Source organism: Chroicocephalus ridibundus, chromosome 2, assembly GCF_963924245.1.
Source record: "Chroicocephalus ridibundus chromosome 2, bChrRid1.1, whole genome shotgun sequence".
NCBI lineage: Eukaryota > Metazoa > Chordata > Aves > Charadriiformes > Laridae > Chroicocephalus > Chroicocephalus ridibundus.
Genome location: NC_086285.1, coordinates 33,393,753 through 33,537,931, shown reverse-complemented (window position 1 = coordinate 33,537,931; position 144,179 = coordinate 33,393,753). Strand labels below are relative to the sequence as shown.

Here is a 144,179-nt window from a genome sequence, read left to right as displayed (position 1 = left end):
AGGACGTCTACCAAAATACTGACACCACTGAAAATTTCTAAATGTCGAGCTGGTTTTGTTGGGCACTCCGCTGAATATCACAACAGGAATCAAGGTGAAAAAGTGTGAAGGGTATCCTGGGTTTTACCGTTTTGTTACTCTGAATAAATATTATGTAGTTTTAGTCTGGTGCGTATGGTCATCCCAATGCAACCATAAATGTTGCTGCAGGATGGAGATGGGAGCTGTTGGTCATCATGGGATGGGAGCTGTTGGCTTGAGAGCAGAAAGAATGTTTTGGATGAGGGAAATGAGACCTGTCTGTTGGGCAATAACAGTCTGTGTATCTGGGACTGCAACTAATGCATAACCGATTAACTCTCCTGATGGTTCAGAAGTACACAAACTCTCACCAGGCCTAAGAGTTTATGTCTTAATTGCTTTCTTGAAGTATTGAGCACTAAAAGTCACCCCTACTAGAGCAAACGCCCCAGCAGCATTGCTTTCATTCACTCTGGCAGCGTTCATGGTTCTTCTGTGTTTATTTACCAAAAACAACCCAGCAATCAAATTTTATTCACAGGAATGTTCACAAAACGAAACAACAATCTGCGCTTTGGAGAGCTTTGGTACTAGAACCGGTACTTTTTCATATGTGATGGATGCAGCAGGGACACGGAAGCAGGACTGCATGCAAATAGAAGGTGACTCCGGATCCAGATGTCCTCCTGCTTGCCTGGCCTGCCCTTGCCAGCTGCACTATTGGCGAGAAGTGTTTGCCACCTGATGTATCTGTACTGTACTGACATCTTGCTTTTGAGGAAGAACATAGCAAACTATTCCTCTGTTGGCTAGAGGCATCAGTAAATGTACTAAACTTTTCCTCCTGACTGGAGTTTGATTGGGAAATGACCTAGGTAGCCAAAAGAAAAAGATTTGCTGTACAAGTGAGAGCACAAGTTTTCATTAAGTAACTTTCTCCACCTGTTGAGTCCTAATTGCAAGACTCCTATACACTATATTCTTTATTTAACTGCCAGTTAAGGCTCAAATTACAATCATTGCTGATTCCTTCTCACACAAACAATTGCCCATAATGGGTGCCCACGGTGATCATAGAATCGTCTAGGTTGGAAGGGACCTTTAAGATCATCGAGTCCAACCATCAACATAACACTGCCAAAACCACCACTAAACTATATCCCTAAGCACCACATCTACCCGTCTTTAAAATTCCTCCAGGGATGGCCATTCCACCACTTCCCTGGGCAGGCTGTTGCAATGCTTCATAAGCCTTTCAGTGAAGAAATTTTTCCTAATATCCAATCTAAACCTCCCCTGGCGCAACTTGAGGCCATTTCCTCTTGTCCTATTGCCCGTCACTTGGGAGAAGAGATGGACCCCCACCTCTCTACAGCCTCCTTCCAGGTAGTCGTAGAGAGCGATAAGGTCTCCTCTCAGCTTCCTTTTCTCCAGGCAAAACAACCCCAGCTCCCTCAGCCACTCCTCATAAGACTTGTTCTCCAGACCCCTCACCAGCTTTGTTGCACTTCTCTGGACACGCTCCAGCACCTCAATGTCCTTCTTGCAGTGCGGGGCCCAAAACTGGACACAGTACTCCAGGTGCGGCCTCACCGGTGCTGAGTACAGGGGGACGATCCCTTCCTTAGTTGTGCTGGCCACACTATTGCCAATAGGGGCCAGGATGCTGTTGGCCACCTTGGCCACCTGGGCACACTGCTGGCTCATATTCAGCTAGCTGTCGATCAACATGCCCAGGTCCTTTTCTGTGGGGCAGCTTTTCAGCCACCCTTCCCCAAGCCTGTAGCGCTGCCACACTACAAACCTGATGTCAGATAGGATGGCCACAGTCTGCAGTCAGTCCAAAGCTCAGTTTCAGCTCAAAGAGTAAGTCATAAAATAATAATCTGATCCCCACCAAATCGCCAGTTTGGAACCAGGAAGAGTCTCACAAACTAATGACTGCCATTAGTCAAATACATTTCCTTAAATATAACTGAAAAGGACAGTTCAACATCCATGAATGTTGCATGGCGTTCAATAAGACATCAGAAGATGCTTGAGGGAATAGAACCAGTTCATATATCTGTCAGCTTTTATACGTTTACACCGAGATACTGGCAACCAGTATATTTTGTTGGGAGTATACTTAAACAATGGAAAACTTATTTCAGGAAGCAAGTAAATAAATGGATCAGAGACCTGAATTAGTTATCTGGGCACATGAAATTACTACTACTGCTCCATTTAGATTCATTTAAAGTTAATATCTGCCCAAAAATTGGAGTCAGTTAGTTGGGGCAACTAATAATGAGGGGGTTGGGTGGGGTTTCTTTGCGTCTGTCTCAGATTATATATCCCTTATCTGTTAAGAACTTTCCAACATTCTCATGTTTCAGAGATATTGCTTACTTAGCAAAGCTGGTCTCCTGCCTACATGCTTTTATTCCTCTGTTTTATATAACACAGTAGAACTTCTGAGTTCTACCCTTAAGTGGCGACTGGGGTCAATGGAAGCTGGAGGAGAAAATATTAGAAATATAGGACAAATTAGATGCTGACGTTGTGGTTAGCTTCTGATATCCATTGGCTTCTATCTGAAGACAGATGGATGTCTCAGGTTTTGCCAGCTAGTGACGCCTTCCAGAGAAACAATAGTTTCATTGTCTCTCTATTGATCTGCACTATGTGGTTTTTAAACACTAGCATTCTGAATGACCTAAAAAAAACCCTATGGCAGAGGGAAGTTGGAATAGAGAAATGCTGGCACAAGAGGAGGGAATGGAAGTAGTTTGTGTGGGAGTGAGGATAAGAAAGAAGAACCTGGAATGCATGCAGAAACCTTGGCAAGGGAAAAAAAAAGGATACTGGGCTGGGATTCTAGGAAAAGGGAAGCGAGTTCATGACAGGGAAGTGAACAGAAAGAGGCAGGAGATTTCAGTAAATCTTAAAATGGGATGGGAATGGAAAATGGCATGCTGGGACCTCAGGAAGTCTCTAATAAATGCAATGCAATGCTCAGCACCTTCAACAACTGCAAAGTGAATGGCAGAACCCCTTTGATGGCAGGTTTCAAAAACTCAGAATTTATGGTCATAAGTATTATCAGTGAGTATCTACAGGGAGAAACTGAAAGATATTTTACAAATTCTAAGTAGGTTGCCTTTCTTTTGAAGGGAAGGAAAGAAAGTTCTGATCTTTTATTAGTAAACAACAAACAATTTTAAAATTTGCCTAAAGTTTACCTTTCCAATCAACTGTAACACCTGTGCAGTATAGCAATTAGATGAAGCATTGGGTTTTCCCTCTGTCTTTTTGTTTTTATGATTCCTTGTATGTATCGCTTATTCAGACAGAATCTCACCCTGCAGTGGGAATAAATCCAGGAAATGACAGCGACCAGAAGGAGTTTTTGTGAGGTTCCTTCTGAGAGCATTCCCCCACATGACTCTGTTGAGGTATGTGATTAATATTAAACTGTAGATCATATTTCCGTGCTTTTCCAGATGCTAATTTGGGATTCTCCCCTGGGGTACCTGTGTCTGGTTAGCTAAGTATGGAGACAGATGAACTCTTTGCTGTGTGAACCTATGCAGCCAGGTCAAGGAGCACAATTAGAAGACAACCTGCCTATCCTAAAATATCATCCTAACTACGGCTAAATAAAGGGGCTTGAACTTGAATGGGAGCTTCTCTTAAATTTTAAATATGTAGGTAAGAAAAATTTAAAAGAAACCTTAAAAAATACGGTGAAAATTCCATTCCCTACTGCAGGAGAGTTTTAATGGCTACAGCCATTAACGACAGAGGGCAGATGTGCAAATGTTTATGTGCTTATTACTCCAATGTTAGAGTCTTTAGTCATCAGTATTTGCATTTAGCTCTTGCAATCAGAAACATATTATGCCATTTCTTCTGAGTGCACCTTTCTCCTAATACTGAGCAGCAAGCATTTGCTTGTAAAAATAAGACTAAAATAGCTGTTTTGACGCTTAAATGGATGGAGTTGTGCAGCCCTGAATGCTAATCAGCTGCAGGTAAAGAATGTTTCCTCTTGTGGGAGTTTGCTAAATGTGCTAGCTCCAGCTAAAAATAACCAGCTGACCTGCCCCCGTCACAATAACATCGTGGAACTTGTTCCTCCTCGCATGATTGAAGAGCGGGTGATACAGTCGCACATTTTAAGACAGAAGGAGGTCATTTTGCTCATCTAGAAACTGGCTTAATGCTAGACTACTGTTATTTATGTATCTGATGGGGGAAAGCTGCTACGTGAATTTGCACATAAAGATCATTCAAACATAAAGTCAATTCAGGAATTTTCCAATTGTTCTTTGGAACAAAACACCGCTGTATTATCCGTGCTTAGCATTCTGTTGTGTTGCTATGATACAAAGATGCTAACTTTAAGTGAAATGGAGCCAGCATGCTAATGGCCATCAGAGCGGCACACAGGGCCCGGCGTTAGCTCTCTGTTAGGAGCTCTGTGGGCAGCTCTGGTTTGGTGCTTGTCAGAGGCCGCAGCTGCTTGTCAGGTGTCCTTGCAAGAGAGCTTCTCCGTGTGAGATAAAAAAGCTGATCTTGATGGAAAGGGAGAGAAAGAGACTTGCGCTCTAATCCCCTGCAGAAGAGCAAAGGAAGTGGGAAATACGTAAAAAGGACACCAATAAGATTTTCAAATTCAGAATGGGCCAATAATGGATTAACAAGTAGGAAATCGCATTTAAACTAGAACGAGTTTATCTGAAATGTCTATGTTTCTCAAATATGTTTGCCCCACGTTCATCCCCTCATTACAGGATGACTTAGCTGCTGTTTGAAAAAAAGTTTCACCTTCTGTTTACCCATTCAAGTGCTGGGAATGCAGCTGTGGTTGTTTATTGCTCTTAAACACAGTGACGATGGTGCTCTGTGACTACGAAAAGATGACTATGCAAATACACTGGCAACGAATTTGTTTTGAATTCTGTTCTGCAGTTATTCTCTCTCAGGTGAAACTGTTTAATTGAAAAATAGTTTCATGGATAGCAGAATTCAGTTCATTGTTATCACAGGCTCAGGTTTTTATGTGAAAAGCAGTAAACTGGAAGTGAATATTCTGACACCGCGTGTCAACAATGTTAAGTGGAATGAAATTTCTTTTCTGTAAAATGCTGTTGGGTGCTGGATTTTAGAAAGTACAATATGTATCACAGAAAAATAGATCAGCTGTGCCTTGTCGTCCCCTGAGAGAGGTTTTGCCTTACTGTTGCTCTCAAACCTTTAAAGACGACGATCACACAACCTCCCATGGCATCTATTCCAGTACTTAGTAATCCTTACCCCCGGAATGAACTTGTCTAATTTAAACTTTCCTCTGCTGCTTTGCAGAAGGGCCAAGGCAGTTCGGTGACTCGGTGCCATCTACAAGAGGGAGATTTCCCTATGCCTAGCAAAAAAATCTCAAAGCCAGTATCTGACAACATAGCCTCCACGGTGAGCTTCTGGGAACTATCACCCAGCACTGTGCAGACCCTCAGATTACAAAACATAACCCCTACAGTTTAGTTGCTTCCAGACTGCCTGCACCCCATTTATATACTAATTCTCTGCCTTTGACGAGACACAACACAATTAGTTTACTGGTGGCAACATAACCCACCCACCGTGTTACACGAGAATAGACAAAGATATTTTGGTAAAACATTGTAAAAAATTACATACCTTTTATTTTTTTAAGAAATTGAGAGACTCAGATTGTGGTTTGAAGGACTGGAAATGAAAAATTGCTTGTAAAATAAACAGTGTCACCTGCAGTCATTATAGACCGTTCCTTTGGAAAGCTGCATGCGGATATTTCATTGTGTTCCTCAAGTAACTTCATACTCTAGATTCTGTCTTTCTCTCTGTTGCTCCATATATTCACATATAGAATGGAGGCTCCCAATTCCCACTTTGCCTAATGTTTTGCATTCACTCAGGCTCCCACATCAGTGCCTGAATACTTCCCCTTTGAGGTATTTAATATTCCACATATTAAATATAACAGAAAATATTAATTATAGATACATCTAATTAAGCCTGTCATCTCCGGTGTATTGTTTGCTAGAGAACAAACATGTCTTGTTTGGATCATCTATGATGAAGATTATGAGAAAGAGACAGGCTTTGTCTTGTCCAGGAATAATTTGAAGAGAAGCTCCTCTTTCCCCTGTCCTCCAGGTATGTACACAGTCATATGAGCACCCTCTCTCACAGTTTAAGCTCCAGACTTGTACAATCATCAGCGTGCATGGCGAAGTCATTTCTTTCCTCTTTACAGTAGTCTTCTACATATTTGTCCAGTTGATAAATGTCAGTGCATGGGCTTGTAGACCACAATTTCTGAACTCTTCCTGCTTCTGTGTGGGTTTTAACAACTCTTAGACAGTTTTCCCCAAAAGAGACTCTAAGCCATTCAGTTTAATTAAGAATCGTATTCCCCCAAATCAGTTCTCTTGTGCAGAATAACACAAATCCCATGTAAATATAAATCTTCCTTCATCTTTTCTAGAATTTTACTTGCTTCACATAAACTAACTGCAACTTTTGATTACATGTAACGTGTTCTCTTTGGGTTGAAATGTCTGTTTTCCCAAGAATGTTTCTGCGCTTTCTTTTGAAGACTGGGGTTAAATAAAGTCACCGGCATTTTCACCTTTAAACTTAAAAAGGCAAAGGATGGTTCTGACCCCTCAGTGGTCATGCCCTGTGCTCCTTGATCCATTCAAACTCAACAGCGATTGCCTGTTGCCAAAGTTATTTGAGATTTCTGAGAAGGAATTTAGTATCTAGATTTGTTCAAGTGTGAACTCTCTGAGGAAAGAAATAACATAATTCCCAGATGCAAACATGGCAAATATTCCTTCCTGTAAACGTGGCAAATATTAAAGGGATTGAATGGAAGAAAATAAAGGCTGGAGAGTTTGCAGTTCAACGTACAATTTCTTGAAAGTGAAGGACTCCCCTTGGAAGTTCCACAGTCAGATAGATAGTGTTTCACATACAGCACAGAGCTTAGCAGGCTTTGATTTATTTATATGAACAAAAACATTTTTTACAAGCTGTAAACAAGTAACCTGATAGAGTAATTAGTCATGCAATACAGCATTGCTCTTCCATAGTTTATTTTCATCAGCCGTATTAATGACTGCAGAGCAGATGTATTAAGGGTGACCCAAGGTTAAAGCAAAGAATACAAAATAATGAACTGGAGCAGTAGCTGATAACCTGGAGAACTTCTTGATTTATAATTCTGAGAGCGCCTGTTGTGGGTTACAGCATCAACTTCATGCAAGTCTATTTCCCTTTTAATCAGTCAGTCGCTGATCATGGTGATGTTTACTTTGCATTAATTTTATCTGCCTTTGGAGGTAATGTAACTGTGATAAGAGCCAATTAGTTTTGCACCATCAAGAAGGACAATGAATTGTGACTTGGCAAAACAAAGATAAAATTAACCATTTGCCTAAATGGTGCTGTTCATTGTTGTTTTCTCATAAGGCTGCTTCTGTAACGTTCAGCTCCATGAACAAAACAGCTCAGGATATGCAAGTTTACCTAAAGTAAAACATGTTCTGAAATGAACACTACAGTAATGTAGCAACACTGCCCAGTAATTCAATGCTCGTTTTCCACAAGCCATTAGATCTGTCTAAAGATTGTATTTCACACACATGAATAAGTGATGCGGTGAGAAGTACGCTAGCAGTTCAGTCTTATGGCTAAGGCTTTTTAAATAAGTAGTTAAATGAGTTGGGTGGGGGATGCTTTTTCCACATGAATATAACACCGCTATCTTTTAAAAAATATTATTGCGAGTCTTTTGCCCAGAAGTAAGTCAAATTGCACACTGGAGTGAAACAAACTCAAATCACTGGACAGAACTGTTTTGCATTTTTTTTTTTTTACGATAACACTTACCATGAAGGAATCTAACACGAAAGTAGCTTTACCAAAATATAACTATTGCTGTGATACAGGTAACCTGTTACTCATATTCACAAGGAAGAACTATGCGTTTTAGAGGTTATTTTAGGATAGCAAAACACAGGTTTCCTAGTAAGTTAATGGAATGTGTGTCTACATTTATTATTTTTTTTTCCCAGAAAATGGAGAAGACAGCCAAAAGGCTGATGCTTCCAAATTTAATGCAGAGCGGTAAAGAGTAACTAATAAGAATATCAAGGTTTCTGTTTGTGTCAAGTTGGGTGAAAATGGTGAAATTAGAGAGTTCACAATCCTTGGAAAGTGAAGGATGGAAACTAACAACAAAAGAGGGTACACTTCAGTAGACTCAGAGATGGATTGATAAAATCACAGTGAGCTAAGGAAATGTAAGGAAAAAATCAATCTAAGGAAAAAAAGACCAATCCAAGATCAATTTAAAAAAAAAACAACCAACCAACCAAACTTAAACAGAACAGGTGTTTTCTCAGATAATGTATATCAAATACAAATATAAGAAAGGGAGAAAGTGACAACTAGGCTAATTTGTAATTATCAGAATAGAAAAGCACAAATATGTAGTGCAAAAATTAGGAACACAACACAGATGCAAATAAAAAGAGAAACCAAAGGCCATGAGAAATAATTTTATAAGCAATAATAAGGTGATGACCGAGCATTGGTCTGCTCCTGAACAAAGAAGGTCAACGTGCTTTAAGTCTTTTTTAATTAAATGTCTTTACTAAGAAGACCAACTGATAGCAAAGGCCTAGAAAATTAATACCAATAACAGAGGAGTAAGTTTTCTGCTTTAGCGTAGGGAAAGAACAGGTAAGAAAGTACTTAGGTAACATAAAAATTTTCAGATTTTCTCAAGCTGATGAACTTCCTCACATACGTAAGTATCTAATCAACAAAATTGCAAAACTTTTAAGTGTGTTTAGGAATTCATGAAGGATGAAGTATACTAGAATATATCTATGATATATCTAGATGTGATATCTATGATATATTCTACTATATATACATATCTATAGATATAGATATATCTATCTAGATATACTAGACTATATCTAGAGTACTGTAAAAAAAGGTATGTGCAATGCCTATGTTTAAAAAAAAAAATGAAAGAAGGGCTGATAAACTCTAGAGCTGTTAAATTAACTTCACTGTTCAGAATAATTACAAAATAAAGCAAAGAAGCAGCTATTTATGACCCAGAACTGTATATTAAAAAAAAAAACAACAAAACAACCAAAACAAAACAAATTGCAGACAACTGAAATTTTTACAAGCAAATTACATTTTTGGACCAACCCACCTGTTTTCCTTTACAACAGGCCTTGCTCTTATATGAAACTGGTTTCCTAAATCTTGATGTAATAATGTAATCACACTGTCCAGCGTACTTTTTTATAGAACGAGGGGAGACATTTTCATCAGTCCTCTGGTGAAAATGCCAGAAGCTGATGCAAACTGTGGTAAAATACCTAAAAATGCATTTTCACTGATTCACTGGCAAGATGAAGGGACGTAGCAGATGTAAAGGTGGCCTGTCTCATGCTCTAGTCTATGTCTTTCCCGGTTTGGATGGTGGAATAGAGAGTGCAGTTATTATACCCGAAGAAAAGACAGACCTACAAGGAACCATAAGTATGCTGGAGGAGAAGAGCATAACCCAAAATTATATTGAGAAATTATCAGGGAAACCTGGGGAAAAAATAAATTAAAAAAAATACAATTACAAAAGGGAAAATACTATGTTTGGGCAAAAAGAGTGCAAAAATATGGGATGCTTAGGCAAAGTTACTTTGAAACAAGAGCTACGAGATATATCCTATTAGAAGGTGAACATGAGTTAGCAATTTCATGCTGCTATGAAAAAGCCAAACATCACACTGGAATCAATTAACAGCAATAGAGACTGCAGGAGACCTGGCATAATATTCCTTCTCTGCTCAGATAGATTGATTAAATCGCCTCCCAAGGTTGCCTCTATTCCTCTTTATAACACCGCCAGGAGCACTGTTACCGTATCTGCTTTATTTCAGCAAAATAACTTCCCTTTAAATCTTTGAGATGTTGATTTAAGGCCGAAATTTTCAGAAAGGCCTAAGTACCCAAGTACTAGAGAACTCCCAAGGCTTTGGGTGCTGACGATTACTGAGCAGTTCCTGGGATGCTTGAGAAACTACTGGATGAATAATTCCTGGGGGAGGGCGGGGGGTGGAGGTAATTTTTAAAAGTGAGTCAAAATGTTTTGATACCTAACACTTGAATTATCTCAGGTATTTTTTCTTAATTAGTACTATTTCTGATATATTCCTGTAGCCCAATTCACATCCCAGACTTTTCTCTTTTGGGAATCCACTTTTGTGTTTCTGTAAGGATAACAACTACTACATTTTGATCAAGCTTTTCTTTGCTTAAAGCCTGTATTTCTCCAGTAACTTCCACTGCTTCAGAGACATTTCCTCCTTATCGTCTGTATCTGTAACAAGAGTTAGCAAATGCCCAAGGCCATCTTTATTAAAACAGCTGATGTCTCATTTTTAGAATGTCATTATTTACTGTTCAAAGAAAGAATAGTTTGGAATTAAACTTTTAAAAAAATGTATTCTTAGAAGCTTTTCTGTCTTCAAGATAGCCCTGAGACCAGTAAGAGCTTAAGCTTGTGAGGAACATAGCCACATTCCATAAGAATCATGAAATACAAGTTATTAATTTATATTAGAAGAGTAACAAAAAAAAAAAAAGAAAAAGGAGAATCAATCTAGAAAACTATGACAAGTTTTATTTGACTTAGAATATTTTCATCTAGTGGGCAGATTACGTCTATTACAGTTTCTTGTGTTCATCATAGAGAACACGGGATTACATGCAACGGACAGCCTAATGATAAGAGCGGTGGTCAGGACAGAAGACTACTGTTTCGTAGCGTAGCATTTCTGTCCTCAAGTTTAAACAAGAGAAGAGAAAGCTGTCTCAGGCTATGCACTTTGTTGTTCTTGTAGAACACAGACAATTTTTTTTCTAAATTTCATTCAGAGCCATGGAAAATGAGTCTGCTCAAAGAATGAGGTTTCTCATTAGCACATCTGGAAATCTCTTGGAGGATGTGCACCTCTGGAGGAATTCTGCAGCCTGGGAAAACGTACAGTGGTAGCTATAGTAAATATGTCAAGTACGGGGGAGAAAGAGGGAGACTTGTTTTGTTGATTTGAGCTGAGTTTACCTTACTGACTATTTATTTCTGGGTATCGATGACAAGTTCCTAATGTGTGCTTATACAGGAGTGTGAAGTCAGGGAGTTCCCATGTTAACAGAATGTAAGATGCAGGGAAAAAGCAAGGCGGTTTAAAATACAGACGAGTATACAAATAATTACCCAAGTTACTTTAAAAACAATTAATTTTTCCATGGAGTTTTGTGCCTTTCCTAGCTAGCCTCTTCTTTTTAAAAAAAAATAAAAATCACTCTGTTCTTCATCTAGCAATAGAAATACTGCAACTTCAGCACTGAAATCAACAGAATTAATTTCACATTGCTTTGAGGAGTCATAATAGTGATAAAACAATAAAATAATTGTAATGAATATTAATGTTTAGAGTGGTTGTGACCTGTAACTTAAAGTGCTTTCAAATGAGAGTGCATTCATTAAACTAAACCAGCTCCGGGCCCTTCTCTATGAAGATAATTGCAGGGAAATCCAGTCCGTGGCAAATCATGCTTAACCGTGCTGCTTTCTGCTACAGGGATGAAGTTTCTAGCACGTTCCCATGTAGACGCACACCTGCCAAAACTGAAAAAGCACCACCTTGAGCCTGCACTCAGCAGCCTAAACTGTCCCATAGTCTTTCTCAGAGCATGTCTTTTTGAGGAAAAAAATTAGATGACAGTATATATACCCATGTAAGAAGGCATTCATCTAAGGGAGTTAACTCAATTTCTGCATCTGGAAAAAGAGATGGAAGAAGCTCTGGTAACAAAGTCCTTTTGAGGCAGAAGCCTGTGAGTTCAGCATTTTGATATTTTCACAACAAAAATTACAACAAAAAAGGAGCAGTCACTGAACCTCAGGAGGGTGCCACACCACATGGAAAGCTTTTAAAAGCATTGGAGCCAAAGTGCCAACCTTTTTTAATGACACCATTACAAGAGGCGGTGGTGCTGTCAGTGCTCAGGAGGCACCAGAGCAGCCCTCCAGGGCCACACTCACAGTTCTCGACGTCTGGTATTTCAGTTGGTTGTAATGGAAGAGAATGGGGATTTTGAAAAGAGAGATAATGATTGCACACGGAGAGTTAATGATAAAAGTAGATTGTATATCTTGCCTTGACTTAAATCACCTTAAGTGAGAAAAAAAAAAGATAGGAAAGCTTGTTTTAGACTTGCTGGAGCTTGTTTTGGGCAGAATTGGTGGAAGACCTTCACCTATTGGAAGATGTCCTTTTACTTAACTGTCTTGTTTGAGACAAAGTCCAGTTACATGCATTCTTAAGAACTGATATGTGCTTATAAAGAATAGGGAAAGACTTTAAGCGTAATTTAGGATTTTAAGCTATAATTTAAACAGTGATACATTTTTGCTTAGCAAATTGCTGTGAAAACAGAGACATCCCTGCGCCTTCAGCTGTCTGTTAGACCTCGTGTCCTGCCACTCTTCCCCCACGGTGGAAGTGTCGTGGAGCAGCGTATGCGCGTGGGTCTCGGTTGCTTCTGTACAAAGCCCATCGATGTAGCTTAAGCCCTCGTGGTCAGCAGCGTCACATCGGTGAACAGCCGAGCACGCTGCCGTCTGCTGTGTGGGTGAGAACCTTCAGAGGAAGAAGCTAATAAATGGGAACATTCTGTAAACATCTGAACTGGGTTTCTTAGGCTGTGTTTGGGAGAATAAAGCATGTTTTGCAGATCCATCAGGATTTAGTTACCAAATCTCCACTCTCTGGACTTTGCTGACTGCATGCATCCAACCAAGAGTTACAGAAACACTGTAAATTAGGTTAGATTTTAGGTACTCAATGTGTCAGTTTGGTTCCCAGGTCTCTCTAGTCCATCTAGATTGTGTACAGTCTAATATGCCTTCAAGTAGAGTAATACTTAAAATGAAAACACATATTACCGTACAAGTACTTGTTTAATAGAAAATTTCCTTACTTTATTTAAAGCACTTATATTATGTGCAAGGATTTCAGTGTGTTTCTGATTCGTAAAGTGAAAATCACATACGTAAATTCCTGGGACTACTTCTCATATTCTCTTGCAGCAATCTATTATATTCCTTAGTCATCACACTCACCTCAATTAGGCAATGGTTATGGGTTGGACATCTATGAATACGCAACACCGTATTTTGAAACGATAGCTATAGCTTCCCCAAAACTTAAATTGTCTTTGTAAAGCTATTTAAGTTAAAAATTAGAAACTGCCAGTCTTATCAGCAAAACCCATGTTGTGTAACAGGATTGGCTCAGCTGCAACGCAGACAGGGACGCTGTTCTTCAGACTCTCCGCTAACCCCTAAACGTTTAGTCGCTTTTGAAAGCAATATTTAGCTTTTGAATATTTAGCTAATTTTAGCAATACTGAACACCATCCAAAGTATATTAGGTCTGAATTACTGTCCCACAAGGAGTTTATGACAAGCAAGAAAATAAGATTTCAGTCTAAGCTGGGGACTTCTCCCAATCGACTCTGAACCAAACAGCTAGCATATGGTACACCCTGCATATGGATTAGGTGGAGCATACACATATTTGCTCCAACCTCAGTTAAAGGTGCTGGAGTCAGTGAGACTAATCTGGCCACTGCTGATGTCACTAAATGTTTTGTCGCTGGCATCAGTTACAGCAGGACAGGTTTGTTTGCTATTGAATCAGTTAAAAGCAAAATTTTAAAAGTTTACCCAGTTTCCTTCTTGATATTTTTAATTCCTCCTCCAGCTTCTACTTTCAAAGCATACCAAGTTAATACCCCACAACTTAACTTCAAACATTTTCTTTTAATTTTACTTCTTGCCTTCTTATTCATTCTTCTTTCTAAGCTCCATACTATGCATTTCTTATTCTTCCTCAGGTGTCATCTATTTAGATTATTTCCTTTGGTGAACCATATCATACCAAGACTTTGACTATTTATGTAGTAATTTCTGTGAAAGTAGCGTTTAATCATCTATAGCTTCACACACAAGAAAGAATTGACCAGGCTGATCTATATCTTTTCCAGTTACCAAATGCTTAGTGCTTGAGAATATATCATACTCTGTATTGACTTCCCTCCAAAGTGAGTAGATGAAATCTGAAGCATTCACTGATTTATCTTTTTCTACCTAGAAGGGAACATTAGATTGCCTAATCTTATTTTAGCCACGTGTCACAAAACACACTTTCTGTGACCAGGCAGTTTCTTGGCCTAAATTTTGTTTTAGTTCATGTATTAAATATCCAGCTTAGCAGATAGACCAGAGTTTGGTCCATCAGCAATAACTGCTGGAGTTTTGTTTGCGACAGGCTATGCCCTTCCTCTGTACCTGCCTGTCTTTATGTTTATTTTTAATTGATGTTTCCCAATGTAGATGGTTTTGCAAAGAAGTTCTGTAGTGACGTTCCCAGGTCATTTGGTTTAAAATTTTAATTTTCCAACTGCAAATCACAATTCTTGTTCATTGCTGCATTGTAAATGCATATGCCTGCAGTATCACAGTACATCATTTGAGACTGTCATTGAAATTCTTCATGGAGTTCAGGTGTATGTAGGAGGAAAGGGAAAATCTGTTAAGAGGGAAATTTTCCTTGTGACTAACACCTAATAATATCCACCGACTCTCTTAATTATAAATTATACTGTCAGTCTCAGAAATTACTTCCTGTTAACATGAAGGATGTCCATTCCTCTCCTTTGGCTTCCTTTGCACGTGCAACCCAACACCATTCGTCAGTCTGTGAAATGAACCTCTCGGCAGAGAGCGGCGCAACCTGGGCTGATTCCTGGCTCACCCTGCTTTGAGCAGGAGGTAGGACTAGAACCCTGCAGGGTTCTTCTCTTACAGCCTGAATTATATTATGGGCCTGTGATTTTCTTCTTCACTTGAAAAAGTCTTTTTTACATCCATCAATCCACTGATGCTTATGTTTTTCATCTTATCAGGCCCATCTGAAACCACTTTGGTGGCAAACCTCTATGAGAATGAGCTGAGCAATCTGTGTGCAGGGTTGTGGAGCTCAGTCGGGAATAAGTTGGGAATATACTTTGCTTAGGACAAGCCTTATTTCAATTACGTAGCTCAGACAGATCGCCTCCCCAAATATGTAACTGCATTTAGTGGTATCTGCAGTAAACCTGACCTCTAGAAGAAACTGGAGTCTGGCTTTCATCATCTATGTCAGCGTAGCAGCATTGCTTATCTCATGATACCATTCTTGAGGTGGGTGTATCTGGGCCGTGAGGACTCTGCCTGTTACATGACAAATGTTCACCACTACAAAAGGCAAAGAGCAAAATTGAAAGAGCCAAAATGATGCTGAACGCTCATTATCTTTAGCAATTCTAGTGCAGAGAAATCTGCCAGTAACTTTTCGTCATAGTGCCTACATATTGGACCACTCCTAGCTGCTCCGATCTTTTTTTTTTAGGTTATTTTTGCTTTAAAATGTCAGTGGCCTGATAAGAGTCCCTCCAGAATTGCACTGCCTGGATCTGGGACCAAGGCAGTGTTATTACACAATCACTCAGTGATTCTTCATTCCTCCTAAATTAATTGTTTATAATTCCTGTGTCTTAAAAAAGAAGCAGTTTCACAAGGAGTTCAGCAAGTGTATATTGGGTGTGCGTGGCAAGGTTTTGGTAGCTACACAGGGGGCTACAGGGGTGGCTTCTGTGAGAAGCTGCTAGAAGCTTCCCCCATGTCCGATAGAGCCAGTGCCAGCGGGCTCCAAGACAGACCCACGGCTGGCCAAGGCTGAGCCCATCAGTGACGGTGGTAGCACCTCTGGGGTAACATATTTAAGAGGGGGAAAACCTGCTGCGCAACAGCAGCCAGAGAGAGGAGCAAGAACATGTGAGAGCAACAACTCTGCAGGGACCAAGGTCAGTGAAGAAAGAGGGGGAGGAGGTGGTCCAGGCACTGGAGTAGAGATCCCCTGAAGCCCATGGTGAAAACCATGGCATGGCAGGCTGTCCTCCTGCAACCCATGGATGTTAATGGTGGAGCAGATATCCACCTGCAGCCCATGGAGGACCCCACGCCAGAGCAGGTAGATTCCCAAAGGAGGCTGTGAGCCCATGGAGAGCTTGTGCTGGAGCAGGCCTATGGACCCACGGAGAGAGAGAAACACATGTTGGAGCAGATTTTCTGGCAGGACTTGTGACCCCATGGAGGACTCATGCTGGAGCGGTCTCTTTCTGAAGGACTGTGTCCCATGGAAGGGACCCATGCTGCAGCAGTTTGTGAAGAACTGCAGCCTGTGGGAAGGATTCACATTGGAGAAGTTCATGGAGGACTATCTCCCGTGGGAGGGACCCCACACTGGGGCAGGGGAAGAGCATGAGGAGTCCTCCCCTCCAAGGATGAAGGAGCAGCAGAGACAATGTGTGATGAACTGACCACAACCTCCGTTCCCCATCCCCCTGCACCACTGTGGGTGAGGAGGTAGATAAATAGGGAATAAAGTTGAGCCTGGGAAGAAGGGAGGGGTGGGGGGAAGGTGTTTTAAGATTTAGTTTTTATTTCTCATTACCCTACTCTGATTTGATTGGTAATAAATTATTTTTTGCCCAAGTCGAGTCTGTTTTGCTCGTGACAGTAATTGCTGAGCAATCTCCCTGTCCTTATCTCAACCCACGAGCCTTTCATTATATTTTCTCTCCCCTGCCCAGCTGAGGAGGGGAGTGAAAAGAGAGGCTTTGGTGGGCACCTGACGTCCTGGCAGGGTCAACCCACCACAAAGTGCAAGGAGACAAAACCGTTCACTGTGACCCCACAGCGTTGGTGCAAATGGCTTGCAGAAAGCCAGAACAAAAGGGGCTACAGACACAAGTGCCGGCTGCTCAGCAGCAGCAGCCAACATCAAATACTTGAAGTAGCAATAGCAAAAATAGAGACAATTTATTCAGTAGCTACCAACTGGTTAGACCCCAAATTTGGTAAAAGAAGAACTGGCAGAGGGTTTTGGGAGTTAGGATCAAGCCCTTCCAAACCATGTCAGATTTATCGAAAAGACTAACCTTCAGGAAGGTAAATATGAGTCATATACTCTAAAACCCATTTACACTGTGACCTGGCTAAAGAAATAAATATATTTAAAAAATTCAGAATAGCTGTTGTCACAGCTTGATTTGCTGCCTCTTTCAGCATTTGTTACACTTACAAAAGCTTGCTGATAAATATGCTGCTGCTAAGCCTGCATTTTTTAAAAAAACGATGGAATAAAACTGCCACCTAGAGTTAAATCCTTGATGTTAATATTGGTTATATTTATATGCAAGATAGACAGCTTTAATATTACAATATTCAGGACCCAAGTATCACTAGTGAGTATAGTCTTTGAATACTGGTAAAATGAATACAGATTTGTCATAGCTTACAAATTGAATGTGATGATGTGCTTAATGTCTTGACGGGTATCAATCTATTTAAAAATCCCTAAGGAACTAGAGATCATTACTAGCATATGTTATTCTCGTGCTATTAATGGTGATCAATAGACTGAGCAAGTATTATTGAAAACAAGGTGCCTTTTTTTTTCCTTGATGGTCACTTTCAGTCCATTGGGACTGCATACATATTAGCAAGTCTGCACAAATTCATTAGGTCATTCGTTTCATCATAGACACATTATAAAGCCAATAAATATCTTCTGTTCTCTATACCTGCTGTAAGAATTCTGAACTTTATTTTCACATTTCAATTTAAACTATTATTAATTATATTTAGTAAGTGTGGTGGCTGCCAGGTGCCCTCCAAGCTGCTCTCTCGCATCCCCTCCTCAACAGGACGGGGGAGAAAAGAAGATGAAAAATTTGTGGGTCAAGATAAAGGTGCTTTAATGAAAGAAGCATAGGCTGCACATGGAAGCAAAGCTAAAAAAAGAGAAGATTTACTCTCTACTTCCCATCAGCAGGCAATGTCCAGCCACTCCCAGGGAAGCAGGGCCTCAGTATACGTAGCAGTTTCTCCAGAAGACAAATACCTTCATAACAAGTGCCCCACGTCCACCTGCCTGTCCTGGTTTGAGGTAAAACAGAACCAATTTTCTTCTCAGTAATTTTACTGAAAATTCTTCTAACTAACTGAACTGTCTGAAATTAACAGCATATTTTATAGACACCATTGGCTTCTAGCAGTGATAAGACCTAAATAAATAAATATAAATTTATATTTTATACCAAGGAATGGTATGGAGAGACACTCTTGCTTATATTTATTGCGATAACAACTGAGGTCAGCTAACTTTGTTATTTGCCCCATTGCAGGGTTGGAAGCAAAAAAAAAGCGTAGTGGTTGCATCTGCAGGGAGGAGCAGAGAGGACAGGTGACCCAGAACTGGCCAACAGGGTATTCCATCCCATCTGCATCACGCTCAGTATACAAGCTGAGGGATCAAAGGGTCAGCCCTCTTTCTTCAATGGCCGGTGTTCAAGGAGGACTCTGTTCATCTGCCTTTGATCCTGATCTGTGCATTCCAGAATCCAGTTCCCATCCGTTGGTGAGTCCCATCCGGGACTTTCCCAGTGCCTGCCAGTGATGTGATCATGAGCATGGGAGCTCAATACTGGTTTTGTATATATTGTATATATTTTGCTACCTCCTTTTTATTATTTTATTAATATTTTCATTAAAGTAGTTTAGTTTCTTTTTTAAACTCCTAAGTCTCTTTTCTCTCTCATCCTTCTCTCCCTGAAGGGAGATGTTTTCCCTTCTCTAAAGGGGAGAGAAGTAAAAGAGCATCTGTTGTTCATTTCAGTGGCCAGTCCAGCCCAAATCACCACATTCCCCCACTCTCCCACCCCTTAACTTTTATAGCTGAGCATGACGTCATATAGTATGGAATACCTCTTTAGTCAGTCCGGGACTGCTGTCCCAGCTATGTCCCCTCCCAACCCCTTGCCCACCCCCAGCCCGCTGGCCTTTTGGCAGGGGGATGGAGAGACAGCCTTGATGCTGCACGAGCACTGCGCAGCAACAGCCAAAACACCGCCGTGTTATCAACCCCGTGCTGGCTACAAATACAAAGCACAGCGCCGTAGGGGCTGCTACGGGGAAGCTAATTCCATCCCAGCCAGACACGGTACAACAAGTACCTTTAAAATGCTGAGAGGTCTTGTGTTTTCCTGTAGAAGAGTAATCTCTGCGTGAGAGTACTTGTGACAGCTGAGGACAGCAGTGAATCCCACAGGTGGTCATTGCCCAGTGTCCTGTCCTGTGAATGCCTAGCTTCTGCAGACACTGATGATTTCCGTAATCTGACTTCCTATAGCCGTTTACGCAGATTTTATATTAAAAATATTATCTCCCCATTAGAGATACACAACAAGAAGTACATTACAGATGCATACAACTCTATGGCAGAAAAGAAAGCGGAACTTAGTCCACTTTGATACCCTCCCTTACACTAACACCTGTCTCTACTTTCACGTAGGACAGGGCTGTTACGTATCCTAGCTGAAAGCTGGTTTTCTGATACACCCAGGTTAACTAAATCATGCTGTACGTTCACAAGTCTGGAAGCCTGCTCCCCAGTAAGATTTTACTGCATTGGGCACTACAAATCAAACTGGAAAGAAAATTTCAATTCCTACAAGCTTCAAAGAAATCTATGATTCAGTAAAGGGAATAAACCTAAATTAATAGCCACCTATGAAGGAAAAGCCGAGAAAATTACGCCATTTTACACACACACACCCCTCAGCTTTTACAGCCAACTGATCAGCTTGTGCATAACTCTACATTAGAAAAAACACATACTAGATTTTGTCTGTTTTGCCGTATGGAGGGTAAGGTTCAAAGGAATATCAGAGATAATTGGGGCTGTTGCAGTGGAGGGAGGCATTAGGAATAAGAGGCAAATCTATAACAAACTAGAGATGATTACTTCTGCCCTCAACAGAAATTTGTTTGGTATTTCTTTCCTAATCCTTGCCTCCTTTTAAATGAAGAGATTGTGGCCACTCAGATGACCTATTAAAATGAAATCCAATCATGAAAATCCTCATCTCTAAGTTATTAGAAAATATATGCACTTTGAAAAATCCAGTGTGCACAATGGTTTTTTTAAAATGACTAAACATCCAATAAAAATAGTTATCTGTAAGAAATTCACTCCAACAGAGAAGAATCCGGAAACTTTGTACCAGAAAGCAATAAATTTCAACTCACAGAATCTGAAGTGCTCTTGGTAGCAAGCATGTAAGCAAAGGCTGAAAAAACAGCCAAGACTGTGTTGACACTCTAGAGACTTCCTCTGAGACCTCATTTCTGGCAAATAAAGGTGGGTACGCCCCCAGGTTTGGCATGCAAATTGAATTGCACTTACTCATGTTGTGGGTCAACAACTGACGGGAGCCTCTCAAGGATGGGTAGAAAGGAAAAAAAAAAAAAAAAAAAAAAAAAAAGGATCTTCATTAACAGGCTGCCCAGCCTGGTGAGGAGACATGGAGACATTTAAACCAGGGAGTTGACAACCAACAATCAGGTGAGGAAGTGGTGGACCAGGTTTGTCAAGCAAAGGTTGCAGGAGGACATGAATGAGACAGACCTTCAAAACAACAAAACGGGGCAGAAGAGGGAAATAAGAACCAACATGGGGAGAAGAATGATTAGGAATGCTCTTACACCTTTTCTTGGAAAGCAGCTCAACTGGGCACTTCCCAAGTGCCTAAACATTAACACGCATGCAGTATGGGGAACAAACAGGAGGAAGCAGAAGTCTGTGTGCAGCTGCAGGAATAAAGTCTCATCAGGACCACAGAGATATGGTAGATAGCTCACATGACTGGAGAGCTGTCATAGGTGGATGCAGGCTTTTTTAGGAAGGACAGGCCCAGGAGGCGGAACTGCCCTTCATGTGGGAGAGCAGCTGGGATGCCCAGAGCTCTGCCCTGGGATGGACAATGAGTCACCTTAAAGCTTATGTCCCAGGGAGGGAGGGCAGGCCAGCATGGGCAATGTTGTGTTGGGAAGCAGATCTGCTCAGGAAGCAGATGAGGCGTCTTCAGACAACTGAAGCAGCTTCACGTTTGCAGTCCCTAATGTTCATCAGGAAGGGCTAACAACCCATTATCTGCTGAACAGACAACACAGCAGGGCACAAGCAATCCATGAAGTTTCCGGAGGGGACTGGTAGTCACTTCCTGACACAGGCAACTGAGGAATGAACAAAGGCAGGTGCTCTGCTGGACAAACAAGGAGAAACTGGTTGGGAATGTGAAGGTTGTGGGTAGCTTTGGCTGCAGTGACCATGACATTATGGAGTTCAGGATCCTGAGAAGAGGGAACAAGGCAAATAAGCAGAATCACCTGGACAAAGGAGAACCTGTTGGTTCTCAAACAGGCCTGTTTGGCCTGTTCAGGGGGTTGCCTGGAAGAATCCCATGAGGTAGTCCCAGCAGAAAGAGGCATTGAAGAGAGCTGGTTGATTTTCAAGGATGTCTCCAGCTGAGAGGAAGGAGGTCAAGCAAAGGCCTGCATGACCTTTGCCAGGGAGCTCCTGACAAAACTCAAACATGTAAAAGGATGTAAACCAGGGGTGAAAGCAGGGACAGGAGACCCTGGAGGAATACAGAAACACTATTCAAGCATGCACAGATGGGGTTAAGATAGCCAAAGCCCATCTGGAGTTGAATCTGAGGGCAACCAGAAGAGCTTCTGCCAAGATAGCAACCACAACAGAAAGACTTGAAAAAGTGTGGGCCTCTTGCTGAATGGAATGGGGACCTAATATCAAAAGACGTTGAAAAGGCCAAGGTACTAAATGCCTTCTTCACAGGTAAGACTTGTTCACAGAAATCCCTGTCTGTCTGCCCAGGACAGTGGGAAAATTTAGAGCAATGACAATTGACCATCCATCCAGGTTAGGGAACATTTAAACAAATTGGACATACAGAAGTCCATGGGACCTGATGGGATGCACCCAGGAGTGCTGAGGGAGCTGGACAGTGTCCAGTGATCCTCACCCTCTGCTCTGCACTGGTGATGCACACGCACCTAATGTCCAGTTCTGGGGACAAGACTCTCCAGTAAAGGAGAGACATGGACACGCTGGAGCAAGTCCAGTGAAGGACCACAAAAATGAAGGGACTGGAGCACCTCACATGGGAGACGTAGATCTGTGACTGTTCAACCTGGAGAAGAAGGGCATCTTATCAGCATGTGCTCCTGTTTAATAGTATAATGGGGAAAATGACCATGCTAGTTAGACTTCCACCTTTATCAAGAGGCAAATGTGTTTAAGGTGTTAAATGGCATCTAAGTTATTAGGGATGTGCAGAGGCAGAGCTGTTGGCAAACATAGTAAAGAAATCTTAGTTTTGAAGGCTTGGTCTATCTTATTGGTAAAGGCAAGCTACTGCATTAATTTTAATAACAATCCCATTAATAAACCTGTCAAGTATACTTCATAGTCAGATACAGAGGATCCAAAATAATTATGGCATTCTCTCTACACACGTAACTAGTAAGTTTTACTTTTTTTGCATTTTCTCGGTGCTTGTGTCTCAAAAAGTCACATTTGAGCAAGTTATATTATGGTAAAACTACATACCAGCAGACCTGCACACGAGGGTTCAAGGTCTTCTTAATTTCAGCAAGAATACTTAAGTTCTTCTGGAATGGACCTCTCTGGAATGAATTTTATGTTCAAACTTACTGTCTTTGAAATTTGGCCTTCTAGTTCACCATCCAAAATGAAATGCAAGAAACATTCATGTCAGTGAAAACACTTTTTCCTTGCATAAAAGTGTCAGTTATAGAAGACATTTTTCCTTTAAAAAAAAAAAATTAGTGACATATATTCATTTAGAAGCTTTCATGTTTGTATTGACGAAGCACCTAGCAGCCTCACTCTAAATTGCCACTAAGATACACAGACAGGGTATGATCCCTTTCTCAAATACATCAAACTTTCTGTTTTCCTCCAGCTTCTTCTGAGAAGTGCTAAATACTGTTTGACTGTCCGTACCCCTCTCCTTAACACCTGTCTATCATCCTGACCAGGCTGAAAAGAAGATTTGGACACACAGTAATGGCAGGTAACCCATTTCACACATTTAGAAGGGTTTGTTTAGTTTCATTATCACTGGCATTCTTTAAATATAGAAGACAAAGAGGCAATATTATAAGGGATATTTCTTTTCTGCAGTAATTAAAGGAATCTGTTCTACCTTCTGAGTGTACCTGGGATATTCAGAATCATCATTTGGTATTATTTGAAAGGGATGCAGTATGTGATACTTTCCAGAGAGTCACAAATACATACTTTGTATTAAAAGTACATTTATCTTTGTAGATGATCCACAGCATGAGGTCCAAGTCAATACCTTGCTTAGTTACAAAAATTATATTTATCATAGCAGTCAGTCTTGAAGATTTCAGATACCTACAATAAGCAGTGTTATCTGGACAACCCATAAATGCATGATTCTTCCCTAGAAGCAGGTCATTATAAAATTCTCAGCTGCAGAACTGCTTCCACCTACAGTATTTACAGACAAGCTTCTTCAAATACTTGTGTACCTCTAAAGTTCAATGATGGGCAACTGTCAAAGTACTGAAAAGTATTATAGAAAAGCATACTTTTTTCTTCAGACAAGTGAATTTCTTCAAAATTTAAGTTTCTAACTGATTGCCTTTTTTTTTTTTTTTTTTAAATTATGCAGAGGCTGGGTTCTAACTCCATTAGTAGCCCAGGCAGCCTTTGTTCAATAAGCAGCCCAAATACTTGCAAGACAAGAAACAGGAGGTATAGAAATAAACTAATGACCCAATTCTAATGCAAACAAACACAACCTATAACCTCCCCAGTCTGGAATTTTGAAACTCAGTCCCATCTTGGAAGACAAGAGAAGGGGTGAAATATCCATGTCTCTACCTGCCAAACACTATTTGCTTTGCTGCAGTTGAGTTTATCCACAAGTCACGTACATTTCAGTGGTCCTAGATGAAGTTAGCAATCACACAAGTGACACTGGAGATAGTGCTGCACTGAAGAGAGATGACGCTTCACTTTGAATGTGCCTCTGGCAGCAGAAACCCTCTGTATTGCAATTTGGAAGTCAAATTGCAGAGCTTAGCTAAAAGCAGCAGTTAATAACCTGCTCTTATTTCTGTTGTCACTGAATAGGCTAAGAGATAAAGGTAAGTTTACAATGAAGAACACACATACCCAAACGCATACCAAGCTTTCCTTACAGTCCTTCTTCAGAAATTCTAATACTTTTAATGCATACACCAAATACTGAGAGAGATGCAGGATTAGTTTGGATAAAGTCCTTGCTTGAGGAAAGAAGTTCTTATGTCTAAATTTCACAAACCAAGTCAAGTCCTGTTTCTCCAAGCACCCATCAGTAAACTGTTATCAGCTAATAGCTCATGTTTTGATTCAGTAAAAGTTGTATCTTGCAACAAAAAGAAACTAAAACTAATAAACAATCTCAATAAAGAGTGCCTGAGCTGGCACCGAATTGGGGTAAAAGAGGACTGGAAGGAGCAGGCTGAGTCACAGCCCCATTTCCTAGCCCTGCAGCCACGCTCGGGTGCTCCTGGCCCTGCTGAGCATCACCACAGGGTGCTAGCAGAGACCACAGCACCAGCATGTGCGGCAGGAGGGGAAATAGCTTTTGGAACAAGTGCTTAGCAATAATTCAAACTAGATGTCTTAGAAATGGAGCAACCATGTTTTCCTGCCCTTGTCTGGCATTTCATAGGTTTAGAGGTGCTGCATAGAACTGCCGCTAAGCAAACAAAAATGAAGCTCTGATCTGGAGTTACACTTGTCAGTGGAGAATGATGTGTAAAATACTTTAAACTTCTTGGTTATGCAGCTGCAGTTCTCAGCTGCTCCCCATGAGACCATTCCTTCCATGCTTGTCTTGTAACCCATAGGTTTCATACTGAAATGATCCCTCATTGACAGAAGTTAGTTTTGCTAACCCAAAATACCTTTGGCAGTCACAAAGCACTTCTGCAGGAAGCGGAGCTCTAGTCTCGGAATGGGTAATTAGGTTCTGCAACCTGACTTGCTCTACTGAAGAGGAAAATTCATCTTGTGTTCTAGCACGTTCCAAACCAAAACACTGCACCAGGCTTTGCAACACTTCTTGCAGAATTACACATGGTAAACAGATCAGCATGACAATTCACAGCCCCACTATAAAACCAACATCATCTGTCAGAGGAGTGAAAAACTACCAGACCTTTTAAAATACAAGGAGAATCATCTTTGGATCTCCTAGCAAAGCATGTTCTTGGTTATTTCACTCACACTGCTTTTCCCCACCCCCCCTTCCTCCATTTTCTCATATGCTACTGTAGAAACTTAGATCATGCAATAAATTAGTTGCAGACTTCTAGACGGGGAACTGGTTTTATTTGCTCTAGTCTGAGGTGTCAAGCAAGAGGGCTTCAGAAGAAATAGGCTGGTAGCACGCTGGGAAAACTGATGGGTTTGGCACAGCTCTGCATCAATTACAGTCAATGGTAAGGGACTTCAATTTTAAATGAGACAAGACAAGGTTATGCCAAGTTTTTCTTTGGTGTTATACTCTTAATAAAACTCAGCAGGCCAAACTGAACATTTGTTGCTTCTGGCATATAGGAATATGCAATCCTGCACTACAAAACACTTTCCAGTTTGTTTAATATATGGTAATGGGCTTTAAAGAGCAACACTCAGTATATTAAGCTGACACTTAAGTAAATAAATGACTAATAGTTACAGCCAGGAAAGAAGTTTGTTAAGATTTCTGTATGTATCAGCAACTTTTCAGATGAGCAGAGATTTCCCAATACTATTCCAAAATTAAAAGCACATCCCTCTTCCAATTATTAATTGGTACAATGAATTCTAAGATGAAGACTCACCATGTTTCTCCTTTTATAGAGGGACTTTGTATTTGAAGAAGTGAAAGAAAATCCACGCCAGGAAGTTAAGGTGGCCAGCAGACTGAGTCAGAAGTTGCAACAGAGCAACGAGAGCCAGGCTGCCTAATGAGGAGCTGAGGATGAGCACAGCATAGGCAGGACCTCACCAACAGAGCACAGTCCCACCACACCACATCAGGGCAAGCAGAGCAGGGACAGTCACGCCACAGGTCCCACCAACTACCCAGCCATCATCAGGCAAAAGCAAGGTAACAAATCCAAGTTTAACCCACAAAATGTAAACCAAACAACACCCCAACAAATAGGGCTAGAAAGAAGTACACTTACAGCAGAGCTCAGAGGTTGATGGCCTGGGCCAGAGCTTAAATGGAGGTCTTGGGCCAGTGGCAGCAGCTGTGCGTGTGAAGGTCCCAGGTAAGTCCTCTCACAGCAGCTGCAGCCACTTCGTGAACTCGGGGCCTTGACATGAACCATCTGTCTTCATTCACCAGGAGAATTCCTCTGGTTAGCGAATTACAGTTATCCTGCTGAAAAAAAGTAACTCAAAAATATTGCCTTGAACGGCTCAACTGATACAATTAAACAACCAGACAGCCTCCAACTTCCTCTCAGAAACAGAACTATCCTGAAAAAATAATTGAACATGGGTATACGTTTATGAACATTAGCAACACCAGCTAGGACAAAGACTGTGGAGAAAATACTCATTGATTCCCCATTAGTTATGAGCAGAGAATGCAATTTTTAGTCTTCAAGAGACTTTGTACCAAACGATTGTGGTGATGAATAAAAGACAGTAATTCTTGAAAACATTTTGCCACAAATTTTACAATAAGTGTGGGTTTTGGCATTGTTGTCTGTCTGACAGACAGCAACTGTATTAGGTATCCTTTCTGACTAATAAATAATTTTTTAAATTTATACGCCTAGTAGTAGCTTCCTCATTTGATTGTAGAGGTTTTTATTTTTAATTTTTAGTCAATTCTTCAGCTAAACATAAAGGTAGAGCCCCCACCATGGAAGATAAAATACACTAAATTATGTCTCCTGGGGCTTATATGGGAAAAAGAAAGAAGATAATGTGACTAACAGGAAATTCAGACAGGTTGTTACAAAGCTGGCAAAATAAAGAATCTTAAGGTATAACTGCACTAATGTTAGAAGCTTGAGAGAGCATCAGAAACTACTACAGATTTTCATGAATAAACATAATTATAATTGGATTGTCAGAGACAATGTAGAACAAGCCTCACAACTGAAATGCTCACCAGTGACACCCTGTACTCAAAATCCAGGGATGGCAAAACTACTGTGGCAGGAAATGTGGCAGACCTAGTGTATTATATGTGTGGAGCCATACATTAAAGGGTCATCCCTGAATATATATCCAGGGAATATGGACTTCACACAAGACATAGTGTGGCTCATTCTTCTTCGGCATTTGTTAGTCTTCCACTAGTAGTAGCTCAGAATCATATAATTAACCCAAAATCACGTTAGGAGCCAATGCATTATGCTGAAATGCACAGGCCTCAAAAAGCACATGCTCAGAATTACTTGTATATCATAATTGGTCGTGTTTTTTGTATTTAAACCACTATGAAAAAATGCGGACAAGAGTCAGAAGGTAATGTGACTTTTTAAACTTGAATTTGGCTCTTTTTCACGTGCTTTCCTCAGAACATGATGGTTATGAAATGGCTATATAAGTAAAGTAAGTGTAAGTAAATATATGCTTCTGCAAGCTCCCCATTTGGTAACTTGGAACCTAGTAGCATCAGTGACAACAAAAGCACTGAGGTTTCACAGTTGGCATACGTCCTCAAGTGAAAAAAAAATGACACCTAGGGAGAGAAGAGAGCTGCTACTAATGTTCATTAAAAGAAAGACATGAAGAATGCAGATATTTTACATCCTACTTAACAGAAGTGCTTGGCTGCTCTACAGACACTGGCCAGCTGGCCAGCACGTGTGTAACTGAGCTAGCCATACCATGTACAGCCAGCAGGTAAGATAAGATAGATTTAGGATACGCTGGGTGTTGGGGTATTTGGGTTATATTTGCAAATCATGGTGGACATTGGAAATATTGCTAGGGAGGAGGTCAGCAAAGGTCTTGGAGAAGACCAGAGTTCTGCAGTGGGTGTGCTATATGGACCTGGGGCAACCTGGAATCATTGCGAGAGTGTATGAAAGACTAGGTCATAAATCCACACGAAACCAAACTTTAATATTAATTTCCAGTTTTAAAACCAGCTTATTTTACTCCTTATCATTCATAACTAGGGTTTGAAAGTATTTTTTTAAATTAACATTATCAAGAATATTAAGTTTTGTAATTCTAGGTCTTGTGGAAAGACATTACAGGAGCCTCGACCTTTTTATTTTGAGATCTCATACCTTACCTGAAATAGCAAGAAGCTATATCTTTAATAAGATAACTTTTCTCCATTGTGCTTTTTAGCCTTTGGATTTAACTAAATACATATTTAGTTATAAAACACCTTGGTTATAAATATGTTTTATTATTAAACTATGGAATACATTCACAGATACTTAAAGTTTTTAATTAGAGTTTGTTTTATATATCATCAGTGGTCTTCCACGTGAGTTTCTATAGCAAAATATTTTAGAAATAGCAGCATTCCCAAAAAGCTCCATAGAAGATCATAAACCCCATAAAAGCGTCTAAATTCTTACCATATATGTAACCACACTACACAAACAAGCTACATAACCCACTTATTTTTGACTGCTGTTTGCCTTTACAGCAATAGTTTCATGCAGGGATGATGATTATTTCCCAAAATTTCCTCCATAATTAATTTAAAAGAGGTAAATATTTGTCCTTATATTTTCCTAGCCTTTTAGAACCTGGAAAATCCATTGCCAAATCAAATGCTCGTCTATTAAAATAAGAGTAACAATAAACGCGTCTCTTCTCCTCCCAGTTTTTATACTACATGCGGTTTCACAGAGAAGAAAACTTTAGTTCTTCATCAAACATTTTGAATATATTTGCATATAGAATAACCAGAAAAGACCAAATTACAACTTACAACACATTTTTATAGAAGAGTTCTATCCTATGCCAAACGGAGAGCGCCTTTTCTAGGCTACAGCAAACAAAAAAATCTAAAAGTAGTATGTAACTATAGTACTGCTGTTGCTATGAGCGTTCTGCATGTCCCCTTTGTCCCCTTTGACTTCTTTGTCCAGTTAAGATACACTATTAATATACAAGGACATTCAAAGTCATGAGTCAAAATCATGAGACCAGTCTACAAACAATCTGAGATTATTTTTCTAAATGTGGGGTTGTGGGATTTTTTTTATTTCTTTTGATTTGCTTTTTTGTCATTACATCACTTCTTAAAGTTTTCAACCACAAAATTAAGAAACTTAAGTTTTGTGGTTTGTTTGTTTGTTTGTTTGTTTTAAAGAAAATCAAGATCATATATGAATTAGTAAGTTTAAGAGCTTTGACAAAAGTACCTGAGACACATATAAGACTCACGAGAAAGCATAAACTTTTATATTGCCATATAGTATTTTGCTTGGAAGTATCTCACAAATGGGAAAAAAAACCCCCAAACATTGTAAAATACCAAGTGGGGCACATCTTGCAAAGTTTCATGCACTTTCAGTTCCTGTAAGCTACGTGATCTAGTGCTCTGGAGACTTGAAAGTGGCAGGCAGCACTAAGTCTCTGCTAGTCCATGGAGATTGGCCTACGACTTCACGGGTGAAAACGGGGTGAGAAGCTTTTGCAAACCTATCTTTAGACGTTTCAGTTAGCTATCTGATTGCAGAGTATTTCCATGAAGCACAGGGGGATCCCAGAGGGTGGAAGACAGGGTAGCAGGGCTGGATGTACATTCCTGTACCAGGCTCTGTCTGCTTGGCACTGCTGTCTGCGGGCAACAAACATCTACACCGCCTGGATGGCGGCATCGGGTATCCCTTAAAACTCTTCAACAAGTAGTTTCATGAAGCCGGGTATTCTAGGGACTTAGGTCTGTAACATCAAAGGCTGCAGCTGAATGGAGGAGTTGGAAATACTCCCAAGGTTGGTAAAGAAAGAAGACATAAAACCAGGCAGCTATAAATGTTGAACATACCACAACGTGCACCATCCAGTTTAGGCGTAAGCCAAGAAAGTCCCTTTTTTCCACATCTGAGATATTAATACAGGGTGTCCTCAAGGTAGATTCTCTAGTGTCTAATAACCCACGCACCTACACTACAACCTTTCCTTTAATCAGGACACTGATAAGATTTCCCTATTTTACTTGGCCGTTTTCCAAGCCTTGTAGGAACATATTTATTTTTAGAACTCTGGTCCTAAGTTAGTTTGGTTGGAATTAGCCAAAGGGCTCAAAGGTACTAATGGAAAACAGAGAAATAAACATGCATGCGTGCATGCATGCGTGCTCACACACATACATATGCGCCCACACACGCAACTTTGTTATCTTAGAAAAATCAGTCCGAAAATACAATTTAAAACAAACCCTTCATGGCTAATCTGCATGTTATACAACAGCAGATACATAAAGAACAGCTCACTATTTATTTGGTTCAGAAAATTTCCCTATTGCTCATGAAAAACAAAATTTAAATACAGCATTAAGCTTATATAGGAAAAACGATTATTTTTATACTCTCAGCAAGATACTTTAACGATGTGCACGTCCTAGCATAATGAAAGATTCCCTGTTTGTCAAGTAACATCATGGTGGCCTGTACTAACTAATATGATACCGCATGTCAGAGATCAAAGCCTCAGTCCTAAAAGACACAGAATAACTCATGAAATCATAATTACTGTTTTGATTTAACCCAGGCAGTTTGTTTAAAGCATTTTTTAAAGACACGCAAGCATTTCAAAGTAAACAATTTTCTGAAAGCAAAACAGGAAATAATCAGGTTCCCTGTCCTTCCTCTTTTTACTTCATGGCACACCTATTTTTGATATTGTATAAAAAGCACATATCCAGCCTACTAATTCACTCATCACAGTTTTCCTTCAGTACTACTGTCAGCTTTATCATATTGAAGTGGAAATAGATTTCTTTTCCATAAGTCTCCTGCTATGTGCTTACCCATATAAGTACCCATGTAAGTTATAACATGATTAAAATGTGCAGCCTTTTAAGATGCAAAACTTGAACTTACGGTTTTGCAGAATCAGGTCATGATTATACAGTCAGTTTAACGTGATTAAATCCTGCTGATTAAATGCTGCTGCCAAATGTGCGGCATGTGCTCCTGAACTTGCCTGACTGCGCCCTCTTGAAAGCCTCAGTGCTTGTACCAGCATCAGGAAGACGATGGGAGTGAGCAACTGGGAAGACAGAGTCAATTTGTGTCAGGTCAACGTGAGCATGTAGCCATCACTGCAGGCCTCTTGTTTGCAAGTTAGCAGTAGAGATGTAGTTTTACTTGTTTATATGAAGCATTTCATCCAGCTGGGGAACTTTAAAAAAGTGTATTTTCCGTGTAACTGTTGTCATTTTTAACTAAACAACTTACAAATATTCATTATGAAGAAAGTTTGACCATTGGATTTTAAGGCGAAAACTGTCAAAACAATGCTAAAAACCTATACACCTCAAAACCTACCTTAGGACAATTTTTAATATGCATAAGGAACTGTGTTTTCTCTTGTTATACCCCAAACACCTGTGAAATCAGTGAAGAGCTAAAACTTACAGCTTTCTTAATAATCTAGAAATACATAAGAACTGGAACCAAAAAGAAATTTGGGGTTGTGTCACTCACAACAGTAAGTGTAGTCTTGTACATTAAAACTGAGACTACTGTAAAAAGATACAAGGGAGCATGCAGCCTACTCTGTGCCTAAAATCCTGAAAATTATAGTTAGTAATCACAGTAGCAGCCATATGCACCTGAACCAACAAAATGTTACCTTAAAGACAGCTCAACTCTTAAAATTAAATGTCATTCCTAATTGGAAAACAAATCACAAAGTGCCACTCAAACTATTTCATTCTGTATGTTTAAAAGATTTTTTTCCACATCCCTTTTGCAATCTTTTAATCAGCAGCTATGTACTTTACATTCATGATGAGAATGTTAAGTACAAAGGAGAAAAAAAGAAAAATGTTCTGTGGAAATAGATGTAATTTTGCTTTCTCTAGCTCCAGTGCAGCAAACCAATTTGTTCTAGATTCATTCCAATTCATTGTAATTCATTCCACAATTGAACCTTCTCTGGACATTTAATATAAAGATTTAAGAAGGAGTTTGCAAAGCTGTGACAGCTTCTGTGTAACTAGCCCAGTCCTAGCTATGTGCATCCCAATGAATTAATTCAATTCTACTCACAGCTCTTACCTAAGGAAAGAGAAGAAAAGTATTTTTCCTTATCCCAGAAATAAATGTCCTTGGGGAACAAAGCTCTGTCTCTTTATAGTTATTTTTGGGTACAGAATGCTAAAGTGATAAAGAGGTCTTCTGAGTTCTGGAAATCTCCAGATTTCGGAGCAGAATACTGATGACTTGTCTTTTGAAATATTAATCTGCTTGTGGAGCGCTGTTTGGAATAAAGCTACCCAATCCCAATCAGTAGGCAGGTGTCAGAAGATGTCTAAATGTGTTTTGGTCACAATCCTAGGGAGACTTAAACACTTTTGCTTGAGTTCTGTGTGTAGAGTGATTAGAAAAGTTACTCTAGTAATGAAGTTAAGAGATACATAAATTTTCAAAGGCTTAAAGCTTTAGGAGCAGCAAAGATGGAGGGTTTTGAATCAAGGGGCGTCTGTATCACGGATCAGAAATGTATCTATCTTCTGTACTTCCCTGGTTTTCTAAGGCTTTAGGATTCACATACGTAAGCAATTCTTTGTCAAGAGGAAGGTTGAAAACTTGCTCGCCCAGAGCAGAATCTTTCACCATCATGTGGCTCAGACACATGACTCCACAGATCTCAGCTTTTGGTGAAACAACAAAACCAACCACAGGACCTGCTAGAATAATGAACTGCAACATATATTCGATATGTCTATTTAAAGCTATTTCACCTTTACTGAAAAGCTCTACAGTTTAAAGTTACAGAGCAGACATTTCCTTTCCCCACTAGTGAGAATAACTGTATATAAGATCCAGAAGTACTTTTGGTAGGTACCATCAGCCATATCCCACAGTGCCTTTCCTCTTGGAGACAGACTCCCTCTTTGGCGTGAGGGAGAAGAGAAGATGGATGAAGCCTGGCAGCTTGCTCACTTCCCTGGGACCATACCCTCCCCAGGTGCAAAGCAGGAGACAACAGCCCATATTCATGCTCAGCCATGAGAAAGAGACGTATTTCTGTAAGGAATGTGGAGATGTTGCCACACTAGGGGGCTAGGAGCAGAAAGGAGGAGAGAAGCATATTCCCAGTATAAAAATGGAGGAATAGAAGTAAAGAAGTATTAAGCCCAGATATCGTAGGGTAAGGAACAACAGAAAAAATGGCACTGGATGAGCAGAGAGAATACAGATGGATGAAGGTGAATACTACGAAACTTTGTAGGGCAGATGTTTATTTTCCACAGCTGGCTGTAGACAGGACTGTGATCTTCTTTTTAAAAAAAAAAACCTTAAAATTGCACAATAAATATATTATTCTAACTTGGTTTTGATTCTTTCCCCGATACATTTTCTAACTGTGTATTTATTGGATGGCTCCAGAAAGGTGCAAGAAAAGATCTAGTGCAGTTGATACATGTTTCATAACTGGAAAATCTCTGTTCCAGCCTTGCTCTTTGTCACTGTCATCAGATAATTTTGAGCTTAAATTAAAGAATTATCTGCTGTTTGGGTTTTAACTCTGAAAACACTTGCAGATATTAAATAAGTTTTTAATTGCATCTTGTATTGAGGAAGAACTTGATGTAGCTAATACTGTTCTTGACTGGCAAGTTTTTAATTGACTAGATGAATAAAAATTCAACATAAGAATGTTAAAAGCAGTCATGTATGAGAGTTGGACAGAATACATCTTTTCTTTTCGCTTCTCCTTTCGTTTTTTTACCTCCAAAGCACTGGTGAGTTTGGAGTAAATCAGGCTTTTTCTGGCAGTTATTTCATACCTCAAAAGCGAAATGGTGATCCTTGTGGGAATCTAGCAAGAACAGGTTTATAAAAGGCTGTTAATCAATCTGCATAAATCCAAAATCTCTCATCAGTATGATGACTAAGCAGATCTGAATTTCAACTCAAAACTGCATTGCAGACTCCTGTGCATAGCTGTTTGAGAGAATTTAGCTTAGCCTGTAACTTCGCAATCTCAACTTTGACTCCAGAGTAGTCTGGGTCAAGTGATATTTATATTCAGTGTTTCTAAATAAGATCTATGTGATTGTGTTGTTGGTTTAATGGGAGGATATAATTTGACTGCAGCACCTGTACTGCTTGTAATATGAGGCATAAATAAGCCTGAAGCACTGCATGCTCAGCCTGAACAAAAAGTGTTATCCTTTGTTAAACTCACTGACATCAAGGAGGAAGGGAAAGACGAAACACGCATTTTAGGCTTACAAATCCTTTTTCAAGTTGGCATTTCTAGAGGAACTGTTTCAAGAGAGAATGGGAATTATCAAGAAATTATGGGATTTAATATGGAGAATTTCACTGTCCTACTTTAGAATATGCCTTTGCTGCAGAGATTAATACTCAGTTGTGTGAGTCACTCTGCAAAGGCCTATCTAAGATTATACCTTTACTGATCCTTCATGACCTTAGATGTGTTGCTGATGTCCTCATGTCTGCAGCAGTGGCATATGTTGTCACAATTCTTTCACAATAAACTGTGGAGAAACCTGTCTGTCTTTCTGGGAACTGGATGCAAGTTATGAGAACAGACAAGTGGCAATTAGTCCTCCCAGATAAGTGAAGGAAGAACCCACACAGGAAAGTGGGGCTCCACCTCACAACTCCCTGTCTAGGTGTCTCAGGTTGACAGATGAGACATTCTTGTGTGTTAAGGCAAAGGGGCGTACCGGAAACATGTGAGTAGGAGTTGAATTTAAGAATGTAATCATCCTTAATTTAATCCTAAATTGCTTGCAGTGGTCTTGCAGAAGGTCCCCTACTTTGTAGAGGGATTGTTACAATCAGAAATAATAATTCTTTCAGAAAGTAACACTAAAAAAAAATCTTGTGAAAAACTTTAGAAGAAAAACAGAATCTCAAAGACAAACCAAACAAACCATAGGAACAGTCAGAGGTACCAAATCTTTAGTCAAGGACATATTTTGTATATAAAACCCACTTGGTTAAAGAGTCTTCATAATGGCCTCTCTGACTATGCGTCTAACTATGAGGAAGAGGAGTGCCTGAGGAACAGGTTTTTCTGGTGAAGGAGGGACCTGGTAGTCCTCATAATACATGAAAAGCAATTTGAGGTTGACATAGGACCAGTTTTTAATCCTCCTTCAGGGGAACAGCAACTGACTTGTGTTGAAAAGTACATAGGGGAGTGTATTCTGGGTCTGTTTTTAACAAATCCAGGGAAAACGTCGTCATTCAAATAAGCAATGATTGTTGTACTCCTCTGTATTGTCCTCTTCCTAATGCACTACAAGCAGCATTTCATTTCAGGAGTTTGGATTTCCTGTGTCTCTTCTCAATGATTAAACTAAGTCTCTACATTTTGTAGAGGTTTTTTGCATCAGTCTTTGTTATGAACAAACTGCTGTAAGTGGGAAGCAAAACAAACGACCAGAAGAACGAAGCCAATTTGCAAAGTGACCTCAAAGGTCTAAGCAGTGAGAGCTTCAGCTTTGACAGCATATACAACACTAATAAACTCCTTCACCCTGAGAGAAGACACAAACATCAGTGATGCACAATGGAATAAAAGTATAATAAGACCTCCAGTATCCACACAATTTTTGCCAAGTCCTACAAATTTATTATAACTTACAATATTTGGCTTCTTTCTTAAAGTTTGCGGAGCCATGACATTCAATGCAGGAAAAAATAAGCTTTAAAAAGAGCTTGCAGCCTTTTTGATCGCAAAGCAAAGCCTGAAAATACGACTTGACTGCTTCTTAGAGGTTCAGGAAACAGGGAAAATGTAAACAACTTTCATTTCCAATGTCATGATTTTTAGAGCTTGGCTAATGGTTCTGAACACCTGGGATTGCTGATACTGCAGACAGAATAGTTATTTAACTCAGTGCTATTCCATTCTTCTCATCTTCTCCCCTCTCTACCATTCACCCCCCATAAACAGATTAACTGTCTTAGAAAATTTGTTGATGATGGATTAGGCATTTTGGAATCAGTGGAAAACATCACTTAAAGACAAGAAAAAAAAAAAGGAAAAAGTTTTAGAATCACTTCTAATTCCCCTCTGCTCAGCTTTTGGTTTTTAAACGTATTTCCTAACTAAAGAACCTCCCATATCATGTGTTAACTGCAGTACAGTTAGTCAGATTTCTCAGACTTCTCAGGATGATATCTTCATCTGAGTTTATGTAAAGACACCAACTTTGCAGAATACCAATATGGTAAATAAAGCTAAATTTTTTAATGCATAGCGAAAAGCTTTGCTTCCTACTCGTCCTTCTTTTGCTACCTGTTAGCCTTACTAAATGGGTATTTTCTACCAAAATGTTTTCGATATAACCCATTTTGCGTTCTCCATGCCATTGAATATCTTCATTTTGGTCTTAAGTCACTGGCAAAGTTCAGTATCACCGTAACACTTTATCACAGTATCAGGATCACCGTAATCACTATTAAAGCAGTATGTAACCTGAAAATTCAGGCCCAAACTCCATCTGCATGTCACATACACCTAATGTCTGGAAGGATAACCACGATATAATGATGCAAACAAATTCTTCTTACCAGAAAAGTAAACTGAGTCCACTGGGTCTCTGTCCCCAAACAAAACTCAAACCCACGTACACAAATTGTTTACAATATGTTCCAAAAATGGCCACATGTATGCTCAAGAAGACAGGAAAAGGAGGTGCTTTTCAGACCTGTAGGCCCGTCACATAGGCTGATCTACCTGCCAGACACATTCAGGAGTTCAAATCTCCAAAGAGAAACCATCCAAACCCTTTTGCAACAGGTAGTTGCTGTCATCAGGTCAAGCATGGGTAATGTTGCTAAAGAGCAACAGAAATGTCTTCAAACCACAGATACGTTCTCATGACTCCTGACCCACTTGAAAGGAGGGAACGGGATCATGTACCATCCAGAATAAAAACATACCATGCAGAATAAAAATTCCGTTTAACAGTTTTATCTCCAAATTAGTGTATCATTCAGATAAAGAATTGCATTCGTTGCTTCAAAAGGAATTTTAAGAATTATGGTGACTTTTTTAAACAGTTTTGTATCCTACCTTGCTCCCCTCTGTAGCAGCAGTGTGCAAATAATATAGGAAGCCTCCTGGTTTTGTGCGTTATTGTCACAGAAATTCCATGGCCAGAAGTTAAGCAGCTGATGACTAACATCTATGTTACAATTCTGAGATGACTCTAGTCATGTCATTATAGACTTCTGGAAGAGACATCAGTATCATTTTGAGAGACTTTCCTTTGTATTAAGAAATATAGTTTATCTTTATTCTAGTACTTGTTTAGACAACTAGGATTAAGCTGCTAAAGCAAACTCTGTCGTAGCCGGAGACAGGTGTTTGAATAGCGGAAAGTTCACTACAGTGAAGACATGTGAGCCAGCAACAGCTTTAAAAGAAATTTCAGCCTCCAATAAATGATTCTGAGACCATGAACACCGGGCAGATATTGAATCCTTATTGCAAAGGATGAAGCAGGAATGACACCTGATGCTTCTTCAGTAATCATTTATCTGAAGCCCAACATTCACATCATATTGTCTACAGTGGCCCCTTTACCGACACCCTTGCATTTTCTGTCTCTGCTGCATCTCAGGTGAATGCTGTGAAAGCAGAAAGTGAATGAGATCTTTAATTGTAAATTATAGAGTCGTGATACTTCTGATCGGGCAGCTCGGACCAAAGACTTTAGAACAGGCAACATCCTGAAATAACAAAATATTCAAATTTCACGCATAAAAGATGCTCTGAGTTCCCCTTTCAATCATGTTGCTATGTAGACTTTTTGGGTCATCTGATCTTACTTGAAATGTAATGGAATGCAATCATAGAGAATTGGTTTTTTAACAATAAGGCTTAACACTTGAAACATTTAATGACTACAAATTCTTCAGACCTCCTTCACCTCATCTTCTTCCCGCCCCCCCAACGAATCCCAAACTAAACAACCTTAAGCGAACTCCAACCATACTGCCAGCGTAAGCTACGAACAACTTAAACAAGAGAACAGAAACCAAATTTTGTTTTTTGTCGGTTGGTTATGGACAATCAGAGCTAACTTATAGTACACAGAAATAATTCTGTAAAAGATCTTTTCTAGACTGTAAAGAAAGGCACAAAAGTTAAGGCTTGCTGATGAAGTTAGAAACACTCTCAAAGCCATTCCAGTGAAACTGCTTAGTAAAGCAAAATTAATCTGTTGTTCATTCAGTCTGTCCCTCCCCCAACTCGGTCTGTTGTTTCCCTTTTCCTTAGTCTTCACTTGTCTTCTTGTACACATCAAGAGAACGTATACTTTTGCTCTCCAAATGCAGGTTACTGCTGTTTTGGAGGTTATCTTGATGGCAATTAGGGTCACCAATTTAATTTTTCATAAACTTGTGAGCTAACAGTTATTTAGGTTGTGGGACGGCCCTCCTTTCAGAGCTGGAAAATAATTTGCTCTCTTTTCTGCTTCACTGAAAGTTGGCACAGTTGTTCTTTTATTGCTAAATCTTGCCTGTCCCCCTTCTTCTGTGTGTGCTGCATCCGCCCCCTCACAACTATATTTTTGTCTCTGCCTCTTAACTTAGTGCACTCACTATGCTTCACTTTACAAAAATTTTTATAAACTTCTAGATGGAGAGCCTGCCCGTGCTATCCCTACCTCCTCCTGCTCTATTTCAGATTTTAATGCTGCATTCATCCATAATTTCAGTGGATACCCCCGCCACACTTCCAGTGCAGTGGCATTTCAAAATGTGGTTCTAGACCACCAGACAACTTTCTTTGCTTATAGTCAGTGAAAACTGTAATAAATGCAAAGAACACTAAAACATGGCAACAGGCAGGAAATGTCTTAGAAATATGAAGGTATTTACAGCCATCAGTGTTAAGGAACTCCTAGTTGAATTAAGCATTTGTCTAGGCCTATGAGAAAGAAAATTCTCAGAGTATTTTAAGGACTGGGTGCAAAAATGCCAGGTTTGCATTTGACTACAGATATATATACCTGACCCTAACACAGTTCTTCGCAGAGTGTTTGTGGGTTTGTGGAAGCGACAAGAAAATAACGAGCGTGCTGCTCTGCCTGGGTGAGCATGGTGCTGAGGTGGCTGCACCGCTTCCGTTGAGTACGGATGCTCTTTGCACCGCTTGTCCCAAGCTGTACGTGTAATGCATGCACAAGGATAAAACGTAAGGAATATGACTCTCTTATGGATGACTCACCAAATATAATAGCGTTATTGTCACTTGAAGACAGCCTCAGGGAAACAAGTAAGTGTTCAAGTGGTTCTGGCCTACCATTGATAAACCTTTCAATCACAGTTGAAGCCTTGTTTCCAGACCTGCTCATACTCATTTAGAAACACGCTTCTCCACAGAGAAACAAAAAGAATTTGTACCTGCATTTTTTCAGTTTATTCCAAGAACGGGAACGGGCAACATAACTCTTTAATTCCTCCGTGATGGGCAGCTTTCTTTTCTCTTCCTCCTTTGTGCTACTACCAGCAGACTAGTTTTTCAAGAAGTCCCTCATATCATCCTCCTTCCAAGCTGCTGCCTCTTCTCACCTCTACTTTACGATGCTGCCTCCTCTTCTGCCTTGAGTCTACTTTTGTGTGGTTCAGTTCTTCCTCACAGCCTCATTCCTGCTGTTACGTTTATACTAACTTCCCCTTTTGACGTTGAGATGGTACTAACCAAAAACTAGAACAATGGACTATAATATGAATAACTGTTCTGCAACAATATTAAGGCTATGTTGACAGGTGTAAAATCAGAGAACAGTTTTTAGCAAAAGTATTGGTACGTTTGTTTATTCGAGCAGTACAAGAACGGAAGGTGCTTCCCTGACTAGTACGCTGGTTGGGCTGCCAAATCCTAAGCAGAAGTAGAGGCAAATTCAAATTCAAGTAGAAAGTACTAATTGTGACTTCATCTTGCTATGAGATTTGCCTAAGATTTGCTCTTCTTTTACATCTAAAACACTTAGGATATACACAGTTTTGCAGCAAGTTTTCAAAGGTGATTACTTCTTTTGAAAACCTTTCCTGATGTGCCTAAACATACAAAGTAAAGAAATATGCTTCCAAGAGACAGTTTCTTTTGCTAGGCCATCATCTTGCTTCAACTACTGTAGTTTATATATGTTCATAAACATCATGAGACTTTTACCTCCTGTTCACCCCTTACATTTTATAAGCTAAGTAATTTAGCTTATCAGTGCATGATACTGTGCCTTGCCCAGAGAATGTATTTATGACTAAGTGAAGTGGCAAAAAGGAGATGTTTTAAGTATTTTGATTCCATTTTCTACCTAGCCAAGTATGTGTTGATGTTTTTGCGTAATTGCACAACTGATGATTTACTGAGCACTTTGTTATATTATGGGTCCCTTCAGGGTTTCCTCTACCACAGACCTGAGCACAGGGCACTATGTGGCTAAATTAAGTGTGATGAAAGCTATGAACGGAGAACCACAGCTGTGTATACACGTATGACAGTCTCCCAAATAAGCCCCTACAGAATTCTGTAAATAAATATTAGGGGACCAAAGCAATACAATGGAATTGGTGTTTCACAACTCCCATTGCTCAATGTTTTTAAACAATTTTTAATCTATCAAGATGCTGAAATACCATGTGCAAGAACACTGCATGGTTCTGTTATTGTTAAACCTGTTGTTTAAAATAGAGTTGTGCGCTGTGAGATTTGGATTTTCTCTGACGGATCAGCTTGGCGGAAAGAGTAATGCTAGCATGAAACATTGAAAAACACAGACTCAGAAGTACAAAGCTTACTAGATACTTTAAAAAGTTAATATTTTTTGATTATTTAGAAAAGGCGAATAAACGGTTATGAATATTGAGGGTCTGCTTTTCTGAAAGGGCAATACACATAACTAACAGCTGGGTCTCTGACAGGGGAAAAACAGTTGTATGAGTAAAACTGAAACTCGGTAATACTCACAAATAAAACTAAGAAGTGGGCAACCTTGAAGTGCTAAGTATTTAACAATCCCTGGGAAAATTAGAGAACTTCTACAAAACCCACCAGCCTTAAGGTCTGCCTAACACCCTTTGCACCTCTGCGAGAAAAGGGGCTTTGCTTTTACTCAGGGAGAAAAAACACTGTAATTAAAGAAGGTTAGGTGTCTTAGCCTTATAATAGTCTTCCTTTTCCTCTATCGTCACTTCTAAACATTACTACTTCGTTGGTATGTGTTTTCTGGTATTGGCAACGCAGAAAAAAATCCCATCTTGTTTCTACTCTCCTAATGCATTTACGGTTAACTTTGTAACTTTAAAGTCTAGTTAAAAAGGCAAGCAAGCAAACCGACCCCCACAGAACAGTGTTTAAAGGAAAACAGAGGGAAAAGGCAGGAATCCTTTCTGTGTACCCAAATACCGAGCTGTGGGGGTACGTGGCCTGGTGAGAAGGGCTGGTGCGGACGCGGCTCCGGTTTCCTGAGGAGATGTGTTTCGGTTCCACAATTTACGCCACTACTTAACAACACTGTAGGTAACAGACTCATAGATTATGTCTTTCTTCACACCTAGAAGAGGGAAAGACACGCAGCACTGCATACATTTCTTGGTGGATGAGAGGCATGCTGCTTGGTCAGAATTTTTTTAAAAATACTTCATTTAGCGTCCTCAGAACAGTTGCCTGGCACTGAAGAGCTCAGAGAGAAGACACACCAGCAAACCCAACCAAAAACCCCACAGCCGAGCGGCTTTGACAACAACGTTTCAAGTTCTGCTGCCCTCAACTTCTCCCTTCGGGCCGCTGCAGGGCGGGACGGGCTCCGGCTCCGGCCCCCACCCCCCAAACCAGACCCCACCGTGGGACCCCGGCGCCTTCCCGCCCGCCCCACCGCAGCCCCGGCGCCGGACCCTGGCAGAGGGTGCTGCCCATGGTCCCCCCGGCCCAGGTAGGCGGCGGCGGCGCGGGCTGGGCCGCGGCGGGGCGGGGAGAGGAGGGAGCCGGCCCCGGCAGGGGCGGCTCCGCGTCCCGCAACCCCAATGGGCGGCCGCGCCGGGCGGGGAGCGGCGGCGGCACGTAGCTTCCCCAAGATGGCGGCCTCTCCCGAGCCAGCTGCCAGAGCGGCTGCGGGGCTGGGGGCAGCGGGCGGCCGCTGAGGGAGGCGGCAGGGGGCTGGCGGCGCTCGCCTCGCCTCCCCGCAGAGTAGGGGCGGGAAGCTTTCCGCGCGGCCGCCGAGGCTTCACCATGCTGCGGGGCTAGAGCCACCGAGGCGCCGCAGCGCAGCGGGGTAATAATGTTAGCAGAGGTAAGAGCCCCGCCGCGGACGGCGGGGTGCGGGAGGGGAGCGCAGGGGAGGGAGCGGCTCTCCGTCCTCACCGGCGGGCGGCTGCGCGCCGCGGCCCGCGGCGGGGAGGAGGCTCTGCCCTCCGCCGGGGCCTCCGACCTGCCGAGGCAGCGGGCAGCCTCCCCCCTTGGCCGGGGAGGCCAGCGCCGGGCCCCTCTTATCACCCCTCCCTCCTCCCTGGGCCCGGCGCTGTCTCCCCGGCGGGGCAGGGCAGGACGGGAGGGGACGCTCCAGCGGCCGCGGCGGAGCCCGGCCCGGCCGTGCCTGCTCCGTGTTACAGCCGGCCGGGGCGGGCCCGCCGTCTGCCCGGCCAGGGGCCGCTGGGGCCGCTCCTCCGCGTCCGGCCCCGGCCCCGGCGGAGCACACCTGGTGAGGAAGGGGCCCGCCGCCGCCCTAGGCCTCGGTGGAGAGATGTCCGCGCCCGGGCCCTGAACGCCGGCTCCGACCTCAGCCCCTCCGGCCTCCTCATCTGCGGTAGCTCCGTCAGGGCTCCGTGTTTCCTTTCTTCTTAAACGGGCTTAAACCGAACAGTTTTGCTGTTGCAGGAGTTTGTGGTTGTAGGTAACTGGTAGAAGTTGTCTGCCTGCGTTCGCCTCTCCCTGGGAGGGGGTCTCTGTCCCAAAGCAGCTGGAGAGCTAAGCCTGAGGCAAGCAGGTATTTGAGGATGAGTGTGGGCGAGAAATGGCTACGGTGGCCAAAGGTGCTCTCAAGGGGGGAAACTGGAGGTCTGTTCTAGTTGCTGGAGATGAGACTTTCTCCCGTACTCAGTTTTCTCTACAAAGACCAATTGATTTTCTATTTTTACTATGTCAGCAAGGTGTCTGGCATACGGATGCTTCTCCAACATGATGATTGCGTTACCTGTGTTTTATAATTTGTCATTTCATCCTGTGCTGAAGGTTATTTGTCCAGAACTGAATTGCCTTAAATCTTGAAAGGTGAAGGCTTGCTTACTGACACATGAAAAATTTAAGCTTTGCTTTCCTGAATGGTAGCTAAAAAAGCATCCCGAAGCTTTCATTTTGCATCAGTTCGAAGTTGGCATAGGGAAAGGGGTTCTGTGGTGCTGTGAGCTCTCAGATTTCCCGTGGAGGGTAAAATTTGCAGAGTGAGTTAAACCTGTAAAAATACATGACCTATTTTTGCATGAAGGGTATTTGGTGGGTGATCAGGGTTGATAATCTCCATTAAATAGGGTTGGTGAGTGTGATGGGTAAGCATTAACCGTAGTAATTTAGATTATTTTAAGGGTGGCATGGAACATTCCGGGTCGGTGCCTCATACTGGACTGTTTGTTCTGTTTGATGATGGCTGTGTGTGCCTATCCAAGACACTTTATTGTCTTGGAATTAATTTTTTTTTTTTTCTAGTAGCACTGGTGTAGCAGTGTGGATGACACTTGCTCTGTTGGCTTTTTGAGGTAAAACCTGGCGCTTATGCGAGTGAACAGTTATGGTACTTAGCCTTGGTGTCTGGAGGACTGGGTTCTGATGTGCTTTACTTCTAGTTCCTGTGTATAAAAATATTTGTAGATAAGATGCTTCAGGGTGAAGTATTCCAGGCTTGGTCTCTGCCAAGGAGATCCCTTTAAGTTTTGGAGGGGTCTAGCAAAGTTGCAGTCTTTGCTTGTGTGCCTGAAAGGCAGTTGTGGGGAGTTCTCCAAACAGCCAGACAGCTCTTGGCTGTCAGAGGACCCACCTGGCATGGGAACTAGGAGGAGTCCTTTCCAGCATGCTTTTTGGGTGTTCCAATGGTGACTTGCTGGCTGAAACACGTTGTGAAAACCACGTGCAGTTGCACCCATGAACCCTTTCCACACTTTGCAGGAAGATGCAGTTTGCTCCAAGCCTGGTGATATATGTATAGTATTCTATAAACACCTAAATCTCTCTTTTTTTTTTTTATTTGTATGTGAAAATTGAATTGCAATGTATGGCAGACTGACACTAGAGTAGGGCAATGGTGAAAAATGCGTGTGTCTGTAGGCTGCCTGAATTTATCTTTATAACTTTGAGTAGGGAAAACACTAGACAACCAGTAAGTCTGTTGTTTTCTTTCCCTCTCTCAAAGTAACTATTTTATTTAAGAACATACAGTAAAATGAGATTAAAAAAGTGCTACATATTTGTGGACTTGTGTAGTTTGCTACTGTCTAGAACGGCCACAATCACTGTCACTTTGGTTATTTTAGCCATTAAAAATGTAGAAACATTCCCTCCACTATAACTGTTAGTTTTATAATTTAACAATATTGACAATATTATTCTTAAGGGAAAGGCAGAATCTGGTTCTACATGTATCGTTATCATGCAGTTAAAACATAACATAGTTTCTCAGTTTCCTACACCCTTTGACTGTATCCATATATGCAGAACCCATCAGATTCAGTCCAGTATTGTGTGGTTGCAGTTAGGATTAGGACCTTGTAATCAGTAATTTCAGGGGAAGATCGCACTTCCCGTCAGGAAAAAATACCGTTTGTTTTTTATTTGGCCCTTACTGCGGGTCGTCTTATTTTAGTTGCATCAGAAATCATGCTGCTGGGTGCCAAGCACATATACTTATTTACCTACTTAGCAAACACCATTCCCCAATTTTTCATCATCTTGATTGTGGGAACTTATTTCTGCAGCCATGCTGAATACATTCTGTCTGCGTGTGTTCAGAGTCCTGCTGCAGTGATCATTTCCCTAGTCTGCTGGGTTAGCCTTTCTGTATCTTTTCACTTGTTCCCCTTTTCTTGTTCATCAGTTGTCTCCTTTGCTTTTCAAGACTCAGTGCGGCCTGTTTCCATGCAACTTACTGTTTCAGCACTTTCTCGTCTGGTGAGGCCACGACGGACACAAATTGCAACGTCCACCTCTTGTGTTTTCAGGCAGTTGTCTTTACCATTCTTGACTCTTGTGTGGTAGCAACTGTACTGCCCTGACCATGGCGAGGCAGCTGGTGTTTTACAACTGTGTCTCGCTGCTCAGTAGCATCTTAAATTCTAATGGGAACAAACATTAAACAGGATTTTGATGGGACATAGTTTACAAGAGGTTTTAGAATGTCTTTCAAATTGATGGCCTGGGCTCCGTCTGCATTTGCAGCCTGCGTTGCTTCTAAAGAAGGCACTTTTTCTAAAGTGAGGAGTAGACTTCTTTTTCCATTTTCCCCCCTCAGTTGCTTATTAAATTGCTTTGAGATGCTTAGTGAGGCCTTCATTCTGAATTTATCAGCAGCTAAATTTTCGACAACTTAATTCTCAGCTTAGCAAGAGCACTTTGTTGCAGTACTAGTGACAGGTGACAGTTGAGAAGGCTTTTAAAATTTGACAAAGTAGGAAGACTTTTTTTCCCCTTGTCCACAATTAAAATGCGCCATACAAAATGAGCTCTGACATGTTGGTATTTATCGTTATTGCAACTGGTCAAGATAACTCACTAACTACATGTTGTATTTCCTTTCTGTTAAACAGCCTACTTTTTTTTTTTAATTTATTTAATGAGAGATGTTTAACAAACTCTTTTGTTAAACTTTGATAATTGCTAACCATTGAGAATTGGTTTTGAGCAAAACCAAGCCAATTAGCCTGTTTTTTAAGAATAAAGGTTGACTCAGCAGCTTGTTTTAACTTGCTTTAGAATAATAATGAATTAGCCTTACTGAAACAGTAGCACATTGTAATGTATATGTCAGTCCAGCTTTGAAAGATGCAGGGCACAGTTAGCTGCTTCATATACTATAGCATTGTTAAATTTTTTCTGTTCCTTGATACATGGCTGTGGAAGGTTGCTTTGATGCTTCATGTGACTGAACTATGTTTTGCTGGTAGAGACAGCTTCAAGTGTGTAGACAATTAGTCGGGGTGTGGAAAGAAATTAGTTTTCTGTCCTTTTGTGTAACTTGTATGCTGGGGCTTTGCCTTGGTGCCATTGTTTTGCCAGATGAGATCTAGCTGGAGGATCAGTTGCAAGCCCTTGGGAGGTAAAAAGCCTCTTTTTCTCCTTCAATATATTCTGTAAATGGAGCCTACACTGTCACTGGTCTGCTTTGTGTCTGTAATTGGTGCTATGGCAGTTCTTTTAATGACTCTATATTCTGTGGAGTGTCAGTTAAAATTATGTGAGGAATGGAAAAATTAGGAAAATTAACCTTTTACAAAGAATGGATATCATGTGTTCCTAGTATTTGTTTTTAAATATTTTGCTGGCTATTAGTAAAAGCTAGTGTCTAAATGCTCACGACTATTCTTAGAGTGTACAGTTGTGCCTAAACTGCTGAGGCTGAATGCAGAGTTCTGCAACAACTCTAAAATGTCAGTCTGGACCATTCCCCAAAACAGCGTGGAAGAAGAAAAGTATAAAGTTCCTTGGTTCAATAAAAACAGTAATAGGTCGCCTGGTTAGATAGCTGAAGGAGTTGCAAATGTTGGTTTCCTCTGTCTGGTTGCACTCTAGGGAATTATCTCTGTTTTAAATATGTTTGTCCCTTTCTCCCCACCCTTATGAAGATGACAAAGCATTTGAACTAGCATTAGGAGGGTTGCTATTATTAGAAACAAGAAACCACTGGTGTTGTATGGCAATGCTTAAAGAATTAATATTTTGAAGTCCCGTTAGCACTTTTCACCATTGCTTGGCTGAGAGTACCAAGGCTGGAATAATAGAAAATCAAGTGCAATTGGCACTTGCAGTTACATGGGAGAGAAACTTCAAGAAGTAGAAGGCATTGTGATCTTGGGTTTAATTGCTTGTTCTCTCCCTCCCCTACCCCAATAAGTAATGTCTGATTTCTGAATTGAAAAAATGAGGCATTATCTCATCATGTAAACAGATTGAAATGTTTTAACAAGAGCACTCTAACCTTGTTTACAGAATTTCTGTAGTATTACACTTTAAAATGATGACTCTGTAATTGTGAGGATATATATGAGGTGAAACAGGCACTTTTAATATAAGTAAGCATAGATCTAGGTATGTCCAGCTAAGGGACTCTCATTATAACTACTGTTTATTTTGGAAGAGAGGTCAGTTCCTACCCTGTCAGAGTTTGGGAATACCTGTTAAAGATTTTATTCTTGCTCTTAAGCAGAAGTAGCTGTAAAATCCTCAGAGAGGGGAGGTTCACTGAAGAAGTTACAGTGTTGATTGGCTTTCTGTTTTCTTTATGGAAGGGAGCGTGATCTCAGTGTTGCAGTTAAAACATCATGAGTCAAATTTATTCTTTTATTTTAACATTGGCATTTTACAAACATTTAAAAAGCCGCACAAATTTTTAACTAGTTTCGTTTTAGTGGGATTCTCTGAAAATCCCAGGATTTCCCAGAGTTGGACCATAGTGGTTAGTTCAGTAGTTTATTTTGAATCTATTTCACCAGTGGGCCTTCTTGAGTCCTGCGGCTCTACGTGTTTTCTTGGACAGTCGGTACGGGATTCATTAAGACCAATTTGATTTGAACCTCACCAGTTAGTCAATCCACCAGCTGCCAGCAGGAGAAGGAGGGAAACCTGTCTCTGCTTGCTTACTTTCCATTAAGTCCCTTCCTTCATCAAATGGCCTGTATGATGTCCTTTCTGTGCCTTGACTTGGCTAGAAGAATTTTTGACAATCAGAAATATTAAATATCAAGAACCGCTTTTTATTTCACAGATAGAAATAGCGCTGTGTTTATTCAAGTGAGGGGTAATATGGCCTAATTAAAAGTTCACAGGTAGCTGTTTTCTGTAACACTGATGTCTAAAATACTTAATTCAGTATCCAGTTGCAGACGGAGTTTTGGGTAGGAAGATGAGCTTTACATATTTTTTTTTTTCCTAAGAGTGTTCATGAATTTGGGGGCTTACCTTGAAGAGTGTTAGCTGCTTAAATGCAGGTGTGCTTCTGTTACAATGCAATTTTTTTTTATTTTTAATGTCTGTTCCTCTGCCTTTCTTCCCTTAATCCCATGCTTCTGGGAGGAACGAGGTGATCCCAGTTCTATTTTAATCAAATCTATTTGTGTCAGAATGCTATTATTTCATAAATATCGCTATTTTAAGATCACATATTCCTGTTCTTCAGTATATTTCTGTAATTCTAAGAAATAACTGTACTCAGCCCTTCTGCTGGTGCCTCTGATGCAGTGTAGGTTAGGCTATCTCTTGTGATATAAGGCAACGAACTTGAGCAGGAAGTTTCAATTGCTACATATCCTGTAGGATGCTCTGTGTTTCCACTCTTCCTGTCCTGTCAGACAAGGCCAAGTAGAAAATTCTCTAGAAATTCACCATGAAATTCTTGCCAGAGCTAAACAAGTGATGATGAAACAGTGCCTCGGACTTGGGATACTTTCTCTTGTAGCTCTTAATCAGTACCGAAAGCAATGGGAAAGAATCTGCCTGATGTTCCCAGTCATCCTGTGTTCAGCATTTGGCATTTCAGACTGCACGGATGAGTTAAAAATCTGGTGGTGTACATGCTTTAGGGAATAAGTATCAAACCTGTGTAACTGTAGAAAGAGTGATTGCTTTAAAGTTTTGCTGATCATCAAAATGATCTTTGATGTGATGAAGCCTTGCTCGTTGCTGTGCTGCTATTCTAACAACTGAGGAGACATGTCTCAGAGTCTCGTGTCCTTTCTTCTAAGTGAGGCCTGGCACCTCTTCACTTAAACCTTTGCATTCTGTGTCCTTTTTAATAACTCAAAACTCTGTTTATTTTCAGTTTTCCCAAATGTTGTATTATTTTATAAAATCATATCGTCCCACTTTTCTGAAGCACAGGTAATGATTTTTGTGATATTTTGAAAATAATAGGATCAGTAATAATGATGTGTATTTCTTATCCACTGAACGAAGTATTTGTGCTTGAAATTGCATCTGTAATTTGGTGTGCAATTTTTTTAATTTTTTCCCTAAAATGCCATGCTGAGTGTTGGGTTTTTTTCCCCATTATATCTTGGCATATTTGGTACTGATAGATACCTTAATATTTAATGAAATCTATGTTTGATTGAGGTAGCTAACCTCTTACAACGTACCTGGAAGAAAAATGCTTTTTTCATAGTTTATATACTCAAATTAATATTTCTGATCACAATGCTAACAAATTGAAATTTCATTAACTTTGTAAAGTAAAATCATGTACTATGGAAATTTTAAATCTTGTGATTTAATGTCTCAATTAACAGATTTAATCCAATGGCACATACAATGAAATGGGAGTTAGTTATTACGGTTTATTTATTACTTACATATAACCTTAAAATTCTTGTGGAAAACAAATTGTTTTGTGTGAATATAACTTTAATTGTTTGGATAAGATGGTATTTCTTTATAACGCTAGACTAGGAGAATAAGGCTGTATTTTAAATTTTCACTCTAACCACAGTTTTCCTTTTCACAGTCAATATTTTATTCTAAATCGAGTACTCTGTAGTAGTTGTGTTAGACATAATTCACCCTTGCTGGGTGTGTGTACAAGCATTTAGTACTAGCGCCTTGCCTTATGGTCTTACACTGCCTTCTCTCTTGTGCTTCATGCTTGCATTAATTCAATTTGCACGTGTGACTAAAACTTTGAAATAAATCTTATTTATTTCTTTGTTGGTTTTAAGGTCTGGACTTTAAATAGTATTAGTCCTGTGTCTTTCAGTTGGCAGTTGTCCTGCTATAGCTTCTTAAAGAATTCTTGAGAAGATTACAAGTTAGCAATAGTGAGACCAAAGGCAAACTTCATGTTTCTATGAAGGTTTCTAAGTTCATGTATTGCTTTATGGGTATTTTCCTTTATTGAATACTTAAATTAATGATGGTCTGCTGTTTCCCATTACTATTTAATTGTGCTTTATTTTACCAATACCCTCTTTTCTTTTGTTTTCTATTTGAAATTATTTTTCTGTTTTAATAATCTCAATATAATGTTATACTTGCACTCTTAATTTTTTTCTGGATTTCTCGAGATTTGCCCCATAACTGTTCTCTGTATTCTGATGCATTATGCAAGGCACTTTTCTGTTTTCCAGTGATGAAAATAACTGTGTTGCTGCTGTGTGGAATAGTGTACCTAAGTCAGTCTATGAATGCAGACCTTGCTGTCTGTATGGTTCTTCTTTTGTTTATTACTTGTTACTCTTATGTGTTTCCTTCCTCTTTACTTTTCTTCCTTATATCTTTATCTTTGCTTTCCTGATGCTGTCACTGGGTTGGCCCTATATTTTTTCTTTAGGTTTCCTACATGCATAAAGGAATTTAAGGCACGTTTGACTTAACTGGATCTAGTTTGGGCTGCTACTAAAGAGGTTTTCTCCCTCCCACCAGACACAACTGATGTGACGCTGCTTCTTGTATCAGGTCTAGCAGCTAAGCCGCAACTGCATGAGGAATTGTTTAGTCTTGGTGAACCAGCCTTCTGGAGAGGTATGAGGGTGGGAACTCAGGAGAAGTTGCCAAGTCAACAGCTGCACGTGAGGGATGTGCATAGTGCTTTCCTGCATTTCCTTCTCTTTAGATCTAAAGTGAATCAATATCCAAAATAATTCCTGTCCTTTTGAAAACAGGGAATGTCATCGTGACTTCTGAATGCATCTGTGCCTCCAGAAAAAGTAAAAGCTAGTAAAAGCTAAAAAAAGCTAGCTTTTTTTGTTCTTGATGTTCTTGAGCAAGTGGCAATGATTGAGGTTTTTAGATATCTTCTGTAAACTTGCCCTGAGAGCTGGATACTCAAATGACTTAATTAGTTTAATCTATAATTAGTTTCAGTGTGTAATCTTGAAGTATTAGTGGCAAGAATTGATGCACTGTTTCTGTGGTTTCCTCCCCCCTCCAAATTCATTGAAATTTGTTGGAAATATTCCATGCCCTGATGTCTGAGAATTCGGTGTTCCACCGAGTTCATAGAACTGTCCCCCTATGTAAACTTCATTTGCAGGTGTTCATGCTTGCTTTCCCTCTTCAGTGTCGCAGTGGGCAGGATGTAGTATATGCATCTGTGAGATCATAGAATGGTTAGAGTTGGAAGGCCTTTAAAGATCATCTAGTTCCAACTCCCCTGCCATGGGCAGGGACACCTTCCACTAGACCAGGTTGCTCAGAGCCCCATCCAACCTGGCCATGAACACTTCAAAGGATGGGAAGTCCACAACTTCCCTGGGAAACCTGTTCCAGTGTCTCACCACCCTCACAGCAAAGAATTTCTTCCTAATATCTAAATCTGCCCTCTTTCAGTTTAAAACCATTACCCTTTGTCTTATCGCTACACTCCCTGATAAAGAGTCCCTCTCTGTCTTTCCTGTAGGCCCCCTTTAGGTACTGGAAGGCTGCTGTAAGGTCTTCCCAGAGCCTTCTCTTCTCCAGGCTGAACAACCCAGCTCTCTCAGCTTGTCTTCATAGAAGGTGCTCTAGCCCTTTGATCATCTTCATGGCTTGCTGGACCCGCTCCAACAGGAGCTCCGTCTTCCCCTTATGTTGGGGGCCCCAGAACTGGACACAGTACTCTAGATGGGGTCTCACAAGAGTGGAAAAGAGGGGCAGAATCACCTTCCTCGACCTGCTGGCCACGCTTCTTTTGGTGGAGTCCAGGATGCGGTTGGCATTCTGGGCTGCAGGTGCGTGTTGCCAGCTCATGTTGAGCTTCTCGTCATCATTCTTGGATATCCAGGACGTAGTTGGCACAGTAACTCTTGGCCCAGATTTTTTGTGAGGAAGGAGAGGAAGACTACTTGAGGCTAAAAGATTCATCTGGGATACTCAACAGGCTCTTGGCTTCCATAGAGAGGGCAGATGGGCAGAGGTTATGGAGCAGAGGCTTAGAAGAAATTGTAGAAGGCTCCACTCTACTTACAGAAATGTGTTTGCTTCTGAGCTACTGCTGCAGCCCCTGTCAGCAGCATTGTGTAGCAGATCACTTGGATAAAACTGAAGTTTCTTAGGGGTTGCAGAGGCAGCAGGCAGAATGGTTTCCTCAGTAAAAGTATTGAGGAAAAGGCAAAAGAGCACAGAGGACCATGAAAGAGATGCACACAGTAACCATGCTTTCCCAAAAGGAATGGTGAACCAAAAATCTCTTCGAAGTGAGTGGGAAAAGCAGACAAGAAATAAGGACTGAAGGAGGGACTGGGAAAGGGGATGTTAAACGTATGAAGGGGAAAGATTTGGAATGTTTTATTAATATTCCCATTACATTTATCCCACTGGAAAAAAGCAGTAATATTTAAACACTTTTTCCCCTCCTAAGTAAAGGCATTTTGTGCCATAGCTTCAAAGTGCTGCTTTTTTTGTTGTCACTGTCCGTTCTGCCAAGAGTTAGGCATCAACTGCTCGTGAAAGAAGTTATGGTCTTTGTGGACTACTGAATAATTTGGAGACACTGAACTAATCTGCTTTATTTTATGCAGCTGGATGATATTCTGTCCAGAAAAATAGTTGCAGGGAACTGGAAGTTTTGAGGCTTGCTCTAGCTTTTTAAAGGTTTTCGTCATTTTGTCTAACATCTGTTTTCATGTTATTTTGTCTTCATCCAGTCAGCATGCTTCATAGGAAATTTGGCCTTCTAGGAGTTCAGATGTACTCTCGGATACTACTGGGAATTTGTAGTGAAATAGTGGTTGTATCAGAGTTCATGTATTTTGTGACTGGAGAAGACTTACAGCACTTAAAATAACTGCAGCAAGTTTAAACTTAAGGAGGAAACAGCCTTTAGAGGAAGGTGCTATTATTCCATCAGTGGATGTAGCTTTCTTCTTGAAAATGCACTGTATTTGCAACTTGGGATCTACTTGTTATTTGGCTACTGAAGACTGCTGCTTTGTGGTGCATACTCTGATCTTTGAGGTTCCTCTACTTTTACATCCATTTCATTTTGTAGTTTGTTAATTATGATGCGTTTAAATATGTTGAGGAACTCTCAGTAAATTTTTGAGGAGAGAAATCTGATATAGTGAAGGGGTGATCATTGCAAGCACTGAAACTACATTCATGGTAGTGGCACTGGTTGAGGTCTTGGAATGAAAAGAACAAAACAACCCCTCAAAGTATTGAAATAAATGAAAGGGTTATTAAGCACTGGAACAGGGAAGTGGTTGAGGCATCATCCATTGGAGGTATGTAAAAGACAGATAGACATAGTGCTTAGAAATATGGTTTAGTGATGGTTTTTATCAGTGTTAGGTTGATGGTTGGACTCGATGATCTGAAAGGTCTGTTCCAACCTAGGCAATTCCATGTATATAATGTCAGTAGATGTTTCTTTGGATTCCAGTGCTTAGGCAGTAGTTGCCCTTTATTATGTTGGTGGTAGGTGTGTGGGAGACTATTGCTCTTGCTTATTTTTGAAGATAAAGGTGAGCACCAGGGCATGGAGGAGAGGGGTAATACTTTTAAAAGTTGTGTTAATTCCCAGTCACGTAAAGGGTGTCAGAATATTAATTGGGAGCACCAATAAACGTTGTAAATCTGCCGTTCCTTTGCTGGCCAGTGTAGCCAGTATGTGGCTTTAGTATATGGATTTATTTTGTTTTGGCATAAAAACCCTTGTGGTGGAATTGGGTACTGTACAGTGGTTTCCAGATGGATTTGTATTGTAATGAGAACAACAAAACCGGGCACAGGACTCCAGGGATAGTCTTATATGTCCAAACAGAGAAGAAGGATCACTTTGCTGGACCTGCTGGTGACACTGCTGATACAGGGTAGGATGCTGTTCGCTGCCTTTACTACAAGGGCACACTGCCAACTTGTGTTCATCTTACTGCCCATGAGGACCCCTGGGTCCCTTTCTGTAGAGCTTCTTCCCAGAGTGTTGGCTCCCAGACTGTATTGTGGCCCAGGGTTATTCTACTCCAGATGTAAGCCTATACTTGTCTTTGTTGAACTTCATGAGGTTCCTGTCAGCCCGTTTCTCTAGCCTGTTGGCATCCTTCTGAACAGTAGCTCTGCCTCTCCCTGGTTCGGTATTCTGTGCAAACTTCCTGAGAATGCATTCTGTCCCATCACCCAGGTCATTAATGAAGACATTAAACAGCATCGGTGCCTGTATTGATCCTTGAAGGTTCCCACCTAGTTACTGGCTGCCTGCTGAGCTTTGCACCACTGATGGTGTCTCTGTGTCCAGCAATACAGTCAATTTTTCACTTATCTTTTTTTCTTATTCAGCCCATACTTCACCAATTCTGTAATAAGGAGACTGGGGAATGTTGCGTCAAAGGCCTTGCTAAAGGCAAGGTACACAACATCTAAGCCCTGCTCATTGTCCTTAAAATCAGTCACCTCATCATAGAAAGCAATTGGTTTGGTCAGACATGATTTGCACTTGGTAAATCTATTTTGGTTGCTCACAACTTTCATAGGGACTGAGGTAAGGCTGACTGGCATGTATTTTCCTTCCTTCCTGACCTGGACCTTCCTTCTTGCAGATTCTCTTCTATTGCCAGTATAATTTGAGAAATCATTTATATTGGCTTTCTGTTGAGGTTTGGCTTTCCGGATTCCATAATACTGGTTGCAGTACTGTTTGTAGTCAAGGTGCCACTTGACATTACAGCAGAAAAACTCAGTGTGGTTTTCCTTACTGAGCTCTATGTTGTTGTTTTTTCACCTCCTTTTTAATAAAGAAAAAAATTTACTTTTCTCAGGGGTGGAGAGAGATGGGGATCTTCTAACCACATTATTTCATTTACCAAAATAACTCCACAAAGATATGTAATGTGACTGACTGTAGTTAGAGCCAACAGCCTTGATCGCTAGGGACAATGTGGAAATTAATTTTTAGTCTTGTTGAGTGTGTCTGTTACTGGAGGAGTATGACAATTCTTCTGACAATTATGATAGATAATGTGAATTAGCTTCTTCCACTTGTATTCCTTCACACTCGTAACCTCACCTAGTAAGGCCATTAGAGTGTCTCTTTATATTTAGTCCAGTCTCAGATAAAAATATTCTGAAGTTATGTTGCAAACTTAATATTTTTAAAGTAACTTTTTCATCTACATGAGGGGTATTCTTATTTGTGAACTCTTAAATTGTGGTATTTTATTAATGTAAAAGTATGTGCCACAGTGAAATACTATACTGCCACCAGAGCAGTTTAATCTTAAAGCTAGTGGGATGATGTTGTGGTTCAGAGGACTCTGAAAATTGTGCTGCAAGTAGCAAATAGCAGATGTAATATTACCAGTGGATTACAGAAATAAACAAAGCTCTCAGGTGACTAATTTTGTAGCCTGAGGAAGCCAAGGTCCTAAAAGATTATTCAGAAGTTAATGACTAAGTCTTTCTACGTTAAACTTAAGTACTGGAGAGTGTGTGTGTGTGTGTATATATATATATAGTATTTACATATATATGAAATATATATAAACACATATAATACGTTCAGTTCTCAGTAAAAAAATCACGCACATCTTGCAGATACGTCATTGAAATATATGGTTTATCAGTCTTTTTAGAAGAAACTACTGGTTTTAAGGAGTTGACTTGAACATACTTATTTGCTTATAGATGCTTCTAAGCAAGTATTCAAGTGGTGGAAACAAATTTTATTCTTTTTCAGGATAAAATTTGAAGTTCTTGTCTGCTGCTTCACATGTTTTAAGTTGTTTAGGAAAAAACAAAGCACAATAACTGCTGCTGCAGTGTGCAATTCTAAAATGTTCATAATTTTATGGAATTTATTTTATACTTTCATATCTTTGACAGTTCTTTATTTGCAAGAACTGAGCATTTCACTTTCTATTTTTGTGAGGCTCTTACTGTTTGAAGTTTCTGAGGTTTCCTAAAGTAAATACTGTATTATGTGTCTGTGTGTCTCTTTTTTTTTTTTTTTCCCCTTTCTTTTTTAGCTAATTCTATCAGTTTCAGATTGTGCAAACTATTTTGCACACAGCAACAGCTTTGAAATAGTGTGGTATCTCCATGGAAGAAATAATGGATTTATTTTAAGAAAAGTAATCATTGTTCATCAGGCCTCTTATAACCCATCTTTTTGCACTCTCTCCTCCCTCTAAAGATCATGGACAAGATAGGTTGCCTTTGAACAGAAGGCTGTGTCCCAAACCATTTATATATTTTAAAATCTTGATATGTGTTTTCTTAGTAAGTATGAGCTGATATAGGTAATGGCATAAATTAGGCAGTATAGTGGAGACTTGAATTCAAGGAATAGGCATCTGCTTATTGCTTGGCAGAAAGGATGCTCAGTTGAAGTTACCACTAGCATGGAACATGAGCTTAAAACTAAAGAAATTCCTTTTCTACCTTCAAAATGCGTAGTTGTTAAGGTATGAAGAAACCTTTTTAGAAACATGTCTTGTGTGACCGTTTCTGCAGTAGCCCTGAGCTCTGCCTCCAAGGTTTTAGTTAGATGGAACATAAAGAGATGGCATACTAGACCTGACTGTTATGGAAGGAGACTGAATGTTTTTCTGTCAAGATAAGTACTGGGAGTCTTAAGTGGTAGAAACTGTTCTAGAAGCAAAGTTGATGATTCTTCAAATTCATTTAGTGGGATCAGGTTTCTTTAGTAGCAAAAGAAAGAAAATAGTGATGAAAGGAACTTCTGAGTAACTCCTTGCTGCAGTTTTATGCAAGCAAGTAAAAAGTTTAAAATGCTTCTTAAGTGGTAATCACAAATGAAATATGCAAAAGCAGTTTCTTGACTAAAGAACATGTGATTTCATTATTTTTAGCCATTTAGGAGAACAGACTGGTTTTTTTACTTGATAAAGCTTCTGGGGACTTCCCCCTATTTCCCCTTTGTCACTCTTTTGCACTAGCAAAAATTGAAATAGACATAATCTGTTTATCCAGAGGCTGAACATAGAACAGTCTAGATTATCTCCTTGGCTTGAATTCAAGCTAAAGTTAGAGGGATTACTTTATTTTCTCATTTTGGATCGCTTTATGTGATCCTGTCAAGCAATAATCCTGACCCTGTTTAGATCGCCTAAGGTGATCCAAAATGCTTTAATTCTTTTTGTCTGTTTTCTGTCCACATGGCTAAACTATCTTAGATAAAAGTCAATATGGATTGTTACAAAGGAAAAGTATCACTTCCTTTGAAATTGTATCAAAAATGAGTTATAACTATGTCACTTCTGGATTTAAGAAAGTAGCTGAAAGTGGGCTTGTGTCTTCTATTTCCCATTATTATCCAAGATGCTCAAGTGCTTCTTTTAAACTTGACCAAAACTCCATATCCTTTTAAACTAGAATACAGTTCAGAGTGGGTTTTAGTGCAAGCGTGTTATCAGAAAGAGTGCGTGTGTCTGTGAAGGTAGCCTCTTGTTTTTCATAGTAAGATTCCACTTTCAAATTAAGGTTACGTTAAATGAGTCCCGTTCTGTCCCTTGCTTATAGTTCTGTTGTATAATAAATAGCTGTTAGTGCTGAAAATAAATGTTAATAAAATGAAGGTTGGTTTAAAATGAAAAAATCCACTTCCTGACTTTGTGTTGTGATCAGCAATGCTGGCAGAGCAGGTGTGTGTGTGTGGGGGGCGGGGGGGGAAATACCTTGACTCTTGAATCCAGGCTGAATTTTACTCTGTTTTTTTACTTGAAAAGAAAGTTTGTTGAAAATATTTACTGCTTCTAATAGAACAATTATCAGTGTTAATCAGAAGACTTATTTTTCTTCATCAGTTTTATTCCACAAACCAATTGTATCAAAATATGGAACATATTTTTTCTGTTTTTATTTTAATAGTAATATTCTGACTATAGCAAGCAGGCAGGTTTTATTTTGGTAGTGGAATTTTTTGCTCTCTGGATAAATACTGGATTTGAAGTAGCATGAACACAATAGCTTTTAAACTCTTTGGTTACATAGAGTACTTTAATGTTATGTACTTTAAGAAAATGTTAGCATATATTTTCATTTAAAGCTTTGCACTCTTAAAAATGAATTCATTATTTGATTCATGAATTGTTGACACAGTGCAGTAATTGTGGTTTTAGAATATAAATGAAAAGTTATTGCCTGTCCATTATAGCTTTGTTATACCACCTTGTGTAACTGTGGGGGAGCGTAGGGGAAAATGATCCCCAAAGCTTTTCTGTCTCTTGCGGTGTGAGAAGCAGCAGAAAAATCTAAATTAAATACAGTTAGACATGACTGCGCTTGAATTAATCCAACCGTTAACCAGTTAAGCCATGTGACGTACAAGGTGTGCATCGAGCTGAGAAGGAGGAGGTGAGACAGAGGGGACAGCCAGACTCTTGCTTAGCAGAGGAGAGGAGGGTTTCCAGCCTCTGTAACCAGGAGGGATCAGCAGAAATACTGCATTTATCCAGAAGAAACTTTGTTGGCCTGACTTCTTAAAACTTGACATTAATTGTGTAAATTTTTTTTTATTTATTTTAAGGTTGATTAGTATGTATTTATACACCTCAATATTTTAGGCTTGCTTTGGGGAAAAAAAAAATCTAAACTTAGAACAATAAAACCAAAATAGACTGTATAAAATTCCTTTAAAAAAAAACCCCAAAGTTTTCTTGTAAGTACTGAAGTAATTTGTGTAGATTCACTACAATTATTTTTATGTAGTCTGAAGTAGGAGTGGAGCTTAGGGTGTTCCTTTGCATTGCCTGTTTGGGCTAAGGAAAGAAAAGCAGCAAAAAGATAAGAAGGAAGAGGTTAAAAAGAGACCTTAGATGATGTTAGGAAACAAGGACATATAGAACTCTCTTCAAAACCCCGCTTGACATGTCTTTCACTTGATTGCGATAACTTTGGCAGATAGGAGAATGTGACTACAAAGATGTTAATGGTTTATTTCACAATTGTTAAATATTTCTCGTAGTACTATAACATAACAATTTCACTGCAGATGAAATTGGCACTCCAGTTGATACAGCTTTCCAATTTTACTTGTCATGCTAGTGAAGAGACGGTAATTTGAATCCTAAAATAATGTTTTTAATCACTTGACAAAAATGACACTCACCTTAATTATAGAAAGGTTTCTACATTAACATGTCCCATTTACGCTCAAAATGGAAGTCAAATTAAAAGGCACATGTGTAGAATTAACAAAATTAAACTTGACATCTACCGTATATGCAATCCTTGACGACTTTTTTCAATGTGAGCCCTGAGGTGGCATTAAATACATTTGGCAAAACATCATATTTAAAAAAGAAATTAGTTTAAACTACCCAAATGGCAAAGAACAGTTTGCTTATCACTCTCTAGTTAGAGACAGGTCAGCTGCTGTCATTTTTAAAATATTAACGGACAAATGTAACCAGATATACACGGTAGAAGAATTGTGGGCAAACAAGCATGGTTTTGTTTTCTAAATGACGCTGTTCTTTCAAAGCTCAAATTATTCTTTTGTAACTATTAAATTTGAAAATAATCACAAATGGCAACTATCAGAAGCGGTATGGGCCCTTTGAATGCTAGAGCTGTAAGGTTTAAGTAGTATGCTGCTGAAGACTGACGAGTGGATGTTCCAGAGCCCAGCCTTCCCTTAGGAATGTTCCTTGTTTCCCCTCCGGCCCTGTCTTCTCCAGACTTGACACCACAATTACTCTGAGCCTGTGGGGGAATGGTGGAGAGAGCAGAGTCCCTGGAACAGGAGCTACTGCCTGCAGTAGGAGGATGGTGGCACACAGAGCCTTGTGAGAGGGTATGCATGTGTCTGCTGTTTGGTGGCAAAGGGGACAATAGGAAGAAAAGGGCTACCTGTCGGCCGGGCTTCTGGAGTAGCAGTGGTTTTGCACTGAACGGGAAAAACACACATACCTTACTGCCAGTTGCAAGCTAAAATTGACAGCATTGGTTGAAATCCAAGCAACAAACCTATACTTACCTTGGTGAGTCATCAAGGCTGAGGATTTTGCTTAAAGATGAGATCTTGGAGAAAGCTCTGAAAGCAGGTCAGCTGGATTAAGCAAAAAAGAAATCTATTGAAGCTACTCTATAGTAAGACATAGTTGTTTTTGTTACTGGAGTAGATCGTTGCTGTTGTGGTTGGTACATTAAATCTTTGCCATGTTCCCATTGATTGGCCAAGAAGGCCAATGGCATCCTGGGGTGCATCAAGAAGAGCGTGACCAGCAGATCGAGGGAGATCATCCTCCCCCTCTACTCTGCCTTGGTGAGGCCACACCTGAAGTACTGTGTCCAGTTCTGAGCTCCCCAGTTCAAGAGGGATAGGGAACTGCTGGAGAGGATGCAGCAAAGGCTACAAAGATGATTAGGGGACTGGAACACCTCTCTTATGAAGAAAGGCTGAGGGATTTAGGTCTCTTCAGTCTGGAAGAAAGATGGCTGAGGGGGGACCTTATCAACACTTACAAATGCTTAAAGGGTGGGTGTCAGGAGGATGGGGCCAGGCTCTTTTCAGTGGTGCCTAGTGACAGGACAAGAGGTAATGGGCACAAGCTTGAACACAGGAAGTTCCATCTAAACATGAGGAGGAACTTCTTTACTTTGAGGGTGGCAGAGCCCTGGCACAGGCTGCCCAGACAGGTGGTGGGGTCTCTGCATCTCTGGAGACATTCAAAACCCGCCTGGACGCGTTCCTGTGCAGCCTGCTCTCGGCGACCCTGCTCTGGCAGGGGGGTTGGACTAGATGATCTCCAGAAGTCCCTTCCAACCCTGTGATTCTGTGATTCTGTGATTCTGTGATTCTGTGATTCTGTGATTCTGTGATTCTGTGATTCTGTGATTCTGTGATTCTGTGATTCTGTGATTCTGTGATTCTGTGATTCTGTGATTCTGTGATTCGTCTGCAAAATACCCTAGCTAATTCATAACTAGTAAATTATATTATGCGTAACTGCATGCATACTAAATTACAGTGGGATTTTTCTTCTCTTAAACTTTTGTTTTCAGACTGTGTGGCCTTAGTACACAGTTTCTAGGCAGTGAATCTTGTGGATTTACATAAGCTTCTGGGTGAATGGTCGCGTTAAGTTGCGTAGTCAGTCTTCCGTCGGTACTGTTAGCCGTAACAGTGTGCAACAAGGATCATCAAAATGTTGCGTTAATTATAAGGCAGAAGCCAAAGAAAGGAAAAGAAGATGTATATAAGAAAGCAAGTTCTTTATGTAGTACTTCTAGTAGTTGGCTGTATACTGTGGGAAAAATGGACAAAGCCTAGTCAAAAAAAAAAAAGCAAGTGTCATTGAGAGGTCGTAGCCTTGTTATCTGTAAGAGCTGAATCAAGCTCATGTGAATATTCACCTTGGTGTGTCCCTTCAGTGCACTGTTTGGGCTTACAGGCTGCCCTTTACTGCAGTTGTAGTTCATTTTGCTAAAGCAGTTCCATACTATGGGAAGAAAATAACTGTGTGTGAATATGATGCTATGTTATCCCCTTGTGTATGTGACCTTAATAGTACACTGCACAACTCTTTCCTTGTAAGACTTCAGACGTGAAAGATAAGAAGTGGTGATGGTGGGACTAACGTATGGCGTCTGTAGTGATGGTAAGCAAAAGTGGACAAAATGATGAGGTGGAATGGTGGTTGATCTGGAGTAAAGATCTTTCATATGTGTGTGTATGCATACAGTATGTACCCATACATGCCCACCACAGGATTAAGGCCTATATTCCTCCTTTAGCATTTAGGTTACTGTCCCTAGTTACTTGAAATTCAGTAATAGTACTATGGCAGTTCAGTTTGGAAGTTTGCCCTCCCAGCATAGGGCATGTCAGCTTCTTTTAAAGGGTCTGGGTAGTTGCTACTTAAATGCCAGCATTATACCATCTCTGCAGAAGACTGGCTTGTTCTTTCTGTCAAGAGCATTCACTCCTGCCAGTTAACTTTAGTAAGGCTAGGAAGAGCTTGAGTAAATCTGTGACTATTCTAAAAATAAAGTAAAACTAACTTGTAAGTAGTGAGGTTCGGATTTAAGTACTTGAGCTAGTTCCACAGTACTGACCAGCTGCATAGCCTTAAACTTATGTAACAGTTGGACTTTTTTTTTTTTTCCTTTTAATAATTGATTTTTGACACAGTAAAGGAACTTTATAAACAAAGTTTATGGTTTTGTCTGGGAGTCATACTGCTGAAGTCCTTTTAAGAAGTGTGAAGTTCCGGGAAATTTTATTTGCAGTCAGCCTAAATGGAACCATGCTGATGATTAGATCCCTTTGAATGTCTCAAAATCCATAAGACTATAAACCACCCATCTAAAGTGTACAAGAATTGGGCCAGTATCTGTTGTACTTACTGCAGTGTACCAAGTTGTGCGAGTTTTAAGAAATCCTATTAAAATACCAAATGAGATTTGAATCTCTCTAGCCATATGCTAAATTGCAAAACTAGAGCATAGGACAAAAGGTCGCTGTTCTATCTATTGGAGTTATAGAACTTTCTTTGTTAATTATGCATTCATCCAACTCTGAATACGCATCCTGCTATCTAGTTTAATTAAGTTTTGTTAAGTCATTTGGACTGCTTATCCCATATTTAGAACTTAAACTTTTTTGAATAATGCCATTAAGCGTACTGATTTTTCTGACAAAAACCCCCCACGATTAAATGTTATCTTCTGCATACATATCTTCCTGTTGCTTGTAGTGCCCTGCAGAAGTGATAAAATGTATTTCTGAGGGTGAGTACGAGGAATCTTCTTTGTGTATTGAAATGTAAACGTATAATGAGAGCTCATGTCTTTTTTAGTTAATTGTTGTATTTGCCAGTTTTTTTTAGATTGGTGTCCCTGTCCTTCTCTCTCATCCCCACCCCCAGACAGTTTATCTACTGTATTTACTTACTATGAGTCAACAAAATCACACTCAGCTGTGGACAAATTTTTATTTATTTATTGTGGCACTGATCTTCAGCATTTTAGATGTGTGGATTGTGTGGTTCATATCATCTAATAAAGCACTCTTTCAGCTTAAAGAGAATTGAATCACTTGCAATCCAGTTTTTGAATTGCAGCACTTTAATTGAACATATAAATATGCAGAAGAGTGTAATTTTTTCCAGCCTCAAACACCATGAAAAAAGCCAGTATAGCTTCTCCATCTCTTGCTATGAAACTTTAACGAGGAAGAAAATAGAATTTCATTTCAATGTTCCATTAAACTTATAATAAATTAGGAAGAATTAAATTATTCTGATGATTACAATTTACGTCTATGAAACAGTCTCTCCTTAGAGCTATGATTTTGCTTTTGGGCAGTCTGATGTCTTGCACTCAGAAAATAAATGAAGCTGCTTTATGTAGGAGCCTTGTTTTATATTATTTTTCATGTTTTATAGGATTTTAAAAGCTTCTTTGCCAAGAAGTTGATTTTTATGAATCCCATGCCTAAGGTGGAAAGATGAAATCTAAATAGTCCTTGTAGAGAAATAGGAGCTGTAAGCAAGCTTCTCCTGTCCTCCATATTAAAAGCTAAAAAAGGGCTCTTTGCAAATATGGTGTTCAATCTCTGCTTGTTTTCTAAATGTCAAACTGCAAGACGGGTTTATTTAAATACTTTCTTAGTGTTACTTGTTGACATAGCAGTTGTCTGAGTTCCCATCAGGGTGTCATTTGATCACTGGCAGGAAAGGTGTAAATTAGACAACAAAAAAAGCAAAGTTGATAACCTTAGAGCTGGAACAGTTTTGGTGGCCTATAAATACTTGTCATCATCGGTTTCACACTCTTGGGACTTGACTGAAACATGTTTTCCATATTGAACTAGAGACTAGATTGAATTAAGTTTGTATCCTCTTCGTTGACCGCATTGCAGTATTGTGAAGGTCCAAAACTATTGTAGCTCAGTTCAGATAGGTTTTCACTGCCTTGCTTTTTAGATCATCCCGCATATATGTATATATACGTACATACACACATCTATCTAGAGAGCTAGGTCAAGTGTGTATGTGTATATGAATGCATTTATACTGTAACTTACATTGACATAATAACCTGAATCTAGCTGCTCTTTTTGTACTCCTGGTGAATCTGCTAGCGCAGGTGCAGTTAGTTCTGCCTGCTGTGTTAGGTGAGCAATCAGCCCCAAAATCCCACCAGCCCCACTGATGATGCTCTTGTGGCTGACTTCAGCTGCACCGTGGGCTTCCCAAACAACCTTTGTCTCCCCCCACTGCCGAAGTGTCCGTCCTGCCTGCTAAGCCAGGTCTCTTCTAGGAATGCGATAATGCCTGCGTGGACAAAATGCTCATCTGTGATCTCTCCCTCTTTTTTTTTAATTAAATATATATTAAATTTCCTGATTTTTAAAACAGAATTGTATTTAGGTGTATTGGACAACTGTTTGAATGCTCTTGATTTCTGTGATAAAAATTGTTAGATACAGTAACTGGTTCCTTAAGTTTCCCTTTCTTTTATTTTAAGGAAAGAGTAATGGTAGACTTGTACCAAATATTTGGTGTACTTCCTGACCCATGTGTGACTTGCCTGGAGAAAAAGACACATAGTGGTGGTTGGCTGTGGAAAATTATATGTTCAGTTGTGTAAAATGAGGTTGTATTCACTTCTCCCTCTTCTGTTACAAAGCCTGCATTTTTCTTGGAAGTAGTGGAGAATTTCACGGCGGGGGGGAAAAGGGGATCTCAAGAAACAACAAAATGAGAATAGAGAAGAAAAAGAAATGATACTTCAGAGGGTTATAGTTGTATCTGAAGTGGGAGATGACTAACAATATTTGAAAGAAAAGTGCTCTAATATTAGTTAAACTGGACTACCAGCCCGCAATATAACTTGATAGCAATAGGCTTTTAAAAAATAAAGATAACTTTTATTTCATCAAGCAAAGCTTATTTCATATCTAGTTAAAATATACCAAGCTTTGTAGAAACTACAAATATTGCTTTAGAGACTTAAAGTTGTACGAATGTCATATTAATTATCCCTTTTCCATGTGTTCTTGTTTACAGACCAGTCTTTCCATATGGGGATGGGGAAGTCTTGGCTTTGTGCTTTTTCTAGTAACTTTTGGACCCTTCGCTATATTTTACTTTGCATTTTATATCCTCTGCTTTGTGGGTGGGTAAGTATACTACTTTGTGTTTTGTATAATTTACTATGAAAGTAAAATTTTAATGTGTATATTAGCAAATAGTTTGCTCTGAAAATCTGAAGTGACTTCTGTGTAGTGCATATTTCCACATTTGAGCAGCTCTTTATAAGCCCAGTTTTTTTTTTTTCTTGAAATCTTAGTTTTATCAAAAGTAATTTTTTTTTGGGCGTTGAATCGTCCTTATACTACTTTTGCCCAGGCAAAAGAAAAAGATTTCTGATACTAAAAAAAAAAAAAAAAGTAGCTATTTATAACAGGTGTTGGAGGACGAATACTCACACAAAACTAATGTTAACTGCAGTTCATACTTCCTATTACTATGTAAGTTCTTTTCCCAGGTACTTTATAAGTAATTATGTCCCCTTTCTTTATCACTGTCTCATTTCCCTGCCTAAGGTACTTCATTCATGAGGTGTGTGGAAATGATGCTACATCTTGAACGAGTAGATCAGTTCGGCAGCTGCATGCGTTTCATATTTTATCTATAGACAGGAAGGGAGCAAACAGATGATGGCTTTTGTAGTCTTTAGCACCATTATTACATTGTATATTATGATGTCTGCCTTGTAGCCATTACAACTTTTATTTTTAATGCCAAGTGTAAATTTATTACTGGGATATTCCTCCTTCCTCTCACTCATAAGACTAACCTGCAGGACAGTAACATTTCTAGACTCTCCAAGACGTGCTTGACTTATAATGGGGTGGTTTGGCTATCTTTAATATTATTTAATTTTTTCCCTTCTTTTGAAACACGCCTTTAACCTTCTTATTGGATACAGTACAGTACGTATATTCCTGTAAGTCTCAAAAAAAAAAAAGTAACAAGAGTTTAGTGGCTAGAATTAGAGCTGATGTGCTCGGGCTTCAGCTGTATTAAACTTGGAATTCCATCTCTGAGGAATCAGTCAGTCTATTAGAGCAAGGATTTAGTTGAAGTAAAACTAACTTTTAAGTAAGTGCTTTTGTCGTGCTGAGTCTCGATACATGTTTAAATGGCATATTTTGCTGTCTGTTTGTTCAGGGCAGAAGGCAAAAAGTTCGTCCAAAGGGCAAGAGTTCACCACTTACTGTTTTGTATTAACACTTCCTTAGTATTTGCAGTATGAAAAATAATGTGAGGTATAATAATTTCTTAGAAGCTTATCCTTTCTTCTTGCTCAGTTTCAGTTGTTTGGCTTTTCAAAGCTGTCAGTCAAAGCAGTCTCTCATGGGGCACGTCTGAAGTCAGCCACGGTTTGCCACGCTCACTCACGCTCAAGTCAGCTCTGATATCTCTTTGCTGTGATTCTTTTGCTGCTTTGGTTCATTTTCATAGGTAGTCAGTGAACGTTGATCTTAAGAATAAATTAATCTTGTGGTGGTGTATCTGTTAAAGCAGAATTTGTATCCCATCTTCCTATTATGTGTTTACTTATGGAGATAGATACGAAGTCTCAGTCCTTCCAGTAGAATGTCATTATTTCATTACTTTAATATACACGTCTTCTTGGCTAAGGCTGTGATCTGGCCCTTTTTTACACTGTTAATCTCTTTCAGTGACACACCTACTTTAATTTTAACATTCAGCATACAGATCTGTGAGTGCTAACTAGGTCAAATAGATTTATGTGTAAATTATTCTTGCCTGCTTTTTCTTTTTGAATTTATTCCTGTGAAGTTACGCAAAATACTTGGTCCTTTTTCTCTTGGAAACCAACAGAAATTAATGTTATGAAGTAGCTGCTTCACTTTAGATTAGCAATTATATATCCTAACATCATTTATATAAATTAAGAAAAAAAATTATTTGGGTTCATGATTATAGTATTTTCCTTAATACTTACTGTACCCTTATCTGGAGCAAAATAACAATTTTGGACATGGATTTTTGTGGTAGAACTTCATGTTGAAACTTGGAGTTCTTATCAAGTTTGGCATGCAGTTTTCTAACTTTTTATACTTGCTCAAAAACCAGTGGCCTGTATCAATAGTTTCTGACTTCCAGTAGCTGAGAGTTCACTTCTGTCCCCTTTTGCAGTTCTACAAAATAAAATGTTGACTCATAGCTGGTTGCACCCCTAGTAAAGTATAGGCCAGTGAGTTGTGAAGGAAAACAATGTTGATGCCATAGCTGTATCAACATAATTAATCTGTTTGTACAATTTCACTTCTGTTATGTGCTATCTAATTATTTCTTTTTGATTTGCTCTTAACTGTGAGTTTCCTCCTACACAGATAGCTTGTAGTAAGTGTATTGTTGTGTTCATGGAAGGATACTGAAACCATTTGTGTGTATTAATAAAAGCTTTAAATCAAAAGTTGTCTTTGTTTAATTTTGTTTTGTTTCAAGACTGATTAATAAAATGTTAGCTTTTTTTGTTTTGTAGTACATCCCTCTTCAATTCAGGATCTGGTAACTCATCAGTTAGGGAACTGAGCTCTTTCCAGCAAAAGCAGGAGGCAAAAGATAGATGTTGTTTCTTTAACCTGTGTAGCCAAGAGAAAGTGTTAATTTTCATGAAATATTTTTTGCTTCAAGTATCAGTGCAAAACCTTTAACCTGAGTGCTGCGCCTGTCTTACTGTCTGCCTTTCCTTTGTACCATGTACGTTTCTTACCTTACTTTCTCACCTTCCCCCTTTACTAAGGAAGTAAAATAAAAATAATGTCAATTGTGGCTCTGCCAACAGCATTATAGTTCTGATGTTATGAGAATTGAAATTTCTTGGACCTTCAATTGCTTTGCCATTTAAAGGAATTTGCTCTGTCGTCAAAAAACATAATTATTGATACTTAGTCACATCCATATATATGTGACTGGCTGCCTACACCGATGATTCTAACTGCTAACCAAATCAGGAATGGTTCTGAAGCTGCTTTTTGACTTTCACAAAGCATTCAGTTGAGGCTGTTATTTTTCAGACTTGATTGGGGAAAAAGATAAATCTGTGGACTTTATTTTTCCTTCTGTCACCTTTGTTCTGTTGTTAATCTCTCCCTGTGAAAAACTGGTCTCCCAATAATCTTTGGGAAAATTTAGCAACAAAAATTTAAGCAAAATACAATCTTTTCCTTTTTCTGTTCTATTCATATAGACAAAAGACTAAAATGACTTCTCATTTACTGCATTAAATATTCTGAATTAGAGGAGCATTTGTGCTGAATGGTCAGGCTACGTATACCTCTCTAATGCACACAAGATTTTAAGTTAGGGAATAAAATATATTAATTTCTGCTATAGAGGCAGAAGCTCCTAACATTTCTAGCTTAAAAATGAAAGTACTTAGAGGTATCTGAGAAAATGAGCATATACTTAAACTATTTTGGTAGCATAGTAGTATTGCGTCTAGCTCTGGGCCCCTTACTGTAAGAAAAACATGGACCTATTGGAGCAAGTCCAGAGGAGGGCCATGAAGATGATGAGAGGGCTGGAGCACCTGTCCTATGAAGACAGGCTGAGAGAGTTGGGGTTGCTCAGCCTGGAGCAGAGAAGGCTCTGGGCAGACCTTATAGCAGCCTTCCAGTACTTAAAGGGGGCCCACAGGAAACATGGAGAGGGACTCTTTAAGAGGGAGTGGAGCGATAGGACGAGAGGTAGCAGTTTTATCTGAATCTACCCTCTTTCAGTTTAAGATATTAGAAAAAAATTCTTTACTCTGTGGGCAGTGAGACACTGGAACAGGTTGCCCAGGGAAGTTGTGGATGCCCCATCCCTGGAAGTGTTCAAGGCCAGGCTGGATGGGGCTTTGAGCAGCCTGGTCTAGTGGGAGGTGTCCCTGCCCACGGCAGGGGGTTGGAACTAGATGATCTTTAAGGTCCCTTCCAACCCGAACCATTCTATGAATCTATGATTATTATTTTTTTTTAATAAATCATTAACTTTAGAAATGTCGTAACATTTGAGAGACAACAGATATATAATACATAGGTAGTTATTTCCAAGGCTTCAAGCCTTTTGAATAAAAAAAAAGGATCTCTGTCCTCCTTACCCCATCTCCCCCCAGGTTGCTCATACATGCTTGAAGTTAAAACTGATTTTTGTCCAATAAAAAGGCATTTTGAGTATGCTGCTTTCTTTAAAAGATGACTGGGGTTTCTAATAGAAAAGTGGTAGATAATAAAAAGAAAATCTGAACCTTATAATAAATAAAAACCCCCAACAAAATACCCCCCCCTTCCCCAAACCAAAACATCAGTTAACTTTTAAGCATATTATTTTAAGCATATTAAACTAATATTGAGATTTTTCTAAGCAAGTTTTTGTCCTTGAACTGAATTATAATGCTACTAGCACCATTGGTATTATGATTTTAAAGCTGTCTGGAAATATCTGGAGCAGAAGAGCAATTAGACCTGCTTTTATTTTTTCTCCTCGGATGTAGAAAGTACACGTGTTTGGCAGACAGATAACTGTAAGAGAATCAGAGTATCAAGTGAAACTTTCTTATGCATTATCACGCTACTGATAATAACCACCTCCCTGCTTTTGAGTTACTGAGCCTCTAGAGTACTTCAAAAGAAAGGTTCACAGTTCAGGAATTAAAACCTTCAAATGGCGTATTTTACCTTGGTTAGGAATTTTATTCTGATCCTATAAGTAAGAATATCACATGTCAACAGCAATCTATATTAATAGAATGTATTATTTCAGCACGTTTCAAGCCTGCAATAACTTTGTGAGTTCCTCTGGTCACAAATGTTGGTCACCTGGCCTTTAAACTGAACGCTTTGAAATTTGGGTTAGAAACTATGCGTGTTTAGCCATTCCAAGGCTAGTCTGAGCAGCAGTAACTTCATATGCTCATTTATTTTTTTTATGCTTGACTTTTCAAAGACTACATACTTTGGTTATGCTATAATTGGCACAGCCTCTAGGTTTTCATTTATTTCTTAGTAAAACCAGCTTTATGTTTATGTGTTTTTGTGCCCTAGTGTCATAAGCTGTAAATAAATTACTGCTGTTGTAGCAAGGTTGAAGTTTTTGTAATGGTTGCTTTTTCCCCTTATGCCTTCATTATATCATAAAGAAAACAATAATAAAATTAACTCCTGTCCTGCTTAACTATAAGTCATAATTTAAATGTCATTGTAGAATTGTGAGGGAGGAAGGTAATGAATTTGTGATCTAACATTCTAAATGGTCCAGGAGTGCATTTATTTAGATTTTACATGATGAATTAATTAAAAACAAAACACAAAGCAAAAAAAAACCCCAAAAACCTCACAGCACCCCAAAACCACAACACCTAGTGTTGAGTTTTTTTCTCAACTCTGTTCTTATGCAGCCTGGCAGGACTGCTGGTTTGGGTTTTTGTGTGGTTTTTTTTTGTTTGTTTTTTTTTTTTGTTTTGGGGTTTTGTTTTGTTTGGGGTTTCTTTTTTGGTTGGTTTATTTATTTATTTATTTTTCTTTTACAGCTTAAAATAAGGTCCCAGTTGAAAATTTTCTTACTGCTTGTTTAAATGTGTAGTCAGTAGTTGCTTACTACACTTAATACACATCAGTTTCTGCTTGGTCTGTGTTTTTGTGTCTTATGCCACAATGCAATGGTCTAAATGTATCTATTTCTTCATAGTGTTGAAGTAAAAGAATGTTTATATAAATACAACCAGAGCAGCTTATGTCCCCTCTTTCCATGTACTGATACTTGTGGTCATAGATAACATGCTGACACAGGTTCACCTCATGCAGCAGGGCTGTGTAGTATAAACTCTGCTATAGAGGTCTGCTATGTGATAAGAGTGTATCAAGACTTATAATACAAGACTGTGAAATTTTATACTTAGTATGGTGTCAGTTATCTTGAGGAGCGTGCTACACTCTGAAGGAGCACCACAAGAGTAAACAATGAGAACTTTCATATATTGTCATTTTTATAACTTGTAAAATATTTTCTAGAGCGGGGGGAAAAAGATGACTTGTTCTAGCTGGTCTTTCTTTTTCTATTTTAGGGGGTTTGTGGTTACTCTTTTATTTGGAAAAAGCAACTCAGAAAAATACCTTGAGCAGTGTGAACATTCGTTTCTTCCTTGTACATCAGTTGGGATCCCTAAGGTAAGGAGAGTTTACTGGTCTCAACTTCTAGATCATATTTTATAACTTTGAAAATTAGAGTAACACTAATAATCACTTTTAATCTAAGAATTGTCCCTTTTCCCAAAGTAAAAAAGCCCGCTTTTATATTTTTAGTCAGATGCAATGTGCAAGTGAAGTGCAAGACTTTTCCTTTTTGAAATACAAGCTTTTTAAGCATTTATGGAAAGTTTGTTTCAAGTATTGTTTCTGGCTTCATTATAAGAAATGAGTAAGATATAACTGCCTAATACTGTCTGTGAGGGACTTACTAAACCGTTCCTTTCTACACTGCTTATGTGTATTGGGTTTTTTTGGGGGGGAATGGTAGCTCCTTCATGCTTTTTCTTGCACAATTGTCACGACTATTTAGGATTCTTCCTTCACTGGATCTCCAGTCTCCTTCACTGGTCTCTCCAGTTGTGATTCTTTTGATTGTTTGTGGTCAGAAAGTTGCTTGCCTAATTAAGATTGAGCTATTATTAAGTCTAGATTTACAGTACTTCAGGGATGTAGAAGTTGCTGTCTTTGACTGTCTTTAAGACCAAGTGAAAATCTTGGAAATGTATACAGAAATATGGAGCAGCAGTGGGATCCCCTTTTCAGTGCTCTTCTTTTTTTTTTCTTTTATTTTTTTATTTTTATTCTTAATTGTTAACAGACACATCATTTTGGTTGATGGACCTAAATTCAGGATTCCTAATTGGATAAGTCTGCATCTGTTTAGTACAGAATAAATTCTTAATAGCCAAGAGGTAGAATTTATAGGAATTTCTGGTTTATGAACTGATACATTTTGGCAGCTCAGAAGTTTAGAAATATCTTGGCCTAATCAGTTTGTACTCATCAGAATAGAGAAAACACTTTAACCCAAAGATTACTAGTTATGTTATATTTAATCTTACAGCTGTTTTGACTGAAACATCCTGCCCTTTCTTAGCTGTAAGGTCACACTTCATGTTATCTGTGAAAGCAGGGAGAGTGGTTCAACTTTCTTATCAGTAGCATATAGAAATAAACATATTTCGTGATTCAGCGGGATGTTTTCTAATCACAAAACGTTTTTTTGTGAATCGTAAGTGACCTTTTCCCTTAAGTCTTTGAATCTGTTGAGATAAAGCAGGAACTTCAGTATATTGTAAACCATAAAGTAACGTCATTGGACCAAATGAAAAATACGAAGTTTAAGGTTGAAAAAGGGCAAATCAGCAATGAACTAATGATTCTGTTCTGTTAATGAAACCTCATTTTAGGAGACTAAAGTTCTTGGTGCTATGCAGACTTTAGTGCTTATATGAACTTCTTTAATTTGAGGGTGGCAGAGCCCTGGCACAGGCTGCCCAAGGAGGTGGTGGAGTCTCTGTCTCTGGAGACATTCAAACCCACCTGGACGCGTTCCTGTGCAGCCTGCTCTCGGTGACCCTGCTCTGGCAGGGGGGTTGGACTATGTGATCTCCAGAGGTCCCTTCCAACCCCTACCGTTCTGTGATTCTGTATGATATGGATTGTGGAGTGTTGCTTATGTCTCATGTTTTGAGAGCATATTTACAAGAAGTTTTTCTGTCTTTTAAATTTCCTCTACATTGCTGAAACTTCTACATTCATGTTACTTCTTTGAGCTCAGTGCATATGTATGCTCTGGTTGCCTTATAAAAGAATAAAATGTTGGGGGTTTTTATTGTGTAACCCTTAAAAATTCCATAGTTTGACTTCTGGTTTGAGTGTGGATTATTGACACATTACTTTTCTCAACTGACCTGTCTTAGACTAACCTCTGGATTTAAGTTTTGAGTATGAAAGTGTTTGTTTTTAGCTGGCTTACCAAATGTTGTTTGAAGTTGTTCATCAACTAAAATCTGTTTGCCTTCTACAATAGTGTTTTGTATTTCTTTTTTGCCACTGTATTAAAAGAGCATTAGCTAGTTTAGCTGAGCTTTTCAGTAGCAGTGCAAGAAGACATGAGTCCTAACCAAAACCAAATGTGTGGTTTGCTTGGGATTCCTATTTGCAATTTCTGTATTAAATTTCTGCTGACTTATCCTTATTGGAAAGTAATGTTTTTAACTTGAAATTGTTTTCATGTTTAAAACCATTGTGGCCCTAAGTGGTCTTGAACAATTAGTATTCGTTCAAGTGGCAAGTGCATGGGTTATGCTTCTTTTGTGAACCAAGTATAAATTGAATTTGTGATACTGTATTTTGAGAATATGTTCTGTTTAAGAAACTCTTTTCCCCAAGGGCAGTCAGAGTGTTATTGATTGTTTTGATGGCTTTTTGTTTGTTTGTGGATTATTTTTTTGTTTTAGGCTAAAGATGAATATTCAAATGCTTGATTTTAAAGAAATAAGTTATAATTCAGGGCACCAAGATTGTGGGTGGAAATAATGTGTAGAATGTACCAGCTCCAACAAAGGATTTAGTGCAGATCAGTTTCCTTAGTTGTCACTTACTATACTTATTAGCAAATATATGATGAATGCTTCAGTATTAGGAAGAAATATATGTAAGTTTGGAAAATTATTTACCTTTCTGCTATATTTTTTTGTTTACATACATACATAAAGATTATTTTGCAAGCCTTCTGTATGACTCAGGAATGTACTTGATGTCATAATGTACTGTCTCTGTAAGATACACAATTGCCTGCAGGTTTGTATTGAAATAATGTTGAGTGAAAGGCAAGTTTAGAGCCTTCTGAACTGTGAACTGGAACGCCATTTTCCATAAAAATTATAGATTCTGTCCAATTTTACCAGAAATGTGGAATGTCCAGTTGTTATCATCATTGACGTCTCATGCTTCATGCAAAAGACAGGGAGTTTCTGTAGGCTGGATACAATATTGTCAAATTACTGTAAGTTGTTATCACTGTTCTAAGTGCTAGTTGCATATTTGATCCCTGACTTGTCCCTGAGTCTTTATTTTGAGTCAGTTGATCATATACTATGTTATGGATTAGATGCAGATTTGTAAATCCCGTGTCTTGTCCATTCATGAAAGCCTGTGACCGCAAATATGTGATTTGGGAAATAGCAGCACAGTCCAAATAAGGCGTTTTTCATCTTTAAGTTAACTAGCGTAGTTTCAAAGAAGGACTTCAAAAATATCTGTTAGTGCAGCGAAGAAAAAGTATGAAGTCTACTCAGTCACTGCATGTACATAAATATTTCACTAGGGAAAAAAGAATATGAAAGAATGGTCTAACCCCATAGTTGGCTCTGCTTTGAGCAGGAGGTTGGACAGGATGACTTCCTGAAGTCCAGACCCAAACCTGAAACCTATGAGCCGATGAACATTCAGATTTTTACCACATAACCTTGCATATTCTCTCTGTATCCCTTTCTCCTTCTTCTGTCTCCTGCTTTTTCTTCTCTGTTTTCCAAATGTGGTTTTATGCATGTAGTCCTCAAACTTCAAAACTCTCTTTTAACAATTTTGTTTGGCAATTTGAATTGTGCTGTGCTTAGTAAAAATATTTAATCATTCCATTCTGTATTTTTTTTGTATTTTTGACACCGTCGAGACAAAAAATATTTTGCAAATTCATTCCTATGTAGCTGTAGTATTGTTTGAATGTAAATCAATTTTATTCGTATTCAAGTAGCATTGAACTGTTCCCTTGTCTTGAAAGTTAAAAAGTATACAGAATTTTGCAACAAAATACTTTTTTGTTGTGTTACAGAGTTGTTTAAGTAGGAGGAGAATTGTTTTCTGGCATCGGGTATTTCCCTGCCATTCACTGTTAACTGGTTTGAATGAGAGATACTTAGGGAGAGCCACGTAGAATAGAAACACTGGACCACGCGGTTGTAATTGTTTTCATTCATGGTTTTTGTTAGTTCTTCTATCTTTACAATACAGTCATCACTTTCTCGATCGAAGAATAAAATAACCTGATTTTTTTGAACAGTGGTGTAGGTTGTTGGATTGTTATTTATGTGAAAATAAAGAGGTTTATTGCAGATTTCAAGTTAAGTTTGTACAAAGACACAGTTCACTCGGAGAAGCACTGGTAATGGGTGTTCTTTTTCAGTATGTCATTGGCCAAAAGTCAGCTCTGATGAAGTCATCGTTGGAGTTAACTGCTCTGAGCTGCGAGTCCTTCTATAAAATATTTTTTTACCCCCTTATCAATTACTTTTTAAAGATTCATCTGTCAAGTAGTGATGGTACAAAAAGTAATTTCTCTTCTGACATATAGAATAAACTAAGATGGATAAAGAAGTGTAGAGGAAAAAAAAAACACAACAGTTACCTGCCTGAGGTCGCACAGGAAGTTCATAATCAAGTGTGGAACTGGGGTCTTACCCGCAAACTATCTTGTGCTGCTGTCGTGTGTCCCCCCTCCCTCCTTTTATAACTATTTACTTCCTTCTGATCAAGTATTTTAGCAAACCTGCTCCTTTACAGTAAGCAAGAAGTAGGTTTTCAGATTAATTCCTCACCATTATTTACTATATAATGAAAAATACAGATATTATTGTTGCCCAGAGAGGTTCTGTATGTCCCATCCCTGGAAACGTTCAAGTTCAGGCTGGACAGGGCTCTGAGCAACCTGATGTAGTTGAAGATACCCAGCCCATTGTAGAGTGGGTTGGACTAGATGACCTTTAGTGCTCCCTTCCAACCCAAACCATTCTGTGATTCTATGATTATATCTTATCTACTCTATAAATCATAATAATAGGGGAAATGTTGTATAAAGTTGTTACTGGAAGGATACATATATTATAAACAGTGGAGCTGATTTTTAATTATAGTTAAAACCTACAAAGTTACATTTCCTAATCTCTTTCAAGTGCATAGAAGAAATGAAACGTGAAGCCAGACCTATTAAGATTGACAGAAGACTGACAGGTGCGAATATAATTGATGAGCCTTTGCAACAGGTAAGTTCTAACCAGGACTATTTAACCTACTTTTATTTTTGCATGTATTGACTATGTAATATCTAAGGACTTAAAAGACAAATAGAGGTTGAGAAATTTTATCGTATTTGAGAGTGGTAAGTGAAAAAACACCGAGCGTGGGCCAGGATATTGCATAATGGTAGGGGAGTATGGTTCATTATGTTAACCTTTTAAGATAACTGCTGTTGCATTATCATCCACAAAAAGCTATTTTATATTTTGCTGTGTTTCATTCATTAGTTTATCTTTATTTTTTACTTTCCAATTTCAGGTAATCCAGTTTTCCCTGAGAGACTATGTGCAGTATTGGTATTACACGCTAAGTGATGATGAATCATTTCTTCTGGAAATCAGGCAGGCTCTTCAGTATGCACTTGTTCAGTTTTCTGCCAGGTAAGATTATTTGTATTTACATCAATACACTGCCTAAGCAAGGGGACAAATACCTTTGTGGGTTGTGTGATAGTAGATAAATGATTAAGTTTATCTGTTGGCATAGTTCAGTGCATGTTTACAGAAAGAATAATCTAAGAACTACAGCCTTTGCTGATCTCTTAAGGAATGAGTGGAGTTAACGTTTGTAGTCATGGTCTTTTGCAAAATGGCCTCTTCAAAATTCAGATTAACGTCTAATGTTGCCGAATAGATTTTATATTTTTTTTTTTCTGCAACTTAAGCATTGAGTTGCATAAATCATCACCTTTTTATATGCAGGTTTGTTTTCATATAAGCAGCAGGGCTGTTTCCAAGGTGAGTCAATTTGAAAGCTTTTAATTCAAATATCTGTATCAGCTCAGATGATTTTTAAAAGTGGTATTGCTCTTCAATATGTAAGAACAAGTGAGGGTTTTTTTTTTTTTAAGGAATGGTTATCTGGGGAATGAAATAATGTGACACATATGTAAATCTTTTTTAAAAATAGGTTTGATTCAGAACAAATGGCTAGTTTGCTGATTGTCCTATGTCTTTTCTGCTGTTGGCTAATCAAGTAGGAGTAAGTCAGGGAATTTGGGAAATTAGGGATCATCTTATTTCTCATCCCAGCTACCGCACGCCTTTATATCCATCTGCTTCTTTGTTAAGTAACGATTTCAGGTATTCATCCCACTGTGCTGACTGTTACCTGTTTTCTCTTCAGAAGGGGTTGTGGGTCACCTAAATACAATACGAAACTTAGCAATTTTGAGGTGGTGTTATCTCCTCCCTCTGTTGACTTGAAAATGTAGGCCAGCGTGCTTTGCTGGCAAGAAATGCCAAAGATGGAGAGCTAGGTTTAATGCTAGGAAAAATTCATTACAATAAAATCTGATTGAGTGTGAAATAATGGAAATCCTAGGAAACGGCGTTGGAAATAGTGAACACTAGGCTAAATATAGCTGTATGTTACAGCAAGCAATCCTGTGCTTATGTGAAATGGACCTGGCTACCCAACTTCAGTGTTTTTGTCTATTTGGCAAAATTACTTCATTAAACAACATCAAGCACTGAGTTTGTGTCAAAGCAAGCCAAGTTATAGCAAATTTATTTTTTTCCTACAGTACTCCGGCTCTTCAAAAATAGCTACCACTCTTGTGCAGTTGTGTTCTTCTGTACAAATCAAATCAGTTTCACAGGGAGCTGCGGTTGTTTGTTATTATTAAATGATCTAGTGTATTTATCACGAATGTAGCTGGATATAGCTGTAGAAGTCTTAGATTAGTACCGTGATCTCTAATTTCATATATCCTGTGAGCTTCTGGAGAGAATGAGTACAGTGAGCTATTTTTTTTTTTTTTTTTTCCTTCCTTGAGAGCTGCACGTTTGGAAGACTGATGTAAGGCTGCCACCTAGTGTGTTTTGTATGATTTGCGGACTGTGCCGATGGTGGATCTGGATTATTGATGGTTTGGGTTGATGGTTTTGGTTGACTGCCTTTTGAGACAGCTCTGCTTCTTATTTCCACATCTAGATCTTGCAGTAGGCTTCCCTCTCTTCCAGAGTTCCTTATCTCTTTCTCCCATTTTGAGGGAAGAAAGAGCAGGTGAGAGAATAAACACAGAAAAGGAAGTGTTGTAGAAGGATTCTGCTATAACAAAGTAGATATCTGACAGAATTCAGGTAGTGGAGTACTTAATGCAGAGTAAAAGCCATCACTAACATCTAGCTTGTTAAACCTATAACGCACAAGTGCCGTTTCAGTTTTGCTAGTAAGGCCATCACAAGAATATCTCTGCATCTGTTTCATGCCACTAATGAAATGGTTTTATGCAAATCTAACAGTGACAGTTTTCTGATGCAAATCTACGTACACTACTGGAGAGTCGCACTATCTACTTCTCATACAAGCTGTGAAATCAGTTGTTGATGATATTATGTTGCTGTAGTTTCAAATGAAATGTGCGTTTTCTCATTCATGCGTATACTACAAATTCAGAAGAAAATTGTTTTGGTTGGGAGCCTTCTGAAATGATAGAAAGTATGGCTGGAAAAGATCTGGAGTGTATTTTAGTTTTAGGTTGTAGGTGTTCATAGGCTGTTTATATCAGTGTTTTTCGCAGATATTTGTCAATATCATGAATCAGAACGCTATTTCCAGATATTAGTGTTGACCTTAAAGTCTATAAAGCATAAATATTAATGTGTTGTTACAGTGGTGTTTTTTCAACATTTTATTTGTTTTCAGTGAATAGGTGATTAGGAGACTTATTTCTTTGCTTTTCAGTGTTTACTATCAGTATGGCTATTGGCAGGGATGAAGAAGTAGAAATTTATTATTGCTCTTTGTATTTAGGATAAAATAATTACTTTTCATGGCGGTTCTTTTCTGGTAGGTCAAAGGAAACAGACTGGCAGCCTTATTTCACTACACGACTTGTTGATGACTTTGGCACTCATCTTCGAGTTTTCAGAAAAGCTCAGCAAAGAATAGCAGAGAAAGGTGATCAGATGAAAGGTAATGTAATGATTTAAATAGGTTTGGGGTTTTTTTGGATTTGAGTAGGCAGGTATCTAGATATGTGAAATATAGTTATCTTTATTTTATAATTCAAATTTACTCTCAAGGTTCTGATCTTTACAAAAAAGTATGTTTCTTTTTATTTTCTTTTGTATAGACCAAGCTGAGGACCTTGTAGATACATTCTTTGAGGTTGAAGTTGAAATGGAAAAAGAAGTCTGTCGTGATCTAGTCTGCACTTCTCCCAAAGATGAAGAAGGTCTGTCAATATTATCTTCTGAAGTGATTTTAGTATAGCAGTCTAAATTAAAATACTAACAATTGTGTTAACAATATGAAATATACTGAAATCTTAGCATGTAATTTTCAAAGCTATACTGTAACTATGTACGTATTTAGTTATTCCTCTTTTCATTGCAAGAATTTTAAAGTAGAAATATGTTTTCTGGGAGGCAGGGGAAGGCTTTGCAAATTTTTACTGATTTTTTTGTTAGATCTGCCTTTCTTACCACTACTCCATAGCCTTCATTAAAAAAAAATCAGTTTTGTCTTTTTGGACAAAGTGTGAAGGAGGGGAAGAAAGCCCTGTATGTGTTAAATAAGGAAAATACGTTGGAATTAGTTTTTTTGGTTCTCGGAATTTGGCTTTCTTTTTTCTTGGTTTTGAGACTCTAGATCTGTCTCAGGTTTACGTCAGTGCTGCGTATTTTTGGTCTGAAAGGTGTTACAGTGATGTTTGGACTATAAGAATATATATTTGAATTTCATTTTTTGGATTTATCTGTTAGTTTTTATGACATCAGGTAAAATGGGAAGTAATATAAAATTGTGTTAAGCGTTTTTTTGGTTTTGTTTTTTCTCCTCCCTAGGATTCCTAAGGGATCTGTGTGAGGTTTTACTGTATATATTGCTACCTCCTGGAGACTTCCAGAACAAGATCATGCGATACTTTGTCAGGGTAAGTACAGACTCTAAAGGCCATCCCAATTCTTTGTTTTAATGCCATCATAAATTTCAGATCTGAGCTGCTGCTCTTATTTTATTTTGTGAAATTGATCTAATTTAATATTAGGTTATTTTAAATGCACTACAATCTTGAAAAGTATTTAATAGCAGAGAACAGTTTGTGTGAAACATTTTTGAAGTTTCTTTTTGCTCTAGCAACATTAGAAAAGCCTGATAAGATGGGTGTTGTTTTTCTTGAGATATTAACATCTTCTAACGTTAATTGGGAAGGGAATGTGTTAGTGCCTGTTGATTTTTTTTTTTTTTTTTTTTTTCTTCCCTCCTGTAGCTAAACATTTTTTTGTTTAGGCTCTACACAATGATTTCTAAATTGTTGCAATTAGATTAGCTTTATGAATAAACATATAAAAATGATTTATTATATTGTTTTGCAGGAAATCCTCTCCCGAGGAATTCTTCTTCCATTAATAAACCAGCTCAGTGATCCTGATTATATTAATCAGTATGTCATATGGATGGTAAGATTTATAATGTTTAAAATGAGAGATAATTCCTGAATATGTTCATATAAAGCTTTACTTGTGTTTCCTGTAATCATAGCAGATAGATACCTGGTAGAAAAGTTACCAGTGGACATATTGCCAGAGATAGTAAACTTACGGCTGCTATACTAAATTTTTTATGTATATACACACACACATACATAAACACACACACACATATTCTATCTGTATTATATGTGCTCTGCGTTGCGGTTTGGCAAAAGTAGGCTGACTGATGACAGATGTATGGCAAAGTGTAAAGTTGAGTCCTCTGACTGTTTTACTTAGCTGTTCAGGAAGTATGGCAGTAACCTTGGAAGACTTTTCATTGACTCTCTTTTTTCAGTGTGTCCTTTAAAGCTTAAGAGGCCTCCAGAATGACAAGTAATAAGACTTTTTTTTTTTTTTTTTTTTTTTTTTGCCTCTGCTAAGGAATTTCAGGGTGGGGGTTTTTAGGGATATTTGCGGTAACCCTTAATAATTTAACTGAATGGGAAGAAACAGAATCTTTACTTCCATATCTCTCTAATGCACCTGCAAAAAACCCCAACAAACCTTTAAACAAATACATATAGTAAAACTAAAATAAATAGAATATTCACACTTTAATTAATTTTACTTGTATTTTTTTTTTGCTATGCAAGTTGAAACTTATGGTTTATTATCGTTTGTAGGTCATGAGTCAAGCTTTAATTTTTCTTTCCCCATGTTCTCTCTACATTTATCCATATATTTTAGTCTTAGAGTGTGCATTCAAGTACTATGCTGAAAACACCCTCAGAGTTCACAGTAAAAATTCTTACATACGGAATAAATTTGAGTGTACATGTACAGTATTTCCTTTACTCCAGCCATTTCCACTTCTGTAAAAGTTTGCACGCTGCTTTTCTTACAGGACCTAACTTTAACATGAAAAATACTGCTGCTCATATGGACCAAGCGTTTCAATTTTTGTTTCCCCTTTCCTCCTACGCATGTTCTTTATTTGTAACTTGGCCTCATTCTTTATTTACTGAGCACTGCCCCCAGCTGCATCCAAAGATAGCATTCTGTGGTTTTTATAAAGCTTTCTGTTATGATGGTGATGTCCCAAATATTAATCTTCGTAATTGCTTTCTGAGATGAGGAAGTAAATGTGCTGGGGGTAAGATAAGGAAGAACAAACGCTTTCAAAAACTTAATACAAGTCTTATGAAATGAGAATTGTTGCAGAAATTAGAGACAGAAGTAGAGATGACTCAAATTCTGGTTCCTTTTGGAACCTTTGACATAAAATCAGATTTGAAGAAAAAAGCTTGATTTCTGAAAATGAGAAGCTTAATTCCATGTTCCTAGGCACACCTTAGTTTGATAGTAATTCTCTTGCAATAAAGTGTAAAGCTTCAATATAAAATTATAAGTTATTTCAAACTTGTCTCCTCACTGTGAAATTCACATATTTACAAAATGTTTGAAGTTCAAGTGTTGCTGCTACTATTACTTTTTTAAAAGCAGATTTGTAGGAAGATTTTCTATTAACTTTGGTCAGAGGTTTACACTTTTCTCATTGTCTTTGCTCATGGAGCTCATGTCAGTGCACTTCTGCGGTACAGACCAAGTATTACATTTCCAATCTCAAAGCGAGCGTTTATGAAGGATGTGGGTGAAGTGACTTTTTTGGTTTGAGATGGTAAAGACGGCCATTGCTAGAACTCAACCCACTTCACCTGCGTGCACATGCTGTAAAGCTGCCAGCCTTCCCCTGATCTCTGTGCTGGGTTCACAACACAGTTTCCAGTGATCTCAGCAGCACAGCAGGCTTTTGTCACTTTCACAAATTCCTTTGAGTCTCTAGAGCAGGTTCACCCTGTGCCAATACTGGGAAAAGAGTATATATTGAAATAGCTTAATTGTATTTACAAGGGTATCTGAATTAGGTTTTCAGAGAGGAAATTAATTCAGTCACTTCCTATTTTTTTTTTCGCCCAGTAGGTTATGGTTACGTTGGAGAATGCTTTAATTCTTTTAGTGATTCTGTATCTTGAGAAGCCATTACATTGGAAGAATGTATGCTTGCAGGAGACCTTGGCAAAGCTGAAACCAGTTCAGTGGTCTCACCAGTTTCTGCCTACTTAGCTAAGGAGATGGGTAATAGCAGGAGGTTGATTGGCTTTTGGGTAAGGTCTTCATTAAGGAGGTTGACACACTTCCCATGTGTCTTTATACTTCTTGAAAACAGAAAATGTCAGTCTGAAATAGGTTTTGACTGTGTTCATGGATCCTCTTTCTTGGTCCATGTAAAATTTTGGTATTGAAAGGAAGAAAAATTTTGGTATTAGAAACATCAAAGTGTTTCCAAAATGTTGCACAAATAATTCATTTGTGAAAAATCAGGTCATGTGCTTTTACCTGTTTTGCATTATTCACACTGTAAAACTTTCTGTTTCAGATTCGTGATTCCAACTGTAACTATGAGGCCTTTATGAATATTATTAAATTAAGTGATAATATTGGAGAGTTGGAAGCAGTGAAAGATAAAGCAAGTGAAGAACTGCAGTATCTTCGATCTCTAGATACAGCGGGAGATGGTTAGTGCTGTGTTGTTTTACAAAATATGAAATGCATTTACCAGCGTGATCTCCAAAGAATATTCAAAAACTTTAGAAAATAAAAATTCTGATGCAGCATGGTATGAAGTCTTTTGTTATTTTAAAAATAAATAATTAATAAGTGATGTGTTAAAACTGTAGTCTTCATATGTGTGGGTTTTTTTTAAAAAAATATAGACTAATTGGTTAGGTATGTATACTTCTACTGAATTGAAACTTGCCTGGCTGGTGGTTCTGAATTTCAGTAATACTTTAGGTATTAATGGGTGGTGAATTAACAGTTAATCTGAAAAAGGAAAGAGAAAAATTTTTTTTTTCCTGTTCACTTCTGTCAGTAAGGTATTTAAATGGGGGGGGAAAAAAACCCTCCTGTACGAAGCTGATGTGTTTTGTATGTGGTATGTCCCTTTTTGAATGATACTTTTAGAACATTTCAGAAGAAGAGTTTATTTGCTTATCTGCATTGCTTAATCCTCTTTGTTTTTGCTTTCAGATATCAACACTATTAAAAATCAAATAAACAGTTTATTATATGTTATTAAAGTATGTGATTCAAGAATTCAGAGGTTGCAGTCAGGAAAAGTAAGTGTTTTAGAATTATTTTTTTTTTTTTTTAGTTCCAAAAGAGTGAAGTTGCAAACAGCTAAGTAGTTTGGTCTAGCTTTTTAATTCTTGCATTTTGAAACACAACTTGAAGTATGCAGTTAGAGGAATACATATACAAGTGAAGTCAGTCTTATATTTGTGGTTTAAGTGTGGAAAGAATTTCTGAAGGTTCAGATGTTTGGAGTTTTTTCAATTCTGTCTTTAGCACTTCAGATATGTCAGTACATCTTAAAACTATTATTACCTTCTCAATACACAAGTTAAACCAAAATGTTACACAGATGCAAAGCATCTTTGTATTTATACACCTAGATTCAGTTCTGTTTTGCTGCTCCGCTGCATACCTGGTGTGCCTCAAGCTTATTCTTTGTCAGAGATCTCTTTTCTTGTTGATAAAGGTACCAAGAAATGTCATATTAACAGAAGAAAGTTGGGCAGAGATGAATTTAAGTTGTGGTGATCTGCACCCCATCAAATTCTGAAATTAGTTCATCCTTATAATTCATTTTCATGCTACTATCACAGTTGGTGAGGGATTTGGGATTAATTTGACCTGTATAGTATTACATGAACAGCAGTGTTAAAAGCCAGCTTCCCATGCAGCAGAAATCATCTGTGTTGAAGACAAACAGTTATGCGACCATGACCTTATGATCTAGATCTTCACTTATTAGTGATTGTGAAAATAACTAACCATTGAGAGGCTTCTTTATTATCTAGAATGTAAAATATTTTTTTTATTACGTCTGCTTTGTGGTAAGCAGAAGTTTTAAAAGGTGATTTAAAAAAATAACACCTGTGAACACACTGCACTGTCTCTTACAGGAAATAGATACTGTGAAACTGGCAGCAAACTTTGGAAAACTTTGCACAGTCCCTCTGGACCATATTCTGGTAGACAATGTTGCACTACAATTTTTTATGGGTAAGTGTTAATTTATCTGATCTTTTTTGTTTATAAAGAATATGCTAACTCACAGGATTGTACACTTGAAAACACTGAATATAGGTGTCTATTGAGAGCTAAGTGTGTATAGGCCCCTTCCCAGAGGGAACCAAAACTTTTTTGCAAATCAGTCCATAATTAACTGTTCAGAACACCATACTCAGTACTTCCAAAAACTTGTATTAAGCTTGTTTCAATACTCTAAGACTCTCCTTGCAATGTGTCTTGGTCTGTCACGTAACAGGTTTGTTCTGTTTAGAACAGAAACATTGCAAGAATTGCTTAGAGGTTTATAATTGGAGTGACTCTGAAACTTCTTGCAATTGTTAGTCTTTTGCCGGTCTCACTGAAGCTTGTGGAACTAATGACTATAGATGTTAGATTGAAGTTTAGGGAATTACAAGGGTACTGAAGGTTGTCTATTTGAGAAGCTAAAATACAGCAGTAATTCGTGTACTATTTTAGGCTTATCATATAATCAAGACATTGAGAGATGGATTACAGTTGTATAACTGATTTTTAATACTTTCTAATGCTTGATTGTATTCTGTGAATTAATTGGGCTGCTGATGGTCATTATTAAGAATATTGATCAGTCTTAGTGGTGATGATAGTCCTTTAGATGCTGTAGATGCACATGATTTGTTAGAATTCCAATTTGAACTTCCTCTCAACTTTTATCATGCTGTACAAACCCGTTATATCCAGACAGTAATGATGGATTCACTTTTTACATGTGCGTTTTAGGATTTGGTGCTTAGTTCCTAGACTTTGCTTCCAATTCTGTTTACCGATTATCACTGATATGTATACAGTATTTCTTATTTTTTGAGTTTAGATGACAAGTATTCCAGATGTATAACCAGATCCTGGAGTTCCATGTGGTTAACATCATAGAGAATTCTTACTCTGAGATGCACAACAATAACTGTGGTTGTGTGGTGGCTGTTTTCTGTAGATTACATGCAGCAGACTGGTGGCCAGGCACATCTGTTTTTCTGGATGACAGTAGAAGGATACAGGGTTACGGCACAGCAACAGCTGGAGGTACTTCAAAGCCGGCAGAAAGATGGAAAACATCAGACTAATCAAACCAAGGGTCTATTAAGAGCAGCTGCATTTGGAGTTTATGAGCAATATTTATCAGAAAAGGTAGACATAACTTATTTCTGCATTGTTTGGAATTTGTTTGGAATTTATTCTTTGTACAGATGTTTCTTTGGTAGTTATGGCTACATTAATATGAAATGGATGTGATGTAGCACAAGTGGTCTATAAGTTGACACTTAACCTATTACTTGTGTATCTTCTCTCTCCTTATGTGAAGCAGTAAGAAAATGTTTTCTGCTGTGTTTTTTTTGTTTGTTTTTTTTCTCTCCGTTTAAAATGGCTCATACTGGCACTAACTATCCTGTCAAATGCACTTCATGTGTCCCTCAGAAGCTGACTTTCTAGAATAGAGAAAAACTAGAGAGAATATGAAGACAGAATAAGAAATTTGGTCCCTCAATATGCTGTCCTTTCCCCTTTCTTTTCCTTTCACCCTGCCTTCCACCTGTTCCCTGAAAGAAATGTTTTCAAAAAGATGCAATGCAATATTTGTACAAACTTGGAACCAAGACTGGGTTTTCAAACGAAATAACCTCCCGTGCCTCTCTACAATTGTCTGTATAAATTGCTCAAATATCACCATTGGGTATCTTTCAATAGGCTAAGCTTGAATGCTTCCAATGGTCTTGTAATAACAGTGTCTTCTGTGGCAGAAAACACTTGTCAATTTGTGTTAACATCTTTGTTCTGAATTTGTGTATGCATAAAAATCCCCTTTTGACGTCACTGAAAAGCTTCCCTTAACAACTTATCCCTCAAATCTCTTGTAATCATACAATAGTTTGGGTTGGAAGGGACCTTTTAAAGGTCATCTAGTCCAACCCCTGGCAATGGGCAGGGACATCTTCAACTAGATCAGGTTGTACAGAGCTCTGTCCAACCTCACCTTGAATATTTCCAGGGATGGCACATCTGCTACCTCTATGGGCAACCTGTGCCAGTGTTTCACCACCCTCATTGTAAAAAAAACGTCTTCCTTATATCAAGTCTAAATCTTCCCTCTTTTAGTTTAAAGCCATTATGCCTTGTCCTATCACAACAGGCCCTGCTAAAAAGTTTGTTCCCCTCTTTCCTGTAGGCCCCCTTTAAGTACTGAAAGACCACAATAAGGTTTCACTTCAGGCTGAACAACCCCAACTCTCTCAGCCTGTCCTCATAACAGAGGTGCTCCAGCCCTCTGCTCATCTTTGTGGCCCTCCTCTGGACCTGCTCCAGCAGGCACATGTCTTTCCTACACTGAGGACTCCAGAGCTGGGTGTAGTACTCCAGGTGAGGTCTCACCAGAGTGGAGTAGAGGGGCAGAATCACCTCCCTTGGCCTGGTGGCCACAATTCTTTTGATGCAGCCCAGGATATGGTTGGCTTTCTGGGCTGTGCGCACAGATTGCCAGCTCATGTCTGACTTTTCATCCACCAGTACCCCCAAGTCCTTCTCAGCAGGGCTGCTCTCAATCCCTTTGTCCCCCAGCCTGTACTGATACCAGGGATTGCCACGACCCATGTGCAGGACCCTGCACTTGGCGTTGTTGAACCTTATGAGGTTCACACGGACTCACTTCTTGAGCCTGCCCAGGTCCCTCTGGATGGTATCCTGTCCCTCAGGTGTGTCAGCTGCACCACTCAGCTTGGTGTTGTCTGCAAACTTGCTGAGGATGCACTCCATCCCACTGTCTATGTCATTGATGAAGACATTGAACAGTACTGGTCCCAATACTGAACCCCTGAGGGACGCCATTCATCACTGATCTCCTTCTGGACATTGAGCCATTCACCACTACCCGCTGGATGTGACCAATTAATTCCTCATCCACCAAACAGTCCACCCATCAAATCCATATCTCCCCAGTTTAGGGAAGAGGATATTGTGGGGGACTGTCAAAGGCCTTACAGAAGCCCAGATGACATCTGTAGCTCTTCCCTCTTCCGCTGATGTAGTCACTCCATGATAGGAGGCAAGTAGGTTGGTCAGGCAGGCCTTCTTTTGGTGAAGCAATGCTGGCTGTCTTGAATCACCATGTGACCTAGCATAGCTTCTAAGAGGATCTGTTCCACGATCTTCCCAAGCACAGAGGTGGGGCTGACAGGTCAGTAGTTACCAAGGTTCTCCTTTCTGCCCTCTTTAAAAATGGGTGCAATGTTTCCCTTTTTCCAGTCATTCACCTGATTGCCATGACTTTTCAAATATCACAGAGAGTGGGTTGGCAACTGCATTAGCCAATTCCCGCAGGTCTCTGGGATGCATCTCGTCAAGTCCCGTAGACTTATGTATGTTCAGGTTCCTCAGGCGGTTATGAACTTGATCTTCTCTTACAGTGGGAGGGATTTTGCTCCCCCAGTCCCTGTGTTGTGGTCCATCCACTTGAGAGGTGTGGAAAGAGAGCTTGCTAGCGAAGACTGAAGCAAAAGTGTTGTTGAGTACCTCAGCCTCCTCCTTGTCTGTTGCTACCAGTTTGCTGTTCTTTTTTAGCAGGGGGATACGCTTGCTTTCTTTCTTGACCTTCCTTTTCTGGCTGATGTACCTGTAGAAGCCCTTCTTTTTATTCTTTGCATCTTTTGCCAAGTTCAGCTCCAGCTGCACCTTGGCCTTCCTGACCTCATCCCTACGCAACCAGACAGTGTCCTTATACTCTTCCCAGGATACCTGTCCCTGCTTCCACTGCCTGTGCATTTCCTTCTTACCTTTTAGTTTGGCTAGCAGGCCTTGACTCAGCTGTGCAGGTCTCTTGCGATCCTTTCTTGCCTGGGGATCGAGAGCTCTTGCACTGTGTGGAAAGTGCCCTTAAAGACCTGCCAGTTCTTTTCTGCTCCCTTGTCCATGAGGACGGTTTTCCGGGGTTCCTATTGACTAACTCCTTGAACAGATGGAATTTTGCTTTCCTAAAATTGAGAGTCCTGACTTTACTCTTCACCTGACCATATCCCTTAGGACTGTGAACTCCACCAGTGTATGATCACTGCAGCCCAAGCTGCCTCCAGCCTTGACCTCACTGACAGCTCACTTGCATTTGTGACCAACAGGTCCAGAATTGCATCCCCTGTGGTAGGGCTGTCTATTACCTGGCTTAAGAAGTTATCCTCAGTGCGTTCCAGGAGTCTCCTAGATTGCCTACAGGATGCTTCTCTTTTTGCATCTTTTCTTTCACTTTGGTTTTTCACCTCAATAATCGACATAGTCATCTTTAAACTGTGCAAGGCTTGCTCTGATGGGTTCTTGGGCTGACAAAATGCTCACCAGTTTGAAGTCGGAAGCCATCTAACACCAGAGCTATTCCAAAGCTGATAAATTCAGCCTCAACTGTGCTTAATAGATTGTGAGCTATGTTGGATCTGGTGCAGCGCTGGCTCTCTGTTACTGAAAAAGGGGAAAGTGTGTGAACTTGGGCCTATCTACAGGAATGATTAATAAGCTGTGGTTTGCAATGTCATACCAAGGGATGACTGGGAATCTGATGGCTGATATAGTTAGTATGCTGGTAGCTGTAATAGGATGACTGGGAATCTGATGGCTGATATAGTTAGTATGCTGGTAGCTGTAATAGAGTCTGCATAAAAAGCTACCACGATTACAGCTACTGGTAATCGGTCTAGAAACTGGCAGAGTTTGCCAACTGTTAGCCTTTCCTCAGATGCTTCAGGACTTCATCCATTTAGTCTTTTTACTTAATCTTCATTACCAAATCTAGGTCTTTCTATTCATAAATAAATAAAATCTATTTTTAAGTCTGAGTGAATCTGCCTTAGATATTGCTTCAAAATATTGTGCATAAATTGTTTTTGAGGTGATTTTTGGTATTTAATCCTGAAACTTCTGAGTTTTAATATGAACTCTGAACTTAATTTGGTGGGGAGAGGATCTGACTTTGTTGTGCTCTAGACAGTTTTAGAGACACTAATTAAGAAGGAATTTGTTTTACTTAGAATTGTATTGGATTTTATTTGTGAAAATAGAAGCTTTCTTTTATACTGCAAAAGTTGACTTAGATCTCTATGACAGGCATCTCCCAGAGTTAATATTGATGACAACTTAGTAGCAAAACTGGCAGAAACACTGAACCATGAGGATCCAACACCTGAAATCTTTGATGACATTCAGAGAAAGGTATACTCTATTCATCCTGTATTTCATAAGAACTGTTAATGCTATGGAGTACTAAACTTCACTACAGCCATTGATAAAGGAGGAAGGAACTCAAATATCTGAAACCTAAAACCGGTTTTACCATTTTTCTATTCTACAAAAATCATACTCTAAATTGCCAACTTCTGTTTAGCCAAAGACAGGAAGAGTAGGTGTCCTGTATGAAATTAATTATGAAGCAAAATTTAGAATTATGGGATTCTTATTTGTGTTTATGCACCAATTTAAGAAAATGTACCTGTGTGGAAATAACTAAGTGGTGCAGTTTTGGTCCGGTTTTAGCTCTTTTTTTTTTTTTTTTTTTTTCAAAGGTGGATGTAAGCATGTTCCCATGTTAAATTCTGTGTCTCTTTCTGGAAGTTAATTTGACTGTTCTGTTTCTTCAAGTCTGCACAGTGTGGTACTCAGAAGCAGCAAGTACTGAAAATAAAACAGACTTTTTACTACCTGCATACATACACTTTATCAGTGAAGTCTAATATATATGTTAAAAAAAAAAAAAGTGAATGATTAATACTCTGGCACTAAATTATATACCCAGTCTGAGAGGTTTTATTTTAGGTCATTAACTTAATGTTCTTATTCTTGCTAAAAATTAGTGATAATTTAAAATCACTCCGTTGTACTTGAGGCCCACATGTAAGACTAATGAAAACACCTTGTGAAATCTGTATTGCTTGAAGTAGGTTACAGGGGTCTTACATGTGATTTCTGCTGAAGAGCATAAATTTCTCATGTGTTATAAAATAAATTGGTTTCCTCACACCTGCATGATTTTTTTTCTATTCATACCAGGTGATAGCACTTGTACAAAGCGTTCCATGAAAAAAAAATAGTTAAAATATTCTAGAGTTGACATGAATATCCAAACATATTACGAATTAATTCCCACTACATGTAGATGCATGTGTGTATATGTATATATACTGCCACTGCATAGGCTATATAGATAACTTTTTGAGGTGGTGCGGTTGAATCTTTATGACGTAGGCTTATACTGTATTGGCTGAAGTGGAAATTTTCAGGAAAGTAGTATGCAGTGTCTTCCCTCCCTTCCTTTCCCTCTTCTCGCCTCTCCCCCTAAGTGTTTGCAGGTCTGCATTTATAGTTTATCAGCAAACAAGGACTCTCAGAGAGAATCTGTTGTGAAATAGGTGAAGACCAAATATGTTTATAGAGCAATTGGAAGGGTTATGAGGAGAGGAAGGAAGCATTTTCAGCGAACATGCTACTTTCCTTCCTATACGTCCATGTCTCACTAGTTAGAAAGGTGTTTTCTGAGACCGTGTTATATTTCTAGCACGATTAGTTCTCATAACCTTTCTGTTAAGAGTAAGCCTGAATTGAAATTTCACGAACTTGCGTTAGGATTTTAAAGGAAACCCAGAGCTACATAATTGAATGCACAGATACATGTTGGTCAAGTAGAATTTATGAAAGCGTGTCTGATTAATTAAAAAAAATGTAGTAAGTACTTCTAAATTTGCCGTTTATATTTCAATAAGGTGTATGAATTGATGCTACGAGATGAAAGATTCTACCCTTCATTCAAGCAGAATGTGTTGTATGTGCGTATGTTAGCTGAGCTGGATATGCTGAAGGATCCTAGTTTCAGAGGATCAGATGATGGTGAAGGAGGTGAGCTCTTTATCTGTAAGGGGGATTTCCTGGGACCATTCTTTTTCTGCTTTAAAATAAAAATAAGAAAATTATTCACACTGGTTTTGAGAAATCAAAAAGTTCCTGTAGTACCTCTAGTTTCTAAGTTAATGTTTCCTCCTTGTGCTTTTTTTGTAAATTGTGTTGGGAGTCATTTTTTTCTGTAGGAACTTGACTAATCTCAAGTAAATTTTTTGTCAAGTCTTGGTAACAAATGTGTCGCTAAAATAAGCATGTAACACTTTCATTCTCATTTTTTATTCAAAAATATTTGTGGTTCTTCAACCTGTTGGGTTGTTCTAGTACATAACTATTCTTCATCTGGAAAGAGAAAGTACATTGGAGATACGGCTTTTCAAAGCAACTAAACATTCTTATTAGCTGAAGTACAAATTATTTAAATATTAAACTGACTCCTTATTGAAGTGATTTCATGAAGCTTAAAAAGGAATGATCTCAGGTGTATTTAATTCATATCTATAGGTGTATAAACTTACAAATGTTTTCCTTCAGGTGTCTTTATTGGAAACTTGGAGTACTTACATGTTGGGTGCAACACTTTGCCCAATGCCACAGTTGTGCGTTATTTTCCATAGCGGTTTGTCTCTGCATTTTTAATTTCTTGTGTGTGGCCCTGTGTTCAAGAAAATCTTCTGACCTGTTTTTTCCTTTTCCCTTCCTCACTGCTCCCAGAATCTTTTAATGGGTCTCCGACTGGCAGCATTAATCTGGTAAGTGCTTGTATTTTTTTTTTTAATTATTATTAATTTTTTCCTTCAGCCATAGGGAGAGTTTTATAAAATAGTTTAAATAATGTAAACTAGAGGTTTTACCTCACTGCAGCTTAATTTCTGAAAAAAGTTCTATAATCAAATTGAAACACACAGACGGTATCAATCAGTCTGTAAGATAAAACTGTCCCTTTTGTACTTTCCGCTATGTTTAATGGAATTTTGCATTGTTTCTCACAGGAAAGTAATAATCTATAGTTAATTTATGCAAAGCATACTTTCTTATCCCTGCATGTTTTTTTTAAATAGGAATAAATTTGGAGTTAGGTAATGATAGGTGAAAGCAAATCCTTTGAAATCACAAAGGATAAAATTCAAGTAGAGGGTAAAATGAAACATTTAATTAGATTTTTATAGGTTGATTTTTTTTAATTTTTTTTAGTTAGGACTTGATTTGGAAAGATAAAAGTATCTTGAGTTTATCTATACAAAATATGAATCTTTGTTTTCTTGTCTGACCAATTTCAAGCGATTTTTGGTATTTTTCTTTAAGCAGATCTTGACTGCGTCAGTTTATCAGAACCTTTTCTTTGTTACATGAATGTACCTAGGTATTTGAAATGTGTTTCTGCATACATAGGAAGAGAACTGTATACTTCTACCAGACTCTTTCCAAATAATCTGTTCTGTATAGATATTATTAGGTTTAAAATGTTTTAAACTGAAAATCAAATCAGAGGTATTTAAAAAGGAAAAATCATAAAAAATTCTGATGTATTTCCTCCCGTCCCTCTTACTTGTTTCTTCAGACTACATGTAGCGAAGCAAAAGATATGCAAGGTTCAATTGTGCATATGAGAATATTTTTCCAAATCTTTTAGTTTTAGAAATGTTTGCAATCTGCATGCAATTTCCTGGCTTATGGGATTCATAGGCCCTTCTAATTCATTTTTGGAAGATGCTGTAGCTCCTTAGGAGTTCCAGCTCATTGGTTAGATCATGCTTGCATGCAGAGGAAGAGGGTTTATTTTGTAAAGGAACACATTTAAAATAAATATAAATGTGTTTCCATGTGGGGGTTGTTTGTTTGTTTGTGGGGTTGGTTTATTATTTTTTTTGAAGTTGGGAATTTTTTTCCCCTATTGTTTTCCTCTTGTTTACATTTTAAAATAGGAAGAAAAAAGGAGGTGGTCAGCTGATACAATTTACACAAACTCCTGTTAGATGCAGAAGGAAAACTTAATTTAGCCATATTTTTATAAACTTACATACAATTCTGGTAACACTTCACAAGAGATTCTTTTAATTGACTAATCTCTTAAAAAGATTTTTCAAGTGTCTCAAGTACTTTTTCTAAGAATGTTTTCACATATCAAAGTCATATTTTACAGATGGGGATTTGTCATTGCAGCGGCTCATCTGGCTAGCAGTTATCTGCTGCTTAGTTTCATGTGGCCTTTTTAAACTGAGGTAGAAAGTCGTACAGCCTTTATCAAGCACCGCTGCAATACAAACAGTTATTTGCATGGGATACTTCAAAGTTTTGATTTTTTTGTTGTTGTGAAAAGTATATTTGCAGAATAGTACATTTAATATCTTCACAGAATGAAGAACATTCTTGCAGGAGCGTGTAATAAAGCTCTGTTTATGCAGAAGAACTTTTGCTTTCTGTAGTCCATATTATTCAGGGTTGTCAGTGCTTTTACAGGTGTTTGAATATTGGTAGATTAGTTTTTCCTGGCTGAATTCCATGTCAAGAGTACACATAGTTTAGCTCCCTTGTGTTAGTCAGTTACATGAAGAAAAATAGACCTTGGAAAGGTTACTTTGAAGGTCAGGGAATTTCTGTACTTTCAGCTAATGACAATGCATTAAATAAGATCGGGTTGTGGTGTGATATTTTTGCTTTTTAATTAACTTGTCTTCCTGTGAATACACCTAATGTCGAAGATATTAGATCATATTAAATACAAACTGTCTGTTGGTTATCTATTCAAGTTTTAACCATTTAATTTACTTGTATTAATTGTTGCTGTGTAGTGCCTTGCCACAGCAGTTGAGTGCTTCCTAAAGTTTCCATTATAAAATACATCTCCTGCGGTTTATACTTTCACTGTAAGAATGTATTTTAAGATTATTTGGAAGAGAGACTCAAAACTATTTTGAGGAAAAATTACTTTACAAAAATATCTTCTTAATTTCTGCCTTTTAATTTGACACATTAATCGTCTATATTAAACCAGTCGGGCATATTTTGGGGTTATAAAACAATTTTAGAATACTTATAGACTCTTGCAGATTTCATCAAAATGGATCCATAATGTGAGCTTTACATATTGCTTTTGCGTTGAGTAAGTAGGAGTTACACAGGTTTTACTTATCTATGACCTTGAATGGCAGCAGAAATGGCTGGGTTGAACTTCTGGAAGTCATTAGTATATGTCAGCTTGAACCCCATTCAGTTATCAAGAAGAAAGCTGAACTCTCAGGGTGGCAATGAAGGGAGGCAGGAAAATGAGAAATATTGGTGCCTTTTAAAAAATGCGGCGGTAGCTTAAAGTGTTTCATAGCAAGCAAAATACTAGAGCAGTTGACTGTTACTTGTCTCCTTTAATAACATCCCTTCCATCTTACGGATAACCAAATTCTAGAGCTCTCAGAGCATCAAATGCTTTTCCAGGTTCCCATAAATTCCTGCAGTTCATCTGTCTCGGGTGATAGTCTACTCTTAAATTTGGACACTGCAGTATAAACACCTTTCAGGCTTATTGCTCTCCAAGGGTGACTTGCTTAAGAATGGACTAGGTCAGCGAAAGTCTAGCCCTATATCCAACAATGACCAAAAGCAAGTGTCTAATGAAGGTTATAGGAATAGTCCACTTCCGGTGATACTTTACCAGAATTCTCTCCAGCATTCAGTAACTTGCAGATTTGGGAATTCTTGAGGTAAAGATGATGTCTGCTCTCAAAATATTTTTGCATTAATTCATCTGTTCTACCACTGAACAAACATAAACTTTTAGCACTATAGCATGCTGTGGCAAAGCAGATTTCCCAAATGGGCTTCTCTTTCTTCTGCCTCTTTTCAAGCTGGGACTTCTGTACTCTAAGTCTACAAGCTGTGTTGTAAGATATTTAGGAGACTCCTAAATGTTAATACGTGTTAAATACATGTTTAAGCATAGTTAGTGTGTTCAGACCTTTTTAACGATGCCATTTATTCAGTATCTAGACATTCCTTCACCTTCCATGGCGGATATTTAGGCAGTGGGTTGGTTGGAGCGAGGCCGTGATTGGGATGGTTGAGGCAGAGGAAAGCTGTTCTTTCTAGAGAGCTTGGGAAGGCAGGAGTGGAGTATTATGTTGAAATATCATGGAGATAATAAAGATTCAGATGAAGAAGGGGCAAGAGCAGTCTTTAAATAATTTAAGTTTTCAAGTCCAACCTGTGTTTTGATTGTAATCACGTAAGATTGGTTTATATTTAAGGAAACGGAGGAGTTCAGAAACTTGATTGACACGTATTGAGATTTTTATTTTGACACAGGTATGGCACTGCTACCCAGTAGATCCCCTTCTTGGTAACTATTTGTGGCAACTCACTATGAAACCGGCTTGGTTAAATTATAAAAGGTAGCTGATCGGTGCATATTTATTCTGAATGTGTATCTTTGAAGAACTTCAGAATTTTGGGGTAAAATATATAAAGTAGCTAGGATCCCAGTGCCTGTGAATTCTACTTAAATAGCTGTTATCTTTTTTTTTTTAAACCTGATAATTTAAGATTAGGATCACGCGTGTAGCGGCCCATCCTCCATTTTTCAGTTGTGTATCCAAGTTCTTCACTCCACAGTCTTGCAGACCTTTATTATGTTAAATCTTAGTAGTCAGATGTATTAATTTTAAGTAACAGCAAAGCTTCTCTAAAAGACCCATGAGGCTTCTTTTGATCCCAGTAATTACTAAACGGGGAGACAGGCCACTAGCCAGCTGAGGATGTACCCCCTTGTTTTTTTACGAGGGAAAACATTTCTGAGAAAAGTGTTTGCAGTTTTTTACATACAGCAGAGAAATTATTCAGCTTTTACTGCACTGTAACTTGTGCATAGTGCTTTAAGTCAGTTGAAAGAAAAGAGTGGTATGAAGGTAAAACCAAAAGATCTGTTACACAACATCTGTATCTCCACAGTTAGGAATTTCTTGGATTTTTTTTTTCTTTTATACTCAGTAAAAGACTATTTGTAGCTGTACTTCTGTTAGAACTGAGATATCACATGAAAGTGGCAAATAAGTTAAAGTGATCACAGAGCTATGGGAAACTGGTAGGGGAAATGAAGGACCCTACACTCTGTAAAAGCAAGGCTTTAGTAATCAGGTAATACCAACACTTACTTGCACCGTTACAGTGCATTAAGCTATTCTATTAGTGTAGAGAATTGAAAGTTTGAAAATGAAATAGATTAATCAAAAAGCATCTCTCAAATAAAGTGTATCTATGATCTTATTCTCTCTCGCCCATTTCTTCTTTCTCCCCTCTCTCCCCTGCCCCGCAGTCCTTAGATGACCTTTCAAATGTCCCTTCTGATGAGACAGTTCAACTCCATGCATACATCTCAGATACTGGTAAGTGAATCTGTTATGATGGCTGCTTACTTGTTTTACACCATTTAGTTTGAGTTTTTTGATGTTACAGGCCCTTGAAATCCTAATCCTTTCACTCTTTTAACCTCATAAAACATTTGAATTCATATTTCCCATGAAGTCCTTATAATGGAAATCCTTACAGAATTGGTGCCGTAGGTTGTAGGCTATATATCTGTACTTAAAATGTGATTTAATTTTTGTTGGTTTTGGTATTATTATTTTTCCTGTCTCAGGAGAATCATTCACTAAACTTAACATTGAGTAGCATTTATCTTTAAAAGTATTTAAAGAACAAATTCTAAAAGCCATTTCTTTTTTTTTTTTTTTTTTTCAAGTAACACAGTTCTAATTCCTGACTGATTACTTCTCTTACTATAATATTCTCCCCTATTTTTTTTCTGCTTCCTTACTGACTTAGCTTAATTTAAAGTAATGGCTTCAGTCTTTACAGTGGTGGCGTTTTTGGTTATCTTTTGAAATAATTTGCCTAGTAATAAAAAAATGTCACCTGAGAGTAAATAACAAAAACTTCTCAAATAGTATTGACAGATAGTCCAGTTAGATGAGATTGCATTGGGTAATTAAATTGTGAATGAATCCTCAGATACTTTTTTTGGGTAGACTTTACTATGTAATAGACTCTTAAGTCTATGCCTTTATATAGCAGACATATGAGCTGTGGGCAAGAATTCAACTACTTGATATTTTAATTAATTTCTGTTACTCCAACACAGTGTGAGAGCATGGTGCAATCCCAAGTCTAGTGTAGTCACTCTTCAGAGAGGGGAAAAATCATTTAAAAGTTAAGAATCACGATTTTGCTTTTTAATTAAAATGCCACTTGATTCTTTTTTCTGAATTAAACTTATAAGTTTCATTGTTTTAATCTAAGAAAAAGGTAAACTTCGAACCACACAAATTATGTTAAATTAATAATCTTAATGGCAGTGTTTATTGATAACTATCAGCTTGACCCTGTGAATCCATAATACTCCGGTTGAACCAGGGGATATGTACGCGTTCATATTGTAAGAAAGGATTAAACTGGACATTCTTCTCTTCACCTCATGTTTGAACTAGAAAAAAAAAAGTCTCTGCTTTCTGGATGCTACAGGCAGTAGGTGCATCTTACATCTGTGTACAGGCTCCCTTCCCCTGCCGATTACTACCCTTTACTGTGCTTGTGGGATGTATACAAGATCTCCTCTATAGTCTTTGAGGATTCACCTTGCCTTGTTGCAAAATAAATGCTGATTAAGAAGCTGTGACATAAGAGGTGGCAGAGACAACTTCTTTCTTCTGCTGCTGCTCCCGTCCTTAAGTGGTACTCCTAAAGGTGCAGCTGAGCAGCCCCCTGAGATGTGGTCTGGTGGCTGCATGGTAGATCAACGTGAGTTTAGAGAATAGGCCTTGCTGAGCATCTTTGGGGTGGGGTTTCCCAGCTCCATTCTCTGGACAGTATTTTGGCAGCTTGCTCTTTTATCTCGGGGTTCAGCATTTAACATTGTTCTTCTAGGGGGTAGATGGCAAAGAAAAGATGCTCCATGCCCATGGTGCACCTTGCTAGCGTGTAACTCTTACATTGTCAGCAGCTGCCCCTATCTTAGAGGTGCTCCCTGGCTGCTTAGACCTCAGCATTATACTTGAGAGAAGTCAAGGCTGGAAGCGCAACAGAAGTTGCAGCTGATGATTTGTCAGGAAAAGTGTATTTTATGCAATCTGGGTATATTGAGAAATTAACAGAATTTGATTAAAAAGTATTTTCATCTAGCCACTGGAAAATTGTGGTTACTGGGTATTGGCTCAATACATAGAGATCCAACATGTTACCGATTTAAACAGTGTGCAGTGTAAACAATATTGGTCCTAGCTTATTCTGTAGATTAAATTGAAGTTTTTGAAACAAACTTGGTACTGGGAGGAATTCTGTGATGGAGGAATGTCCAAGAGAACTTAAATATTCAGTGTAAAACAAAAAGTTGTTTGCTTCTATTTAAGATGACTATCTGTGGTGTTCTTTCCACTTGTAGATTGACTTCTCCATAAAATGTGTGTGTGTGTACACACACAGAATATATCATATGTACACACACGTACAGAATACATACATATATGTGTGTGTATGTAGTGTTCCTGTTGGCTTAAATAGTGTGGGTAGTATTTTTTGTATTAATAATAAACTGCTGATGTTAATAACAAAACCACATGCTTAAAGCTTTCTGGCACTGTCTTTTGTATTTACAGTTTCTTTGATGGATAAACTTTTGCAATATGATTAGAGTACTTTGCAGACTGGAATTTCTTCTGGTTTCACAGTTGTCTTTCATTCTTGAGTTCTTTAGGCTAAAATTATTTTTTTAAAAGATCTATTCGCTATTCTTAACAGTAGAAATCTTTTCTATTCTTTTTTATATTTTGCATGTCGGTGAAACTTGTCTAACTCTAAGGCTGCTTAATCTCTATATTTCAGTTTGCGTAATAAGTTTCTGGAGGGCATCACTTATACGGTGTTTTGGATAAAGGGATGGCTTACTCTTCTGCTTGCATGTCCATTTTTGTCTCTCAAGTCTGTCATTCCAGACATTTCTTCACTTCATGTTTGTGTCCTTTCGTCTTCCTTCTTTCTGTTTGTTCCTTTTTTATTTTTGTTTTTAAACTACTAGTCTATGCTGACTATGACCCATATGCTGTGGCAGGAGTGTGTAATGATCACGGCAAGACATATGCACTGTATGCTATCACAGTCCATCGGCGAAATCCAAACAGCGAAGAGACATGGAAGACATACCGACGCTACAGTGACTTCCATGACTTTCACATGAGGATCACTGAGCAGGTAATTAATCTCATAGAAATCTTCTAAGGTTTCTTTGAAAGGTGCTTTTTCTGTGTGATGGTATGGCATGAGTATTGGCTTTCTCAAAGTGACTTAAGATGTGGAGTTACAGCATTTAGGTTTCTTTCCATTAAAGTGTACTTTTTTACCATTTATATTATACATTATTGGTACTGAGCAGTTTACAGGTGCACGTTTATATAGTTTAATACCTGATGGCTATATAATTGCACTAACAAAAGGAAATGGAACTTAGAAAGCTTTTACCCCACGTTTGCTTAATTTTACTTCAGAATGTTTGTATAGAAGTGCTATTGGTCTCAAACAGTGGCATATTTCATTTGTTATATTTGTCACAGAGATTAAGAAATAAAAACTGAGTTTGGGAAATAGATATTCAAGTTTTAAGTGAAATGTTAAGGATCGGTGGGGTCTCAAAAGGGACAGCTGTTGGCAGTTCAGTGTACTGCTATACAATCTGCCTTTTATTGCTGTACTTGTATTCTCAGACTCTTAACCTTCCTAAAATGAAAGAAGAAAAAATAGAGACTTGTAATTCACCAGCTGGTACACAGTAGAACCTGCTGACATGAAAAAGTGTTGAAAATGCAGTGCTTTTAAAAGAGGAGGGTGAAACGCTTTTAAACCAAGCCCTTGGAGAAGTCAGATTTGACTGCATAACCTTTGAACTAGTCAGAAGTCTTGGATTACATCCCTTAACTCTGTTATTAATAGCGAGGCACAGAGAACAAATTCTGTGCAGGTAGGTTAGCATTGTAAAGTCCCAGCAGGAGGAAAAATGGAAAAGGCTTTATTAAAAAAGCAAACATTGTGTTGAATATTTGTATTAATCATAAACAAAGTCTGACTTCCCTTTGAATTTCTGATTATCTTAGTGTGCTGTCAATAAATTTGAAATACCAATTTTTGTACTCTCTTCAAATTGATTTTTTATTTTATTTTTTAAATTAATTCACTGTTTTGAAGAATCTATAACCTGTTGAAACAGGTGTGTGGTCACTGACCTTATAGTGAGTTAATGTTGTGCTGATATGCGGCAGTCATTAAAACTGACTGACTGGTAAATGACTAGGAAAAAAAAAATACGTAAAAACTTTTCAAAATATTAAATATTTCCAGGTTGTTTCTTAAAGCCTAGATACTATACCTTTCTTTCTTTACCCCATTTAGAATATTATTCATTATTTACAGAAAGTCTGGATTCTATATGTGGATAATCCTGATTCTTCGAGTTTTATTCTTGTCACTTTCTTATTTTTGTGCATTGTAGCAGATATGTTCAGCCTTCTTAAGTGTTAGGGACTCTTCTTTCCCTGTTGCTTCCTTGGAACACTAGTTCTTTCTGTAAAACTGGAACAGTGGAAGACATGTCAAACTGTGCCATTACCTGGAGAAAAGGCAGAGGTGATGGCCTGGTATGATAACCTGTGTGTAAACTGGGTGCTGCTATCCACGCCAGGGACGAAAACTTAATTATTTCCTTAGTAGGTTTGATGAAGAGAGGAAGGGGAAGATGTTTTAGAAAGATGTGCAAGTTCTCTTGATGTAGTCTCATAACTGTACTGACTTTTGCACAAATAATAATGATAAATATTCAGCCTAAATCTTTTTGAGCAGGTGTGATGACAGGAATAATTTGCACATTTTGCTAGTCTGTATTTCAAAAGTGAGTATCGCATGTGTGTTCAGAAATTAAATTTTACCCTTGACAGTCTCCTGAAAATTTTTGTGCAATTGTTCTTGATGGCCTATCTTTCATTTTTACTTCTCCAAGGAATCTGAATTCTGGGCTTGATTCATAAATTATTTGTCAGGTGTGATATGGTAGATGTTATATGGTAGGTAAGAATAGGTGAATGTAATGACCCCTGTCATTTCTGAGCTTATATGATGATTTGAAACTCTTTTGAGAACAGAACAAAAAAATCTTCTCTTTTTTATAGTTTGAAAACCTTGCAAATATACTGAAACTTCCTGGCAAAAAGACATTTAACAATATGGACAGAGAATTTTTGGAGAAGAGGAAAAAAGATTTAAATGCATATTTGCAGGTAAGCTGTTATGGGGTTTTTTTGATTGTGTTTTAGGTTGGAATTTTTTTTTTCTGAGGTAGAAAATTTGTTAGCATGCTTTTTTAAAAAAAAAAAAAAAAAAAAACAAACCAAAAAAATACCCCAAAAAACCAAAACCAAAACTGTGTTGTAGGCTGTATGCAATCCTAAATAGTATACCATAAGAACTTTGTATATTCTAATAAGTTTGCTTTTTTTTTTTTTGCTGTTTTGGTTTATTCTCAACCGGTTCTGTCCCAGCTCTTCTGAGCTGGTAAGGTTCCAGCTGTGCTGGTTTTGAACTCTATCCCACTTCACTTTTTTCCATTACACTCATGTTTGTGGTTACTTTCTCTTGTGCTGTTGCGTAAGGATTGGCATGGCACCCGCTGCGGTGGTGTAGCGCAACCACACAGTTTCTCCATTCAGATAAGGCCTCTATCGGCCCAACTAAAGAAATTCAGTTGTCCTACTTCATAGGGACTTTCTGGTCATTTAGCACTAAAATATGTTGACCAACTCAAGGGACATGCTAACAATAAATAATGAAAGTGAATAAAACATTGTGAAATCTGATTGTTCTGTTTAGAGTGCTAATATTTTTTCCTTTGAGATATATGTCCCATTTTTAATAGCATTATTTTTTTCCATCACAGACATTACTTTTTTTTTTTTTCATGGAGTTTTAGAAGTAGTATGAATGGTCATAAAGGTGTGTGGTTTTCTATGAGATGCTATAATTAACATACTAGTTAAAATTATGGCATGTTGTTTCCATCTTGAGAATAGTGTTATGTTGCAATAAAATTTAGAGAATGAATGAGAAAATACATTGCAAGATGCAATGTCTTTGTACGTGATAAACTTCTACTAAACTGGATGGTATGGCCTTTTTCATTATTTATTAAAAAACACCTTTTAAAAATTATTTCACTCAGCTCTTGTTAAATCCTGAAATGATGAAGGCTTCTCCAGCTTTAGCCCATTATGTGTATGACTTCCTGGAGAATAAAGCCTACAGCAAAGGGAAGGGGGATTTTGCACGGAAGGTAAGAATGTTTTGCACTGTCAGGGGAACTTCAGAGCATTCATTAGTGCAATGATTGCATTAAATGAAGATGTTGAACTGATAGTAAACAGCTATAAAGCACTTTCAAAACAACTTGCAAGTGAGTTGCTTTAATACTATATGAGTGGCAAAGTATCTGAGAACATACGGAATGAAAAATTTACTGGTTTTATAACAGGTAAATTTATTTGTATGACAAGGAAATAAAATTTTCAAATCAGACAGTGTATTGCACCAAGACTACTCTAAAAGCGTGTTCATTGCAAGTTACTTTCTGTCAGACATCTGTGATTTATTTTTTTTCGTAGTCTCGTTCCTTCTAATTTCTTTTTTCAGTTCTTTACTCTGTATTTGCTGCTGTTACCATGCTCTCCACTCTTCAGCCCAAAAAATGAAATGCATTTCCCTTCAAAAGCAGCTGTTACGTATTTAGCTGTTGTAATCATGCAGAGTCATTGGTCAAATTCGGAGCTCTGAGCTGTACATCCTTTCTGTTAAGCCACCAGAACTCTCTTCAGACAAGTGATTTTTTTTTTTTTTTTGTTCAGTTGACCAGTTTGTGTGGGCATCTGCTTTGCAAATATAGCTATTTCTAAACTTCTAGTGATTTTGGTATAAAAAGCATTTGCAACTGTATTGTCACTTCAAGTTGTTGTTCTGCCTATATTCCTTAAATATTGAACAGTGAAACAGTTAAATATTTATCAAGGTTTATGTAATGACTGAGTGAGACTTGCTTTCCAGTTTATCGGGTTCTTCATAAACTTAATTTGTAAGGGCATCACAGTAGTATTTGTGCCTCTAGACTGGATTTAGATTATATACTGAAAGAGAAATTGTAACGGTTTCTATGGAACTACTTTATGTTTTTAATTATACTTGTCATGATATTAAAGGATATTACTCCAGTGCTGTTTAAGAGGCATGTTTCAAAGATGAAGAGTTGAAAGCAGAAGTGAAACATATGGAAGTAGGAAGCTTGGAAGGGAGAAATGGCATTGAATGAAGAAGAAAAGGAAAATAAATTCAAGCTAAAAAAAGCTGAGGGATGAGAAATGGAAATGACTCAGGAAAAAGATCTGCTGAAAGATGTGAATAGTTATAGTAGGGCTGTAAGGAACGAGAAAATAAATGAAAGTGAAGCTAAAACTTTATTCTGCATTCTGTGATGAAGTTAAGCAATTTGAGTTGTGCTTTATATTATTGTTCTCTGGAACAGTGTGTATTAATACACTCATAGTGTATTAATATACTGGTGTCCTCATAGATTATACAGTTCTGGTTAAACATCTTCCCCTTCAGATGGACACATTTGTAAACCCACTGCGTAACTCTATGAGAAATGTATCAAATGCAGTCAAGTCTCTCCCTGACAGCCTGGCAGAGGGAATGACTAAAATGTCAGACAACATGGGTAAAATGTCAGAGAGATTGGGACAAGACATAAAGCAATCATTTTTCAAGGTAAGAAAATATTTGGTAGTTAATACATACTAGTGAATTAATAGGAGATTAGCTATCGACTCACATTGTATACTGTAATGAAGAGTCAAGTCGTTAGACAGGAAAGCAATCTTGTTTTATACCTATACCCTTTTAATAAGGTTCAGCAGTCATTATATTACAAACATGGAGTTCTCTTTTCTATTAAGTAATGCATTTTAAGTTGGCATCTACAGACTGTTACAGCAGTCCTTCTTCACTTAATTCAATGCAGCCACTTGGCAAGAATGAGAGTCACTGATTTTCTTAGTTTTTTACCACCCATTCTCATAAAGCTAGTTTGTTGCATCTGCTGGTTTCATTAGAAAAAAAACCCATATATTATGAAACTTAGAATAAGGAGATAACTTCTTTTCTGCTTATTCCTTGCTGAATTCAGTTTTTAATTAAATTTTCTTGCTGTCTCTTCTGCCATCTTTCCTCATCTCCTATATTCCTAAAATGTAATACCTTAGAGGTAGGGAATGGTAGCATGGCCTGCTATCTAGAAGTCCTATGAAAGTAGTAATCTTCCTAACATGTCCATCTTACCTTCCTTTCCCTTGCCCTCCTCTTTCTGTGTGTAGCTGTAAGGTCTGTCATCAGGGATTGTTCCATTTTCTGTTACCGAAACAGTTACATGTGGCAGATGTAGAACAGCAACCAAGGTCAACTAAGCTTTAAGCCATGAAAGGGAATAATAAACCTATGGTGTATGGGGTTTTTTGTGGTGGGTGGTTTTGTTTGTTTGTTTTTTCTCATTACTTATGAGATAAAATGATTGGCTCTGGACTTTCTCGTTGCTGGTAACTTCCCTGATGTGTGACAAAAAATATATCTGCAGTTATACTGACTGGGAAGTCTGTAACTAGGCATGACTTAAGGAAATACCAGAAGAAATATCAGTCCCATATGAATTTCTAGGTGTTTTTCAGTTGAAGCGTTAGGCACTTGAGGAAGTATATGTGGATTGTCTTAAAGATGTTGATAACTTTGATAGCTATAGGAGAGTCCCTACAGGCTTGATTTGTTGGAAGATGAAAGGATTACTGTATATTTATCTGCGGTAGTATGCAACTGTCTTTTGACCAAATGTTTGGTTTTAATTTTCATAACCAAAATGATTATGAAAATTGATCTGATTTATTGTTGTTCTAAAGTAAGTTTTACTTCATAAACATTAAATTTTTTCATTGTAGGTGCCTCCTTTGATCCAGAAAACCTATTCAGATCCTGACCATTGCCGTGTTGCAGCACCAATTGATGACAATGTGAGTCTGACATTTGCCCTTTCAAATTGGGCTCCTCTACAACCAAATTAATGAGCTACTAATTTTATGTTGAACTACGTATTTATTGTTTTCTGATATTATGACATTATACTTAAAACCAGTTTTTAACCTTTAAAAAAGAAATTCATATGCTTCCTTCTAAAATTAACATCTTTGTTAGTACTAAAATGTTTTGCACAACAGTGGAGTAACTTAGAGTGCACATGCTACTTATGTGTTTTGTGGGTGGGGGTTTTTGGTTGGGGTTTTTTTCCCCTCCTCTCTCCAATTTCTGTCTCTTCAAAGATAGTATGATACCAGACTGTTAGCATCATTTCCGTTGGCATTTTATGGATTCTGATTTCTGATGTGACCTTTCAGCAGGAATTTGTTTTAATGGATCAGAAGTAGTGTTTGCTATGTTTTTATGGAAAAAACCCTTCAGAATGTTTTCCTAAATAATAACCTTTTAGTGTGTGGATACCTAAACTGTCTAAAGTAGTAATATTAGAAATGTGAAAGTGAAATTCAAGCTCTTGATGTTGTCATAAGCTATGGTATTTTGCTATTGTTGTGATTGAAACGTTGATCATATATGTGGAAACAATTGGAAGAAAACTTTTATCTCTAAGTAGGACAGAAAGGCCATAAGATTAGCAGTGATTAAATGCAATTTGCTATGGTCATAAATCTGCACCTGTTCTGCCCTTCACGTTTCAGGTTTTTTGGTCACATCAAAGCATTCCAGTTTGTCTTCCTGTACATAACTGCTGTGATGGCTTGGTAGATGTATTTTTGCTCAAATATCATAGCCTTGAGTTCTTCTGGGTTTTCTTTTTCCTCATTATTTTTCACTATATCAGACTGCATCTGTAAATTTGTAATTACAAATGTATATCTTTGATACTTCTGAGGCTTCTGTTTTGCACAGGCAAAACAAAATAATATCATTCAAGTATATGAGCAGCGTCTCTGCAAATATTTCACTAATCTTCTGTAAAATGAATAGGAGCTACCATTCTTGATAGCTTCTAAGTTAACATACCAAGTGTTTCTGAAAGGCAGATTTCAAATCTTTTAAAACCTTTCAGCTCTCAACTGCTTTTTTTAAGATGCATTGTTCACAAACTACAGTCATTCAATCAGACAAAAAATAGTCAAAAAATCAAATTAAATTGTTGTATTTGAGATAAATATTTGTGGTCTCTTGTGCAATACAGCTGTGACTCCAAATGCTGTCTTTTTATGCCACAACTTAACAATATGTTGGCTCATATTCTGGCATATAAGCAGGCCATGCGAAGCTGCTGTTATTTCTGTAAGGGAAACATTAATAAAAACTAAGATGAAAATCTAATACTTTCATTCTACAGAATTTAGTAAACTCTCCCTCAAATTTTCATATTTGAAAAGATGTGGACAGTTACTGCAAGCCTACGCGATTCATCTTTAAAAACTTTTACATAGTTACTGAATGCTCTGGTTTAGGATTTCCGTAAAAGTTGTTTTTTGTAAGCTAATCTGTGTAACATCTTCTATTAAATAGTAAAATGATGCTTTTCTTAACCTACAAGCATAAAAGCACTTAATAGCCATGCAGATTGGAACGATATCTAAATAAAAGGTAGTTCACTGCAGTGAAGTGTCATTGTTCTTAGGAGGTTCTGAATTTGGTGCAGTGCATCCGTAAGGAAAAGATGCCAAAGAACAGTGCCTTCCAGAGCGTTCACGTTAGGCAGTTGGAAGCACAGCCACCCAAGTAAGAGTCAGGGACATGATCTCTCTTTAGGACATATTTAGTTGTATTGACTGTGTTCAGCTGTGTTGAAATAACTGTTTTCTTTTTGTCTTATTTTAAAAGTTCAGTGGATTTAAACCTAGTTTAATTTTCAGTCTTTCTTTGCTATTCGTGGTGTCATAGAGGATTTAGGGAAGATTTCACCTTACAGTAAAATACAGAGCAAAGTGTTCCTGACATTGTTCTGCTTGTACTGAAACATTTGACCTGTGAAGTAGCTACTAAACCTGTAGCTTTCTTGAACCGAAATAAAAGTTTACTGATTATACTTTTACTCACTTGATCAGGTGGACGACAATATTCCACTGAGAGTAATGCTCCTCCTTATGGATGAAGTCTTTGATTTAAAGGAAAGAAATCAGTGGTTAAGAAGAAATATAAAAAATCTGCTTCAGCAACTTATTAGAGCAACATATGGTGACACAATTAATAGGTACTGCTTTTTTATGTGGAGTGATTGTGTGAGTGATACTATGTAGACTGTGTCTATAAATCCTTTTTGGTTTTACTAAATTGTTGTGGTATAGATCTGCATGCATTCCCCTTTGAAGAGAATCAAGTACAAATGTGGTGTAAAACGGACACAAACAACAAAACATTGCTGAAAGACAAATTTTAGTAACTCTTACATGCCAGAGAACTTCCAAAGGAGCTTTCATATAGCAACAAAAGTTCACATTTCTGTGAATGTAACTTAGTGTTGGTGGTGTCTATGCTTTTTGCCCTGTTTTACACTGTACTTTTTGTTGTTAATACTGTTTATTACTTTCTGCGCTATTTCTGTTCACATCTCTCTGATGCCACAAACATTACACTGGCACTGTCAAATTACGTGAACTGTACTGAGTTGCCATGTTAGGTTTTTGCTCTCACACTTTAAAAGATTGGGGCGGGGGGGAAGGACTGTTATGGGGTCTGTTCTGCCCCCCATGTTCTCTGTAATTCACATATACCGTTTTTCATGCAAATGCAAAGCCAATTTGTAGTGCTAAATAAGTAATGTTTCTTGTCCTCAGCTTAGAAATCTACTGATTCCAGGCTTTCCCTTCTAATAATTTGTTCCTGAAATGAAAAGAGAAATATAAACCAAAAAAAATTTCTAGAAAGAGGATGGGCACTAAATTCCAATGAATCAAAAACTTAATTTCTGGCAGGTGGGAAGTAATTTCCTATTATTTTTTCAGGACATTCCTCACTGTATCATTACTTTTTTTTACCCTTCACAAGTGTATTTTTGATGTTTTCATCAGCACTGTTAAACTTACAGGCAGGTCTTGTTGTACCAATAGTGGTGCAGCCATGTATTAATAATAGCACTAGTTGTTTTTGAAATAACTCCTTGTGGCCGGGTGACAGTTATCTTGAGAACCTGTGCTTCCAGAAACATGCTGCCCTCTTCAACAACTCTGTTTTCAGATTGTAGTATAACTAGATGAGTTTGCACACAGGCTGCTGCTTTCTTACTGCAGAGATGTGTGCAGAAGTATTTTGCTTCTGCATTTAAGGCTTTTGCAGATACTCACAGCTTCCTCTAGTTCAGCAATCATACCTTGTCCTAGCAGATTCTTGGGGTTTAATGGCATTCTGCATCAAAATTGTGCTTTCCTGTTTCTTAGAAAACTAAATTCAAATTATATTTAAGGAAAGAATCCTGGGCATTATGGTGATACACATACGTCTGTATCATTTCTGTAAACATCCTAGATTTGGATAGTGATCTGTGTGTATGTGTTGATGAATGAAGGTCAAAGTTTGTGATTAGTCTGTATCCCCTGTTAAAGTTTATGGAGTAATTGCTTACATAAGTATGGTAATTTGAGATTTTAAGTAGATTCTTTGCTTACAGAAACAGAACTTGAAGAGTGCTCCATGAAGAGGAGCACTCTATAAGCAGAACATTTATCTAACGCTGACGGGAGATGCAACATCAGTTTTCCAGCCTGCTTAGTCATCATACATTTACTCAAAAATAAAAAGGAGTGATCAGTGAGCTTAGATTTTTATCTTGAGAATTGGCGTTTGCCTTCCTAGTGTGCAGTTATATAGAATCCACTTGTGGAGTTGGAGAAAGCTGAAGTTATACTTTGTTTGCCCTAGAGTGCTCTTTAAAATGCTATACTTATTTGTTTTCTGTTTTAAAAATTAAATGAGATAGATTTGTTGCTTTGATTTTTTTAGAAAAATAGTTGATCATGTTGATTGGATGACATCTCCTGAGCAAGTAGCCGATGCAGTGAAACGCTTCAGGTATGTCTTTTATCGTAGATGTTAAATACGAAGTACTTGCCAGTTGATGTCGAAAATCTTTGTATCCTTCCTATTGTTTTTATGTGAGGAAATTATTACTACTGTACAGAATTCCAGATGGACCGTATGCTGTTTTTTACATGGGTAAAGTGAGGAAAAAGTAATTGTCACATCAAGAGGCATATTTTTGAATTTTCACCTCTTCCTTAAACAGTTCTTTTGTTAACCAGTCTAGAAGAGCTAGAGTACGGGTATACTTATGAATTTAATCATTTTACTGCGTGAAGTGTCTTATTTACTTTGAAGGTATGTGCATGCCTTGCCTTAAAAGGCAAACAGTTTTTACTAAAAAAACCCCTAGGTCTAAACTAACATGTTTTGCATGTAGGCAGATACAACAGAAATGAAGTCCGAGTTTGAAAGTATTGAAGGTTCTGTCCATTCCATTGCCTAAAACTGTTAATGGATTCTGCAGTATTGTTGGGCAAGAGCCACCCCCGGTCATACAAGAGCCACAGGGTCATACGCTACGGATATTGTGTTATTCTTTAATAAAACTGAGTAAGAATGTGTGCTTCTTACTCCGAAAAAGAATGTCATTCACTGAGGCAAAATACTTTTTTAGTCTTTTGCATTGGGCTTTATACTACACTGAAACTACTTCATCTCAGCTTTAGCTTGTTGATAGTTTAACTACTGTCAGAGATCTAATGAAGCAATTAAGACCTAAACCTAGAGTCTCTCACTGGCAATAGAGACTGATAGGTAAAAGCAAATCTTAGGTATATTTTACGTAACAACGGTGTGGTATTTGAATGTTTTTGGTGCGTAATATTTTCTTAAAATTTGCTTTCATCTGATTCTTGTGCCAAAAATGTATATGGTAACTACTAGTAGATTGAGTGTGTTGTGCTTCTTGCTTTTGATTTCTCTTTTTGCCCTTTTTTCCCCCCCCTTTCCTAATATTTGAAGTGTGTGTTAAATTGTGTGCAAATTACTTTCTTGAGTTTATTTTATGAGAAAGCTTTGAGGGATTAAAAAGAGCCTTTCACTTGATAAAATTTTAATGTATTTTGACAGACTTGCTTTTGTTGCAGAGATGCTTTTTGGCCCAACGGCATTCTAGCAGAGACTGTTCCACGGAGGGACAAAGCTATTAGAATGAGAACAAGAGTGGCAGGGAAAACCAAACTACTGGAGGTAATGCCAGGTAAGTGGGTCTGGGAGTGACGCCTAATAGTTCTTACCATATATTGTTACTGGAATTAATGTCAGTATTCTTGTTGATTGTTGAAATGTTGAAAAGAAATGTTGGCGTATGAAGTGTATTTAAATAAAAAGGTTTTTAATTACTACGCGCTGAACATTTTCACACGTATTGTGAATTCTCTTGGAATTCACAAACGTAACTAATTCTCTTAGAGCCAAACCGGTATTTTGTTTCACTTGAGGATTTAAGTTCAGTGCATGAAATACCTATATTCCAATACAGCATGATTTCATGTAAAATAACACAATTCCACATATATAGTGTAAAAGTGAAGTAATTTTCAGAAATCCTTTCTGGTGTAAGAGAACTCCTAGGTTAATTGTGTTACGTATAATAGAGGCACTGTTACCTAAAATTTCAAGCTACATAATTTGAAAGACAATATTCAGTTTAAGTTTATTTTTAACACAGAAACAGAATTTAGCTTAAACTTCTGTGTAACTTTCATTTTTGTAGATGAACTGAAGCACATCATAGGTGCTGAGACAACACGGAAAGGCATTCTTCGGGTCTTTGAAATGTTCCAGCATGCTCAACTGAACAAGAGAATGGTGTACGTGTTTCTGGAGAGATTCTTAGAAACCTTATTTCCGCAAAATAAGTTCCATGAGCTCTTCAACAAACTGCATTCACGGTCAAAGCAGATGCAGAGGTATAAGCAGAGACTACATTCTACTCAAGCGCCTTCCTTGCAGAAAAGGTGACACTTCAAACCTATTAAGCTGGTGTATGTTTGTCCAGGACTAATTTCTTGGGCAGATTCTCTGGGGCTTCAAACTCACATGCTGTTATTTCTGCACCAGTCTTCTAGTGTCACATATTAGATTATTAATGCATCTGTAAGACCTGTGGATCTTCTCATCTTCACTTGTAATTCAACCACTACCAGAAGGGTTTGTGTGTCTTAAATGATTTGGTGCGTCTTCATGCAACATTGAGAAGAATACTGGCCCAATATATAAGAACGCTGATTCCTTCCGTTCCTGAGTCGATGTTTTGCCAGCAATGAAAAGTGCCAGACTGTTCAAGTAAAGCACAACCATGGTGATACAATGGAAGAAAAGGGTGTTTTGGCACTGGGAGATAGTGCAATGTGTGAGAATCAGGTGGAATTGTTCTATGTTGTGGCTGTTGAGGCTCTCTTAACATTCCTGTAAAGGCCAAGCTAAAAGGAAAAGCAGTCTCTGGAATAGCAGGTTCATAGGAGAGGGGAGAAGCAGTTATAGCCCCATCATAAAAGTACATTTATTGAAGAAAAGTTGAGATAATGTAGCTTTTATGCTACATTTACTTCACCTTTCATGTTTTGAAAAATAAACTAATGTTAGATCTAATGGGGGGTTTAGTAAAGGCAGAGGTGCAGTAGAAATAAACCCTTTATTCTGGTTATTCTGTAGCATTAAGGGCCATATTTTGCTCTTATAGCACCTGACATACATTTTTGCATGTAACTTCAGTGGAGAAGGGGCATCATATTTATGTTCAATTGCTGTATTTGAACATATATCAAGTTGATGGTTGTAGAAGGAAGGGGGTGCATATTTCAAAGAGGATAGACATCGTGTTAGAAGATGAGGAAATTGCACTAAGACACAGTTTACACACAACTCCCCATTAAAATTTGAAACTTTTTTTGGGTGTAAAAGACCATGTCCTACTTAATTGAAAGATTCCTTACCTTTTAGTGTGTAAGGTTCATATGGAAAAATAATAGAATTAGTTGGTTCCTCACAGGTAAAGGATTTCATTAGTCATATACAAACACTTGGAAATTCCTGAATGCATCTCAGTGTATATATGAAAATAAAAAGGAGATAAAACTACAATATTTTTTTAAATAATTTTTTTATTTTTTGCATAGTGTAAAATTTTAATAAAAATTTGACATCAAGGCCCCCACATCCATCTGTTTTAGTTTCATTGAAGAATTTCTGACTAATTAAAAATAAAGTAACAACTGATTAATCCTGTTTGGCCACAGCATATCTCAGTTTGTGTTTTCTTTTTCGTAGTCCCCTACTGTTTGAGCACCACTATCCGGGTGAATAGAAAGTAATCCTATAGAGTCCGTTTTTTTTCCTGAACGCTAAACGCAGGGTAAGATACAGCTATTGATCAAGGATCCTTACAGTAATTTGTGTCTTTATGGGAACAAATGATTCTTTTATGTGAGGGAGGAACACAGACCTTTTATGAAAGCGTTCTAAGAGAAGATAGAAGGCTCTCAAAGGACCTAGTTAATTTGACTGAAGCCTCTATATAGATCATTTTTTCTCATGGACTCTATTAATGCAATGTAGCCTTTTATCATACTACTTAATGATGATCATATTGTACTGTTAACATTCTCATACAGTATGCATGGGCTCAAGTGCACTTGGTTTTTCTTTTTCTTTATTGCAGAACTAAATACTGTAAATGAAATCCCTTTCTTTTATAATCTCTAGGAAGACAAGTTGGTAAATATGTAAGAACCCTTCCCCCTTCCTCTCTGCAGGTTCTGTAGAAGTGTGTTGATTAAGTGCTGTTGAATTTAACAAAATTATTGAGTTCTGTGTGAAGTAATCAACATAGCCAGCTCCTATTGTTTACATGCCTGTATCTTCCTCCGTTGTCAGGGTGCTCAGGCCTACCTGACATCTGACTGATGAAAGATCGTTCATCAATTGTTCTTGGCGATATAGTAAATATATCATTGATCCTACCAAATCTAATTTATGTCTTTCTAAATCACTGAATTTGTTATGCAGTATGAAAGTGGGAAGTTCAAATGCTGTTCCGTCAAATCTGTGGAACCTCTTATCTATCTGTAGGTACCAATGAAAAATTTCAAGGGAACAGTGATCATCTACAAATTTGGGATCTTTTTTTTAATTATCTGGTACATTTCTGTACAAAAATAAAATAATATCTCTAGGAATGTGAATGAACATAATATGCCATGTTTATTAGTCATTTTACTTAATGAATTTATTACATATATATACCTATACACACATTTATATACGTGTGTGTGCATATGTATATATGTATTGGAGTTTTGTCTTCTGTATTTAAGTACAGAATGTGGCTTCCTAATTCAGTGGTACCTGTTGGCTGGCAAGAATCATCAGAAATGAATAGTTTTTGTTAAAAAGAGTTTGTACGTATCTTTATTTAAATGGTTTTCATGTTGATGATTTAAAATCACTGCCCTGTCAACCCATGCAGCCTATTATCCTAGAAAATGTCCAAAACTGAATGTTTAATATACAGCACTTAAGTGTCTGGGTGTATCTTCTGGCCTTTGGGTGCTGCGACTGGCCGCTGAAAATTGTGCCATTGTCAACAAATGCACTTGTTTTAGCCTTAATTATTTTTAAGAGAAAAGGAGCAATTGAAGTTTTCATTTGGTTCATCCTCAAGCTTGTGCTGCTGGTGTTTGCTAGAATTAAACAGTAAATTTTAAGTGCTACCAGAACATGTACCAAAATAAAAATATATGAATTCCACAATCTAAATTTTAATTTTGTGCAATATTTTCATTTAATGCATGTGTATTTGAATAACTGTAAAATAAATGAATTTTTAATATTTTGAAGTCTAGGTTAAAAATGTCTTCTCAGCTGAACAATTTTGCATTCTGTTGTTGCGTTAGTTTATTTAAGGACTTGTTTTAAAAGTCTTATTTGTTACTCCTTTGTTAATTCCCTTGTTCTCAATGATCTTTGCTCATTTGAGCAAAGCTCATATATTACAAGGGAAAAATCTGAAGAGCACATCTCATGAATATAGCTGTTATAAATTACTTGTGCATATCATTGTACAGTAAGTGTCAGCTGTGTGCCTAATTGTTCTATTGATGCTTTTTCCCTCCCTTCCCCCTCCTCTCGTTTCCGTAACAAAGAATGAACATGAAACAGGCTGCCATGGTCAATTCTACTCAATGGCAGAGGACTCTGAATTTTTTTTTGGAGTTTGCATTTATGTTTTGTCCAATAGAAAGCTAAAAAATTACACTAATAAAGTATTAACAGGATTATTATGAGTCTGTGCTTATTTTTAAAATAACTTTCTTTCTAGCAGGTACGAATGCTCCTCAAGTCTGGAAAAAAAATCACTAAAGGTAAAAATATTGCTGTTAAGTGCTGTTTAAATAAAACAGTCATTCCTTGATTACTTTTTTAAAAAGTTTATAAACTGATTTTGCATTTAAGAAATTAATCTCTACATTCATTTTCAACCACTGTTTGCAGAGAGTCTTGTATTTTAAAAGGACATATGCAAAAACAGTGGGGTTGTATGGTGTAGGAGGTTTTTTTATACTGTTGGGTTTTCTTACTCTTTGGCTTTTTCCCCCTGGGTTTATTTTTGCAGCAGCTGGATCTACCATGGGAGCACAATTGTTACCCTTGATATATTTATTCCAGCTGTCTCACATTCATCAAAAAGATGTCCTGAGCTACAGAGATGTTAGTGCTTTGACCCTAGGGTAAAGTGTTTACCATTTTCACTAACTTAGGCACTTCTGCCACAGGATATAGACACGTCTCAGGAATTTCACTAGCTGATTGCAAAGTCTTATTTGTTGAAGCCATTATCCTAGGAAAACTTAATGGCAAGAAATTCACTCCATTGTAAACTTCCTTTAAGAGTCCTAAAAATACCTGCAGTTTGCTAAGTGAGGGTAATATGCTTCTGGCTTACTTAACTGTCCAGTCTATCCCATTATCTGGTTTATATTTGTTTTGATGTCTAGTGATTGTGTGAAATTTACTGAAGTTTTTGTAAAGTTAGTAATTAGCATCACTCTGCATTGATTTAACTACAAATTTCATGACTTATCTCTTGGAAGAAAGGAAATCATATAATGAAAACAACGTGTTCGCTTTTATGTATTTCGAAAGAAATCAAGCTTTATTTTCATGAAACACTGGAAACATCTATGCCACTGCACTGCCCTCTCCCCCCCCGAAATATGTTTGAATACTTTCATATTCAAATATGTCCAATAATTGTTTCCCATGCCGTGTCCCTTTGAATTACTATGACATGTTGGGGTTGAGATAATCTGCACGGGTCAGTTAAATTATTTGATATCTAGTTCAGCAAGGGCTAACTGGAATTCTCCTTTGACATTTTAGAATTGGAATAGTACGTAAATTAATTCTGAGGTTGGGGTTGAGTAGAGAACTAGACTATTGAATTTGCTGGCAATCAAGAGGTATTTGTTGGGAGTAAGGAATGTAGCTTTCAAAAACGGACTTGCTCTTTCTTACCATAAGAGTGTTAAAAGCGAGTAGCAAGTAGTCTTTTGAATCTTTGTGTTCTGAATTCTCTCAGGTTGGGTCTAAAAAATGTGCTAATTCTGAATTCAGTCGAGAGATAGCGATGGAATTTTCTGTTACCAACTTACTAGCTAAGAGATTCTGATAAAATTATGAGAATTGGTAAAACTCTTGTTTGTTTAGAACATGTGCAAGATGACTGTGCAAGTTACCTGGTTATCCATGCACAGAATAGTCAGAATTTGAAAGCAACTTTTTTTGTTCTCTTTCTTAAAATAGCCAGTCAGTACTGGGGTAGGTACAAAACTTTCTTTGCAAAGTCACCTCAAACTATGGGTTTCATATTTTTCAGTTTGAAAGTGAAGTTCGAATTTGATTATCAAAGACAGTGTTTTCCTTTTTGTTTTCAGGACTTCATACAAAACATTCCTTTATGTTTAAAAAATTGCTTTCACATCTTACCCGCTCAGTTTTCTATTATCTAGGTTAATTTAAATCAGTGGCTTGCCAGTAATCCTTAACATCGTTCTTGTAAAACAGACAAGGCGTGCTTATACCTAATGTAAAAACACAAGAGGTACTTTGGACAGAACAGGATAGGAGTTTCATTCAATGTTCTGCTGTGGTGGGTAATTGTATCCATGCAAAGTGGAACTGAAATGTCCTGCCGTTTGGAATTCACCAGTTTTGCTGACTCTGCAGTGCTGTGTAAAGGGAACATCGGCCCAAGGTTCTCATGTATATCATATATATGAAAAGAAAACTATTTTTCTTATATGTCCAATAAACCAATATACCAATTAAAACCAATAGGTTTTAAGTGGTGCTGAGGCTTATGTCTTGGACATAAGCTGGTGCCTGGTGCTGAGGCAAATGTCTTGGAACGTGTGATGGCACAACCATTCTGCTAATAAGGTAAATGCAGCCTGCAGGAGCCTGGGTTTTATTGATGAGGGTTCTTCAGAACCAAGGCATGGGCTCTCACCAGTGAAAGAACTTCCTTGCAGTACCTGAGCGATTCCAAGTGATTCCACAGATAAACATTTGTGCTGTTTCACTTGCTATAGAATCCATCCTATTTTATTTTTTTTCAATAGTACTGATATTACCAAGAATATTGTCTCTAGAGAGTGTGTCGTCTTCAGCCATAAGTGTAGTAGTAACTCACTAGGCAGCTCTTTGTGTAGGTGGACTCTTTTGGCTTGACAGTATTGGGGACAGCCGTAAAATACATGGATGATGCTATAAGAGGATATCAAATAGTATTCGTTCCAAATACGGAATAATTTATTGAAGTAAGAATACATAAACAGGATTACTGGAGCAGTCATTTGATTTCTTCATTTAAACTTTTGGTATTGTGGCAAGATTTTTATTGTGGCAAAGGCTGTACTACAATTCAAGCACTAGAATCAATCGCATGGTAATCACAGCTGGTTATTGTAACAGATTATCACTAGCTGGTATGGACTAGAGTGCAGGTGGGTACCAGACAGGAAAGCATTTGTCAAATTTTTTATGTGTGTGATGGGAGAGGGAAACTTCAGCATTTTTATCCAGCCCACCAAAAATAAATAAAAAAACCCAAAAGAAACCAAAAGAAAACCTGATTAAAGTATTATGTAAAGAGATGCCACTCTCAAGCATCTGACTCTTTAAACTTGTATTAAAAGTTGTGGGTTTTTTTCTCTGTGCTATTGCTGCCACTATTGATTGAGCACTGGTTGAAATGATTCATTATTTACTTGCTGGGTAGAAGATTAATAGCAAACTACTTAATGTTTAAAATGGAATTCACTACAATTTGTAGAATTCATACATAAAACTCCTCTCAGCAATTTTCTTTATAATTGGGTTTCTTCTAATCAAGGTAAGGGAAGAATTTGAAGGAATCAATATGAGCAGTTACCAAAGTGAGGTCTTATATATATGACTAGTTTGACTGATTCCTTGTGTCTCTGGGATTTGTGTAATCTGAAGTCTCTGGGATGGGCCATGTCATTTTCTCTCCACTCTACGAAGCATATTGAATTGAGAACACTGGATAATGAGGGATGTTGTAACACAAATCGAGCCTGTGTAAATTGTAGGGGGGTTACTGCAGTCTGAAAAGGTGAGGGAGGAGGGATTGCTTTGTTTTGATTTTGCCTACTCTAATCTTTAAAACAGTAGGATTGATCTTGAACAGTTCTCAACAACGCCATCAGTATTAGTTGTACTGCATGCATGTCCATTTGACTTAAGTAGTGTCATTTCTGTCACTTCTTGATAATACTAGGGGGACACATTTCTAATTCACTACAATATTTCTGGAGAGGAAATAAAATAGAAACATGGCTGAATTCAGCTGGCTAAGTCACAGAATTACAGAATGCTAGGGTTGGAAGGGACCTCTGGAGATCACCTAGTCCAACCCCCCTGCCAGAGCAGGGTCGCCTAGAGCAGGCTGCACAGGAACGCGTCCAGGTGGGTTTGAATGTCTCCAGAGATGGAGACTCCACCACCTCCTTGGGCAGCCTGTTCCAGTGCTCTGCCACCCTCAAAGTAAAGAAGTTCCTCCTCATGTTTAGATGGAACTTCCTATGCTCAAGCTTGTGCCCATTACCTCTTGTCCTGTCACTGGGCGCCCCTGAAAAGAGCCTGGCCCCATCCTCCTGACACCCACCCTTTAAGTATAAGTGTTGATAAGGTCCCCCCTCAGCCATCTTTTTTCCAGACTGAAGAGACCCAAATCCCTCAGCCTTTCTTCATAAGAGAGGTGCTCCAGTCCCCTAATCATCTTTGTAGCCTTTGCTGCATCCTCTCCAGCAGTTCCCTGTCCTTCTTGAACCAGGGAGCTCAGAACTGGACACAGGACTCCAGGTGTGGCTTCACCAAGGCAGAGTAGAGGGGGAGGATAATCTCCCTCGATCTGCTGGCCACACCATCTTGCCGCATCACTTTCTTGATGCACCCCAGAATCATATCAGCATTGGTTTTTAGCTTCTAATCCAGAGCTAGAGTACCGCTCTCTGCACAGTGACCTGTTTGAGGGGAGACAGAAGAACCGGAGTAGCTCTTGCAAACTTGTGTGAGAGAAGATGAAGTGGTGTTAGTGAACACACAGTCCTCCTCTTACCACACCTTGCTCTGCCCAGGCATTCTCCATCCTTTCTGGGGATGTCTTCTATGCAAAAAGAGAAGACAATAGTTACACCCTTCACTGTAAATGGCGTAAGAAAATGTGATGGGGTGATATCCTATATGCAAGACCATCTACTAACTCCATAGTTAAGAAAACTGGATTGCTATTCATATGTAAATAAAATGATAGTCACAACTACAGCTATCCAAGTTGAAAAGAAAAATCCTTAACCTGATTTTCAGTCGTGAAATTGTGCGCTTTTATGTCTACCATAACATTTTTCTTTTAGTATTGTGGACTAGAATTAATAAGAATCCATAAGCAGCTACATTTTATTAATTTTAAAAATTATTTTAACTGAAAACTATTGTACTGATGATTTATGCTGAGTCAAATGATGGTTTACTGAACTGACAGAGATGTGCTCTTGTAAGAGGTCTGTTAACCAGTTTCTTCAGAAAACAAACAGTAAAACTTTGTACCCATCTAGAGGCAGCATGTAAAGTACGATATTCTCACTGCTTCCATTAATTTAGGGAGTTGAATAAATTGAAAAGAAAGCACTGCAGAAGAAAAATTGAGATGGGTCAGAAATATCCTTCAACTTCAGAATTATTTTGGAAGCTTAAATGAAATAAAAAAACCCCACCAACCTCCCTTCCCACCCTAACACTTTTAAGCTTTCATACCGCTTATGCCAATTTACACTGTAAATAATTGAACTTTGCAGGTTGTGAATGGCAGTTTCTTTACTGGTCTATTAATTTTTTTGTGCATCTCTAATATTGTGTGCACGTGTGGTTCTGAGACAAACATTTTGCATTAAGATTTCACATGAGAGAAATACTATTTCACAAGAAATGCTCCTGTTTCCTTTCCCATAAACTACGTGTAGGTTTTACTGTAGATTGAGAGTTACTCTCCAAAGAAACTGTGTAGTCTTTGTAAACTGCTTTTGTTGACCACAAAAAATGAGTTAAATCTCTGCTGGCTAGTCAGTTTAGCTAGAAAATATTCGTCCTTTTGTTACAAGATGAAGACGGTTAAGTAGCACCACTGGGAATTGCCAGAGGTAATGTAGAGTTTTTCTCTGATTAATTTTTTTTCCACTCAGCAAATCCCATGTTCCTTTTTTCCAAGGAAAAGCAAAACAAGGAGTTCTAAAATATACACCCTTACTATGTTTTATAACATTAGGGGTTTTATACTTCATATAAAATTTTTTTATGTATATGTTGCAATGCAAAGTATTAAGTACAAATGGATCCTTCTGTCAATCTTTTGAGGAACTTCACAATTTTTAAATTCAACATGGGGAAACAAAGAATTATGCTTTTGGGGTTTTTTTTGTTTAAAAACAAAAAACATGACAACATTAGCATCTGCTTTGAAGACTTCTTTTGGGTTGGCTGTTTTTCCTGAGTTTTTTAAGTCTCATCATAGTACTTCTATATTTGCAACTAACGCTTATATTAGAAGTGGCTAAAAAAGACTGGCATACGTTTGCATATCTTTTTCAGTTATATTGAGTGTTTTCTGATACTTAGAATGTTTTCCAAGAAGTTGGTTTTGGAATATGGACAGAGTAAACACCTTTACGGTGGGTGGTGCCATGGATCCCTGCGTTGCTCAAACAGCACTGGACTGGCCTAAAGGTAGAGGGGTTGTGTCTGTAAGGAACATGTGGGCAAAGAATGGCATTTTGTGGGAATCACAGATGTTCAGAGCATGGGAATACCCGAGTTGTTAAAAAATGCTTTTTCAGTGTAAATGCAGGGAAGGACACCGAGGGAAATCTTGGCTAACAGAAGCTGATTACAAAATAGTAATGCAAATCCTGCGTTCATGAGTTGCTGTCTTTGGGCCTGATTCAACCATGTATGCTTTTGCCTTTTACGTGGCGGCAGTTCCTTAAGTTAATTGAGAAAGAAATCACATTTAGACTTCTATTTCTGGGCCTATCTCTTATGGGCCTGGAAGAATTTCGTTTCAGTGAATATTCTCTTTAACAATCCCACACATGAGATAAATTCCATTGCTGAATGCTAATAGCCTACTGCATCTTTTAGGCAATTTCAATTCATGGGACCTAAGAGGAAAATCTTGCAAGGATAATTACCTGAGATTTTCGGCATTTGCTTAGTGTAACATGTGAAGTTAAAAAAAAAAAAAATAATCTTCTATTGATTTTCTTTTTTTTAAATCATGTTTGAAGCAAACCAGACATCTCTAGTCTTGTTTGAGCTTAGTAGGTTTTGCTGCAGCAGCTATTTACTTAGTGTAGGAATATGTATGAGAGACTGGTTTTTGTTAAACTAACTAAGCTTACAAAAATTTAAAACAGTTCCAAATACATTTAAACCAGATAAAACACTATTTAAAGCGTGTTCTGTTTCAATGATATAGTCAATATTTAACCATTTTTTAATGCCTCGGATTGGTTTGGTTTAGTTGCAACCAGGATATTGTGCTTCTAAAAGTAAATTTATTTTGGAGGAGATTGCGTACTGCAAGTGCACATTGAATGACACGTGTGATAAGCTACTCACGGACAGGCAATGAAGTTACTGAGAGCAATTAGGAAGAAGTGGGTTAAAGGAGCTGAAACTCCAAATGTAACCCCCCCTTGAATTGTAGAGGTTAAAAAGAAGTCAGGCGGTGGAGTTCTTGGATCTAGACCCCTTCCATCCATCCTTCCCGCTCCCTGCAGAGTGTTTTGGTTATGGTTTATGGCTTCAAAATTCGAGGAGTCCGTCTCTTGGCTTGATTTGATGCTGACGTTTCACAAGAATAGTTGGTCATATGAGATGAAAACAAATACTTCAGAAGTATTTACGAATTTTGATCCAAAACTTCATGACAGCAAGTTCCAGACCTCTGTTCTCATTTAGTCTAACCCTGAACCGTGTTCCCAGTCTGCATTCCTCTCTCTTTACAAAGCGTTTTATGTGCTGTCCTTTTTATCAGTGTGTGATGGGCCAATAGCGCCTAAGACCTGCTTGGCATAAAGAAAATGCCTGTACACGTCAGTATGAGCAGCGCGTGCGGTAAGGGACCCGCGATGGGGGAAAACTGACACACAGCAGGTGTGCAAGGAATAAGCAAAAACATTTTATTATGATAATGATCATGAAACTGAAGGCCAGAGAATGTGAGCTATTTCTAAAGCCCCTGACATTTTCGTCAAGTGGTCTTACGGTACGCGCTTGCCATCATCTGTTCAGCTGTGGAGAGTTGGGGGAAAAAAAATGTTAATTCAACGCTGCTGTGTTTAACAGAGCCCCAAAACTTCACGCTATCACATAAATTCAGTCAGCTTAAAAATGAGCGGAAGGTGTCGCTTGAATTATTTTCCCCCAAAGCACTTGGGGTCTGTGCATCGTAGCTTGTTTGGGGGTGGTTCGTGTTTCACAGTTAGGTTTGGGGGCGCAGGAGTGAGAGTGTTTGAGCCCCACAGGACGGGGCTGAATATTTGTTCCAAGCATGATCAGGATGGGTATATCCTTATGTAGCCAGTTGGTAATCTCCACCAAAATAATTTGTTCTGATAACTCTGGCATTTTTGGGAAAGAGGGAAATGTCCGCTTTGAAAGTTGCTCTGTGGCTACAGACCCTGCTTACCAGATCTGTAAATCCTTTTGTTTCAAAGGAGACTTTTCTGAAATTACCGAGGCTGGGAGTGTCCGAGGAGGTTGTCCTGGATTTAGCAGTTAGACCTGGCACATCTTTTACTTAATGTTACCCTACCAGCAGGTTTCGTTTGTGGCAGGGACCTCCTTGTCATCGGAATTGGCTCAAGAGAAATGACTGGTGTGTTTGCAGCTCGATTTGCCGAAAATCTGCAGTAGCTTCCCTGCTGGGAGAGAAGCTCAGAGTAGGACCTGGTTGTGTGGAGCTTGCATTGAGCAGGAGAAGCCTTGAGAGACCTCCAGTGAGCCCTCCATCCGAGAGCAGCCGGGCTCAGTGCGGAGCCCATGGGAGCCTCCATGGTTAAGTGGAAAAGCTGCCCAGGCAGTGGGAGAAGAGTTTGGTTTCCCACCGTGCGGTGTGACCAGCTATAGCTCCGGTGGAGGAGTGGTGTTCAGCTGCAGTGGTATCAGGGTGATCTCCTGCACCCTCCCAGCTAAACCCTCTCTTTCACGGAGGCCCAAATTGGGTGATACAAAATCACAGTCTTGCTTGCAGAGGCACAGAAACAGCACCAGTCTCTGTTCTCCAAACAACTATTAAGACAGCTTTGAATGATGCAGATAACTAAATCCATTAGTTTGCCAACCTGGTGCTACTTTAAAGCCCTGTGTTTAGTGCTACTTATTGGACTAATTAAAAAAAAAAAAATTCATCTGATTGCAGTTGAGTAATATACACATATTTTTTTGTCTTAGTGTATGAGTCTGGCCAACCCAGCTCCACAGTAGTTGGGCACTTTTACCCTTTTGGAAAAAAACCCTTCTAGCTACAGGTGTTTTTCTTTTTCCGTAGGGGGGTTCTCAAAGGTCACCGAAGCATGAAATCTATCCTAATTCGGCTTAGCTGCTAATCACATAGAGAGAAAGGAAAGTGTGACTGAGTATTGAGTAAATGTCAGTTGGCACCTGTTTTCACGATCTCAATTTGTTTTTCTTCTCACACCATATTACACCTCTTAATTTAATTTGTGACTGGCCTTTTCTCCTCCCAGCTGTCCGGGACTGCAGCGCACACGTTCCAGCTGGTGTTACTGGGGGCTTTGCTGGGACCAAGGAACTGAGCTGAGCAAATTACCCGAGTCCCGCGGCCGCCCGGGGTCTCCGCGCTCTCTCGCTGCCTTATCTCACTTACAGGCTGGTAATTCGATTCCCTGGGCCTGAAACGGAGTATGCATATTTCGAATAGCTTTAAAAAGTCTTTCCCATCCTAACTATGTTGTTTTGGGATTAAAACGGACTTTAGGTAACAGAGTGGCCCATTCAGCAGCTTTGCAATGATTACGGTGCTAATGTTGATTTAAGTTTGTTTTTTTGAACAGAAAAGTTCCTAATGGTATTTGCAGAAGGGTAGGCTGCCTGGCTGTTGTGCTGCGTGTCACGTGTAAGGGCTGCATTCTCCTTCCCTCCCATGTGCAAGCACACAAAAAGCAGCAGGGCTGGAGAAATCCAACATCTCACCCCCGTGCCCCAGAAAAGTTTAAGGCAGTCCCCAAGTGACGTTCAGAGAAGTAGCAAATTTAATTTCTTGGACCTCAGGCTATGATAGCTTAATCCTTCCTCTCTAGAACAGCTATCTTCAAAAATAAGATGCATGGCTGTCTGGCAAAATTAACAGACAGACTGAAAGATGATGAATTTGCAAGATACAGAAGCCAGTGTTATCTCCGGAGCTTCCCTTTGTAGAGGATCTCAGTGTTCCAGGTCAAGAAAGAAAAAAAATTGCCCAGCCCTGTTATCCCTGAGCAAATGTTTCTTGTCTTCAGTCAGCTCCGTGAATTTCTGAAAATTACGGTGTTTGCGTGTGGTGGCGCATATTCTTAAACAGGCTGTTAATTTGCTCTACGGAAGCCAATCTAAGTCACCAGCTCTGACTACCACTGAAACCTGTTAGCTCGGCATATTTACATCCCGATAAATTCATTGTCTTACAAAACTCATCATCACCATTACTAGTTTGTTATTATTGTTGCAACAATATGGCTGCTGTTACCAAGTTTTGCCATTTTAATTTGGGAAAAGCCCTGTATAGTAGTACATTCCCTGTGCTGAATGACACTGCTCCTTTTCCTCTCCGTAAGTTATTTCAGAGTGAACATGGTAACAGTTGTCTTTGAATAATAAGTTAGATTGAAAACATATTTCTGAAAATGGGTCCTAAACTGAGAAGCTGCATGAAGTTGTTTTTTTTTTTTCCTGTGTGTGTGTGGCTTCATGGGAAAAACTTGAAAAGCATTTAATTTCGAAGCACTTTTGGTCAGTGCAGTCTGTGGATGCAGATGGTGTTGGCAGAGCAGGCATCACGCACACGATCTTGTAGGTGGAAAGGGCAAAGACCTGGATGGAAGCTGCGGCTGCGCTGTCAGCCCAGTCAGCTCTCAGGGACTCTGTAAGCAAGCTTGAGGAACCCTTTCTTGTTTTTCCCAACCCCAAAACAATTGCCTTGTTTGTATTAAGGACAGCCCAATATCCTACTTAGTTTCAGCAGGTTGTTCTCTCTTGCCCTTCTCTATCGTTTTCTTGCCTCCATGTAGCTCTAAAAACTCCTGGGGGGGCAAGAGAACTGGTATCTATTAAAACGTTACCCTCATTCTGCGCGTGTTTCATGGATGGAGGGCTGATATTTGAGAAGAAACAATCTTTAGTCTTCAAGGTTTTGATTTTTAGTTAGTCTCTGCTTGCACATGATGACTAAAGAGGAATTTTTAGAAAAGTCACTCTTGTCACAGCCGGTGACTGCTTGAAGCTTGAAACTTAACGCGTGTCAAGGCTATCATCATACAGGTTATTGTAGCTTGCTTTTTTCCCTGGCCTTGGCAAGTGCAATCTTACTTCTCCAGAGTGCTGTCACGAAGACCATATTTTTAACTGAGGCTATTATCATTTTCTGCTTTCCTGCTGTAGCTGCTTTCAGAGTCTTTTTAGTCCCCCAGAACCTGTAGAAGCAGTAACTGCAACAGGAAAAAATTGAGCTGCAGAGAGATCCCATAACAAAGTCTGCAAATTCCTCTTTGCCAGTTTCGGCAATGTGATGTTACCCCTCTCCCTTTTGATTTGCAGTAGACTTTCTTTTTTTCTTCCCCCCAAGAAATTGTACCAGCTGTACTGCTTTATACTCCTCTTAGACCTACTTTCTGTGTACGGCAAACGTTTCTTCAAGCAAACACGGTGCAAAGAGTCTGGTGCCCAGGTGAAGGCCGGCGGCTGCTGCTGCAGCTGGAAGGAGACCTGGGTCTGCCCATGACATTGCCTTCCTGATCGCCCCTCTGTGAGGCGTGAGATCCATCTTCCGAGCGACAAAGATTCATTTGGCTGACATTCACCCTCCATGATATTTGAAAATATTATGCCAGTGACACTGGAGGCTTCTCTATGTTTTGCATCTATGTTTCGAATTTCCATATAGTCTTTTTCCTCTCTCCAAGTCTTGCAGGTTTGCCATAATAGAACTATTAGACGAACTATTTTTTTTTGTTTGTTTACCTGTATTTACTTTTGTTTTGTGCTGATTGCCACTATTTTGAGTCAAAAATGTGCAGATCGTAAGGCCCTATTTTGACAGATTTCCAGCTAAACTCGGAAAGCGAAAGGTTTGTATAAAATGTTGGAAGAGATTTCTGACTTGTTGGCAGTCTTCCCTCTCACTTGCCTCAATTTTCCATGTTTATTTCAAGCATTAAATTGAATCCTACCCCTTCAAAAGGTATCACAGGACTGAGACTGCAAATAGTTTTACTTGTGTGCCTATTGCTGATGACAGAAATGACTGGTAAAACTCCGTCGTGAGTGGGTTAATCTGTGAAGGCTGCTGAATTTCTCTTCCACTCTCTCTGAGGAAGGATGCTGCTGCATCTGCTGAAGACTGTCACACTGAGAGAGAGAAAATAAAAGTGAAGCTTGGAAGGGAAGTAAGCACTGGGGAAATACATTTGCCTAATTAGTACTGGTGAGAGTGGGCTGGATTGAACTTCCTAAGATTATTCTGTCTCCTGATGAGCTTTTATTTTTCTAAGTGCAGAGAAATTCTGTAGTTAAAAACAAAGATTAAGGTGCTTGGCTCAAAAGCAGGACCATTTAAAAATAAGTATTCTCCCTTTCCTGCAGTAAGAGAGAAGTTGCTATCCTGAGTATTTCAGCCCCAGCACATCTTGAAAAGTGATGAGGAGTAACATCTAAACAAAGTCTGTAAGGAGAAGTGGTGCATCCTTTTCCTGTGAGGGATGGAGAGGAAGAGAAATTTGGTGGAACACTTTTCTTGAGAGGAGCCAAATGTTGAGGCAAGGAAGCTTCCCAGTTGAAAGTGCAGCAAGATTTTGTACAGAAGAAAATACAGAGATTTATTTTATCGGCTCTGAATAATTTACCCAAATAAATCAATAAAATGAGACTTCCAAATGAATTGCCTCTCTGTTACAGAACGTCACTACTGCATAGATACTGCAGTGTCTATAATGAATGTTTCTGTCTGAGATGAACAACTCCTGCCCTGTGTTTCTTAAATTGCTCATACAGAGCTCCACTGTCCACCCCAGCATGGAGGGGGAAGAACCCAGTAGACCTTTTACCATGCAGCAAAAGAAGAGCAACAAAGCTGGTGAAGGGTCTAGAGCACAAGTCTAACGAGGAGCAGCTGAGGGAACAGGGGTTGTTTAGCCTGGAGAAAAGGAGTCTGAGGGGAGACCTTATCGCTCTCTACAGCTACCTGAAAGGAGGTTGTGGCGAGGTGGGGATCAGTCTCTTCTCCCAAGTAACAAGTGATAGGATGAGAGAAAATGGCTTCAAGTTGCGTCAGGGCAGGCTTAGATTGGATATTAGGAAAAATTTCTTCACTGGAGGGGTTGTCAAGCCTTGGAACAGGCTGCCCACTGAAGTGGTTGAGTCACCATCCCTGCAAGTATTTAAAAGATAGGTAGACGTGGTGCTTAGGGACATTGTTTAGTGGTGGACTAAGGAGTAATAGGTTAATGATTGGACTTGATGGTCTTAAAGGTCTTTTCCAACCTAAATGATTCTATGAAAATTATCTGAAGCCTCTGCTGCTGAAGGAGATGGCTTGGGCAGTCCTTGGTTGTTCTTGCCTTAAGGACAATATGGAGGACCCCGGTCATGTAGTGCCTGTGGTTTTTTCACTGCCTCAACCATCTATGCCTGCTTGGATCTTTCTGCATGGCTGAGAATTAAAATTGATGTTTAAGTTCTTTTGATGGCTGTAACTGATACCTGCTATTTGTTCAAGCTATCTTTGTTAAACGCACCCCCCCTCGCCTCTTACTGTTCGGATTTTGTAAAAATGCATTTTTAGATTAGATCTCTACTCATTAAAGGAAACTTTTCTGCCTCAAGTTTTTATGTCTGACTACCTTAACTTAAACACACACGCAGATTTCCCTGGAAGAATGTCTTTTCTAGAGCAATCGTGACTTTGCTTTTGGCTGCTGGCTCCTGCAACAATATCATGGAATATAACTAAGGTAGGAAATATGTGACCATAGCTGTCGCCTATCTTGTACTTGCCCTTGTTACTGGCAAACTCTCAGATAAATGAAATGTTCAGATAAGCACATTTCTCCTAATGTTCATTGCCAAATCAGAGAGTACAAATAACTGATAATATTTGGGTGCCTTAAGACAGAAATCTGTTCTGTCCTTGTTCAGCTAAAAGTGCTATTAATAACTCTAAGTGCACTTATTAATAAAGTTAATATTTTATGTAAAGAACCTCTTAAATAAGTAATACTTAAACTAATGGATATTTAGCATTTACTGAAAGACATCCAAGACTTTCCAGGTGTGACTATACCTAATCTAAGGGCACTGAACAATACCACTTTTCATGTTTGAAATGTGCAGATACTGTATGTATCCCAAACTAAAAACTAGTAAAATTCCTTAAAAATTGTACACACCTCATTTCATGGAAGAAATACTTGATTTGCAAAGATTTGCATGGTTGCCTGACTTGGTGTATCCAATCTCTTTCACAATGTAACATCTCGTGCATCTCCACACTCTGGAGTTTAAGGGAACTGAGAAGAAAGCGATGGTTACACAAAATTTTGCAAGAAATGTACACTGCCACTGTATATTCTAGGTCATGCTTTTACTCTTCCTTCTCACTGTTTTTCGTAAGGCTCGGCTGGGGGCTGGGTGCGTTACTGGCGCTGCCCCAGCCCGAGCTGTGCCCGCTGTGCCATGGCAGGTCTCTGTTTCACTCAGGTGCCATAATCCCAGGGTGAGACGGAGCCACCGGGGCTGACCTGGACTCTGGGGTGTCCTGGATTCTGGGGTGTCCCTTTGATCCCCCATGTGTGGGCTGACGGCCAGCACAGCTCAGCGCAGGGAGGGCTTTGCAGCGGGAGAGGGGCAGGGGCCTGCTGGGCAAAAGTAAAGGAAGGAGAAAATGTTCTCAGGCCTAGAAATGTTTTTGTGGTCCAGTTCCAACTCCTCTGTAATTTAAATTGTGCTGTCTTCACTTTTGGGGACACATAGAGAAGTGGCAGAGATTTTTCTCCATCCTTTTCCTGTAGCCCCTGGGGCTCTTCTAACAGCGAGGAGAGAGACCACTTCTGTCACACGTTAACGTGCTGCCCAGTTACTGACATTCTCCTCTCGATACCTCATCGGTACCTTGTTAGCTGAATGCTTTTTAAAAGTGCTATTTTATTTAAGTGCCTATATGGTGTAGTCTAAATTCCAGGGTAGAATATTTATCGTCTTTTTTGGAAAGCCTAGTGCGATGGTGGTGCCCCCCCAATATTTCCCCTTGCAGAAGCATGGCTGCAGGGCTTTCTGGCTGTGCAGACAGAAGTCTGCTGCTACTTTTTTTTCTTTTCTTCTATTTACCGAGAAGGAGGGGTGATAGCAGCAACCATAACAAACTTCAGCAGAGGGCATTTCCCGATGAGCTGATGACTGACTGGTTTTAATGACCCTTAGCTTTTCTCTGCGTCATTAACTCTTCTAGGTAGTTATTAATCCCCAGGAAATGTCCTGGGTCTCAATGTTCAGTGCTTAAAGACAAGACAGTCTCTTGCAGATATTTTTCCTACAAAGCATCCAAAACACACATTCAACTAAATCTTTTTTTTTTTTTTCCTTTCCAGATGTTCCAGTGTTTTTCAGTCTCCTGGAGAAATCTTCTCTTATCTTAGTGATTTATTTCAGCCTTATGTTGAGTTGGGTGGTTGCTGCAATAACATGGCTGCGGATTGAAGGTTTCCACAACCTTTGGTCTTGGGGCCTTCACTCTCACTTCATTACACTAAATGCAAATGTCTGTGCACAGCATAATGATTTTTGTGCTTTGGAACATATAATTTATTGCCCCAATTCTTGTTTCTGTCCTTTACAGTTACTGTGCTTTACTGCTGCCCGGAACAACAGCCACTTGCCGAGGGTCGAGAGATTGATGCTCTTACAGACACTAGCACAAACACGTCCTCTGCGTGTCAACCATTAACCCAGTATTTTCCGAGCCAGGAGATGAGGACCCCTGCGGTTCAGCAGCCCCAGCATGGCTTGAATGGATGATGCCTCAAAGAACCAGAAATACTTTTCTTTTACTTTTGTGTGCTCTTATTTCCTTTAAAATGTGACTGCTTAAAGTATGAGGGAGAATCTTTGAAAAAATTTACATGACGATGAAAAAGCATTTCTGCAAGGCGCAGCTGAGTCTCGGAGAAAACACAACCCACTTCAGCTGCCACCTCTACAGTTGCAGAAGTACATCAAGGCACCAAAAGCCCAATTTGGCGCGTGTCCGAAGTAGAGCGATAGGAAATCCTGACACTGGGCACATAACGGGATGCTCCTGAGAAACCTCAGTGTCTGGTGCTGTTTGTGGAGAAGCTTTAACGTTAAACATTAAACAGTTTGAAATCTTTAACATCAGAAATGGTTTATTACTAATGATTAGACCTCTGTAGAGACCAGTCTCTGGGTTTTACACACAGCTTGCAAGAGGGAGCTCTTTTTCAAGAGGTCCTCAGTCTGGAGAACATTTCCGGGGTGCAAAATACCAAATTATGTGAAGTATTGCCTGTGTTACAGTAATCCCTCCCGAGAGTGCACACACTGGCAAAAGTTATAACCAGGCCAGTGGCTGTGATGCCTGTAAAAGTTCCCAGTAAAATTCTTTTCTGTGACACACTTTAGTGTCTCTGTCTGCATCCAGGACCTCGGAAGGGCAGAATGGCCAAATTATCCCAACACACACAGAAAAGCTGTGGGACAGGAGTAGACCTGAGGAGTGAAAAATCTTCCTGGACTCGTGTTTCCTCCAGTTCACCGGGGATTGCAGACTTTGCTGTGGTAAATCTCCCATTTCCTTCACCGAGTAACGTGTTGCAGGTCGGATTGGGCCCTGTGCAAGAAGTAACTCCTTCCCCTTTATTCATGGGAAATTATTCTCATTTTCTCTGCAAACCAGGGCTGAACTGATTTGGTGTGTTCATTTTTTTTTCAAAATAACTATTCAAATAACTTTTTTGTGTGTTCAGACATGTATTACTTTTGTATTATTCCAGGTTCTTCCAGGAAGCAAAACCATCTTTCCTGTGCGGAGCTCCTCTGTGCTCGTTTTCTGGGGGAGACAAATTGCACCTGCAGTAAAGGCACAAAAGCTTTCCTTTCCACGTACTTCCACTTAAAAAGTTCTGCCTATAAAAATAGGCCTATGATCAGTTTCTCAGTCCTGAAAAGTAATTATAAATAAGAGGACAGTTCCGAAATAATTCTGCCTACCAAGAAAAACTTTTTAAAATTATACTGTTTTCAGTCAAAACGCTCAACTTTATAATATCTTTATCTCTAGGGATGAGGGTTTTTTTTTTCCTTTTCTTTTGGTTTTGTGCCTATGATAAGCCTGTAGCTGCCAGTTTGAAATTGAGTTGTTTTTTCTTTATTCTGCAGGCACACAGGTCACAGTCCTGCTGCAGGAGGCTGGCTGGCAGTGGCACAAATATGGAACAAGATTGCCGCCTTCTGGAAGGACCCTGGAAACTGAGCTGAATGGAATGCGTTGCAATTCGGGATATTATTTTTCTTTTAAACGGACCTATGATGACAGTAAATATTAATACCTTCTTTTCCAGCTATGGGTTAACTGTATGGCTGGTCAAAGCCTGAGTTCCCCCACTGTGATGAGTCCATGATACCCCAGGGAGAGACGTGCAGGGAAGGTGCTGCAATCACAGGGAGGGCGTTCATCACCTTTAGCCAGATCTAAGCTCCCTAGAAAGCCGTAGAATATGTGGGGGCATACGTAATAAACAATTTAAAGATATTAAGTAATTATAGGTGTGGGAAGTGCAACCAGTTAAAGCTGTCTTTGCTGTTTTAAAAATTGGAAAATAATTGTAGTGCCTCGAATATTCCTGTGGGGATAAGAAAGGACAGATATTTCATGTTTGATCTCTTTAAACTATCTATCTCTCGGAAAATCCAATGGTGAGCAATGTGGCTGTCTACCAGTAAGGCTTTGTTTTCAGAATTTCTTTTTATTTCCCCAGGTTAATGCCTGGAAATGACTCTAGCAAATATTGCTTTTAGTATTGTGATAATATCTCGATGCCCCATGTATAGCTGTATGGGTAAACACTTGCAGTCCTATTCCGCTCCAAACCAAAGGACACTTCCTTAAAAAGCAGAAACTGCAATATCAGAACTGAATCACTTCACTGATCAGGGAGTCCAGTATTTTTCCAGTGGAGCAAGCAAAGCCACATTTGCTCTCCTACGGCAGATACTCTTTTTAAAGCCATGTATTTAATAGTTGGCATGAGTCAGTTTGAAGCAAGTGAGGCTACAGACCTTGTGACACAGTATTTCATAAACAAAGTATAGCCCTAATACTTTTAAAGGGAGTATTTTTCAATGCTGCCTGGCTCCGCTATGCATGGAGAGCCCCGCTGTGGGTCCTCTGCCTTGGTGGGTGCCTTTGCCTTGGCCACGTGTACGGGTGACACTGGCTGGTCCTCTCCCTGCTTGCTGAATTACATTTGTGCTGTTTCTTGGCTACTGGTTCTCGCTGTGACTGATGTCTCCCCTGGGACGCTAATAACAGAGATAAGCAATGTGTTTGGCTCTTTGCACTTTTTGCACAGTTTGAGTAAACACATAAATTAATCTTCCTGACCTGTTGTCTTGAAGGGCTAAGCTTATTGGCAGCTTTTTTCTGCTGTTCAAATGCCACTTGAAATGGCGCTTTTGCTATACCATCATAATGCAGAATTGTTGATGACGGCTGAAGTTGCTTCATTGATTTTTTTTCAACTGTAAGGGAAGAGCAGACAGACTACATGGGAGTTGTCTAGCCACACATCCAAACTAAGGATAAACACGCTTATCCAACAGGTGTGGGAAGTGGCTAAATGCTGTATCATCCAAAAACCCTAGGAAAACTCCATTTACTTTAACTGACCTCTGAATATGTTAGTGTGTTGTATTTTATTTTTACCCCATGTATTTATTTTGCACCGGTACAAATAATTAGATATGATTGATGGTTACAATATGTCACTTCAAGTGAACTGAACTCACATCTAGTACATACAACTGACTGAAGTCCTCTTATGATGTTATCTTGCAATAAGGAAAAGCTGCAGAAGAAAACCTACTCATGAAAGAAACCTTTTCAGCGTGTGCTTTGGTAAGGACATCCAAGAAAGGGAGGTAAAAGTAATCTTGAGAGCGCTAATTACTTGCTGCTTATTGATGAAACAGAGAAAAAGAAAATTCCCAAGATTTTGGAAACTGGACCTGTCCAGTGCTCAGAGGTGACTGGTTTTGCCTAACGTTGTTTTTGAAAACTGAGATAGCCTCCTGCAGTGCACATAACGTGGAAGGTGCTGGGTAATGCCCTGTCTGAAAGTGCTCGCTCAGGGTTGAGGAGATCGAGCATGATACTCTAAAATGTGTTTAAACTAACGCAGTAATGTATAAAATAAGCACTTTTAAAAATCTTGCTTTGAAAAAGAATCAGTTGAGCTAACTGTTCATTGCAGATACTGCTTTGAATTTAAATAATAAAAATCCCCATCTTTCTTACACTTTTGGGTGATCATGTGTGTGTTTGGCTGAGGCGATGCAATGAGCTGCTGACGCAGCACGAAAGAGAACAGAAAGTTGCCCAGGTTCCACGTTTAATGAACTGATGCCATGTCGGAGGCTGTTAAGGCTCTCCGGTGGTTAGTGTGACAGGGACATCGAGTCATGCTGCGGCTGCAAGGTCGCAGTCGTGGGGTTAACCTCGCGCTTGCTCACTTGGGTACAGCTGGTTGTGTGGAGCTACATCAGGACAAGGCTCACATACGGCGCTTCCTTCCCAAAGCTGAGTCAAATAGCTGACGGGTAGATATATCTGCTGATATTTGTCCGCTGGGAGTTGGACTGAACCGACTGACTCGTTTAGGGGAGGTCATTACTAGCGTTTTGCAGCTGTCTCAGTTACGTCACTGCAAGGAAGACTTCAGACTCCCAACCATGAAGAGCTTGTAAAGTAATGCATTAACTCCTATTAAACCCAGCGCTGCTCCTTCCTTTTACAGGATTTGCTGGGTGAAACAGCAAAATGAAAGTGTACGCCTGGAGACAGACCTATGGCACTAAGAGTTACTGCTGAAAATTTGCGGAGAGCTGCCAACTAATTAACACATGCAAGCAGCTTAGCCCTCCTGCTGAGTTACAGCTGCAGAGGGACTATTCAGGGAGCTGCTTGTGAGCACAGTGGTGCTCTGTGCCTTTTTCTAAACTTCTGATATGTGAGCAAGTGACAAACTGGAGGAAGAAAAACATCCAAATAAATACTTTTAAAGGACCTCAGGAACTACTCAGAAGCGCCCATTCCCCTGAATATTAATACGTGCTTTTAAAAAAAGGCCCTGCATGGAAACACTGGAACTATGTTTAATACAGAAGGGATGATTTAACAGGGATTTTCATCTCTAATATTTATGATTCTGACACCTTCTAAGAGTCAGATTTATCCCATCTCCTATTTCATCACCTAAGATCCAGATTTTCAGAAGTAGCCAGACCGATAAGTGCCTTTGAAAACGTAATCCTGAAGGCCTCCTGGTCATTCGGAAACCTGGTGCATGATTTAGTCTCTAAGCAAGGCTGGAGTTTGTCCTGTGGGAAGTCTGGGACACATGCGTGAATGGACCTTTCTTTTCTGTGATGCACCGATTAGACATGAATCATGACCTTCATAAGCACTTGCAAGAGCTCGTGCACCTCCTCCATAGGTGCTGGGTGGCTGTCAGACCTGCCCTGGCACTATGGGCTCTCCTCGTCAGATCTCCCCTACAGCAGCCTCTGGCATTAGCTCTATTTCGTAGCTAGACCACAGACCTCTAAAAAACTGTTCCTTGCACATACAGGCCCTTTCTCCTGTGGAAGTGGAAAGAAGCTTTATAGCAGAACCTGTGACGTTTACATCAAGAAGACTCCCATGGGGAGCAGGCACCGGTCTTTCACGGGCAACCGTTGAGTCTTCACTTGGACTGAGCAATGCCCCAGCTATTTCTTATTTTGCCTTTCCTTTGCCTCTTTCTTCTCTGTGGGTTGATTCTGGGGACCAACCGTGCCAGCTCCTGGCTGCATCCACTGTGTCCGCAGCCTGTGGACAAGCTACAGGAGTCTCCAGGAAGAGTAATCCACCAAGTGGTCTGGAGCACAGGCATACAGCAGGGGCTGTGCTTTCCTTTGCCATCACAGCAAAGCCAGCTTTTTCTTTCTGCCTTTCTCTTTCTAATCAGCCTTGTGAATTGTTGACTTACCGACCAAACCAATGTTAGAGCTCCAACTGGGTTTCAGAGCATCTTACTGCACTCTTTAGTGAGAAACCCTTGGGCTGGCACATCTGCCCTCCCTGTTAGCGTATGGTCCTTGGTGGAAAGCTCTAGGCATTGCGTCCCACGTTATTAGCTCTTCAGATTAAGAAAAGTCAGGGTCTACCTTCAGTTCCCCCCGTTTTCACATCGTTTTCTCAATAAAGATGCGCAAACTTCTACTATGTGGGCTATTGCTTTAAGTTTTAGTAGTCAATAACCAAATGCTTACAAACAAAGTAAGTATCTTGTGTTATTATTACAGCTCAAGCTCCACAACTGAATGTTTAGAAGTGGATAAAATTTTCTGCTGCCTCTGAAATCCCCCCCCCCCGCCCTTCAGTATTTTCTTCACAGGAAACTTGTGCAAAGTATAAACACTTCAAGTGAAGCTTCAGACACACGTTAGTTGTTCCTCTACCCCCACCATGCTGGATCTTTCATTTTATGTGGTCATATCACCGTTCAGAGCGTGGCAAATATAAAGCGATGTATGTATGAGCTGCATTTTGTGGCTTTAATTTCTGCAGCCATTTTTCAAAAATTGCTCTCCTGCTTAAGATGACAAAACATGCCAAGTTAAAACCCAGAAGAGCTCTTAAAGAAAACTTAAAAACATAACTTTGCTTTTCAGACAAACAGCTACAACAACCATAGGAGAAAGTGCCGATGAGCTCTAAATTTATTAGCGTAGTACTGATGGACTAATAGTGCCACCTTGTGAACAAGGAAGAATTAGCCAATTTGTACAATCCTCTACTAGATGAATTTACAGCACCTACAATTATATCATAAAGTGTAAAAGAGTAGCTTTAAGAAGTAAATATATTTTCCTTGGATTTCAAGTCTGAAATTCTTGGACTTTAAATAGCAGACTGTATTTATGCTACCGTGAAAGGCTTGGCTACTTGGCAAAGTATTGCCACAAGGTGATAGATATTACATCACGGACCTTGTTTTTTTTCAGATACGCAATTTCTCATACAGCCAGTGTGAGTTATTTTTTGTGACCTCTTTGAAAAGTTTCCCATCCTGTGTCTCTGTATAAACTTGTTTTATGCTCAAGCATGCACACAGGGTTAGCATGTGCATTTAATGCTGTTCCTGAATGACATTTTCACTGGCAGGGTTTAAGGATATGACAACAGGAAATGAAGTGCAGCTGGATTTTTTTTTTTCTCTTTTTGTTAAGGAAAAGGAACTTTGAAAACTCAGATTTCGATTGGAAGTATTAATCCCTATGTTGTATCTATCATCTCCAAGGTGATCTGGGGGACTGCTTTATCTTCCTTGAGGGACTGTTGTTAAGATGATGAAATCCTGAGTGATTTCAGGCACTATCTTGACTACTAGTGACATGCTCAGCTGGTGGGGTAAGCAGAAACTGAGTTTCTCCGCTGTGCCCTGATAATATGACTTTGCACAGAGATGTGCACTGTAAAGCTTTAAGTCTTACACCCCTGCAGAAGATACATAGAGGATACTCAGTGTTTTGCCTTTCTTGTATATCACAACCCGGGTGAATGGAAACAGGTTTCTGAAGGTATTTGCTTTAAAATATGGAGGCAAAAAAAAAAGAGAGTGAATCAAGTAACATGGAGGAAAAACAAGGGAAAAAAAAAAGATTGCCTCTCTGTATTTAGATGAAGTGTTTCTTGTATTTTTGTTTTTTTCTTTCTTCTGTTTAAGCCATCTGAAACACACATTTGAGATCAAAATAGTTACTGGAAACAAGAACACTTACCATCAATAACCTTGATGCGTCACACTGCTTGCTTCCTGCTTTGATGTATTTGTCTTTTGCAAGGAGAGAGAGATTCTTAAAGAAGAATTTTTTCTTTGTAGTTGTACTCTGTTTGAATGATTTAGGAAATAACTTTCTTCATTTCTTTCTTGCATTTTTTGTTGATTTTGGTAGTCATTGCTGTTATTTGCTTCTTATACCGTTGTTCATATGCTAGGAGGACCCTGCCTGTAGTTGAGTGCAAATAAACGCTCCCTTGGGGCCCGGTACATGCTGACTGGACCCTGTTGTGGGGTGGCTCTGATTTAGTTGTATATTATCATTGTTCTTTTTTGTACCACCCCTGCTCTGAATGGATCCCTTTGGTTAGTTTTACTGAGGCATGAAGGTCTGTTATTGCTCTGCTTGGCAGGTCTTTCTCAGCCAGAAATAATGGAGCAGACTTTGTCTCCAGTGCCTCAAAAAGCACTTCCAGGCTGGATGAACCCCTTCTTGAACGGGGCCATGGCAAATTGTTGTAGAAAGGAAATGCAATTAGGGAAACATCAGCCCAAGTGCTTAGACACGAGTCTTCAGGAAAACCAACCAACAACAGATGCACAGTCCATTGCTGACCTCCAAGGTCAAAAACTTGCACATATAAGAGAAAAACGCTTTGGTGACTAATGGAACCCTTTAAGTAACATCCTTTCCCAGCCCAGGAGAGTGGCCATTTCAGCCTCATCAGAAAACTGCCTCTGAATTGTATTGTAGCCCTGATAACTAACCCATTCAAAGTAGAAACAAATTCTAAAGCCTTAAAAAGTGTCTCGGATCTTTTATCTTTATCCATACTGGGCTGCGGGTGAAAGAGCATGTGCACTCTGGACGTGCCAAGAATAGGGAGAGAGATTTTGTGTCAGTGCAACAGCAAATACGCTGGCAGACATTTTTTTCCAAGAGGCTGTTCTGTTTAATGCACTAAATCGTACCGCTATTAGGTTAAATTTCAGATAGAAATAAAAAAAGTGCTGGATTTTAGAGTTCAGGTGGCTTGTTGTTACCTTAATCATACTTCCTTGTGAATAATGTGCATTTGTTTTGATAGCAGGATCTTTCATGACACGATCGTGTTAACACTGCCTAGTCTGACCTACTAATATATTTTGCAGGTATGCTCCTCATACAATTTTTCCCCTTCAACACGTGTGTTTAGGGTGTAATGGGAAGACAGTGGGCTAGAAAGTCTTAAGATTTATTCAGAGTTTCAAAATGAATGTAGCATTTTCCTTTAATATTTTAACAATGCTTTACTGAATTATTATTCTCCCCAGACAATGCCAGCAAAAAGCAAAGTAGAACATGGTGAGGAACCGGGGCTGGGGTAAGGTTTTGGCACCCACCGTTTTCAAGCACAGCAGAGAACAGGCAGCTCCAAGGGGATGGAGATAGATCCCTTTCAAAACTGTTCTTCCTGAGAGCCAGCACAGGTCTTGGCATGGGATCACACAACTCAGAGACTCAGAAAGGCTCTATTTGTTTGGCTGCATGGTCAGATAAAAGACATTTACTTGCCCATTTGTGAGGCAAACCACTGACTTTCCAGGTGTTGTCGAGTTAATGATAGTTTTCTGGGGCTGCGGAGGCAATCTTTTGTGTCACATTCCTGTCTTAAACACCCCTCCTGTGCTCCCATTCTTGTGTCTTATACATTCCCAACCTATCAACAGTCAAGAAACGCAGATTTGAGCAGCTGCGTATGCCTTCTCTATGCGTGGCTGCATAGAGAAGACCTCATTTGGACACTACCAGCCTCTCCGTGATTCCTCCACCCAGAGCAGTGGCTCTTCTTCCCTGCTTGGTGGCCTGGGTCCATCCTGAAGGAGCAAGTTCACTCACCAGGACTTGTTCCAGGTTGGCTTTTAACACCGCCTCTGCAAAAAACCACTTCATACCGAAATAAATAAGTAATAAATAAAGTTAGCAGTTAATACGTTTGAAATGCGCTAGTGTGTTTTGCCAGTTTTGCTATTTTTGGTGCTATTGGCAGCTTAAGAGGCACTTTTGCTTTCTGTGTGCTCTGTCTTTCAATTTCTGTTTGATTAGCTGTGGGCGGGCTGTCTTTTTGGAAGGGAGAGGAAAAAGACTCTCAATAAGCTTTCAAGGCTATTTGATTTTTGTCCTTTCCAGCTGAGAGCGCTATCTTTGATCTTAAACAACTGAAGTCAGATGGCAACTAGTGACTGCAGTCATTCTTTGCTATGAAAAATACACTGAGGGTCATGTATGTTCATCACTGATGTCAGGCTACTGCCGGCAGCTTGCTTCAGTACAGTTCAGACGGTCAAAATCAGAAGCCTGAATTTTCAAGCGCAATGCAGATGGATATAGATATTGATTATGCATAGCCACAAATAATCACTTATGCTGATGTGACTGAAAGGCAAATTTGCCTTCCTTCCTTAACTTTGACTTGTACGCTAGCTACAGCTGAGATTTCCCTGTGCCTTTCTTGTTTATATGCAGTCCATGTTTCTTTTCTGTGTGAAGGAAAGGGATTATGTTTTTGTAGTGTTGCATTTACTTGTTTGCTCTGCTAAGGATGGTGTTAACAGTGAAAGCATGTATAGTTTAGACTGACTTTCCTGAGCTGCTCTTATCAAGCTATGCTTATGCTTTGGTGTCCAGCAAGTGCTTTCATACACGGTATTCATAATGACTCTCAGTGACTCTTGCTGAGACACTCAAGAGATATTCCCACTCCGCCAGGATTTGCAGAGAGAAGCTGGGAACATCACCCATGAGCTGGCTGGCTGATGCCATGTCCATGCACGCCTGCCCCAGCTGATGGCTGCGAGATAACTCCTTTTCCGCTGCTAGATGGCATTGTGTCTTAAGGAAGGAAATGCTGCATGACTCTGTGCTAAGTTTTATCCGCTCATCTTTTCATTGTATTCTTGCAGCTGTTTTTTTTCAACTGGAACCTATGTTTTCTGTATTCTGACTCAAAATACCTATTCAGTTAAAGGAGGTGTGTTATTAGTATGCCTCACAATGTGGGGGAAACAATATCTCAGATGCTTTATTTACAATCACTGCTTTCTAAAGGTAACTTGCGGCCTTAAGTTTGAAGCTTGGCTATTTAATGATGTGCTAATGGGTAGAGTTGTGCTTTTGGAAAGCTTTTATTCTGTTGCAGAACAATTCAGAAAAGATGCCTGTTTGAGAAGTTTACTGGGTGGAAAAGATGGCTTGGGTACTAGAACACGTACCTTCAAAGTGAAGTCACCCATTCACACATCTAGTAAGCTCTTGCAGGCTAAGATAAAAATGCGTTTAGTTCCAATCTAACCTTGCTTCATTTTGGGGGGTGGTGGGAAGAGAAAGAAAAAGTTATACGAGGAGCAAAGAAGAAAATTTATGCCTTCAACTGACAGAGGCTTGGCACAGTAGGCTAACTTCAAAGTGTACTAATACTCTCCAGAGATCAGTAAACATGATTAATATATAGTCTGCGGGATTTTTTTTTGTGTGTGTGTGAAGTTACATAGACTTCTAAAAACAAAAACAACTTTTATATTTAATGTGTAACGCATTCCATCTGGTGGAGTGTGTATCAATATGTTCCTATTAAGGGCCAGATTAGGGACATAGTGCACATGCTGAGTAGTAATTTAGGCTGCAAATAGCGCAATAGCGCTGTTCTAATGAGGAAATCATCAGCATATGAGTTTAAATCTCCCATATCATCATGTTCAGAAAAGCAGCAACATGCTGCTCAGGGTTTTCTCTTCTGTGCCATACCTATTGGCCTCCTTTAGCAGGCAGCCTGGGGAGCATGAAGGTCTGATACTAATTTTTATTCTGTGGTGGGTCTGCTCTGTGTCAGACTACGTGGTCTGCACCACTCATGCCAGTGTGGCTTTACTGGAAATTCTTTCCCAGAAGCCGCTCTTCCTTTGTGCATCTTAATTTAGCTTAATGGCTGATACATCTTCTCATCAGCGGATGCTATGAGCCTAGGGGAGTGTACCGAGAGGTCTTGCGTCTCGTTTGGTAATCGTGCTCTGATTCAGGTGTCCCGAGTCATCTGTTCATATGCTTTTGCTCTCTTTAAATGTCAACATTTCTGGGGTTTGTGCATTTGTATTTTGTAGATTCTGAAGAGTCTCCTTTGGATATCTGCAGGGCAGTTAAACTCCAGCCCTTGTCCCATCTAACAAAGGGTATAATCTGTGCTGTTCTGTTACTGCTGGTCTTTCAGCTGGTGCAGAAACCTGGTGTTTGTAAATGGCCATGTTGTTTTCCTTTTAAAATAGGGAGGGAAGGCAAAACGTTTCATGTATTTTCTTCCTTCCTGCATTTTTCTCCCTGAAATTATTCCTACCAAAGCTATATGCTGTTAAATGATGAAGTTTCCCTGTTCCTCCTCCTCCTCTTCTCTGCAGCTATTCAACAGTTGGCAGCCATCTGTAGCTCAAAAGGAGAACTTTGAGGGCGTTTTGGATTTTCTGCTGGCATCGATGCCAGCTCTGCCTGCAGCCCCACTCGGGTTTGCCGGGCTTTGTGCAGCACATGTGTTCTCCCTCCGCTCTCTCTGCTGCAATTGCTGTGAGCCTGGAGAACACAGCCTTTTCCTACTGTTGTATAAACTACCTTGGTCAGCCTGTGTCAGCTGTCCTTTCATCCACAGGCATTGTCTGGCATGGTCTGTGAGTGAATGCAGAGAAGGGTGCCTTAATTTTTTCATGCAACTTAGTTCTTCTTGGGAAAGAGCGTCTACAAAATGTATGACATAAAATTTTGCAAACCAAACAGTGAAATACTGGAAATTTTAACCTGAAGCCCACAAAAACATTGAATCGTAGAATGGTTCGGGTTGGAAGGGACCTTGAAGATCATCTAGTTCCAACCCCCCTGCCATGGGCAGGGACACTTCCCACTAGACCAGGCTGCTCAAAGCCCCATCCAGCCTGGTCTTGAACACTTTCACGGATGGGGCATCCACAGCTTCTCTGGGCAACTTGTTCCAGTGCCTCGCCACCCTCACAGTAAAGAATTTCTTCCTAATATCCAATCTAAATCTACCCACTTTCAGTTTGAAACCATTGCCCTGTGTCCTATCATTACACTCCCTGATAAAGAATCCCTCCCCATCCTTCCTGTAGGCCCCCTTTAGGTACTGGAAGGCTGCTATAAGGTCTCTGCGGAGCCTTCTCTTCTCCAGGCTGAACAACCCCAACTCTCTCAGCCTGTCTTCACAGGAGAGGTGCTCCAGCCCTCTGATCATCTTCATGGCCCTCTTCTGGACTTGCTCCAACGGGTCCGTGTCCTTCTTACGTTGGGGGACCCAGAGAAGGATGCAGTACCCTAGGTGGTGTCTCACCAGTACAGCTTAGAAGGGCAGAATCACCTCCTTTGATGCAGACCAGGATGCGGTTGACTTTCTGGGCTTTGAGTGCACATTGCCAGCTCATGTTGAGCTTCTCATCAACCAACACCCCCAAGTCCTTCTTGGCAGGGCTGCTCTGGACCCACTCTCCGCCCAGCCTGTATCTGTGCTTGGGATTGCCCTGATCCAGGTGCAGAACCTTGCACTTGGCTTGGTTGAACTTCATGAGGTTTGCATGGGCCCACCTCTCAAGCCTGTCCAGGTCCCTCTGGATGGCATCCCTTCCCTCCAGTGTGTCAACTGCACCACACAGCTTGATGTCGTTGGCAATCTTGCTGAGAGCACACTCAATCCCACTGTCCATGTCACCAACAAAGATGTTAAATGGTACTGGTCCCAGTACTGACCCCTGAGGAACATCACTTGTCACTGCTCGCCAGCCAATTCCTTATCCACCGAGTGATCCATCTGTCGAATCTATGTCTGTCCAGTTTAGAGACAAGGATGTCACACGGGATGGTGTCAAATGCCTTGCACAAGTCTAGGTAGGTGATATCAGTTGCTCTTCCCTTATCCACCAATGCTGTAACCCCATCGTAGAAGGCCACCAAATTTTTCAGGAGCGATTTGCCCTTAGT

The 144,179-nt window shown here is 39.1% G+C and overlaps 1 protein-coding gene and 1 long non-coding RNA gene across 4 annotated transcripts in view; both read left to right on the top strand.

The window, feature by feature from the left end:
• LOC134510604 (uncharacterized) overlaps positions 1 to 3,653 on the top strand; it is a 16,965-nt gene extending 13,312 nt beyond the window's left edge. For both annotated transcript variants that reach the window (XR_010069669.1, XR_010069670.1), the window contains 2 exons: positions 1 to 94; positions 563 to 3,653. The exon at positions 1 to 94 is cut by the window's left edge and continues 92 nt beyond it. This is a non-coding gene — a long non-coding RNA (uncharacterized LOC134510604). The remainder of the gene's footprint in view (positions 95 to 562) is intronic.
• Positions 3,654 to 42,401: 38,748 nt separating this feature from the next.
• Positions 42,402 to 115,537, top strand: SNX13 (sorting nexin 13). Of its 2 annotated transcripts, XM_063324954.1 has the most exons (26): positions 42,402 to 42,654; positions 65,504 to 65,616; positions 71,580 to 71,682; positions 76,500 to 76,589; positions 76,882 to 77,003; positions 79,421 to 79,542; positions 79,703 to 79,804; positions 80,415 to 80,503; positions 80,946 to 81,029; positions 83,482 to 83,620; positions 84,135 to 84,223; positions 85,073 to 85,172; positions 86,152 to 86,345; positions 90,297 to 90,401; positions 91,946 to 92,078; positions 92,793 to 92,830; positions 97,384 to 97,453; positions 100,138 to 100,310; positions 102,275 to 102,382; positions 103,321 to 103,431; positions 104,754 to 104,915; positions 106,133 to 106,204; positions 108,290 to 108,435; positions 110,181 to 110,249; positions 111,347 to 111,459; positions 111,976 to 115,537. In XM_063324954.1, exons 1-26 carry the CDS (start codon positions 42,643 to 42,645, stop codon positions 112,221 to 112,223), a joined length of 2,907 nt encoding a protein of 968 aa, XP_063181024.1. In that variant the 5' UTR covers positions 42,402 to 42,642; the 3' UTR covers positions 112,224 to 115,537. The 2 variants fall into 2 exon arrangements, with proteins under 2 accessions (XP_063181024.1, XP_063181025.1); XM_063324955.1 differs by lacking the exon at positions 42,402 to 42,654 and having other exon boundaries at positions 100,171 to 100,310.
• The last annotated feature ends 28,642 nt before the right edge of the window (positions 115,538 to 144,179 follow it).

Coding starts and splice junctions, on each gene's coding strand:
- SNX13 (XM_063324954.1), top strand. Junction 76,590..76,881: donor TTGATGAGCCTTTGCAACAG/GTAAGTTCTAAC, acceptor TTCCAATTTCAG/GTAATCCAGTTTTCCCTGAG. Junction 108,436..110,180: donor TATGGTGACACAATTAATAG/GTACTGCTTTTT, acceptor TGATTTTTTTAG/AAAAATAGTTGATCATGTTG.